The sequence below is a fragment of the Malaya genurostris genome, chromosome 2 (assembly GCF_030247185.1).
Source record: "Malaya genurostris strain Urasoe2022 chromosome 2, Malgen_1.1, whole genome shotgun sequence".
NCBI classification, from domain to species: Eukaryota; Metazoa; Arthropoda; class Insecta; order Diptera; family Culicidae; genus Malaya; species Malaya genurostris.
In genome coordinates this window covers 102,208,483-102,352,661 of record NC_080571.1, presented here as the reverse complement: position 1 = coordinate 102,352,661, position 144,179 = coordinate 102,208,483, and the positions used below count along the sequence as shown (strand labels likewise).

General features: G+C 36.7%; 3 protein-coding genes across 6 annotated transcripts in view; 1 reads left to right on the top strand and 2 right to left on the bottom strand.

Moving 5' to 3' along the window:
• The window catches only part of LOC131428123 (uncharacterized), a 49,068-nt gene extending 47,113 nt beyond the window's left edge, over positions 1 to 1,955 (bottom strand). Inside the window, exon 1 of the mRNA XM_058591800.1 lies at positions 275 to 1,955. Coding sequence (XP_058447783.1) covers positions 275 to 974 — 700 coding nt within the window. The 5' untranslated portion in view covers positions 975 to 1,955. The remainder of the gene's footprint in view (positions 1 to 274) is intronic.
• Positions 1,956 to 22,362: 20,407 nt separating this feature from the next.
• LOC131431730 (uncharacterized) lies at positions 22,363 to 23,981 on the top strand. The gene is made up of 3 exons (XM_058597592.1): positions 22,363 to 22,420; positions 22,487 to 23,581; positions 23,639 to 23,981. Exons 1-3 carry the CDS (start codon positions 22,376 to 22,378, stop codon positions 23,834 to 23,836), a joined length of 1,338 nt encoding a protein of 445 aa, XP_058453575.1. The 5' UTR covers positions 22,363 to 22,375; the 3' UTR covers positions 23,837 to 23,981.
• A 22,839-nt stretch (positions 23,982 to 46,820) lies between these two features.
• On the bottom strand, positions 46,821 to 142,167 carry LOC131429626 (cytochrome P450 4C1-like). Of its 4 annotated transcripts, none has more exons than XM_058593870.1 (6): positions 141,702 to 142,167; positions 48,256 to 48,511; positions 48,057 to 48,183; positions 47,738 to 47,995; positions 47,239 to 47,659; positions 46,821 to 47,170 (listed from the first exon to the last, which is right to left on the bottom strand). In XM_058593870.1, the coding sequence occupies exons 1-6, from the start codon at positions 142,042 to 142,044 to the stop codon at positions 47,001 to 47,003; spliced, it is 1,575 nt and encodes a 524-aa protein (XP_058449853.1). In that variant the 5' UTR covers positions 142,045 to 142,167; the 3' UTR covers positions 46,821 to 47,000. The 4 variants fall into 4 exon arrangements, with proteins under 4 accessions (XP_058449853.1, XP_058449851.1, XP_058449852.1 ...); XM_058593868.1 differs by lacking the exon at positions 141,702 to 142,167 and adding an exon at positions 113,583 to 114,005; XM_058593869.1 differs by lacking the exon at positions 141,702 to 142,167 and adding an exon at positions 97,595 to 97,955.
• Positions 142,168 to 144,179: the final 2,012 nt, after the last annotated feature.

The following is a 144,179-nucleotide window of genomic DNA, read 5'->3' as shown; positions in this document are numbered from 1 at the left end:
GGCAAAACAGTCGACGGACGACGTACAGTCGAAAGCAATCGTCACTGCATTAGTAAGGCCAAGTTCTACTTTCCTACTGGCCGTGGTTGCCGCTAATTTCAATTTCAACCGTTACGCCCTGGCGGGTGCAAATCGGCTCGACTTTCCTGATCACGATAGCAGAACCAATTGGACCCGAATTGTTTTCGAAAGCAACCCCACCCAATCCGCAACCGGGGTTCCACCGGTGCAAAACCGGCAAAGGCAGTCAAATTGCGTATTCAAAAATACTTACGATTTTTCACCGTGTACGCCTCGCCAACGCCGTTAATTGGCTGCCGACTGCTAACACCGACGCTGTTCAGCGTTGTGGTACTGCCGGCACGTGATCTCCAGCCGCCGTCTGCCGTTCCGTTGGATTTGCCACCGATCGTGCCGTAGACACTGTTCGAGCTTCCGCTGCCGGATCCTTCCAGCTGGCGTGCGTACGAATTGTCGGCATAGGCATGAAAGCAGCAACGCACTAACGCATTAGCGGCTGCTTCCCGTTTGCAGATGAACGTGTGACACTCGAGCACCTTGATTCCGGTGGTTCGTCGTAGAATTGCTGCGAAGATCGGTGGATGCTGAGCGCGAGGTGTCCGCGCAAAGGGTGAATCCAGCGGGAGAAATTTCGGTTCCGGATTGTTGTTTCCTCGTTCCGGGATCAGAACCTGTCGCACCGCAGCGCAGTAGTGCAGGGAGTCGATCGGGAAGAATCTGGTAACCTGTTTACGATTCTCATCCACGTTTTCCAGAAGGATTCCATTGGACCAGACGCTCAACCAAGAATCAATCCCCTTGGCACCGATTGCTCCCTCGGAAGGGTAAAGACTCCGTAGCGGTTCCTGGATGCCCTGTAAGCCATCCTTGCTCTGACGAGGCACGGCACTGCCAAGATAGAGTACACGACAGCGACAGATTGGCGTCGAGTCTCCCATATTTCGAACTTTCATATGAGCGGTCGAGGTTCTGCTTCAGAAGAACGCACTTCTTCTTAGCAACCAAAAGAATCCAAACTCGATATTCGTTTTCTTCGTTTCGTTCCAAGACAGAGTGCGTGTCTGTCCACAAACAGGTATCCAGCGGTGCGAAACCAATGGCCACTTAGCTAAGAACTCTCTGGAAGTGTCCGGGTGGACGAGAAGGAAGAAAACCACACCAGCACACTGCTATGACTCTTGCGCAGGGTTCGGGCCTCTCTTAATCCGGGCACTTGGGACACCAACACTGCCGAAAAATTACACCCGTAAATAAATACACTCACTGGATCGAAAGCCTCACAGGCACCACATTCCGATCACGTATATTGCGCGCTCTTTCTGACCACCATATTCACTGAGCGACCGGATCAAGGCGAGAAAAAGACAACGAGTGAATAGTTAAGCAAGCAACCTCAAATATGGCTGGATGATTTTCCCTCGAATCACGGAACCTTTTTCTCACACTTTTACGACTTTCATTTTAGGAACAGAATATCAAATCTGAATGCACACGCTTGAATAATTCACGATCACTGCGAACTTCCAGGCACAATCAGGACACCCTTTCGCCCTGCGCCACGGGTTACGTTTGAATGCCGTTCTCACTCCCCTTACTTCACCTTTTTTTTTTCGTCCAGTAACTTCCACGGAACGAATATTCCAGAGACGGACGTCACACGGTGACACACGCAAAACATGCAAGACACGTCGACAGTTTCCGTCCCGTGATCGATCAGCCACGGCACTTTCTTCCGGTTCTAATCTTGTCGTCGGTCACCACAGTTTTATCATTTGCATATTCCGCTGTCAAACTGCCACCGCACAACGCTTATTGTTATTTAGTTCCTCCTCTCTTTTCACTCCCACTTCTCAAAGGGGATAACCCGTAGACGGAGAATTCGCGAACAATCTACACTACACGAACGGGCGTCTGATCACGGCGCAAGCTGACTCTGGAATAGCTGCCGACGTGTATTTTTTCTTTTGCACACCGCGCACAACCGAATTGCCGTCTGCCTGGCAGCACACCTACACCAAGAAAATGCAGGTGAGAAACTCTCCAACCTCTCGTGATCGACGTCGTAAGTCGAACGTAAGAGAGAACGTGCAAAACCAAGACACCTGCGAGTGATCGCTGTTTGCCAGCAACAGTCCGGTATCCGATCAACTGTGGTCTTTCTTGGAATTCTTTTTGGTCTGCTACTCAGTCGCTCTCTCAAAAAATGATTCCACAGGTAAATCCACCGCTGTTGTGTGCATGATAGCGATGGTGAGGGTGTATGCATGCATGATCTCAGGCTCGACCGTCTTGACAGGTGAGTGTTTCGATTGAGAACAAAAACTAAGACAGGGAACCGAAAGATTTACTGGCGGTAAAGTGATGAACCTGGTGAGGTACGATGCAAGTTTAAGCTTTGCTGAGAATTGCTTAGCGTTTCAGGTTTGCGATTGGGTTTGTGTGTTTGCTTATTGGTAAGCTTTTTAGCTGTAAAGGTACCACGTAAAGCTATTTCTAAGAATGAAGCTGAGGGGCGATTTGCAATTTTAGCGTATATTAAAATGGAAATATCAGTTCATTTAGACTATTTTTTTTCTAAATAAAATGATATCTTAACTAAAATTAAATTCAAAAATGTCCAGGAATGTTTTATTAAAAATTATTTATAATTTATTATGAATTTTTACGCTAGAAATAATAATCTAATCAATTTTCAATAATCGCTATTGGATTACATATTATTTTTCAATTTTCCCAGCATACGAATCAAAATAATTCGAAATAATTCTATCTAGAACGCCACTGGAACAACATTTCCCAATGCTTTATTTTGTTTTAATAATCGAAGAAATGGCTCTGATTCTCTGCATATTTATACCGTGAGTTGAGATATTAGCACTGCTAAAAGTTAGTTACTAAGTAAAAATCGACCATTAGACGTTTTACACGGTTAAAATGCTTATTTAGTCTAAGAAAAAACCTTACATCGATAAGCTGCCTAAAGATATTTTCAGTTTTTTCTTTCATATTTTACAGTAAACGACAACTGCCAAAATTGCATAGCAGAAAGATCCTACGAAAAATAGAATGGAGGGAAGGGGGGGGGGGGTCCTTTTTGGCTAGTATCTCTTATTCTTACCTTCGTGTGAGCGCCGATTCCAAATTAAAGAGTGTTTTTAAGAGGTTTAGGATTTGATTTAAAAAAAAAAACACAAATAAATTGAAAAAAAAATGAAATCTTTATTGGAATCGATCGAACGATCAGTATAATTTAATGTTTGAAGATGATTTCATGCAAATGTAGACCGCGGCTCCGCTTTAGGTGGCAAATGCGCAGTGTCTAATTTTGGCACACTCTCTCCAACATATTAGACGGAATTTCATGAATAATGTTATCGGTCCTTAATCCCCACCAAACATCAACTTTTTTGGGATGCATTAGTAGTTCTTACGATGCTTCTGGATGATCTTCACTCCAGATGCGGAAATTTTGCTTGTTGACGTATCCATTCAACCAGGAATGAGCTTCGTAGCTTAACACAATTTTTCGAAAATAAAGGGGATCATTCCTCCAACTTTACCAGCGCCCATTCATGATTAAATTATAGACCAAACTGAACAAGCTGACAATAACACAAGACACGATTCACGCATGATCTGTTGAAAACAGTGTTGCCGAAATGTACCAGCAAAAAAATCACCCTTTGTATATAAATTAATAAAATTGCCAAACCATGGCAAGAAATTAGTAATTTAATTCGATTCGATTCGATTTTTACCCGTATAAATCATATACACCCAAACCTCCGTTTACACTTTTTATACGTTACCTCTTTTTACGTACCTCTTTTTACGAATCAAATCCCAAATAACGTAAACTTTTTTTACGAACCTACTTCGTAAAAAGAGGTTTTGTCATTCATCGAAAGCGATTTCCGACTCCATGGAAACTACTACAATATGGGTATTTTTGGAACGGGTTTAAATAGTAGATTCCGGAAGATGATGGTTGAGGTATTTGGGAAATCCAAGATGGCGACTTCCGGTTGATTGATATTCCTGAAAAACCCTTACAATATGGGTATTTTCGGAACGGGGTTATTGACTAGATGTCGGAAAACGATATTTGAGGTGGTTCTTAAATCCAAGATGGCGACTTCCGGTTGATTGATATTCCATGAAAACCCTTGCAAAATGGGTATGTTCGGAACGGAATTGATGATTAGATGTCGGAAAATGATGTTTGAAGTGGTTCTGAAATCCAAGATGGCGACTTCCGGTTTGTTGATTTTCTTTGAAAACCCATACAATATTGTAAGGGTTTTCGAGGAATATCAAGAAACCGGAAGTTGCCATCTTGGATCTAAGAACCACCCCAAACCTTGTTTTCTGACATCTACTCATCAATTCCGTTCCGAAAATATCCATATTGTAAGGGTTTTCAAGGAATATCAAGAAACCGGAAGTCACCATATTGGATGTCAGAACCACCTCAATCATCATTTTCTGATATCTACTTATCAATCCCGTTCCGAAAATATCCATATTTTAAGGGTTTTCGAGGAATATCAGCAAACCGGAAGTCGCCATCTTGAATTTCAAAACTACCTCAAACATCGTTTTCTGACATCTACTCATCAATTCCGTTCCGAAAATATCCATATTGTAAGGGTTTTCAAGGAATATCAAGAAACCGGAAGTCACCATATTGGATGTCAGAACCACCTCAAACATCGTTTTCTGATATCTACTCATCAATTCAGTTCCGAAAATATTCATATTGTAAGGGTTTTCAAGGAATATCAACAATCCGGAAGTAGCCATCTTGAATTTCAAAACTAACTCAAACATCGTTTTCTGACATCTACTCATCAATCCCGTTCCGAAAATACCTATATTGTAAGGGTTTTCAAGAAATATCAAGAAACCGGAAGTCGCCATCTTGGATTTCAGAACTACCTCAAACATCGTTTTCTGATATCTACTCATCAATCCCGTTTCGAAAATATTCATATTGTAAGGGCTTTCGAGGAATATCAGCAAACCGAAAGTCGCCATCTTGAATTTCAAAACTACCTCAAACATCGTTTCCTGACATCTACTCATCAATTCCGTTCCGAAAATATCCATATTGTAAGGGCTTTCAAGGAATATCAAGAAACCGGAAGTCACCATATTGGATGTCAGAACCACCTCAAACATCATTTTCTGTTATCTACTCATCAATCCCGTTCCGAAAATATTCATATTGTAAGGGTTTTCGAGGAATATCAGCAAACCGGAAGTCGCCATCTTGAATTTCAAAACTACCTCAAACATCGTTTTCTGACATCTACTCATCAATTCCGTTCCGAAAATATCCATATTGTAAGAGTTTTCAAGGAATATCAAGAAACCGGAAGTCGCCATCTTGGATTTCAGAACTACCTCAAACATCGTTTTCTGATATCTACTCATCAATCCCGTTCCGAAAAAAACTATATTGTAAGGGTTTTCAAGGAATATCAACAAACCGGAAGTAGCCATCTTGAATTTTGAATCGAGCCCAAACATCATTTTCTTGCGCTTACTCTTCACATCCGTTCCGAAAATAAACATATGATGCGTGGTTTCCACAATAATCACACAAAACTTTTTTTACGAAGTAAATTCCAAATAACGTAAACTTTTTTTACGAACTACTTCTTTTTACGAACCCCCGTTTAGTTCGTAAATGGAGGTTTCGGTGTAGTGACATAGACTGGTATTAAATTTTGTCAGGATTGGATTGACGGTTCCGGAATTACAAAGTGATGAGCGTGAAAACCTTTCATATGAAAAGTGACGATATAAAGAAGAGGGAAGTATTTTAAAACTATTCAGTAAACTCTTCTAGTTTGCTAAATTCGTTAGATATTTGTCGAACTAATCTACTTCGACTACACTCGACTATTTCCGGAATATCTGGAAAGAGCGATCATAAACCTCGAAATGGAACTCACACCGATTTCTCAGATTGCCATTGCAAACTTTTAATAGCCCATTACAAACCAGGGGCTCTCTAATTTGAACCAAATAAAATGTTGGGAGATGCCAAATTACTACTAGAAAACTTTTCCAAACGAAATCATCAATTATCTTATTTAGAGTTTTATCTCATTTGTAAGGACGTTACCTTAAAAACCTGTTTTAGCCATTAAAATCACTACGATTTTTTCATATTTCTGCTTAATTCGCCTTGCTCCACATTGGGAATTGATTCACATTCCTTGTATAGATTTTTGCGTTCTAATACTGATTTAAATCAAAGTACAGATTTTATTCAGATTTTCTAAATCTAATACAGATTTGTAAAGGTTCATAAAAAGTGAGAAGTAAAAAGTTAGACTTTTCTCTGTTTAAAAGTTTATTAATCAATGCACAAATCACATGTTAAAATATACATCTTTTGTGCAAATATTTTATGATGAACACTGATAAACATTTATATAACAATTTTAAACCAATTTGAACTGAATCATTTTATTAGTAAAAACAGATAGAGCAGATACATATTTTCTATGAAAATATCTGGCATCTCTGTGCACAGCCGATGAAGTACACACACTTGACAGCGTTTTGGTGACATATAGCGGAAAGAAACCAGCGCTACTAGGTCTGCCACAATAGCTATTTCTTTAGAAATTAACACGCTCTTTCTGGTAATATTCGAAGCCGAAACAGTTTTATTGAAATATAAATATCAATAATATAATTAAACTAATGTCACGGATACCAAAAAATACACACTTGTTGATGATAATTTGAAGAAGAAAAAAAAATATTTTTGTGACATTATGAGAAAACTTGGCAACTTTGCGAAACCAAATAAGATAAAAACAAAGCGCAATTAAGTAAACTAATTGAAAAACTTTCAACCTAAATTGAGAAGTGAGTTTGTTTTAAATAAGAAAAACGATCACCGAAGAATTTAAACCCATTTCTTCCAATGAGGAAGTATTGTCACACTTGAATAATCATTTTAAAACATTTCACAGTTTGGTTCAGGTACGTTGTAAGATATTATTCATGTTTAAAGTAATGGGATGAAGGGATGTGATGGAAATAGGAGCTCAGATGAAATAGGAAGCCCTTACTGTAGCTATAATTTTTATCAACCGCAGAACCGTCTTTTACCAATATTACACACTAGTAGCAGACATCCTTTACGGTTTCGATTTCTTCATAGCGTGTACGAATTAGGACAAAGCCCGCATCGTTTGTTTTGTGTTTTCTCCTTCTTTCGGTCTGGTACATATTGTCATTCTATATGGTGATATGTAAACTTTGACACTCATCGCCCTGTAACTGCGGAACCGGAAGTCGGATTCGGATAAAATTTCATAGCAGTTTTAAAGATAATATGAGCTTTAATTCAAATCAAGATATGTGAAAATCGGTTCAAGCATCGAAGAGAAATCGAAGCGAGTTCTACTTTTATATGTTTTTCTGCACCACTTTCGGTGCATTCAGAACAGGAAAAGGGGAGACCAGTAGTGTCGGATTAAGCTTTTATGCCCACAAACTAACAAGCTCTGCAAACTAGAAGAATTCATTAAACTTCACACTTCAGTTTCTAAAATTCTGATAAGTTGATATATTGTGTGAATTGTGCATGGTTTCATTTTTTTTACTTTTAGAATTGTTACGGTGCACCTATACTAAAGTATGACGAATTCACGATATTTCAACACACAAATTATTGAGACAGTACAAAAGAGAGTAAAACATTGTTCTTCTGCAAGCGAATTACAATAATTTCAATAGAAGAAAATATCAGTTAGTTCTTTAACTAATAATTTACTGATGTTAAAAGTCAACTACGCAGGCTAGACTGAATGAAATGTGGTATCGTTGGTAACGCGGAATGCAATGTCACTTTCTGCATTAACATGTCATTTTCTCTTTGATACTCGCTGATACCAAACATTTTAGGAAACTATAATTTTTTATAATTTTTTATTATTTCACACTTTTTAACTTACTTATTCCTTTAGCATGGAGAAAAAATTAAGTTGTTGGGCTGAGTACAACTAGAGATATTCACGGCTAAGTTCTACCCATTCTTGTACGGGGAAAATTTTGACAAGACGTCCAAAAGTAAAGTAAGTTGTATTCACGACAAAAATTGTATACAAGATACGACTGAACACAATGACATTTAAAATGAAACAATTTTTAGATTCATTTAATGAATATCAATTTGGGGTTATGGTGGATGCACTTAGCTAAAAACTTATTCTAGTTAAAGCGCATTTATTATTTGCGAATGAAAAATATTTTTGGTTGTAGTTTTGACCAAAGAAAGACTCCTAACGAGTAAAGTGCCGTTTGTTTAATGCAGATACGTTCAATAGTTTCGGAATACGAGTGACACCCATGTGACATGTTTTAATCTACATAGTGGTGTAATGATGCCTTTCTCATATGTCTCATATTCTCATAATTAAAAGTGTGGTATTCTTCAAAATAATATTCTTTGACTCTTGAAAAACAAAAAAGGGTTGTCCATAAACTTGTATAACCTACAGAGTGAAACAGTACTCAGGTCGGTTAGGCCATCTCTGAGGAAACCAAAAGAGTATCACTGTTGTGTTTGGAGTTACTTACGAAACCGGAATCTGGGAACCAGTATAATCGAAGTTAGTTCGAGATAAGTGACTGGGATCCATTTTTGAGTCTATGGCTACAATCTCCGGTCCTTCATCAAAAACCCAAGAACAAGGAAATCCAAATTAATGTTTGACCGTCTACTGATAATGACTATCGATTGGAATAGTTTTGAGGCAAGTTTAGAAATTATATTACGTTTCATTTCCGATGAATTCGGAATCAGAAACCAAGAACCAGCATAGCTAGAATCGGGTTGTTTGGTTGTCTATTGACGATGGCTACCGATTAGAATAGTTTCGAGGCAAGCTAAGATTTTTTTTATGTGTTTTGTTTCGCCACTTCAAGTGACGGTATCCAATTTTTCACACACTTCACCCTATAATTCCGGAACCGGAAGTCGGATCCGATTTGGAAGTTTTGTTTGGGACTATAAGACCTTTCATTTTGACCTAAGATTGAGCAAATTGGTTACGCCATCTCTGAATAAAGTGAGGAAGTAATTTGAAATAAGATCTTTTTCACAAATCACCTTGTAACTCCGGAACCGGAAGTCGGATCAAAATAAAATTCAGAAACTTTGTATTAGAATCGGTTCCACTGTCTCTGAAAACAGTAACTGCATCTATTTTAAAATTTTTTTGCACTTATCACCCTGTAATTCCGAAACCGGAAGTCAGATTCAAATAAAATTCAGGAACTTTGTGTGGGGTTATAAGACCTTTCATTTGAATTTAAGTTCATGAAAATCGGTTTGGCCGTCTCCGAGAAAAGTGAAAAAAACCTGTTTTATTCCACCTAGTGGTGTAATGATGCCTTTCTTATATCAATCATACTATCATATATAATACTGTGATATTCTTCAAAATAATTTTCTTCGATTATTAAAAGAATAACCGAAATCGGTTTGTTTGACCATATAAAAACTATCAATTGAAGAAGATTTGAGGTCGATTTAGAAAACTTTTTACGGTTTTTCGCCCTTTTCATTGATGGTATAAAATTTTTAACACACTTTACCCTTTATTCCCGGATCCGGAAGTCGGATCCGTATGAAATTCAGGAATTACGTATGGGACCACAGGACCTTTCATTTGAACCTAAGTTTGTGAAAATCGGTCGCGCCATCTATGAGAAAAGTTATAAAACATATTTTCTTTTTTTGCACATTTTACCTCATAACTCCCGAACCGGAAGTCGGATCCAAATAATATTCAGGAACTTTGTATGGGACCACAAGACCTTTCATTTGAATCTAAGTTTGAGAAAATCGGTTTAGCCATCTCCGAGAAAAGTTAGTGCAAAAAAACGTTACATACACACATACCCACATACACACACACACACACACACACACACGCGCGCGCACACACACATACACACACAGATATTTTGCGTACTCGACGAACTGAGTCGAATGGTATATGACACTCGGCCATCCGGGCCTCGGTTCAAAAGTCGGTTTTCACAGTGCATAACCTTTCTATATGAGAAAGGCAAAACGTTACATACATACATACACACAACACACACATACAGACAATTTGCGTACTCGACGAACTGAGTTGAATGGGGCCTTCCGGGGCTCGGTTAAAAAGTAGGTTTTCACAGTGATTGCGTATCCTTTCGATATGAGGAAGGCAAAAAAACATGGTTTCAAAAAAACCGATCGAAGGTTTTATTCGCGACTTATCGTGCCTAGACTGTCTTTCCTTTTTGTACTTCTAGATCGCGCGTACCTTCGGAACTAATTCTATATCATTTCCAAAACATTTTCCAGCAATTTACGAGAAAAAAATCTTTGGGTTATATAAAAATGGTTCGGGAAATCTGGCCTTAAATTTCTACTATATCTTGTAGGGTATAATTTTTCGGCTTAGCAGTCTGCTTTTTTAAATTAAAACAAAATATGTTCATCATCTATGCTCGACGGAAATCCCAAAAATATTTTCAAGTAAGTTCAGGCATATTGACTCTGAGAAAATGTTTTACACGGACGGATCGCGAATTGAAGAAGCGACAGGGTTTGGTATGTTCAACAATAATGTTTCGGCCTCATTTAGGCTTCAAGAACCTGCATCTGTTTATATAGCAGAGCTAGCAGCAGTTCATTATAGTTTGAGTGTAATCGTCACATTATCTCCAAACCATTATTTCCTCTTCACAGATAGTCTGAGTGCAATTGAAGCCATTCGCTCAAACATGACTGGCAAGACTGAACCGTTTTTCCTGGGCAAAATAAAACAGTGCCTGAACGACATATTGAACAATAATTATCTAATCACTATAGTCTGGGTCCCGGCTCATTGCTCCATTCCTGGCAATGAAAGAGCCGATATTTTAGCCAAACGTGGTGCTATTGAGGGTGAAATTTATGAGCGACCGATTGCTTTCAACGAATTCTATAGCTCGTCTCGCCAAAGAACACTTGCCAGCTGGCAAGCTTCTTGGGATAGTGATGATCTGGGTCGGTGGATGCACTCAATTATTCCGAAAATATCGACAAAGGCATGGTTCAGGGGACTGGATGTGAGTAGGGATTTCATTCGTGTGATGTCCAGACTCATGTCCAATCACTACACGTTAGATGCACATCTCCTTCGAATTGGGCTCTCCGAGACTAATCATTGTGCTTGCGGAGAAGGTTATCGGGATATTGATCATGTCGTTTGGACATGCGTGGAGTATCGTGATGTCAGATCTCAACTAATAAATTCTTTGCGTACCCAAGGTAGACTATCCAATATCCCAGTTCGAGACATTCTTGCTTGTCGTGACCTTTCATACATGAAACTTATTTATCATTTCATAAAGAAAATTGGAGTTTCAATTTAATAAAGGCCCCTTTTAAGACTTAGTCCTGATCCCAGCTGCGTCCATGAGTTCAACCAATAGCTAAATTAGAATAAAAATTATGTAATGATACAAACAAACTCGAAACAGTTTATGAAATTATCAACAAAATGTCTGAAAATAACAGCTTATTTTATAATTTATAGAAGTTAATCGTTTGGTTCAAATAATATTTCCGAGTAGATTTCATAATTAATGACGAGTTACCTAAGATGATATTTAAGCTATAAGAGAATATGTTTTAATTAATTCAAAAGGTTGTGACTATGTTAGAATTAAATTAGGATAATAATATTATGTAAAAGTGATGCTACGGCGAAGAAAAACTTATGTAAACTGCCTTAAGAAATAAACGTATTTATGAAAAAAAAAATATGTTCGATTACTCCGACGTTTCAATGCTGGGTTTGCATCATCTTCAGGGGATACTGTACATGCAAAAACATGAATTATTCACATATAAATCTGACATACATATTTGACAAACATATCTTGACTTACAATCTTTTTCGTTAAGTGGCTTTTCTAAGCTTGAAGTCGACAGAAAATATATTTGTTTTTGGTACATGGGCTGTAATAAATTATGGTGAATAAATTAATCAAAGTAGCAACAAGTTGAAACTAAATTTAGTGCTTACAGTACAATCATATTCATAACACATCTAATACAGTCAAAAGAAGAGTTGATCTTGACGGACTCAAGTCAGCATACGAATTTGTATTACACAGTATCAAACCACGCGACCAAAACAAACAGTGATTAGATAATATAACAATGTTAGTGAAAACATATTTTCAAACAATGTTAGTAGAACCATTTGCATACGCCACTAGTTGTCTAAAACGTCATCTTGAACCCATAGAGTAAGAGTTTCAGATTTATCCCATAAACAATCTCAGCAATCGTTAGTAAGTAACATAGTAAGACTACCACCGTTTGAATACTGCATGCAGTGTTGGTGATTGCCGAAAATTTGACAGAAGCTGCTATATTGCTATCTATATTGTATACAACATTTTCAATCCGGTAGAAGATGCTACAAGAACTCGAGTCTCTCAATGCATGAACCGCGAGAGAATTTTTCTACATTCCTTCGCTCCACTTCATACTCTGAGTATTTCTCGGCCCTTAAAAAAATTACAGTCTGATAATGATCGTTGCTGTGTGGAATTTCCCAAGAGAGAATCGCAAGTTGACAATTATCGCAGAAAATCGAGTCGATGATTCAACTTGATGATTCTCATACTAGGTTGCAATATTTCAAAACCCTTGTGTGTCATTGCCGTTTCAACCTTCCGAGTGAACGGACGTTCTTTGTGTTTACTGCGAAAGCGTTGAAAACCAGTGCCGTGTGTGATAAAGTGACCGGACGATCAAAACTAGATCGCTATTGTGTAATAGACAATAGTGCTTTTTCCTGTGAGAGGTTTTATGCACATTATATACTGAAGCAGTGTATTGTTGTGAGCGGACGATCGAAACAGTACCGTTAGCCGGTGATTGTTCGATCGATCAAAACAGGCCCAGCGGTGTACGTGATATCACTGTGCGGATTAAAAAAGAGTGTGCTTTTTCCTCTCAGAGGTTTTTTTGCACACCATCGCAGCGGCGATACGCCGATCGACGAGGGCTAGACCTTGGTGGCCCCCGTTGGATTTAAGTTAAGTATCATTATTTAGTTTTTTTTCCTTCCTGCATTCGACTGTTCTATTTCTCCCCGATTCACTTATTTCTGTGCGGAGGTAGCTCCGCAACATGTCTAGTCTAAATTCTGACCCCCCCGTTCCCGATGATCAAATGGAGACTTCCCTTGACTATAAAAAGTCTCGCATAAAGAGCTATCCGGATGGGCTCGCACTACCGGCCGGTCCTTATGCGGTCTATTTCCGGACCAAATCGAAAGAAAAAAAATTAAATATTTTAAAAATATCGCGGGACCTGTCCTCGCGATACAATACTATAAAAAGTTTTGATAAGATACGTCCAGACAAGCTCAGGGTCCTGTTTACCAGTTCAAAACAGGCTAATGAGCTCGTTCAAAATGATCCTTTTACGCGGGAGTACCGCGTCTACGTGCCAGCTCGCGAAGTAGAAATCGACGGTGTGGTCACCGATTCGAGTTTGACTCTCGAGGACGTTCTTAAGTACGGGGCGGGTTGTTTTAAAGACCCCTCACTTAAGAATGTCAAGATACTGGATTGCAAGCGATTGCATTCAGTATCGATCGCGGGGGATGGAACAAAGTCCTATCCCAATCAGACTCTTATCGTGTGACCTTCGCCGGTTCTGCTTTGCCCAACTACATCCTCTTGGACCGGGTTCGTTTGCCTGTTCGCCTATTCGTACCCCGAGTAATGAACTGTACTAATTGCAAACAACTGGGGCATACAGCTACCCATTGCAGCAATAAGCCACGTTGTGCTAACTGTGGGGAAGCTCATGCGGACGGCTCTTGCGGTAAGGATGCTGAAAAGTGTCTCTACTGTAAGGAGGGTCCGCATGACCTCTACGATTGTCCCGCTTACAAACTGCGAGGTGATCGAATGAAGCGTTCCCTAAAGGAGCACTCCAAGCGTTCTTTCGCAGAGATGCTTAAAAGTGCCACCCCTCCTAAACAGACAACGAACCCATATGCCTGCTTGTCAACTGACGAGAGCGATTCTGACGACCCTTTGGAAGGTCCATCTTCGGCGGTCCCTCATAGCTGTAGGAAAAGAATAAATAAATCCTCTCATAAGCTACCTAGTAAGGGTTCGAAGGTGTCTTCCGAAGGGCTTCGAAAAGTTACAGCTAACGGGAATCGGGACACAACACCGAAGCAAAAAGCTCCTGGTCTCGGAAAACTCAATTCCGAGATGGAATTCCCACGACTTCCCGGGACTACAAAATCCCCAACCGTCCCAGAAAATCTACCAGAGAACCAACTAGGTGCTGGACTTATCAAGTTCTCTGATGTTGTGGACTGGATTTTTACAACTTTCAATATTTCAGACCCTCTTAGAAGCATTTTAATTGCTTTCATGCCAACAGTAAAAACATATTTGAAGCAGTTGACTGCAAATTGGCCCCTTCTCTCAGCGATTGTATCCTTCGATGGCTAAATCATCCACCGAGGTCACGGATCTAATCACTGTTTTACAGTGGAATTGCAGAAGTATCAACCCAAAAATAGATTCTTTTAAATTTCTAGTAAATAATCTGAAATGTAACGCATTTGCATTGTGCGAAACTTGGCTAACTTCTGAAATATCCTTAAACTTCCACGATTTTAACATTATTCGCCTGGATCGAGATGATCCCTATGGAGGAGTACTTTTAGGGATCAAAAAGTGCTATTCTTTTTATCGAATTAACCTCCCCTCGATACCAGGTATTGAAGTTGTCGCATGTCATGTTACAATCAAAGGTAAGGACCTTTGTATTGCTTCCATCTACATTCCCCCTAGAGCCTCGGTTGGGCATCAGCGGCTCAGTGATATCATAGAACTCCTTCCCGCACCAACGTTGGTTTTAGGAGACTTTAACTCACACGGTACGGGATGGGGTTGTCTTCATGACGATAACAGATAAGCTATGATCCATGATATTTGTGACAACTTCAATATGACAATATTGAATACGGGAGAAATGACACGGATTCCTGCACCACCAGCAAGACCAAGTGCGCTGGATTTATCCCTTTGCTCGACATCGCTACGGTTGGATTGCACGTGGGAGGTAATTCCTGATCCCCACGGTAGTGATCATCTACCGATCGTAATATCAATCACCAGCGGCTTAAAACCATCGAAGACAATCAATGTTTCGTATGACCTCACACGAAATATTGATTGGAATAGCTATGCGACCTCGATATCTGAGAAACTTGAAAGAACTCAACAACTTCCTCCGGAGGAAGAGTACACGTTTTTGGCTGGCTTGATTCTCGATACTGCGATTCAAGCTCAGACGAAACGTGTACCCGGCGCAAAAACTAACATCCGTCCTCCCAACCCGTGGTGGGACAAAGAGTGCACAAATTTAAACGCGGAGAGAGCCTCCGCGTATAAAGTATTTAGAAAAAATGGAACACCTGATAATTACCGGAATTACGCGGCGTTAGACGTTAAAACTAAGAACTTGATTAGAGCCAAGAAACGCGGTTACTGGCGTCGGTTTATAGACGGCTTAACGAAAGAAACATCTATGAGCACTCTTTGGAACACAGCCCGACGAATGCGCAATCATAACACCACGAATGAAAGCGAGGAATACTTCAACCGCTGGATATTCGATTTCGCTAAAAAAGTATGCCCAGACTCTGTTCCGGAACAGAAGATCACCCGCGCCGCGACACCAAATTCAAACGAATCACCGTTTTCGATGGTAGAGCTTTCACTTGCACTTTTGTCGTGTAACAATAAAGCCCCGGGATTAGACAGAATAAAATTCAACTTGTTGAAAAATCTGCCTGACCCCGCCAAAAGGCGCTTGCTGAATTTATTCAACAAGTTCCTCACGGGTAATATTGTCCCACACGACTGGAGACAAGTCAGAGTTATCGCCATTCAAAAACCAGGGAAACCAGCCTCCGATCACAATTCGTATCGGCCGATTGCTATGCTTTCCTGTATCCGGAAATTGTTCGAAAAAATGATTCTGTTTCGTCTAGACAATTGGGTCGAAACTAATGGTTTACTTTCAGATACACAATTTGGTTTCCGCAGGGGCAAAGGAACGAACGATTGTCTTGCGTTGCTCTCAACAGAAATTCAAATGGCATTTGCTCGTAAAGAACAAATGGCGTCAGTTTTCCTAGACATTAAGGGGGCTTTTGACTCAGTTTCTATAAATATCCTATCTGAGAAGTTGCATCAGCATGGTCTTTCGCCAGTTTTGAACAACTTTTTACATAATCTATTGTCTGAGAAACACATGTACTTTGCGCATGGTGATTTGTCGACAATACGATTCAGCTACATGGGTCTTCCTCAGGGCTCATGCTTAAGCCCCCTTTTATACAATTTTTACGTAAGTAATATCGATGAATGTATCAACACATCTTGCACGCTAAGACAACTTGCCGACGACAGCGTTGTGTCTATTATAGGACCCAAAGCTGCCGATCTCCAAGGACCATTACAAGATACTCTCGACAACTTATCATCATGGGCTCTTCAAATGGGTATCGAGTTCTCTACGGAGAAAACTGAGCTGGTTGTATTTTCAAGGAAGCGAGAACCAGCACAATTACAGCTTCAACTAGGGGGTGAAACCATAGCTCAGGCCTTCACGTTTAAATATCTCGGGGTCTGGTTCGACTCCAAAGGCACCTGGGGATGTCACATTAGGTATCTGAAACAAAAATGCCAGCAGAGAATCAACTTTCTTCGTACAATAACCGGATCATGGTGGGGTGCCCACCCAGGAGACCTGATCAGGTTGTACCAAACAACGATATTGTCCGTTATGGAATATGGATGCTTCTGCTTCCGATCAGTGGCGAACACTCATTTCATCAAGCTGGAAAGAATTCAGTATCGTTGTTTGCGTATTGCCTTGGGTTGCATGCAATCGACTCATACGATGAGCCTCGAAGTGCTGGCGGGCGTTTTTCCACTGAAAAACCGGTTCTGGGATCTCTCATATCGTTTGCTCATTCGATGCGACATTTTGAATCCTCTGGTGATTGAAAACTTCGAAAGGTTAGTTGAGCTTAACTCTCAAACCCGTTTTATGTCCTTGTATTTTGATTACATGGCTCAGAATATTAATCCTTCTTCGTTTGTTTCCAACCGTGCTCATTTCTTGGATACTTCTGATTCTACTGTGTTTTTCGACACATCCATGAGAGAAGAAATTCGTGGAATTCCGGATCACGTGCGCCCTCAAGTGGCCCCAAATATTTTTTATAATAAATTTAGAACAGTCAACTGTGAAAAGGTGTTTTACACTGACGGATCAAACATCAACGAGTCCACAGGCTTCGGCATCTTCAATCAAAACATCACCGCTTCTTACAAACTCAGTGATCCGGCTTCAGTTTACGTCGCAGAATTAGCTGCTATTCAGTACACCCTCGAGATCATTGAAACCATGCCCAAAGACCATTACTTCATTGTCACGGATAGTCTAAGTTCAATAGAAGCTCTCCGGGCAATGAAGCCAGGAAAGTATCCCCCATATTTCCTGGGGAAAATACGGGAACATTTGAGAACTTTATCTGAACGGTCTTATTTAATATCGTTAGTCTGGGTCCCTTCGCATTGTTCCATTCCGGGCAATGAAAAGGCAGACTTATTGGCTAAAGTGGGCGCATTGGAAGGTGATATTTATGAAAGACCAATCTGCTTCAATGAATTTTTCAGTATTTCTCGTCAGAAAACTCTCGAAAGTTGGCAAACTTCATGGAGCAATGACGAACTGGGACGATGGCTACACTCCATTATCCCTAAGGTATCGACGAAACCTTGGTTCAAGGGGATGAACATGAGTCGTGATTTCATTCGCGTTATGTCACGGCTCATGTCAAATCACTATACATTCAACGCACATCTCCGGCGTATCGGGATCGTGGAGAACGGGCTCTGCACCTGTGGCGACGGTTATCAGGACATCGAGCATTTCGTGTGGTCGTGCGTAGAGTATCGTGACGCCAGGTCGAAGCTACTGGAATCCCTCAGGGCCCGAGGTAGACCGCCTGAGGTGCCGGTTCGGGATGTGTTGGCGAGTCGGGATAGTTCATATATGCTTCTCATATACCAGTACCTTAAACACATTGATATACAAGTGTAATGTGTTATTCCTCGCTCAGAAAATATAATCTCCACCTACAGGTTCGACACTAACATCCGCCCGATTCTCTCGATCCCCGTCCCTGTTCACCATCTTCATTGGAATTAACAAGATCTTTTTTTTTGTCACTAACTTTTTCGTTCCCCTTTCCCTGTTTTTTCACCATCTCGATGGCAACTAATTAGATCTCTGTCGTTTTCAAACATTTTGTTCCCACACCCCTTTTTTACCCCGTTTCCCACAATATTTACTTCTTTTTTTCATTCTCTTCCGTAACATCACCATCACCGGAAGACCGCTCCAGTCAATGACCAGCATGCGGGCCACCCGCCGGGCCTTCGTAGCCTGGGGGTGTTTCCCGCGGACCCTCACGGACCGAAGAATGCGGCCAACATAGAAAATTACCATCGCCATCTGGAATCATCTCATCCTAAATTCAATTCACCGGCCACTACCGATCGCCAGATACTATATTACATAATGATACTACTCTAGTTTTAAGTTAGACGATAATTAAGATTAGTAAATACCCTTGGCATCTTAGAGCTTAAGCAGTGTGCCTTAATATTATATTATATTATTGAATAAAAAAAAAAAACCCTTGTGTGAAGCATTCACATACATTTTCATAGACACAACGTATACAAAGATTATATGTACATAGTTAGAATAAGCGGCAATAGTAAAATGATTCTATCGCAATTATCAACTGCCTGTATAGAATCGGATCGCGAAACGAGAATAAGCGACCGTTTGTTTCTTCAGAGAAGATCCCCAAAGCGGCGTGCCAACCTTTGATTCTCAGAAATGTCATCGAGAGAAATTCGCTCTCGCACTGGTGTCGATTCTATGTTAAATGAGCCGTGCCGGGTTTTTGTTGTTGCGATGATTTCCAACTTTCTTTGATGGCACTGATTCAATCGTGGAAGAGTTGTCAGTGAACGTTCTTTGATACGATAAAAGCCATCCTTGACTGCATGGCATTTTATTTCGGTTTCAAAATAAATAAAACCAAAAAAAATCCTTTGCACATAATATTTAGTCATGTGTGATTGTATCCTGCGTCAAACTAAAACTAGCAATTTTCGCCGCACCCATTTTGAGATTTCGAAGTTAATGTACTCCGAGGCAGATATGACCTTCAAACCAAATTCGTTTTATACCTGAAGCTTCTGAAAATATGTTACATTCCGGGTTAAAATATATTTTCCGCACTATTTTCTGCGCTAGAGCAAAAGTAACCATTTGGCCCCGGTCTTCTTTTCACCATGCTTTTTTCATTATTAATTTTTGTTCAGAGCGCGTCCGAACAATTTTACTAAATTTTGTTGATTTAGATCAAAAGAAAATTGTCTCCTCCGAAAACAAAGAATACACTAAATCAAAATCATTGTCAAATGAAGCCGTTTCTTTAAAAAACTGTATTTTTGTGCAAAAAATGTTGATAAATTATTCGTGCATTTTTTTAGTTTATATTGAATTTGAAAATACCTTGAAAAAGGGAAAAAAAATGTTGAGATTATGAAAATAAATTATTATTTTTCGTTTTTTCAGCATTATTAGATGAAATGCGTACTGCAAAATATACTGTTTTTTCAAAACCGATGTACCTAATTTTTTTTATTTTACCGCAAAATGTACTCTTTTTCGTAAAAAAAAAATCTACGAGTTTTAGTTATGCCGAATAGACTTATGTAACCTTGTCGCTAAAAATTTAGATAAAAACTGACGTTTGTCAAATTTCAGATTGCCAATACTTTGCAATTTTATCTTTTTGCCAGGATAATTACCGAGTACTCAGCGGTCCAAATCACGGTAATTATTTTGCCGAGACTCAGCAAAAAAAGTGTCTAGATATAAATATTTTAGAAGACCGTAGAATGAATTCTACTTATAAAAGAAAACAAAAATAACATTTCAATGAACTTTTTGGCATCCCTTATGACATTTTGGATATCAGTCTTTTGCTGCGAGTTCATCGGTTATTCCCACAGTTTTTGTGTCTGAGGGAAGCGGGTCATTTCGCTGAACGCCATTTCGTCGAAAGTCATTTCACCGAATAGGTCATTTCGCCGAAAGGGTTATTTCGCCGAAAGAATGGTTTCGAATACATCATATTATTATTTTTGTCTTATTATAACTCCTGGATAATTGATATGGCTCAGCCACATAACCGAAGCAAAGACGGAAAGTTTAGTGGCCGCCGACCCGCCGTCGGAAGCGAAGACCTCTTGCATACAAACCTGTAACCGTCTCGTATGTCCGGTCTACCCAAGGCTAAGCTTCTTTGCTTTGGTTAGGTTCGAACGAGCGATGTGGCGAAGCCGCTTTAGATAGTTTTTCATCTATGCGAATGTTTAGATGTGAAGTAGCTAAAAAATTCAACAAATTATTTTGGGAACTCCGTTGTGAGATTTATGAATCAATCATTATTTAAGAGTACAAGAATCAATATTTATACAAGAAGTACAATTGTAGGTAAAAAAATGGTTGTTAACACTATCATCTTTGATTTGTCTTTATTTTAAATCAATTCCAATAACGATATTAATACAATTGCAGGATTCGGCGAAATGGCATTCGGCAAAGTGACCCATTCGGCGAAATGACCATTTTGAAGAAATGGCTTTCGGTGATACGACTTTTGGCGAAATGGCGGCGAAATAACCCTGATCCATACGTGAGTATGTGAGAGTGCTTGGGATTGAATAAAGCAAAGTACTGAATTCAATTAGTAAATGTGATATATTTGAATTGATATGTGAATAACTTAGGTTATTTGATAATTCTGCAGTCTGAATATCGTTTAAATTCGACACAGTTCATAATTGCAGGAAATAATTTGATCCACGTATGAATTTTGGGAGCGACGAAGCTCTCTGGGTCTGGTAGTTTTGGATACGAATAGTTTTTAGTTGGGTTACTAGATATTAAAGACAATGCAAATTTTTATACACAATAAATATATCATTTAAATAGTGAGAATAATCATTAAATTAAAATACCTCCGCTTTGTCCCCCCTTCCTCTATACTTGACAATGTAGTGGAGGCTCAAGAGCATACAATATTTATTTAAATACTTTTTTATTTCTTTAAGCGTCAAATTCGCTGAGGATTTCAGAAATTGCCATTCCATTTTCGACCGAAGTAATTTCTAGTGGATCAGGGTCATTTCGCCGAAAGCCATTTCGCCGAAAGCCGTTTCGCCGAAAGCCATTTCGCCGAAAGGGTTATTTCGCCGAATGACATTTCGCCAAATGGGTCACTTCGCCGAATGTCATTTTGCCGAATGCCATTTAGCCGAAAGCCATTTCGCCGAAAGGGTCATTTCGCCGAATCCTGAAAACGTCTTGAAATCGTAATTAGAATTGATTTAAATCAAAGACAAACGAAAGATGATAGCGTTAACGCACGTTTTGTTGACCTACCATTGTAGTTCCCAAGAAAACTTGCTGACTATTAGCTACTAAGCATCAAAGCAATTGCATAGGTGTATCTACCAGGCAAATGTAGGTGATATTTTCCGTTTGTTAAGTGAAAATGAAAAAAAATGACTCAGCTGGCGTCGGCTCAGCGGCTTTGTGCCGCCGAGCCATCTTGGCTTCGGTTATGTGGCTGCGCCACATCAGTTTTACAGAAGACATAACATGCATGAGATATGAACCTTTCGGCGAAATGACCTATTCGGCGAAACGACTTTCGGCGAAATGGTTTTCGGCGATATGACCCGCTCCCATTTCTAATATTCATTATTAAAATTTTAAGAGAAAACGAGTGCAATAATACGATCTTCACAAACTCTATCTTTTATGAACATAACTATGCATCACGTGTTCTTTTTCCACTAGCTCATAGCGTGACAGTGAAAAATTTATAGCAAAATCAATCAAACTCATTAGAATCCGTGTGCTGTGTTATTTCGTGCAGTGCGCCCACCTGAGTAAGCGATTTCCGTTTTGCTCTGTCGCATGAAGATCACTGTTATCATGCGGCACCTGATTAATGGGTTGCGATCGTGGGGGCGGGAAAATTTGATTTTGCTGATCCGACATAACTACATTTTCATTAGCGGATTCGAGTTTCCCGTTAGTTATAACAGATCCGTTAAACCGAAGAAGATGCTTTCGCGAGATATTATTCTAGGAATCACGCTACTGGCTTTGGTACAGTTTTCATCGGATTATTGAAGTTTTACTTTTATTTTGTAATACAAATTTGTTTAATTCCAGGTAGTCAAAGCTCAACTGCCTCCCAAAGTAATTGAAACAAAAGAATCACTACTGAACGAGTTGCACTCGTTGCAAGACGTTATTCCGCCCAACTACGCCATTCGATCAAACGAACATCAGAATGCACAGGAAATCAACAGAATATTTGAAGAGTTTCTGGTACAGAACCAGGAAAGCATTGATGCGGTACTGCGAGTGCTCAAACTTATCGATCACGAGTTGGAAAATGTAATTCAAGATTGCATCAAAATTTTCGATCTGGATTCGTTAGACAGCAGCAACGTGTTATTCGTTCAAGTTACGAAACCACTGCTCTACGAAGTCAAAGTCCTTTGTGAATTGATAACCGATAAACAGATAGACGAAGTGGAAGCGGCCCTGAGTCAGGTTGAACATCATGCAGTCGACTATCGGCAACGATTGGATCAGGTGATGAAAGATATGGCTTCCGTTTCCGGGCAGCTGGATGGAGATCATTTTAAGTCTCGAATCGAGCTCAAAACAATGCAAATCTCGACTCATTTGCAAGCGCTGAATCGTACATTTCTAACAGAAATCGATCAAAATTTTACCAAGTATATGGACAAATGGATGGAAAAATATAAAAAATTTGCGTCGATGGTACCGAATGGAGTTGAAGACGACGTGAACGATCGGGCGGAGATAGTGGCTCTCTTCGATTTCGTTGACTATTTAAACAACGAAACTAGCGTTTTGCAAGACGAGTTGGCAGAATTTCTCGATTATTGGGTGGAATTGGTGGACGAAACACTGGACTCAGTGACGAACGGGTCGCTAGAAATTGTTGATTTTCTTGAAAATCACCCTTTGGAAAATTTCATTACCGGTGACGCTAGTTTGAAATGCGTTTCTAGTTACTATCAAAATCTGGACGAAACTATTCTGCTTGTATTGGATGGTTTTTTTCGCTGTGTGGATTACGAGCAAGAAATGACAAAAGCATTTCAGCAAATTGACTCCGTTCTCGATTCCACGAACAAGGCGGTTAATTTCCTGTTGGATAGTTACATAACCTGTATCAAACTGGTCGGTCAATTCGGAGGAGATTTTGAGCTGAAAGAATGTTTGGCGGATGTAAGTTGTAAATCACCAACATAAACTTTCGCAGTTCTAATTTGTTTTCGTATTTAGCTGGAAGAGCTTCTGGACGGAACCAGTGAGTTTGTTGAGCATAAAAGTACCGAGATCTACTATCACACAGAGGATGCAATGGTTTTCACTGGTGTCATAATGGGAGCGTGTGTGCAACTGAAAGCTCGAGAAGCTGTTTCGCAACTTGGCGGAAAGATGATCGATTTTGACGCTTGCGGTGATAAAGAGATTAAATGAGAGCTCCGCCTTCACCCGAGGATCTGATAGTATAATTACATGGTAATGACAATACAACTTTATATGAAGATTCATTACATCTTTTATACTATCATTATTTATGTTATTACTCGATTTGTAATGACACTGCCAAACCTCGTGTAAGCCTCCCTAACGAGTAAAAATAGTTGAAATGAAAACGTTTCATTATTTGGAAGTGGATTCTGTAAACTACAGAAATAAAAAAATGCCGGGTTGTGTACGAGAAACGACCGATCACGATGACAATAAAAATTCAAAAGCATCCTTCTATACAGAATTATCGAACCACATCGTGTGCAAATCGGTTCGATATTGGTTCTTATAGGCAATCTAACGCAGAACTAATATTGCCATCCAAGTTTCACCTTTCGTTCGATTATCGGACCGATCGAGCACGATATGAACCTGATCGTAGCGCTACGATCGGGCCGTCATCGGACAATTTTGCACCATTTGCATCACCCGCTTGAATTTTCGAACAAGCGAAACAAGCATCGGCATATCGGACCAACGTGAGCCCGATATAGGGCTGTAGTGTCAGGCAAACGTCGTACCTCTTTATTTTGAATCTTAACTGAATAATTTTTCAAAGAGTAAACTTTTCAATAATTATTAACGACGCGAAGCCTCTTGTTTACAAATCCGGTCTCATTTGTCCGGTCTTTCCGAAGTTATGTGCTTTTATTTTAGTAAGGTATCCGAGTAAAGTCAATCATCAAACTGAGAACAAATCGAAATCTAATTACGATAGAAATATCAGATTGAAATCTTAATATTATATCAGCTCTTCAACTTTTCAACTGATATCATATTATATTATCATTTTGCTATTCGCTTTTGGAACAAAAAAACTTACGAGACGAAAGTTTTGTGAAATTCGAAAAATAATAATATTGAAAGCAACAACTTAATGAATGCATTAAAATAGGATTAATATCATAAGGCGATACAGAAATGCAATAACACATGGATCAATAAGTCCCGAGACTAAAGCAGAGATGGCGCTCGTAGTAAACCAGCAACCACGTCTTTCTAGAGTACTAACCTTTGCTTGAAACGGGTCAAAATTTTAAGTCGATCCGACCAGAAACAGCTGAGTTATCGAGGTTGGAGTAAAGTCGATTTGTAGTTTGTTCAAAAAATGTAAAAAACGAGTTTCGTGTTTTGATAAAACATTGTTTTTGAATGGGTAAAAACACCGTGCAAGCGAAACAATGGATTAAAAAATGTTATCCGGACTCTTGTCCATCAAAAGCAACGATTTGTCGGTAGTTCGCCGAGTTTAAACGTGGTCGTACCGACACAAATGACGCGGAACGCTCGGGTAGACCTGTGGAAGCCGTTACACCGGAGAATGTGAGTGAAGTGACAAAAATTATAATGAAAGATCGTAAAGTGAAGCACCGTGAGATTGCTGAGATGACACAGATATCATATGAAAGTGTATTTGCTATCCTTCATGAAAAAGGTTTTTTCCAAGTGGGTTCCGCGATTGCTTTCGATGGAACAAAATGCACCCTGCCACAAGTCGATGAAAACAATGGCGAAATTGAACAAATTGGGCTTTGATCTGCTTCCCCACACCCCATACTCGCCAGATTTAGCCCCCAGTGACTACTGGCTCTTTGCTGATATTAAAAAAATGCTCCAGGGAAAAAGATTTGGCTTAAATGAGGAGGTCATCGCTGAAACTGAAGCTTATTTTGAAGCGAAAGATAAATTTTTTTATAAACATGGTATTGAAAAATTGGAATAACGTTGGAACCATTGTATCACCCTAAAAGGTGATTATGTTGATGAATAAAAAAAATTTGCAAAAAAATGTTGTTTCCATTGTTAGTCTCGGGACATATTGATCCATGTGTTAGTAAATTTGAATGGAATAATGATTAATTCAATTATATGTCGCGTTTTACAAAAAAGCCTCGACATCCTGTGGCAGTTGGCCGGAACCATAGAAGTGATCGATTAGAACCTTTTGGTGATTTTTTTTTGCAGTTTTTACACCAATAATGATTCTTATTTTTGGTCACGAGATTATTGGTGTAGAGTCATACATCTCGAGAATATTGGATAGGTTGGCGATCTTCGGCATAATGAGCCATCACCAGATCTGGTCAAAAGGCTTCATACTCTTTTGAGGACGAATAGAGGCTTATGCTTTTCCTGGATTTTAGTATAAACTTATATTGCCCACAAGCAGTTAAAATGACTGAAAGAGGAAAAGTCAAATAAAATTTAATAACTAATATGTAAACAAATTTGTTTAAACAATATTTTGTAGAGCTTTGAATGTCTTATGCTCACTAGCGCTGCCTAAGTGATACTATGAGAAATAATTTATCAATCATCTAATAGGTCTAGGTAGCAATTCAATACACTTTTCCAAAGAAAGCTTTCTTTTTGCTTGATTTTGAGTCACCGGAATTTTGAATATTTGATTGCACTTTAGCACCACCAAATGAGAGGATTCTTTCTAACTCCAATTATTAGCGAGTTTTGAGCTTCCGAACATTCTTTCCAAAATCACCGTTGCTTTGAATCAGTTGTTCCTAAACTTTTCTGATCGAATGCCCATTTTGAATATATTATTCGTTCTACTGCCCACCAAGTAAAAAAAATTAATAAAATTCTCCGGCAATCGAATCATCATTTTAAATAAATATAGAAATAAATAAAGACAAACATCAAGTTTTGGGAATGAAGAAGTGAATAATTGTGTGTATTACTTTTGTTAGTGTTTTGCTCTACGACTGTTACGAAAACTCGCAAGTTCTTTCAGTCAACAATTAAGCGATATCTAGACTTGTATTCTGGTCCTGAACACTGGATTTGGTTATCGAACGTGGTTTCTGGATAAGAACTCGAAGCAGAATTCAGTACTTGGATTCGGAACATGGATCTGGATTCTAGACCTGGACCGAGATTGTGAAACTGAATTCCTGACAGAGACCTTAACCTAGATTCTAAACCTGAACCGGAATTCGAAACATGGGCTTGGACTTGGATCTTGGAACTTTTGACATTGTTTCTGAAACTAAACTTTGAACCTAGACTGTGGACGTGAGTTCTTTGCCTGGATTCTTGACCAGTATTTTGACCTTGAACGGTGAATTATACTAGATTCTAGCCCTGAGTTCCCTAGGATTCCTCAATTCTTAATTTGAACCTGACTTATTGACCGAGATTCTAAACATTGACAAGGATTCTGAAATAGTAATAGATAGTTAATAGTAGTTGAGCCTTTATTGATATTTTATGATTACTAAGAGTTTATAAACATCAGGTAGTTTGGAAAACAGCACTGAATCTTTTTGTTAGCTTTTATAGACAAACAACGACACTGGGTTTGCTCATTTCTTTTTGTTTTATTTGCAAATAATAAATAGGGTAATTATATCATAAGTCATTATCATCTCATAAGTCATCTCATTAGTTGAGCTACCATATCATTTCAAAGATCACTTGTAATAAATTGATATCGTAACAATGAATTGGAGTCAAAATTTTCGCTTCGTCCTAAACAAGTGGTTTTACTGCAAAATAAATAATTGAAAATGTATAGGAAAAACATCCGTTATAGCGACGTGGAAATTCGAAGCAAACTAACCAATTATCATTCTTTCTTTGAGTTTATGTGTTGAACAGGGACAGTGGATCTAATTCTAATTAATGTTCTCAATACATAAGATACATGGTTGAACTGATGGTAGAGTTGACGCTTATCCAAGGTTATCCATGAATCCAATCTTTACTATTGAAATTCAAAGACTGAGGGGTCAGTCAATATATATTTACGATCAGTCTCATGAACTGTGACTTATGAAGAATATAAATTATATTCGAAATCCGTATCTGTTTAACAACGTTTGATACACTTTTGTGAAAATAGTGACTTTGTGAGATCGTATTGACGTGACAGTAGAATTAACCGGTACAACAACAATACTATTAGGAACTGTCATAAGTTTCAATTTAAGTTCATCTTTGGCTGAAGTATCGGATGTTTAAACTCAGTAAAAAACTTTGATCGGTAATTAGCTTAGACTATGCAAATATGAACGGGAGGAAGAATTGAATTTAAATTTTGTCTCCCTCTCGTGGTAGCTGTGTACATAATCGAGTCCATGAGCATTGTTGATAAGCAAGTATAGTTCTCACTGCACCATGCTACTGACACCGGCATTATAAATTTAAATACTGTTCGCTACTACTAGAACCAATCACGTGATCAACATTTTTTTTCACTGCTGATATCACAACCGTATCGCACGCACAAAACACCAAGTTAGAAAGGCAAGCCGCTGACTTTTGTGTTTGAACTAATTATTAATTTTTTTTGCCGGCGTCCGTAGCATGGTGTATAGTGAGAACTGTAATTGTTTCTTGACCATGCTCATGGTCTTGGCTTTAACCTCGCCCACAAGTAGAAGGCAAAATAGATTTCAATTCTTCCTTCCGGTTATACCAATGACCCTGTATACAAGTACACCAAAGGAGCGTCACAATTAAGTTAAATTTTAAAGTTAATCTGGCAACACGTCTACTTAATAGTGCAGTGTTTTTACCGTTGTGAAAAAAATACGAATTTTCTTTTATTATTTTATATTGTATCATTATTGTTGGATATTAAGCTGAATCGCTACTTAGTGACCAGCATCTGGAGGACACCTCGATTTGAACGTATCAACTCACGGAAAGACCGAAATCAGTATTTTGGCGAAAAAATTAGTTGATTTTCTCATTTTATTTTTTGAGACAACTAAAAAGATCTTATGTTTGCTAATTTAGATTTTTTAATTCTCATTCCCTTGATAATAATAAAATATTTGTTGAAATGGCTACTTTTTTGTTGAATTCACAAATTAAACGTGCTGTCATTTCTTAGCTAAGGCACACTTCATTTCCATTCAATAATTTTTTAGTTGAATTAGAGAAATAAAACGTTGTTTTCAACCAACATAAATGGTTGAATTGGCTTCTGCCATTTGCAGCTATATAGCGCACTGTCACCGAAAAAAATTTCAGTCGCGGTTGTCTTTTCTATAGGTACCGTGCACGAGGGCGTGGTTTAGGAGGCCGGTGACGACAGCGCACGAGGCGGCGAGTGGAAAAAATAATCCCACCATAACAAAATTTATAATCTGAGTTTGAAAATACTTTCTAGCGTATTTTCCCTGCGTATATTTTTCCGGAGCCTATTCGCGTGCGGTGAGAACGATTGTTCAACATCGACTGGCTATTAAATTTGGAGTCGAATTTTTCGTTCGGTATCTAAATACGGCCATGTCGTTTTCTGTCATTGCAGTTGAATTTGTGTATAATAATAATCATATTCTCTCAATCACTTGAAAATCGACTAGTAAAAATTGGCCAAGTGTCATCGTCGAACTGAGCAATGTCTGTGTGAGTGTTTTTCGAAAATGACTTAATCGATGTTGACCAACTTAGATTCAAATGAAAGGTCTCCTCCTGAATTCCATCCGGATCCGACTTTCGATTTCGTAATGATAGGTTGAAGCGTGTGAAAAATTGTGTACCGTCACCTAAAGAGTCGAAACGAAAAAAGTAAAAAGTTTTCTAAATTGCTCTCGATAATAATACAATCGGTAGCCAGTTTCAGTAGGCAGCCAAACAAACCGATTCCGGATATCCTGGTTTCTGGTTTTCGAATAAAGACGGCAGGTTCAAATGAAAGATCTTTTGCTCCTACCGAAAATTAAGCATAAAGCTTACTTCATTTAGAATTGGAACAAACTTTTGCTCATATTGTTGCGCTCCTGGTGGACGGATTTGGAAGTTATTGGCGCCCACGTGTCGCGAATTTTGTCAGCTTCACGTATGATTTTTGACATTCCGCAAATCGACTGTACTTTGCAAACAATCAACATGAAGGCGGAAAGAAAAGAAAAAAATGTGCATAGTTATGTGAAAAATCCATTGTGGTATGCATCTAGGCTAGCTAAACAGATGAAATTGCCCAGCAATACCGTATGGCGCGTTATCAAACGGTATAAGGAAACATTGACGACGATTCGGAAGCCTCAAGCCAACCGTCAGAGTGGAACTGTCGATCGGAAACTGTGTGGTAAGATTTTGAAGACGATTAAGAGGAATTCTAATCTTTCGGCCCGTGATTTGGCCAGAAAATTCGGTGCTGCCCATAGTACCGTGTGGAGAACTCGACTCCGGGAAGGAATCAAGTCGTATCGAGCTAGCGAACAACCAAATTGGAACATAAAACAGAATAGTGTGGTCAAAATTCGTGCTCGGAAACTATATGACCAGGTGCTGGCCAAGTTCGACGGGTGTCTTCTAATGGACGATGAAACCTATGTCAAGCTGAATTCGGGCAAATCCCAGGTCAAAATTTTTACTTGTCAACGGCTCGGGGGGATGTTCCAGCCAAATTTAAATTTGTTTTTGCCGACAAATTTGCAAGAAAATTTATGATTTGGCAGAGCATTTACAGCTGTGCAAAAAAACGATAGTTTTCGTTACAAATAAGACGATTGGCTTGAGGCTTCAGAATCGTCGTCAATGTTTCCTTATACCGTTTGATAACGCGCCATACGGTATTTCTGGGCAATTTCATCTGTTTAGCTAGCCTAGATGCATACCACAATGGATTTTCCAAATAACTGTGCACAATTTTTTCCCTTCTTTCGGCTTCCATGTTGATTGTTTACAAAGTACAGTCGAGTTGCGGAATGTCAAAAATCATACGTGAAGCTGACAAAATTCGCGACACGTGGGCGCCAAGAACTTCCAAATCCGTCCGCCAGGAGCGCCATAATATGAGCAAAAGTTTGTTCCAATTCTAAATGAAGCAAGCTTTACAATTAGGGTGCAACATTCGAAAATCACTTAACTGTTCCGCGAAAAAACATTATTATGCACAATCTCTTCAAATGCGCACAAATTCTGAATAAATACACTTTCCACTAAGAGTTTACCGCTTTTTTACATATCGGTTTAGAAATTTATATATGGATATATCGTAACACATGCGAAAAACATCAAAACAATTTGCAAACAGTTTCAACAAAACTGTCCTTTTTAGCGTTTTAATGGATTGTTTTGCTCTGACACTTCTCATGAGTTTTACCTTTTTTTATAAATATAAAAAATTGGTATAGAATTCGTTCAAACTTTAGCAAAATTTTCCGAGGCCCAGAGGGCCGAGTGTCATATACCAATCGATTCAGCTCGACGAACTGAGCAAATGTCCGTGTGTGTTGTAAACAAAGAGGTCGAGATCTCAAAAATGACTGGACAGATTTTGATCAAACTAGTCGCAAATGAAAGGTCTCCCCGTCACCCAGAATTTGATTGGTTTGAGATTGGATGTTTACTTTTTGAGTTATACGAAGTTGTATGTCAAAAATTTTCAGTTTTTTTGACAGTATCTGTCACACTTGACCTTGAAAATAGAATATGCACCCTGACTTAGATTCCGCACGGTAATAGTTATCCAACAACCCATAGATTGTTCAAATCCGTCCATTTTCAACGGAGATATCGACATTTTTATGAAACCGACTATTCCCCCTATTCCAGCAGTAGGAGTTTTTAGCGCTGTATGATAAAGCGACACTTGTGAGCAGCGTGAAACACGATTTTTAATACTGTTACATACAATTGATTCCAGTACCAAAAAGACTATGTACAGCATCCTTTTTCATGACATTTTCGGATCGATTTTAGCACGGTTCGTTTTTGGCAATATAATCGTTCGAATATGACATATGTAATCCAAATGATGGCAGCATTTTCGAGTTGAAAGCAATTCCATAATTATATTGTTTTAAACTAATTACAGCAATAAATGCTGGAAGAACATAAAACCATATACCATTCGAATCAGTTCGTCGAGATCAGCAAATGCGTGTGTGACAAAGTGAAATTCTCAATTTTTTTTCGGAGATGACTCAACCGTTTTCTATAAATTCAGATTCATATGAAAAATCGTATGCTCCCAAACAAGGTTCCTGAATTATGTTCGGTTCCGACCTCTGGTTTCGGAACTACATGATGATATGTGAAACGAAATTGAAATTGTGTAACTCATTTTTCTCGTAGATGGCTGAACCGATCTAAGATTCAAATGAAAAGTTTTAAGATCCTATAAAACATCTTGCAAACTTCCGGTTTAGGAGATACAGGATGATTAGTATAAAAATGTCTATTTCACATAAATTAATCAGGTTATCGGGTTAGCAGATCTGGATAGTCGATAACCAAATAAACTTATTTTAGTTCTAGTGGTATTCAGTTTTCGATTCTGAAGGTACCCGAAAATTTAATTCGCACTACGATTTCTCAAAGATGTCTACACTGATTTTCAAACATTTTCAAGCAAATGTAAACTATACAGCTACTCAGGTGAATTTATCTGACTTCGGCTACACCGATTTTCGAATCCCGGTTCCAGTATCGAATCGTTTCTCAAGGCTTAATCGTTTTCCCAAAAAAAAAGGCAAATCGATTTTCAGAAACAAAAATTCAAATAAAACTAAACTTATAGTCTCATACAAAATTAATTAATTTTATCCAATTCTGACTTCCGATTCTGAATTCACAGGATGACGAATTTTTAAAATTCGAACCAATATAGAAGATGACAATCCCGTAAAGCTTTAAAGTTGGACTCAAAACTATTGCAATTTATTCGTCATGTGGCCATATGAATCGGTTTGAATTATGCGGGTTCCTGAATACCGGCTCTGCAAGTACTTTAAATTACCGTAAACTGTAAAGTGGAACATATCATGGAATGTTTAATCGATTGTGACACTTTTAGATTCGAATTTGATTCGACTTACAGTTTCGACATTACAGAGTAATGAGTGATTGAAATTTCAAATTGCCGCATAAAACGACGGTCATTAAAATATTGTTATGAAAACTGAAACACCGAAGAATATTCATGCAAAAAACACATGCGGATTGATAAAAAAAGGTATCACTGCTAGGTGGATTAAGCACATTTTTATATTAGAAAGGTAAGAAAAACTGAATTCTTGTTCAAAAACTAGAAAATTTACCGTAAAAACCTTTTTTAATCCACCTAGTGGTGTTATGATGCTTTTCACATATTACATATATTCTCAAAAAGATCACAAGAAGATTCCGTCAATTTTTTTTTCAAACTTGATTAAAATCAAAAACTTTGTGTTTTGTCAAGTTAATAAGAATTTTTCTTTATTTTGCATCGACGCAGTAATTAATTAAACACACTCTACCCTATAGATCTGGAATCGGAAGTCAGACTCGAATGAAATTCAACAGCAACCAATGAAACTATAGGAACTTTTATTTGAGCCTAAGTTTGTGGAAATCTATTAAAATCATCTCTGAGAAAATTAAGTGAGTCTCTTTTTAGAGCTTTTGATCACTATTTCCGGTACTTCTGGAACCGGGAACTTGGAACCAGTATAGCCGAAGTCGGTTCGTTTAGTAAGTAGTTAATATAGCCTACAAATTGAGTCAGTTTTGAGTTATCAGGATGGAACTAGAATTGGCGAGTCATCAGGAAAGATTTTTTTTAATTTTTGTATGAAATTAATATCACAAAAGCTAATGCTGGTTAAAGGGGTATTTTATAGATGTTCATTTCGATTTCAGCAAACGAAAAAAGAGCAAACACAAAAAGAAAACATCACGGCTAAACACAATTGTTTCTAGTGCTTCTCAACGCCTTTACCTTGTAAATAAGCGGATGTATATAAATTTTTGATTTCATTTATCTTTTCACCAAATATACAAACCTTTTTCCTTCATTGAATTTACATGTTTTCCAGTTTTACGAGCATGAGATGATAAGTGTCTCACCGAGTTTCAGTTAAAGGTTACTCACTGTTCGAAATCTCGGCAAACGGTTTTGCTGATCTCGGCATATTTGTTGTTGACTGACAAGTTCAGTATAATATTATACCAAATTTTGGCAAAAAAACGCGCTCTACCGAGATATCAGCATATTACTTCAACGATTTTCGGAAAAGAGCATGTGAATTACTGAAGGATCAGTAAAATGTTGTGTTGCCGATCTAATTCGGCATTTCATTTTGCCGAGCTCGAGAAACAGTTTTAAGTGTGCATATCTAGAAGAATTTTACCCTTTTTTTGCATCGTCGCTCTAAATGACGGTGTGCAATTTTAAACCCCCTTTTACCATACACGCTAAACGAAATTGAACAAACGAACGCTGCGAACGGATCAAAGCCGGTGGTGTTTTCTTTTTCCGTACCGCACGTTCGGTTTTGCATCGTCATTTTGAATGACGATTTGAATGATTTGACACTCATCGTCCTATAATTTCGGAACCGGAAGTCGGATCTGGATGAAAATAAGAGCAAGTATATTTTAAGACAATTATGATTTGTGAAAATCGGTTAAACCGTTTACTGAGAAATCGAAGTGAGCTGCGTTTTCGGAGCTTTTCTTCACAATTTTCTGTGGTTTCGGAAGCGGAAACTTGGTACTAAGAGTTCCAAAGTAGTGTCATATACTCTCCAACTAACAAGATTTGCCAACTAGATGAATTTAGTAGTAAGTTTTATAAAAATGTGCACCTCGTTTCGTCATCGCAATGGAAAAAAATACTCATGAAATTGAATATTTTCACGTATCGCACTGTAATACCAAAACCGGATGTCGGATCTGGATCAACTTTTAGGTATCTTTTAAAAGAATTTCAAGACCAGTTATTTGCTTCTTAGTTTGTGAAAATCGGTTAAGAAATTTCCGAAAAAAATGAATGCGCATTTTTTCATAAAGTTGCAAATATTTCCTTGTAATTCCGGAACCGGAAGTTTGGATCCCAATGAAATTCAGGCAAATTGTATGAGGCCATAAGACCTATTATTTGAATCTGAGTTTGTGAAAATCGGTTCAGCCATCTCTGAGAAAATCGAGTGACATTATTTGTCATATGCACACATACATACATTCACACACACATACAGACACAGACATTTTGTGATCTCGACGAACTAAGTCGAATGATATATGACACTCGACCTTCCGGGCCTCGGTCGTAAAGTCGGTTTTCACAGCGATTGCATTGCCTTCGAATATGAGAAAGGCAAAAAGAAATTTCAAGTGAAACGCTTCATAATGTTTATTAAATCGTTTTATTTTGCTATGGGCACTATGAATTTAGTAGTTATTTTCAACCTCTCAAATTACCTCACATTTGATGTTAAATTCTTTGGTGTGAATAGAACAGTGAAGAAACTACAGCTGAAATGAAATGTAAGCATTTTTCAAGCTTTTCAGTTCTTGTTGAAAACTGGCCAAAACGAAAATTTAATACATAAAAAACAAGAAATGTTATCATAACGACCTTCTTCTAACAGCTCTCGAGATATTTAGACATAAAATGCAAAGAACTTATATTTTTGATGATTCCTTCAATAAGTTTAAGTTCAAATTAAAATAAATCAAAGGCGAGAACATTAATTATTTCGGTTAATTTAGCAATTCATATGAATTGGCTAAAAATTATTTTTTTCAGAGTCTATTTTTTTAGAATGCCAAATCGATTTCCTGCAACTTTACAGTTTCCAAGACACAAGACTATGAAACGATGCATACAAAATATAATACGCCTGTTTAACAGCCAGTTTTGAGTCGGATTGGTCTTTCCATTTGTGAAAATAAATGGTTTGTTATATTAAAAATGTGGGCCAATTTACATTTAAATCTGAAAGTGGAGGAAGGAACTTCTTGTAACCTGGTACACGCTCCGAGAATTGTTCTAATGCTCCCCGAATTTTCCTACTGATAATGAGAAGGGAAACATGTTAATGTTCAGGAATCAGAACAAAATGGATCGGATGACACTACATTATGTTCAGGACACCGTGAATCAATTAATACTAATACTACTAAAATTGATACTCCAATTTATTTACCTTCGAACGTTTGTATTGTTAAAAAAACAACAACATATTGAATTTCCTAAACACTTTGGCATTGTCCAACATTTTCAATTTTACTTGGGATCCAAAAGTGACAAAATTACAGTAACAAAGTTGCATTGAGAAGCTCAAATCGAGCACATAGAACTCGATTTGATGCCCACAATCTTAGCTAGATGTACCCCCCCCCCCCCCCCCCCCACTCCTCGGTGTGGCTCGAACAGATCACATGACAACAAGAATAGTAGGGTTAGAATTATAAAACTTGTAGAACCAGAACTAGATAAACCAAGCTTAAACCTGATCGACAGCAGTATAAACGGTGGTTTTGTTGCCAACTTCGAGGGTTCGATTACCTTCACTTTATGCTCGGTGTTGCAATTACAAGTTTTTCAGTTTTTTACTGCTAAGGAGATATTCTAGTGAAACTGGAAAACTGGACGACCTCACTGAAACCCATTGGAGATTGATTCGATGGAGATCAATGGTATCGTATGTTGCCATTAAAGTGACGCGCGCCGTTCAAAGTTAAAGCATAACATCTAACGAGAATCTGTTCAGCATAGCGCAAACATCAAATGCCAAAGTAAGACACTAGAAGTTTCTCCCAGATCGCGATCTTTGCAAAGAAGGCATCTGGACAAGGTTCTTTTTTCAGAAAGAGGGGATTGAAAAATCGCGAACCATACCAAGTTGTTTCGCCACGCTCACTTAAGGACGGAATGCAACCTAAACACAGATTCTAAAGATAATTTAATCAACACATGTCCCATGGCGATTACATTGGCAAGCCTCTTAAATTGTGTAATTTTGTTCCGTTACCGTACCAAACATTTATTAGTAGATTTATACTTAAAGTAATGGTCTGCATCCATTAAGATTCGCTTGGAGCTGGAAGCAGATCAATAACCTCGATGAAGGTAAGTGTAGTAGATCTTGTTTTGTCCACCATGGTTTGCTTTGGGACAACTTAAGCAACTTTCAATTTAGATTGGTTCGAAGAACGAAATGGTCTTTCAAACATTTGTATCTAATAGATAAGTAAAATTACTTACAATATAACGATGTCAATCTGAAATAATGGCACCAAGTGATAAAATCGAACATTTTATATCGCACTTTGCTGGGATGGGATATTTGCTGTACATGTCTAATGAAACGTTCATTAGTCATGTTTCACAAAAGCCTGGGCTTGTACTCGTTGATCTGAGAATTTGATCCATTTTCATTTTCCAGTACGGTTTCCTCAACCTTCACTAATGCACGCATACTTTATTGGGTTAACCTAGTACGACTCACCACCACTGGATTGGTTTGAAATGATTCACTCCGACTTCCTCAAGTAGGTACTGGGAAAAACGAAGCATTGTAACAAGGATCTTTAAACCACCTTGAAGCCCTTGACCGTAACAATTTGAATGCTAAGGGTACAACAATTAATGAAGCGTATCATCTGTACCTTCGTCCGTGAGCCTTACCGATTTATCGTTGTTGTTTGAAAGCGTTGAGCAGACCACAGTTACAACGTAAGTACTATCGAAGTTTCTTTTTTGTCTGTTTCTAAACAACTAATTTAATTACTGGCTACGTCCTGACGCTGTTCGCGTGTTTTTCGCTGGATTTACTCACTATCTTTTTCAGTACATATATTTTCCTCAACTCGAAGCTTCTGGAAATATTCTCGGCGAACATTAATTTATTATAATTAATGTAATCGCTTCCGATTCATATTTCATTTTCACGCAATTCAATTTTTTTCTTGGGAGGAACAACTATGTATCTTAAATAAACTATTTATTTGAAACTCAATTCATTTGAATTTTGTAAATTGATGTCTAGACACCGAAACTTCCGTGATGCCGATTCCACAAAAAATGTCAGTTGTTGTCTCAAATTAGCTGATCGAATTTCTACACAACTAATTGATTTTTATTTCTCAACTCTATTTTTATTTTTGGGATGACAGATGACATACAAACAGAACCGGAAAATGACAAACGTGAAATTGTCACTGGAATTTCGGAAAGTGACGTTTTTTTGCATAAATACGTTTATTTCATAGGCAATATACATAAGTTTTTCTTTGCTGTGGCATCCACAATACATAGTACTTTAAACCTAATACATTTTGAATATCATATTAATATTTTGGTATTCATTAGTTAATCTAAACACTGACATTCAATAAAATACACATATATTGTACATGATCATATAACTATTTCAGGTTTGCTTGTAACAGTTCATTACGTTTATTCAATATAATATAGCTGGCTATTGGTTGAACTCATGGGAGAAAAAACAGTCTAACATAACATAAAATTTAAATCGGAACTCCAATGGACTTAACGAAATGATAAAGAAGTTTCATGTAAGAAGGAATGTCGCGAACTGGGACATTGGATAGTCTACCTTGCGTACGCAAGAAAATTATTAGTTGAGATCTGACATCACGATACTCCACGCATGTCCAAACGACATGATCAATATCGCGTTGACCTTCGCCACAAGCACAATGATCAGTCTCGGAAAGTCCAATTCGAAGGAGATGTGCATCTAACGTGTAGTGATTGGACATGAGTCTGGACATCACACGAATGAAGTCCCTACTCACATCCGGTCCTCTGAACTATGCCTTTGTCGATATTTTAGGAATAATTGAGTGCATCCACCGATCCAGATCATCTTTATCCCAAGAAGCTGGCAAGTGTTCTTTGGCGAGTCACGCTGTAGAATTCGTTGAAAGCAATCGGTCGCTCATAAATTTAACCCTCAATTGCACCACGTTTGGCTAAACTATCGGCTCTCTCATTGCCTGGAATGGAGCAATGAGCCAGGACCCAAACTATTGTAATTTGATATTTATTAGTCAATATGTCGTTCAGGTACTGTTTTATTTTACCCAAGAAAAACGGTTCATTTTTGCCAACAGCGTTTGAGCGAATGGCTTCAATTTCACTCAGACTATCTGTGCAGAGAAAATAATGGTTTGGAGATAATGTGACGATTACACTCAAACTATAATGAACTGCTGCTAACTCTATAACTCTATAAACAGATGCAATGCAGCCTAAATGAAGCCGAAACATTATTGTTGAATATACCAAACCCAGTAGCCTCTTCAATTCGTGATCCGTCTGTGTAAAGTATCTTCTCAGAGTAAATATGCCTGAACTTACTTGTAAATATTTTTGGGATTTCCAACGACCGTAGGTGTTCCGGGATTCCACGCACTTCGCGCTGCATGGATGTGCCGAAAAATAAATTTGAGTCAGGGACATTTAGGAGGCTGTCACGGATAGGAATATATCTTGAACAGTTGATTTCCTGTGACATATGGGTAAAATATACTGTCAATAATCATGTTTGAGATTGAAGCTCAACTAGCCTTCCGAAGTTATTTATAACCAGGGGATTCAGTACCTCACATCTTATTAGCAGTTGCGATGAAAGCTCCCAAAAACGATCTTTCAAAGGAAGAACTCTCGCCAGAACTTCAAGACTCATTGTATGTGTCGAATGCATGCAGCCTAAAGCAATTCGCAAACAACGATACTGAATTCGCTCCAGTATGATAATATGAGAGTTTGCAGCGGAACGAAAACAAACGCATCCATATTCCATCACTGAAAGTATCGTTGTCTGATACCGGATGAGCACCCCGCCAAGATCCTGTTATTGTTCGAAGAAAATTTACTCTTTGTTGGCATATTGTTATCAGATACCTAATGTGAAAAATACATGCATTTCTCTGACAAAAGGTTGTGCAAATAATTATTTATAATCGCTGGAAGTCCATAGTGATGGAGCTTGTCTGAAAGAACATCAATGGAAACTGAATCAAATGCTCCTTTAATATCTAAAAATACAGATGCCATTTGTTGATTTTGAGCGAAGGCAATTTGGATGTCAGGCGAAAGTAATGCAAGACAATCATTCGTCCCTTTATTTCTACGGAAGCCAAACTGAGTATCTGAAAACAACAACCGTTCGTCTCGACCCAAGTGTCGAGACGTCGTAGAGTAATTTTTTCGAACAATTTTCTGACGCAGGACAACATTGCAATGGGTCTATATGAGTAGTGATTGGAAGCTGGTTTCCCCGGCTTTTGAATGACAATAACTTTCACTTGCCTCCAGTCAGGTGGAACAATATTTTGCTCAAGAAACTTGTTGAACAATTCCAACAAACGTCTTCTTGCAAGGTCGGGCAGATTCTTCACCAAGTTGAATTTAATTCTGTCCAACCCAGGAGCGCTATTGTTACAAGCCACAAGTGCTATGGAAAATTCCATCATTGAAAAGGGGCTATCAATGGTCCATTGTTTGGAGAAGACTCCCTAATAATGCTATGCGTAGGAACAGAATCTGGACACACTTTCCTTGCAAAATCAAATATCCATCGATTCGAGTATTCCTCACTCTCATTGTTTACATTACGATTCCTCATTCGTCTGGCCGTATTCCAAAAAGTGCTCATTGAGGTTTCTCTTGACAAACCTTCGACGAAATGTCTCCAATAGCTACATTTCTTGTCCCGAAGTATGCTCTTGTACTTGGTCGAGAATTTTTCAAAATTCTGAGGAGTTCCTTCTCCTCGTTTTAAAAACGTCTTGAAAGCATTTTGTTTCGCGTGCTTAGCATCTGCGCACTCTTTGTCCCACCAAGGGTTTGGAGGCCTTCTGTTAGACGATGGACCAAGAATTCGTTTGGTTTGGGCTTGTTCTGCGGCCTCCAGAATCGTACAAACGAGGAAGTCATATTCTTCAAGTGAGGGGAGCTCTTCCATTGAGTTCAAGGTACTTGACATACTGCTTTAGTATTTAATCCAGTCAACATTTTTTGTCAAATCATATGGAATATTAACTGAATTAGCAATGCCTTTGTTACTGCTAATTGAGATGATGATTGGTAAATGATCGCTACCGTGTAAATCAGGAAATACTTTCCAGGTGCAATCTAGTCGAATTGAAGTCGAGCAAAGAGATAAATCTAATGCACTTGGACGTGCAGGAGGTCTTGGGATCCGTGTCATGCTACCCATATTTAATACCGTCATGCTAGAATTGTCGCAAATATTATATATTAAGGATGATCTGTTATCATTGTAAACGGAACCTCACATAATTCCGTGCGAATTGAAATCCCCCAGAATCAATCGTGGAGCAGGGATGGCTTCGACCATTTTATTAAGCTGTCGTTGTCCAACTTGAGCTTTTGGAGGAATATATACCGAAGCGATGCAAGTGTCTTTTCCTTTAATGTTTATTTGACAAGCAACAACTTCTATACTAGAAGTCGAAGGAATGTTTAATCTATTAAAGGAATAACATTAATGTTAAAGTCATTAAAATTTAAGGCTATGTTTGATGTAAGCCATGTTTCGCACAAAGCAAATACATCACATTTATGACTATGCAACAAAACTTTAAATGAATCAAGTTTTGGCATGATGCTTCGACAATTCCACTGCAGGACAGTGATTGAATCATTTGCGGCGGATGATCAATTATCCATCAAATGATACAAAACTTGAGAGAACTGGCCATTGAGCTGATAACTGTTTCAAAAAAGTTCTAGTTATTGGAAGGAATGCCGTTATGATGTTCTTTAGAGTTTCAGAAATATTGAATGCTGCGAAAATCCTTTCTACAATTTCCGAAAACTTCAGTAATCCTGAATTTGACAAACCAGGAGGCACTGTTTTTGGTTTTAAATTTGGCTTTTTAGCTTTAACACGGGGATCTTTTTTTGAAGGTGTAATTTTAGGTGTCTTTTTTGGTATTTTGTGGTTTGGTAATCTCCTCTTAACAGATCCTTGAGGAGTGCCAAACGAGGTATCTTCACTATTTCCGTCAGAGTCAGATTTCTCTGGCTCCGCAAGATTTGAAAAACCGGTTTCCAAAGGTGGGACATCAATGATCGTTTTAAGCATTTCTGCATGTGTGCGCTTAGACCGTGCTTTTAGAAATAGCTTCATTTTGTCTTTACGCAACTTAAATGCAGCGCATACTGAAAGATCATCATGAGGACTCTCCCCACAATAAACACATTTTTGAATACCTTTATCGCAAAGATTATCCTTATGAGGCCCTTAACATTTTATACATTTAGATTTATTACTACAATATGTCCGAATTTTTTACAGTTCGTGCAATTCATAACATGCGGTACGAAAAGTCGAACAGGAAGACGAATTTTAACGAACGTGAAGTTGTTACAAATTGAATAGTTTTTGATTTTCAATTATGCGTGATTTGAAGTTTTAAGTTAATTGGTTGATCGAACCAATTATTCAACAGATTAAACCGAAATGCCCGGTTCAATATCAAAAATTTCTAGTGTTATGCACAATGAAATAATCGTGACGGTGAATGTTATTTTCAATTTTGTTTTGCATTTGAAGTGCCTTTCAAAAATGAAGAAATTACAGCTACTACAATATTAAGATATTTGCAACACTTCAAGTTTTTGATAAAAACTAACCAATCAATACCACTAGAATATGATTTTACTGATTAAAATCAAGTGATTTACTCTCAGCAACCTTTCTTCTAGACGTTTTCTTGCTCGAGATATTCAAATATGAAATTTAATGACCTTGGGCTTGTTGAATTCGGCAGTTTTACCTTTTTTGTTGATATAAAAATAGGTATAGCATTCACTCGAATTTTGAAAAACTTTTCCGATGCCCGGAGGCCGGCTCTCATATAACAATCGATTCAGCTCGACGAACTGGGTAAATGGCTGTGTGTGCGAAATTAAAAGGCCGATTTTGACCAAACTGGTTGAAAATTGAAAGGTCTTCCTAGAAGTATTTACGCTATTGTTTTGGTTTTTAGATCTGGTGATTACTTTCCGAGTTGAGCAAACTTTCTCATATAGAAAGGTTATGTAATCACTGTGAAAACCTACTTTTTAACCAAGGCCCAGAGGGCCGAATGTTATATACAATTCGACTCAGCTCGACGAACTAGGCAAATGTCTGTCTGTGTGTGTGTGTGTCTGTGTGTGTGTGTGTGTGTGTGTGTGTGTGTGTGTGTGTGTGTGTGTGTGTGTGTGTGTGTGTGTGTGTGTGTGTGTGTGTGTGTGTGTGTGTAGGTAACAAAAATGTGCACTCGATTTTCTTGGAGATGCCTGGACCGATTTTCACAAACTTAGTCTCAAACCAAAGGTCTTTTGGTCCCATATAAATGTTAACCGGATCGAAGTTCCGGTTCGGGAGTAATGGGGTAAAATGTGCAAAAATATGAAGAAAACGTGCACTCAATTTCGGAGGCACTGGAAATAGTGGTTATATTTTCTCAAATGGATCTCATTCACTTTTCTCACTTTTCTTGTGATCCCCGAATTCCTGAATGTTATTTGGATCCGTAGTTGTCTGCGAGTCATTCTTTACTCTTTGATCGCATCCTGGGGCCTTATTAGTTGCTTTGCCGACTTCGAACGTTGTCGTAGAGGCACCGATGATGCAGAACGCAGTGGACGTCAAAATGAGGCGGTTAAAGGAGAAAACATGAAAACAATCCTCTATATCGCTTTGAATGATCGAAAAGTGAAGTTGCGTGAATTAGTTGACATCGCAATGATATCAAAAGAACGTATTGGCTTTATATTGCATGAGCATTTTACTGTGTTGACCAAACACGGGAACGTGTTGATGATTCTGAGTAGTGTTTGGCATGTTTAAACGTAACAAACCGGAATTTTTTGCGTCGATATGTGATAATGGATGAAACATCGATACATCACTTTACTTTGGAATCAAAACGATCGTCATCTGAGTGGATAGCAACTCGTGAACCTTGTCCAAAGTGCCCGAAAGCACAACAATCGGCTGGAAACGTTATGGCCTCGGAATATTGGGATGTGCGTGGTGTAATATTTATCGACTATCTTGAGAAAGGAAATATCATTTACAGTGAATATTATATAGCGTTATTGGAGCGTTTGAAGACTGAAATTGCAAAAAACCGACCACATATGGCAAAGAAAAAAATTTTGTTTCATAAAGACCGTGTTACAAGTCAATCAAAACAATGGCAAAACTACATGAATTGAACTTCGTGTTGCTCCCACATCCACCGTATTCGCCAGATTTGGCTCTCAACGACTACTGGCTGTTCGCAGACTTGAAAAAATGCTCGCCTGTACACGGAACCACCCGCGATCCCATTTCAACCAGAATATTAGTTGATTTTCTGAATTCGATTGGTTAAAATTTGGTACAACTAATCGATTGTTGTTTTAACTAAACTGTCATTTTTGTTTTTCGATTAGCAGAAACGATGGTTGAAACAACTAATTTAACTGTTTGAAAAAAAAAATGCTGTCAATTAGTGAGGACACATACCTTTCAATTTCAACAAATATTTTAGTTGAAATAACTGGTGTTGTTATTGAAACAAAACTCTGTTAGTTGAAAAATAAATCGGTTTTATTTGTTTGTTTGTTTTGAGATCAGTAAAGATTTAAATTCTAAAAAAAATACTTCTGATTCGATCGGAAATGATTGATGTAGAAAAACGTTTTTAATCAGCAAAAGTGCCCGGAGGGGCGAGTAAATTAGCGAAATTATTAAATTTACCTAAAATGATGCCTTCAAACGGTTGAACTAAAGTTATGCACTGATAATTTTAGTCAATTTATATGAGCTTGTGTGTATCAACCGCTGGGAATTGGAATTTTGCGACGGCAATTCAAACGCGCCATTCAATCGCAGCGCGTTCTGTGCGTTTGAAACCCTTCGCTCCTGTTACTTTTATAAATTAAATTCATGTCAAAAAGCGTTCTATTGCTAATGCATGAACATCATCATCGGTAACAAACAGCTGGAAGTAAAACAGTCTGCTGGAAGTAAATAATGATCGAATTTGAAGCATAAAATTTTTGCGCATACCTGAAAGATTACGAGATGATCATTCATTAACATTTTCTAATTTGTCACCAATTCTTTTTCATCTCAAACGAGGTTAACTTTATCACAACACCGCTGTTAGATAAACACTTGTTATCATAAAATTCTCAAATCGAATGAACACAATTTCACCAAACGCTTTAACCATCGATGTTGTTTTCATTGACATTTTGAAGCGACGCGAACAGATTTCAACTAAAAAAGTTGTTGATTTTGCATTGCAATTATTGTTTTGCTTTCAACTGTCTCCGGCATTAGACAGCATTCAAAACAACATATTTTTCAACTACTTGAATATATGCAAATCAAAAACCATTTTGGTTGAATCAAAAAGAGATTAGTTAAATCAACTATCGCAAAAATCAAAAACTGCTATATCGCAATTTTATGATCGAAGGGTTCTCCGTGTACTGAGGTTTATTTTGAGGCAAAAGATAAATCGTTCTTCAAAAGTGATATTGAAATGTTAGAGAGGCGCTGGCATGAATGCGTTACTCTTGATGGAGGTTACGTTGCTACATAAAGTTAATTTTGAACCAAAAGAAACGTGTTTTCGTTGTTAGGCCCGGGACGTTTCAGCCCATGTGTTATACTGATATAAGTAAAGTAACTAACAAAACAGAATTTTTTTCAATCCTCAAAGAGTAATGAAGGATCAAGCTCAAATGTATTATTGCTTAGACGTTTGGTTTCGAGAATGTGCCAAATTCCAAAAAGGAATGCAGCGGAAAGACTGTGATTTGCTCTGCTTTTGAATAAATTACAGTTTTTGAGACCCAATGAGACGAAGAAAAAACAGTTCATATAAAAAATCATTTGCCTTCTTTGAAAGTCAGTTCTGAGTCGGATTGCTTGTTGTGCGACGACGTATGCAAAGTTTCATTTTAATCAAGCTACGTTAAGTCTGATGAACTTCTATACATTTTCTGGTTTTTACTCAGGTGTAATTGGGCGAGATGTAAATGCTCAAAACCTGATCAATGTTTATATGGTTTTATTTTTGTAGCTATATATCTAAAATAATGACAAAGTCCGACGTCAAAACAGCACAATAAACGAACTCACAGCAGCAATTCTTAAGACGAAGAAACATGTGAGAATAGTAACCAGTGACATATTCACCCGCATAGGCTTGGCTGTCAGCGTGTAAATCCGGCTGCCTCAGCGCTGCCAAACATACACCTCTAATGAGACTACCGTATCCACCAGGATTTTTCCACATTGAAATCTTTGACATTTTCAACGAAGATGGAAAGATGAAAACACTCGGCTAGCTCAGATACAGGCGAATATGTTCTGCCAAATTGGATTTGACAGCCGTCACTGAAACAATTTTGATAGCCGTCTGGTGCCCATGACGCGGGCAACAGCGATTATCTTGACTGAAATTTTCACCCCAAGCAGGAAAATCTTCTAATGCACAGCTGAATTGTGTGCACAAAAGATCTCTTTTTTCACGTATATGCAAATGAAATGAATATCGATGGAGTAATTAGGCAAAGGCAACAAACCGTGTCAAATCTAAAAAGAAGTATACAAACATTGCATCTGATTGATCTGAAATGATAATTTTTTACCGGATGAAATAAAACTTTATCGCTAAAAACAAACTTCAGCCCTACCAGCACAACCGGTAACTGTAATGTCTTACGAAACCGCCAACGGAATGGATTTTTAACTAGAAATGGTTTCAACCTTCTCATAATATTCACCAATTCCAGTCATTCTACCTATCTAAGGCAAACGGTGCGTTCAAAGCTGACCAAGTGGCGCGCTCTGATTACCGGTATGTAGGTACTCTCATATTATACCAAACATGTTATGCTGCTGCTACTTCTACTGCTGCTGCTGTCACTTCCACCGCGCCGTTCCGAACCTAGCTACTTACCAGTGTGCTGAGTTGTTCGCAGTCTGATGCATTGAAGCACTGAGCAGCTGGGCATCGTGCTGTGCGTGCAGTATTTACCTACTTGCGATATGGATGTGTGATAATTCAACGATTCAACGCTCCGCCGCGCACCGACCGTTTGTCAGTGAACCAATGCAAAAAAAATCAGAAAAACAAAACCGATTGATTCCATCGCGGGTTGATTCAATGGATTTGCTAGTTAATTGATAGGCAATTGTAAATTAAAACCATTCCTTTGTGTGTTTTATTACCGTTTCGTTAATATCCATTACAAAATGATTACAAATAGTGTGGGTCCGATTTTCGGATGGTAACTGGTAACCTGGTAATTGGTAACTAACTGTTTGTTTGAGGTTCGTAAGCTTAGAGCATAAAAATATTTAATAAATAACGGTTAAGAGTACAGGTTTCGGGGCTCCAAGAAAATTCGGTGGTCCGAAGCCAAGTGCATTGAGACTTTGAACTTGAATTTCATGTCTTCGAACTTGATGTCAGTTGACAGCTTGAAGTTCCGTAACATTTCCGATATAATCGTTTTAAGACTCATCATGGCATAGCGATTTCCTGTGGGGACAATAGAAATTGACTTGAAGAACGTCTCCCAACTGAACCTTTACTACATAGTAACCTACCTATACAACTTCTGGCACCACCACTGAATGGAAGATAGGCGTACGGGTGTCGGTTCTTGGAGTTTTCCGGCAAAAACCGGTCGGGATCGAACTTATCGGCATCTTCACCCCAGAACTCTTTCCGTCGGTGCAGTGCGAAAACATTCAAGATGAAGATGTTTCCCTTTGGAATTACAAACTCGTCCAGCTGCAAATCGGCTAGGGTTCTTCGGCCAAACACCGCCGCCACCGGACAGAGACGCTGCGATTCCTTGATGATCCGCTCCATGTAGACCAACTGTTTCAGTACTTCGTGACTGTAGCATGTATCCGCTGTTGGCATGACCTCCTTCAGTTCTGCGACGGCCCTTTCCTGTACTTCGGGGTGCATGGCGATCAGCAGGGCAGTGTGAGCCGCTTGTGTTGCAGATGTTTCGTTACCCTATTACGAAAATCATTAACATTCAAAGAAAAAAAAAGCAAATCACTAGCACCGGCAACAACAAAAAAATATACTCACCGCCGCTATCATCGTGTAAATATGATCGGTGATTTCAGAATGGGAAAACGGCTTTCCATCGGGCAGCGGAATCGTCATCAGCTGATCTATGAAGATTTGCGGTTTCTTGTAGGACAGTTCATCATCCTCTTCAGGATTTTCGTTATTGTTATTGTTATTCATTTGATCTATTTGACCATTAGACAGTCCGTTCGAATTGTTGTTGGAGTCATTTTTCTGTTTCAGCTTATCGAATTCCGCTTGTTTTTCAATAATAATCTAGGCAAACGAAACACAATAACCATAAACTGTGTTGAACCCCCAATTTCGGTAAACTTACCTTATCAGTAAACGCGTAGCAAAACTTTCGAGCTTTCATTTCGTTGCGGTAGAAACGGGTGAACCGGTAGACAATTTCCGGATGCAAGTTGGCGTTGAACATCCGAAGACCCACATTGTGCAGGATGCTGTGAATATGATCGTATTCAATTGTTTTATTTGTTGTTTTTGCTGATGCCGAAGAGTAATTCTGTACTCACACTTCCAAGCCTTCAATGAACTCCTTTGTTCCTTCTCGTTCCAGCACTTTGCCACCGAGGGAAGTCCGGCATATCATACCTAGCGTGCAGGGGGAGGTGTACTCGAGAATGTTCACTGCTTTGGTCGGATCGTCGTGCTCGTACATCCGTTCGATCATCTTACCCACGCAGTCGGTGAAAATCGGGATGAAACTGTTCAGAATTCGAGTGTTGAAGGTCGGATTCAGTACCTTGCGGTGTACTTTCCAGATGTCGTCTGTCGAAGAGAGAAATGAGTGCAAAACCATCTTATTTAGAATCAAGCTAGAAAAGGGTCATTTCATTTTTTAACAATTAGACATAAATTACGGAAGAACAACACTATTCTGTATTCTGCTGGTGATCATTGCAAAAACGAAAATTAGGTGAATCGTAGAAGTAACAGTAATTTCCAAACCGAGTTACTCCAGTAGCTGTTCAGTTTTTAAATTTGAAGTAAAGTAAAATTCAATTTTTTAATTCGACCTAAATTTTGCATATTTATTTTTTACGCTCAAAGAAGACAATTTGTATCATAAGTTTATCATGTTTACTCTAGCCTTACTTTTGAGAAGCGACAAATTCGTCTAATTGCAATTTTATCTACAGAAACTGAAATGAAAGCAAAGTAAAGTCTTTGCACTACATTGCTTTTGTTGAATTGGGCCTTTCTGTCTCAACAGATTTTGCAACCGATTCTTAGCGTACAAAAATATTGCACGGCTAATAGGGGAGACCGGGGCTAGTTTACCGAACGGCCGATTCGTAGAGTAGCTTTTCTGATAAGACTGCTATGCGCAGTGGCGACATCTATAATGATTTTGGTGGAGCATTAGGTCACCCGCGTACCGACGTAATTTTAGGTGTTTCTGTGTTGTCGTTTGTACAGAAGTACGTGTTTTCTTTTGTTGCCACTTGTGAGTAAATTTCTGTTTTTGTAAAGTAATATGTGTAACGTAGATCAATTTATATTTGATTTTCAAACACGTAGTACCATTGTAGAGGGTATTCAAAACTTTACAAAATTGCATATCGGTTTTCAGTATGACTTCACTTTTATTTTTGGTAATCGTGATTGCCACTCCATACAAAAGTTGGCAAAAACCAAAAATACGTCGATAAACGTCAGCTGGATGATTTTTTATTAATAATTTGAGGTCTCCGAATATATTTCCATCTTGACAATGTATGAGAAAATATTCGATCCACCTAAAAGTGACGTGATGCATGGACCGGAAAATGATGACTTTTTTTTAATAAATTAACATGTGTATTTTTATTTATTTCGTGATTGATTAGGAGTATTCACCTATTCTTCAAATAATGATTAAACCTGTGTGGAAAATGTATACACTGAGAGAAAAAAATTTTCCTTATATCTTGAAAACATCAATTTTCTCCAGGAGGGCTTGTCTTAATATTTTTATTTTCTGATTTGTTGTAACATACAACTGATGTAGTTTATTGCACTATGAATAAAGTCGGGAGAGTAAAAATCAAAAAAGTGTTTTTTTTTCTGTTTTCAACAAAAATATTAAGTTTCGAAAAATGCTCTGCATTTTGCATTTTTTAAGTTTTTCGACTTTATGAAAAAACACAAACACAAGTACCAAATAAAATTTGGTTGAATATTACCGCTTTACTAATAATAGTGGATTTTTATTATGTTAAAGTATCTTATTAAACTATGTAAAATGAAAAATGACGATAACATGACGCTGAGCAAACATGCATAAAGTGGATTCCGTGGTTCAAATTTGGGAATTTTTATATGGACTACAAGAAAGTTCCGGACAACAGAAAAAGTGCATGTGGTGGGATCAACTGGGCGCTATTTATTATGAGCTACTCAAATTTGGTGACACCATCATTGGTTCCATATACATATTACACTTGCTGCGTTTGGACAAAGCATTGCATGAAAAACGGACTTAATATGAAGATCTTCATGGCATAATATTTTTGCTTCATCACAATGCAAGACTTCATGTTTCGAAAGTTGTAAAAGCTTTTATTTTGTAATCGCTGCAATGAAAAGTTCTGCCCCAGTCGCCATTTTTTATCAGACATAGCTCCATACGGTTGCCATTCGCTCCAATCCATGGCGCATAACTTGTCAGGTCAGTTTCAAAAACTACGACACCACCAAAAATTGGATCGATTCATTTGTCGAATCTGAGAAAAAGGAATGTTCCAAACGTGGTGTCCGAGTCCTACCAGAAAGATGACAGAAAGTGGCACATAACGATGGACTGTACTTTGAAAAACGGTACTGCAATGATACTCTAACTAAAAATCATGAAACTTAGCAGGAAAAACGCTACTAATCTATTCCAACGCTTGATATTATAAATAGATTTATTTAACGACATTACTATAGGTGTTTTATTTTATGTATGTTATAAATGTTCTGATTTTATTTATCATATAACAGTTTATTTAAATTTTACTCGCACCGACTTTTTTACAAAAGTATAGCCCTTGTGTTTGTGATTTTTATTGTCGACCCCGCCAAATCGAAAATAACCTTTAAAGTGCAGAGATGTGCAGGATCGCATAGTGGTTTTTGAAAAGTAGAGAAAAAATGCTATAAAATCAAATACTATTGACCAGTGGCAGCCCTTTCCTACCTATATAGGACTCTAATCGCAAAACATCATCATTGCGCCATATATTTTGTATGGAAGGTTGAAAAGAAAGTTTGTATTACCCTATCTTTGAGAGGATATGGAGAGATTATTTCTTATTCAAAAACTTTTATACTTTAAACTGTAATCCTTCGCTTATCTGAGAATTCAACAAAATTAATATAGTGCAGGAAAAAAAATTATTTTTTGGATTTCTGCCACCTTGGCATCACTGTGGGTTGGTTGGACGAGTTGTAATTTTAGCTTAGAGTAAAGTGCACTTGGATATTTGTGAAATGTTACCCTTTTTTGGACGAAATTGGATTGTATGTTTATATTGATGATTATAAGGAAAAATATACATGAGGAATAAGTAATGGAAATAAGTTAACATCATTGACAAATAGAAATAAGAGATTAGAATCGTTAACAGTTAGAAATTTTCGATAGAAAAGATGATTCCAATATTTTATGAATCAAATGCCATCAAAACTTATAGCATTTAGAATTCTTGACAGGATTTCTCGCAGATTGACCCAACCCCGAACAAAACTCGTCCATCAATATAGAATCTGCTGCCGATATAAGCCATCCTGAAAATAACAGACCTCTCCCCAAAGTAAGTATGCGAACTGGTGCGGAGGAGCGTCAAAATTGCGAATCGCGAATTGATCCAAAATTTTACCAATTCTCAAATAAAAGTAGCATTGGACGCTGGTAGAGAAAAAGGTAGAAGGGAAGCTGAAAAAGTTTACTAATGCTGCCGAAACTAATTCCAGAATAGTGAAAAAGACTCAAAAACCAGTTTTTTCACGTACTTACATAATAGAAATTATGCATACTAACTTTTTTAACTAATAAAAACGTTAATTGATACAATTGATGTTTTTCACATATTTTTTTAAACTCGGCCAACCTACCCCAGCTCTGGGGTTGCTGGTTGGCCGATTTTTTTCTCCGCATTTGATTGTTAATAACTATCTTTCTGATTTTTATTCAGGAATGAAAAAATCACACATTTGCTCGAAAGGTGTATCTTCATGACAGAGCAAAGCGTTTATCAAAAAGTCTAACCAGAAAGAGTACAGAAATACCGAAAGCGAAACTCGGCCAACTGGCCCCGGGCTCCCCTACTGCGTACAATTGACACTAGGAATCCTTTCAAGTCGGAACTGGTTTGTAAGAACTGGAATGAATGAATAGTATTTTTGTGTTCCTTGAATAGTAATTGCTTTTGAATATTGTATGTTGCGATGTTGCGTGATATTTACAGATTTCTATTGTACTAGCGTAGGAAAATAAAATTTTTTGTTAGTTGTTTCACTTTTGGGCCTAATCGAAATACTTGCTTGATCGAAAAGCTCCCGGAATTTATTCAGAAAATTGAAAACACAAGATTATTCATCAAAATCGATTTTGTCCCCTTCAAAGTACTCCCCATCGACTGCAACACACTTATGCCAGCGCTTGATCCAATCCTCGAAACATTTTTTGTATATTCAGTTTTCGGTATGGCCATCTGCGGTTTTTCCATAATCTCATCTCGGGTGTTGAAATGCGTACCACAGAGCGAAAAGCGGAAAAAGTCGCAGGGAGCCAAATCAGGTGAATTCGATGGTTTTTTTTATAATAAAATTTTTATTCTGGCCTTTTTGCGTAAAAGACGTGGCCGATTGGCTTAAATTTTTGTTACTCAAAATTTTTCGTTTGCTATTGGATCTCGTTGTCACCCTTTTTCTAGGGGAAGATGAGTTTCCATTTCCATCCAACGAGGATCGGGGGTCACTTCGTCCGCGGCATATCTCATCATCCATTGCTTCATCGTCGGTGTTGTGTGTGATTTCCGTTTCCTTTTCGTTTTCCTTGTTGATCGTAGTCTTGGGCTCGTTGAGAGTTGCTGTAGACGCGCCTTGTTGTACATTGGTTGCAGTTGCTGGTTGGTTTGGAAGGTAAGTTGTTAACTGCAGCTGGTGTACTTTGTTCTATAGGGAATACGTTGGATGGTTTCGTTGAAGGAGATGCTTCATTGTTGGTGGCTGTCACAGGTCTACTGGGGTTGTTTGGGGTTGGTGTGAAGGAAGCACCGTTGTCCTTTGGTGTGGTTATCTCCTTGTCCAGTTTATCACATGGCTTACCGTAGTGAACAGCTTTTTGGCAATATTGACAGGTGGCCATCTTGTTGTTATAGGTAACGAGTGATTTGCACGGAATTCTTGTATCTTGACCGGATATCACATAAGAAGGAATAGCCTTCTTCAAGTGTATGCGTAATAAACGTACGCCATCTAGAATACTGGGGAAAAAGTTCTTCCACTTTTCTTTTTCGATAGAGAGAATCTCTCCGTATTGGGACATAGTTTTGCGAATATAAGAATCGGTGACGCTTGAACGAAGATCATGCACACGCACTTCTATAGCACTATCTTCCATATATACTGGAATGTTGTACTTAATGTTCTCGTGCTCCACATAGTGCACATTATTATTGTCTTTTGCGAATTGAATTGCATCCAACTCTTTATAAAACTGGATGTAAACAACATTATTTGTCTTATTGCATTGAAGTAAATGCACACGTTTGATGTCAAGATGCATTTGCTCCTTAAGCATACCTTCAAGTTCTCGTATCGAAGGTCGAATTTTGCACTGCCTGAAGTCAACAACAATTGTATTCTTTCGTGTCGGAGGTAGCTTTTGTTCGTTTGGTTCACTCATTTCGAGGTCGTTCTATTGTTTACCACACAATACTGTACATGGTTTTTCTCATCCCGAACGTAAGCGTATAGATTGACTTGGATGAGATGTGAAAGCGAACTGAATTCGATGGTTGCTGAATGGCATTCATTTCGTTTTTTATCTTAATGTTCACGGATAACGATGGCGTTGTGTAGCGGTGCGTTATCGTGGTGCAAGATCCACAAGCTGTTTGCCCACAAATCTGGTCTTTTTCGGTGAAATGATTCACGCAAACGTCTCATAACGCCCAAATCATACTCCTTGTTGGCGGTCTGATCTTGTGGATTCAAATTTTTCGCGTAAAAAAGGTTTTTCAAATTACGTTTGAATGGAAATGCTTAAGTGATGTTCCAAGATCCAAGAACTACTTGGAGTACTGTCCTTAGGGACTATACTGTGTCACAGCAAGAACGACAACGGCCAATGCCTTTTTTGTTTGTGGTTTATACTTTTAGAGCTCCACATTGCTTACTTGTCTATTTATAGGTGTTCCACGTAGGTTCCCAGTCGTCCAAGAACTTCGGCGAAAACAGGTCTTAAGATCTGTTCGAGCATTCAGCAGTCTATGTATAGTTTTTCAATGCTGTGATAGTCGTAGAGCTACGTACTGCTTACTTGTGTGTTTTGATCTCTTTTCGGAACATTCCCAGTCGTCCAAGAACTTCAGTGAAAAAAGGTCTTAACACATCTATACAAGCATTCAGCAGACCGAGAGTGATAAGTTCGTTAATGCACTTTGTTACATTGGTAGATCTTATGGCCTGAGCTCCAGGTAGTTTTTGGATGGAGTATGTATATTTTCTCTAAATAGTACTACGAATACATACCGCACTCAATAGTTATATAAAAGCGATTATATACAATATTTGTTTTCTAGATAATTCTATGATGCCCATGCTCTTATATAGATTATTCGAAACTAAACAATTCATTAATGTATATTGCACAATGTTCAATTCCCTGAAGCATGTTAGATTGTTTTGTATATGTATATACATTGAAATTTCCATCATTATGCAAAAACCTTTTTTTTACGCGATCATCGCGTAATTTAAATTAAAAATTGCGTTACTTCAAATAAAAAAGTCGCATAAATTAAATTGGCGTAAATTAAGTTCGCGTAAATTGAGGTTTTAGTGTACACAACACCCTTGTAATCAATGAAAACTATGAGCATCGCTTTTTTTTTCAACTGAAACGACTGTTTTCTTCAAAGTATCGTTACCGAAGAACTCTTCTAACATTTTCAATGTCGTCGCACCGTTTTAACGCAAAATTTAATGCAAACTCGTTGTTGCAAATTCAATTCCATTTTGAAAACTGTACAAAATCTAGGACACGCACAACCCAGGTAACCACTAAGCACTAATAATGGCATTAAAATAGCCTTTCATGAGCACCAAAAATGCTTATAGCTCAATATCAGCAATCTGAAAGCTCATCTGTTGTAAATCAATCAGAATTCAACTTTCAGAATGCACACCAGCCATAAACAAGTATTATATATGAATAGCCGTATATTTTGCCAAAGTCGGCCTTAATTCAGTCTCAAGTGCGATTGAAATGCCAATAAGCGATTATTTGCTGTCATCATGCGGCATTAGTATGTGCTTATTGGTTACCGGGGAAATGCAGATATATTCAATACAGGGTAACTTTAACAAATTGGTAAATTTTATTCGATTCCAGCTTCCGATTCTGGAATTACAGGGTGATGAGTTTTTAAAATTTAAACCGATACAGAAGATGACAATACCAAAAAGCTTCAAAGTTGAATTCAAAGTTATTGCAATTTATTCGTCATATCAATTTATGGCCATACGAATCGTTTTCGGTTATGCTGGTTCCTGAATACCGGTTCTGGAAGTAAATAATAATGGCGAAAAACTCTAAAACACTTACTTCGACATATCATGGAATGTTCAATCGATTATTACTCGTTTAGATTCAAATTCAAATAATGTCATGAGAACTAAAACACCGAAAAATATTCATGCAAAAAACACATGCGGATTGATAAAAAAAAGGTATCATTTCTCTTCTAGGTGGATGAAGCTCGTTTTTATACAATATTTAAGTTCATGCAAACTGATATTTAATATTGATTTGTTTGGCAATTAGTGTCTAAACACCTCAATTTTGATTGGGATAATTTTGAATATAGATGAATACAATAAAAATTTTAGGTAAAACCAAACAATTTTGATCTTGAAACATTATGACTAAACGATTCGTTGTTTAAAACTAGACCCATTCCTCTCCATGAAACATCCTGTGCAGTAATATTTCATCGTTACTGGTAGAGAGAAGGTTGTAGTGATTTTTGAACACGTTAAACAAACGAACGAAGTTTTAAAAGAAATTTCTTTTGAGACAGGCTGTTTGTCCCTGTGGTTTGAAAGCCACGTTAACATTGTGGTCGAGAGCAATGACCAGAGAATTCATGTGTATAAGTGTCCGAAATAATATATGTAGCCTTTCCTCAAGTACCATAATTTTCCCACAATTTTGTTGGCCGGATTTTGTATCCTGCCAGCAACGTGCAGCTGTTGTTCAAGGACACGAACTCTTTCAGCACACTAGAACTACTACGATTAAAAGGAAAAAATATTGGTTCATCACCAAGCGAAACCACAAGAGGTTAAACTGTTTCGAAATCTGCGCTGCATTTGATATGTACTTATACACAATTACCAGTTCAAATGTGTACCCAATGATGTCCAGTTGATATTAAAATTTAGGTCCTGTTAGCAGTTGAATGTTGTATGAATAACTCATTAGCCATTGAAATATATGCTATGCTGTTTCGGAATTCCAAGGTACAGCTGCAGTACAATGCACGAATGAGCAGATCGTCTGATGCAACCACTATTCCTTGCCGAATGCAATAAATTTATAGGTTGTTTTAAAGCCATTCACGATTCTCCCATGAATATATGCTCAGTCACTAACGATCACCTAGCCATTTATGCTACTTCAACACATTAAAACTGCTAACCAGTGGATTAGCCGCTTTATAGATTCAAAAACATGCTTTCTGGTTTCAGCCCCAATCCCACATCAACAAACTCTCCGAGTAAAAACGAAAAACAAAAACCTGTTCTAACTCTTTCCGATAGTGACTAGCATGGTGACATAACTGACTTAACTCGATCCGTACCCTTTCAAGTGGCATGCAACAGTTATAGGTTTTCGACCGCCAGTGGCAAATCGATCGGTAGGAAACATACTTGCTGGATTTACTGAATGTAACATGCCCCGTCCCTCCCTCCCCAGCCTGCGGGTAAGGTGCTGATGGATACCTGTCATTAGATTTACGCTCCTAGTGTCTATGGAATCCTATCGAGCTAATTGGCACCGGTTCTGCACCAGTCGGGCTGTGTGATCTTCGGATTGCGCCGATTTGGAATTTGACGAGAATCGGAAGCCATATCTAAAGGGGCAAATGTATTGCTAAAGGGTTCGTGATACGCGATAATGTTCCCAAGATAGTGGCGAAGGTCGAACAACACTCTTGCTTTGGGGGGGCTATTATGATCCCAGCCGGTTGCCTCTGTGCTGTTCAGTTCTAACCGAAGCGGGAACATTTTAATATGCGCACGAGCATAATCTCAAACCACAAAATTTTTCTGCACAACAGTTGGTAAAGTTCCCAGTTGGTTATATTTAAATGAAGGTTGTTGATAGCAAAATAAAGTACTCACGGAGAATTTAAATAAATCATAGAAAATTAACGCCTATCACGCACTTGGTTTCGCAGAATTGCACCATGCTGTCATGTTACTAGAAGAAAAACACGTATTCTTGGGCCGCGTATAAAATCAGTACCTTTCCTGGCTTCCGCCTGACCAAGAACCAATGGTAAGCCCATTGCCATGGTTTAAGATAGCGAAGCGACCGCAGTGGAACAAGACAGCACTCGATCGGCACCGGACTAAGGTGCTCAGTGCGATGTTTTGTTGTGTGCCCACAGAAGTGGAACGAATTGGTAAGTATAGCGTATGAACGCGAGATGTGTGCGATACAACATCCTACAATTTACGTATAGACCGTGTAGTTATTATATGAATAGGCACCGAAGAAAAACTAGCAAAGTTAGTGGTCCATTAAATGAAAATGAATCGGTTTAAAGAAAGCACTTATTAAGGTTTAAGAATTACCAGTGTGAAGTTGTTGGAAACTGTCGCACGCTTTCAGAGGTGATAATTTAATTGTCGAACTGTTACCTTGTTTATAATTAGCATACAAACAATGAAAGCATTCGATATTTCTTTCAAAAGTTCGATTCAGCTGCTTCCGAAAAACCAACAACAATGCAGCCCACAAATCTTCTCCCGGTTTTATGCTACAGAGATTCATGAAACAAGAAGACAGGTATTTCCGTTTGAGGCTGACAGCATCAACTTGTTCAACTCGGGCTGCAACTGCAACAACGAGCACAGGCCAGTGTGCAACCTACCAACCAATCCAACGATTTGCCAACCTACCGATCTACACTAGCTCACAATTTACGGTCGGAGCTTGTCAAACATGATACCATTCCATTGTGGAAACCGAGGTCAGTCTAATTTATTGCGTGTGGCATCGCCTTACATGTAGCGACATCTGATCCGCATGCAGCCGAGGTGAAAATTGCATCCGACACCGAGCAACGAAGTTGTTCTGCAAATATTTCACAAAGCATTTCGGGTAGGGCTGCTGGTTTTGTTTTTGCTTTTTTTGTGGTGGGTAGGAATTGAATTGGCCTTGTCACTACATTAACATAGCTGACAAATTATCACTCGATCGCAGTTGACGAAAGTGCGAAAATCGGGTCGGGTTAAACAAAGAAAAAATGGGATTGAGCTAAAATGGAATTGAAACGGCGATTGTAATATATGAAATCGTAGCTTTTGTGCGAAAGCAAACATTAAGATGGTTGGTGAACCATCCGATGCATGTGTGATGTTCGATGGATTGAAGCAGGGCGATGCACTCTTCTGCAGTAATGCGACGATCCGGCGTGCGGAGAAACAGAAGCCTGTATTGATAGCTCGTTCCACAAGGCAAGAGATGGGGGTAAAGAATTGTTATAAATTCAGAATAGCAATTAAGCTTCTTCGACACTTCGACGACAGGTAAGAATATTACAAAAGTTTTATCAAAAATGATTTTTTCAGAACATCAAAAACAGAAATCTGTGAAAACTAGTTTGTAGGATATTTTTGTGGTAACTTACTAATAGAAAGTAGGAAAAGAGAATTTCTACCAGTTGTCGCCTTTTGAGGACTCAGTTCGCGACATTCTTGCTTGTTCTGGCCTTACATACATACAACTTCTTCATCATTTCATTAAATCCATTAGAGTTCCAATTTAAATTTTATTTTATGTTAGACTGTTTTCTCTTCCATGAGTTCAAACAATAGCCAACAATATGATATTGAATAAAAGTGATGAACTGATACAAACAAACCTGAAATAGTTATAAGATCATGTACAAAATAATGTATTTCATTTAATGTAATTTAAAATAGCAACTCGCTTGATAAAAACAGTGTTTAGATTAACTAATGAATACCACCTTAAAATTTATTTGAAATTGTTTGCGTGGTCATACATAAAAACCATTCAAATATGATCTAGAATTAAATATTGTAATCCCGTTAGTAGTTTTAATTATATTTAAATGCTTTTAACATAATATCTATAATTGAAGTAATTTTTACACTTTGATTCCGAAAAATATTTTAATATATATATATATATATATATATATATATATATATATATATATATATATATATATATATATATATATATATATATATATATATATATATATATATATATATATATATATATATATATATATATATATATATAAAAGGTGATTTTTTTGAGGTTAGGATTTTCATGCATTAGTATTTGCTCAGATTTTTTGAGGTTATGATTTTCATGCATTATTATTTGCTCAGTATGCTCTGACATTTCATCATGAATAGACTTACTAACGAGCAACGCTTGCAAATCAGTGAATGGGCCCTAGAAAAGTTGGCAGAAAATCCGCTTTTTTATCGACAAATTTTGTTCAGCGATGAGGCTCATTTCTGGTTGAATGGCTACGTAAATAAGCAAAATTGCCGCATTTGGAGTGAAGAGCAACCAGAAGCCGTTCAAGAACTGCCCATGCATCCCGAAAAATGCACTGTTTGGTGTGGTTTGTACGCTGGTGGAATCATTGGACCGTATTTTTTCAAAGATGCTGTTGGATGCAACGTTACAGTGAATGGCGATCGCTATCGTTCGATGCTAACAAACTTTTTGTTGCCAAAAATGGAAGAACTGAACTTGGTTGACATGTGGTTTCAACAAGATGGCGCTACATGCCACACAGCTCGCGATTCTATGGCCATTTTGAGGGAAAACTTCGGAGAACAATTCATCTCAAGAAATGGACCGGTTAGTTGGCCACCAAGATCATGCGATTTGACGCCTTTAGACTATTTTTTGTGGGGCTACGTCAAGTCTAAAGTCTACAGAAATAAGCCAGTAACTATTCCAGCTTTGGAAGACAACATTTCCGAAGAAATTCGGGCTATTCCGGCCGAAATGCTCGAAAAAGTTGCCCAAAATTGGACTTTCCGAATGGACCACCTAAGACGCAGCCGCGGTCAACATTTAAATGAAATTATCTTCAAAAAATAAATGTCATGTACCAATCTAACGTTTAAAATAAAGAACCGATGAGATTTTGCAAATTTTATGCGTTTTATTGTTTAAAAAAGTTCTCAAGCTCTTAAAAAATCACCCGTTATATATATATATATATATATATATATATATATATATATATATATATATATATATATATATATATATATATATATATATATATATATATATATATATATATATATATATATATATATATATATATATATATATATATATATATATATATATATAAACGAACTTAATTCGTCATAAATATACAGTTTTCCAAAATCTTTTAGATCTCAAAAAAGTTGTAGGTTAAATTGTGGGTGTCAAGCTCAAAAGACTTTGAATCTGTTAGATAAAATACATAATATTCAATATGTAGGATGAATCCCGCTGCCGTGTGAAACACGTATTAAGTTTCCATGCAAAAATCAACACATTTGCTCTGAAATTACCGGCTAAAATTTTATCCGGTTATCCTATTCCATGTTTTTTACCCGGTTTTTGCATTAAAAATGATTTTAAACGTTTTCTGCTCTGGAAAGTTCCAGTCCGGTTTAAATCGGTGCTCGTTTAAATCACGATGTAAAACTGTAAAATTAAATAAATCCAAAATGGAACTGGTATCGATAAATTTTCTCAAACTTACAACTTATTTACGGTTTAAAACGAAATTATTATGAATTGAATTTTATTTAGCTTTAACTTCCCATTCTGCAATTCCAGAATTAAGAGACTTTTAACCTTATGGTTATTTACCCTTCCGGATCAGAAAAACTCCACTAAATAAAAGTAGAACTGGCATATAAATGAACACAAAGAGGTTATAAATCTTCAAAACTGGTCTCACACATACATTTCAAATTACCTTTTATGTCATATATATAAACGGAATCACGAATATATTTAAAAAGATATGGCGAGTATAATCTTTCTGGTCATTTGACGGAACGTTTTGCTTAGAATCTACGAATAGTTTAGGCATCATTTTTTCAAATTTTTGCTCCTAATTAGAAAACAATACCCATATGTAAAAGATCCTGCCGTAGAATTCTTTAACTTTACAGGCAGTGAAACTGTTAACTTCGAAGATACTCTTGAATCGGGGCTAGAAAAATCAAGATCAACTAATCATCAAATCGTAATCACTAGCGAAGATGATCGCTTGTGAACTTTCCCAGTAAAGATCACTCCTGATCTATTTTTTTAAGAACAGGTAATTGGTAACCTTTGAATCACATCGATCAAAATCAATACTGATCTTCCGTCACACGAAATCGGTAGTGATTTGGGCTACTATTATCAGTGATTCCAGTAAGATCAAATCACTGGACGATTCAATCACCTTTGAGCATTGTAGAAGAAAATATGAGCAAGTTCAGAAATGAGTGCCGATTGATTTACGTTTAAAATGGTTGATCCCGGTGAGGGGTGTGAAAGTTAGTGACAATAGTCATCGTACAGGAATTTTTAACTAAGGATAATGCGTGTCAATGAGACTTTTGAAATCTTATAAAATTGCCAATTTTGTATCTGTGGGAAGCTTAGTGATGGGTGATAAGGAATATTTAAGGAGCAGGAGCAAACCGTGTTTAATTTCACAACCTGTTGTTTAATTCGCAATAAAATGAATACTAGTAGAAGGGAAATGAATGCTAGATGAAGGTTTTATGGAAATAATCAGTTTGGTTCGTAATCACATTGATAATGTCAATTTAGCAGTTTTCACTGCGCAATAACAATACGCAATGCAACATTAATAAAAAAATATACCACACCAAATAGTGATTATTGCGACAAAGGACTCTCTTTTATTTCCAGCTGGTTGATGCTGATGATGATGTTCATGCACTATTTAGATTAAATCCAATTAAACCTCATTTTTACATGAATTTGATTTATAGAAGTAACAGGAGCGCAGCATTTGAATGGTGCGTATCAATTGGCGTAGCAAAATGCTGCTTGCCTGTTTCTTCTGTGTATGATATTCAAGCTAAACAGGGTAATATTAATCAGCTGCATAGCACGCTTTGTGATTGAGAATGTTTTCTTATCGGAACCGTAAGTGACTGATGATACTGATAACGATGAAGACATTTTTAAATTCCAAGTAAAACCAAAATTTATCTTATCGAAAATCATTCATTTCAAAATTTATTATAATATCTACAATAAATATGTGATAATACTGACTATTTTTATTTACAGTGAATCAAAAATATTGCTTATTTTCACCCCTGATTCATGGTATAAGCATGCATAGAAGCCATTTCTTTGAAATACTATTTTTCCCAAAAGAGTCACTTTATGGACGATATGCTCCACCCTGAATTCAACAGTATGCTTCAATTTAAAATATAGTATACGGCTATTGGGACGTTAAGTCTAAGACAAGTGAAAAACAAAAACTGAGAATGTGTTCGTTTTGGAAAATGTATTTATATCAATCCATTTTTCCACCAGAATCATTGAAAATTATGTTCCTCAGCCGTATCACAAAGAAATACACACATTATCTAGGAAATTTTATTATTGGGGCATTCCACGCAAAATCAGTCACCCAAAAATTTTTTTTTCATCTAACATAATTTTTTGCGGCAAATAACTCGAAAATATTCGACACGTATTTTTTCATTTCAATATGGTACGTGAAATGTTCGAGGTAGGATTTTTTTAAATTTCGCGTTTAAAAAAAACCTTTTTCAACAGCATATACTATAAAATCTAATGAAGATACAAAAATTCGTCCAAGACATGAAATGTGCGACTTTTCCTTAGCTTCCAAATAAGCGATTCCATAAAACAACGTTTAAAGTTAATATTATGAAAAAAGTTAAAAATTAATAAACAAATAGAAAAATTTCAAACTTGGGCAAATTTTTTTTCTTTTTTTTGTTGAAAAAAGAAGCCTTAGGGGTTAAACTCAATCTTGGCAATGTTTCAGCGTGGAAAGATCAATACTTTCGGAGCAGTGAATTTTTCAATCACGACCCGCACGCACAGAGCGTACCGCAGCGCAATTAGCTCGAATACGGGCTTAAAAGGCTATCCGCATTATGCCGACCGATCCGAGCACATACCATAGCCAAAGCAGAGAAAAAGTCTACACCGGAGAGCTCGGATCGGTCGAATCGGCCTAATGCACCTTTAACTTGTCGACACATGTCGTACCACAGATCTAATCCTAACTTTATCGGTTTATTGTTAACAACGTTTCAGTTAAGATCGCGGTGTTCGAACCAATGGATATTTAATTCTGCGTGGAAAGTTTGTCCAGATTCTGTTCCTACGCATAGCATCATTAGGGAGTATTCTCCAAACAATGGTACCAATGATAGCCCATTTTCAATGATGGAATTTTCCATAGCACTCATGTCTTGTAACAATAACGCTCCTGGGTTGGACAGAATTAAATTCAAGTTAGTGAAGAATCTGCCCGACCTTTCAAAAAGACGTTTGCTAGAGTTGTTCAACAAGTTTCTTGAGCAAAATATTGTTCCATCTGACTGGAGACAAGTGAAAGTTATCGCCATTCAAAAGCCGGGGAAACCAGCTTCCACAACTTATATAGACCCATTGCAATTTTGTCCTGTATCAGAAAATTGTTCGAAAAAATTATTCTTCGACATTTCGACACTTGGGTCGAGACGAACGGTTTGTTGTCAAATACTCAGTTTGGCTTCCGTAGAAATAAAGGGACGAATGATTGCATTGCATTACTTTCGTCTGACATCCAAATTGCCTTCGCTCAAAAACAACAAATGGCATCTGTATTTTTAGACATTAAAGGAGCATTTGATTCAGTTTCCATTGATATTCTTTCAGACAAGCTCCATCAATATAGACTTCCTGCAATTATAAGTAATTATTTGCACAACCTTTTGTCAGAGAAATGCATGTATTTTTCACATGGTGATTTGGCAACATTCAGAATTAGCTACATGGGTCTACCGCAAGGCTCATGCCTCAGTCCGCTCCTCTATAATTTTTACGTGAATGACATTGACAGCTGTCTAGTAACCCCATGTACATTAAAATAATTGGCAGATGATGGCGTGGTTTCAGTTACTGGATCCAAAGCTATTGATCTGCAAAAACCATTGCAAGATACCTTAGATAACTTGTTCATTTGAGCTGTTAATCTGGGTATCGAATTCTCTGCGGAGAAAACAGAGCTAGTCGTCTTTTCAAGAAAGCATGATCCCGCGTAGCTTCAGCTTCATATGATGAGAAGAATGATCCAACAGGTTTTGATTTTTAAATACCTCGGGGTGTGGTTTGATTCCAAAAGCAACTGGGGAGACACATTAGGTATCTGATAACAAAGTGCCAACAAAGAGTAAATTTTCTTCGAACAATAACAGGATCTTGATGGGGTGCTCATCCGGAAGATCTAATAAAATTGTATCAGACAACGATACTTCAGTGATGGAATATGGATGCGTTTGCTTTCGTTCCGCTACAAACTCTCATATTATCAAACATTCGACATATACAATAAGTCTTGAAGTTCTGGCGGGAGTTCTTCCATTGAAAGATCGTTTTTGGGAGCTTTCATCGCGACTGCTAATAAGATGTGAGGTACTGAATCCCCTGGTTATTAAAAACTTCGAAAGGCTAGTTGAGCTTTAATCTCAAACAAGATTCATGACAGTATATTTTAACCATACGTCACAGGAAACCGACCCTTCAAGATATATTCCTATCCGTGACAGCCTCCTCAATGTCCCTGACTCAACTTTAATTTTCGAAACATCCATGTAGCGCGAAGTGCGTGGAATCCCGAAACACCTACGCTCGATGGAAATCCCAAAAATATTTACAAGTAAGTTCAGGGATATTGACTCTGAGAAAATATTTTACACGGACGGATCACGAATTGAAGAGGCTACTGGGTTTGGTATATTCAACAATAATGTTTCGGCTTCATTTAGGCTTCAAGAACCTGCATCTGTTTATATAGCAGAGTAAGCAGCAGTTCATTATAGTTTGAGTGTAATCGTCACATTATCTCCAAACCATTATTTTCTTTTCACAGATAGTCTGAGTGCAATTGAAGCGATTCGCTCAAACGCTGCTGGCAAAAATGAACCAATTTTCTTGGGCAAAATAAAACAATACCTGAACGACATATTGAATAATAATTATCAAATCACAATAGTTTGGGTCCCGGCTCATTGCGCCATTTCAGGCAATGAAAGAGCCGAAATTTTAGCCAAACGTGTTGCTATTGAGGGTGAAATTTATGAGAGACCGATTGCTTTCAACGAATTCTATAGCGCGTCTCGCCAAAGAACACTTGCCAGCTGGCAAGCTTCCTGGGATAAAGATGATCTTGGTCGGTGGATGTACTCAATTATTCTTAAAATATGGACAAATGGATGTGAGTAGGGATTTCATTCGTGTGATGTCCAGACTCATGTCCAATCACTACACGTTAGATGCACATCTCCTTCGAATTGGACTTTCCGAAACTAATCATTGTGCTTGCGGCGAAGGTTATCGCGATATTGATCATGTCGTTTGGACATGCGTGGAGTATCGTGATGTCAGATCTCAACTAATAAATTTTTTGCGTACTCAAGGTAGACTATCCAATGTCCCAGTTCGCGACATTCTTGCTTGTCATGACCTTTCATACATGAAACTTCTTTATCATTTCATTAAGTCCATTGGAATTCCAATTGAAATTTTATTTTATGTTAGACTGTTTTCTCTTCCATGAGTTCAACCAATAGCCAGGTATATTATATTGAATAAAAGTGATGAACTGTTATAAACAAACCTGAAATAGTTATAATTATTAATTATTTATGTACAATATAAATGTGTTTTATTTATTGTCAGTGTTTAGATTAACTAATGAATACCAAAATATTAATATGATATTCGAAATGTATTTGGTTTAAAGTACCGCACGGAGAACCCTTCGATCATAAAATTGCGATATCGCAGTTTTTGATTTTTGCGATAGTTGATTTAACTAATTTCTTTTTAATTCAACCAATATGGCTTTTTATTTGCATATATTCAAGTAGTTGAAAAATATGTTGTTTTGAATGCTGTCAAATGCCGGAGACAGTTGAAAGCAAAACAATAATCGCAATGCAAAATCAACAACTTTTTTAGTTGAAATCTGTTTGCGTCGCTTCAAAATGTCAATGAAAACAACATCGATGGTTAAAGCGTTTGGTGAAATCGTGTTCATTCAATTTGAGAAATTTATAATAACAAGTGTTTATCTAGCAGCGGTGTTGTGATAAAGTTCTTAAACCTTGTTTAAGATGAAAAAGATTTGGTGACAGATTAGAGAATGTTAATGAATGATCATCTCGTAATCTTTCAGGTATGCGCAAAAATTTTATGCTTCAAATTCGATCATTGATTTACTTCCAGTAGACTGTTTTACTTCCAGCTGTTTGATACCGATGATGATGTTCATGCATTAGCAATAAAACGCTTTTTGACATGAATTTAATTTATAAAAGTAACAGGAGCGAAGGGTTTCAAACACACAGAATGCGCTGCGATTGAATGGCGCGTTTGAATTGCCGTCGCAAAATTCCAATTCCCAGCGGTTTATGGACCCAAGCTCATATAAATTGACTAAAATTATCAGTGCATAACTTTAGTTTAACCGTTTGAAGGCATCATCTTTCAATACTCATTTTAGGTGAATTTAATAATTTCACTAATTTACTCGCCCCTCCGAGCACTTTTGCTGATTAAAAACGTTTTTCTACATCATTTTCGATCGAATCAGAAGTATTTTTTTTAGAATTTAGATCTTTACAGATCTCGACTTGACATGATCATAATCATGCAAAAATCAAAATCACTTAGAGATCAGATCAGTTCTGATTTCGTAATGATAATTTATTCCTTGGTTAAGATCACTTGAAATCAGCAGTGATCGGTGGTTTTCCCAGCCCTAATGATATCACATGTCAATATAAAATACTGTTCATATTTTAACAACGATATTTATTTCATGACGTGTATCAGTAAGTATATTTTGATTATTTTCGCAAATCAATAACATTGATCTATTTGCAATGTCTAAAACAAATAAAACCGATTTATTTTTCAACTAACAGAATTTTGTTTCAATAACAACACCAGTTATTCCAACTAAAATATTTGTTGAAATTGAAAGGTATGTGTCCTCACTAATTGACAGCATTTTTTTTTCAAACAGTTAAATTAGTTGTTTCAACCATCGTTTCTGCTAATCGAAAAACAAAAATGACAGTTAGTTAAAACAACAATCGATTAGTTGTACCAAATTTTAACAAATCGAATTCAGAAAATCAACTAATATTCTGGTTGAAATGGGATCACGGGTGGTTCCGTGCGTGTATTGTGGCTGCCACGGCAAAAAAAAACTTATGTATATTGCCAATGAAATAAACGTATTTATGAAAAAGAAAATACGAACAATTATCTGTATTCGGAAGTGTGGAAGAACCATATAAGTTATATTCATGTTCACATCTTCCAGTTATGTCTGTGGTATTACCTTCCCGTTTTATTTTTCGAGATGTTAGATTTAGCTAAAATTTTGCTTAGAGATTTTTTTGATATGCCTAATCATTTGAGCAATACCACTTTTACTTTACCTAATGCACAATACACACATATAATTTTTTCGAACTTATCGAGCTTAGTCGAATGGTATATAATACTAGGGGTCTCCGGGGATCCGATCAAAAGTCGGGCTTGCCAGCGATTTCATATCCTTTCTATAAATATTGGCAAATACTGCTTAGGAACAACACAATCTTTGACTGTACCGCTTTATCACAAAAACACAAATAAGTCGAACGAATTAACGAGTGAAATAATGAACGAATCACTATTTGAGAACAGGTTCAATTAACTGCTTCAGAGTTACCTGATTACCTGAACCTAGCGATTAAAACATAACTTCTGTAGTCATTATGTAATTAAGTATCATAGTCATTGCTCGAGAGGCGTTAAATCTACACCGAGAAATACTCTGCTCTAATATCACTTCTCCGAGCCCTGCTAGTCAGTTCAGTTCTTTTGATCATTGTGTAAATTAGATTGTGTGTAAAAAATGTGCATCGCAATTTTATTGCAAAGTATTATTTATGAGTACTAGAACGAACAGTTCCACAATTTGAAAGTAAAAAGTTTCACAAGTAGTTTGCTGCGCACATTTCATTCATATGTTTTTTTTTATACCGAGCAAGCTCTGCTGGGCTTTTGTGTGCTCCAGCAGAGCTTCAAGTTCAAATATTAGAACAGAAGCTGAATCTTGCAATGGCTTTTAACTCACAGCTGTACTGCATTCACACTTATTATTTTATCGTAATAAACATTCTTTCATATCTAAGAAGATCTTAATCAACTAGTCTGTCATAGTGAACAGCTGAAAATGTTTTTTGTTTTGAAACACCACGTTTTGTCCGACAAATATGAAAATAATATTATTTTGTAGATCGGTTATTTTCATCATAAATCTCAATTTCACAATGACCAGCAGAAAATTGAAATTAGTTAACTTCTGCACTCTAATCACTTAATCAGTGAAAACAATAAAAAAAAATCACCACCCACACTGTGCTGTCAGCAGACCCAGCCTCACTCGCATGAAATCGTACACGTGGGGCTTATCCATGCTAGCCGAATCGCAGAGCACCTTCTGGATCAGATCCGGATGCGTTGGACACACGACCGCGATCGGCCCGAAGCACAACTTGAAAATCCGTTTGTTCTCCCGGAACGCCTTGATGATGTTCAGAAAGATTTCGTAGGAATTCTTCCTCGCAAATTCCAGCCCATTTCCGAAGAACGGATAGAAAGGTTCCACGGCCGGCATTTTGTCAGCGAACTTGAACCTCATTCTGCAGTACGCGTAAATCGACAGCCAAATGGTGCCAAACAGGGCTAGCGTGATAAACATGACGATCGTCGACGGGCACGAGGATGTTTACGTTTGTTTCACCGTTTCTGAACCGTTTCTACCGCACCGAACACTCAAGGAAAACTAACTGAAGGATCAGTTGGCCATGCCTTGGAAAATCGGCCACTGTAACAGCAGCGCCGGGTTTATCGATCAAGGGAAGGGATGGTCAGAATTCGAATGCCTCGTCGAGGCTGGAAAAAGTGCGAGTACAATGTGGGTGAGACTGCCACTAGGATCGCGACTTCGCACAGTTGGCAGAGGCGAAATCGTGGAAAATCGAGTTTGGCTGCAATTCAAACCCCACCAGCGATCGCCGCATCGAGTCGGATATCTTGTGAAAGTACCGCTAGTAGCTACGACTAGCTTCACTAGATTAGCAGTGCTAGCAAACCGTTTTGGATTCATAATAAACACCGTTGAATTAATAGTTTGCCGCTAGGAGCGTGCGTGTGAAATGCGAGACATGTTCGCTTGCTTATTTTTGCATCAAGCAAGCGATACTAATTGACAGCAGACTGATCGCTGCAGCGAACTTTCAGTGAGCTAATTGCGTAATGTTATAACAGGAAAATTAAGCGCTGTTAGTGAACTGCTGAAAAAACCGTGTTCAACCATCCAACTGCTAATGCCAAGGACGTATGGAAAAAGTTCTCGCGGGCATTAGAACTAATTCAATTGTGATAACTAGACAAACAATCATGATAATGTTCATTTAAGATATGACCGATAGTACAGGTAAGTATAGTGATAAAACCGGCGACTATTGATAAAACTATTTGGTGTGGATAGCAGTAGGGTGAAGTGACGACTATAAGGAAATTTTGTTTACATTTTTGCACTGGCTGTTGAATAAGGTTTATTCCAGAGGTGGAAATAAGCCCATTTTGGGCATGAAAATGTGAATCAAGATTTCCGACTGTGAATCAAAAAACCGAACGCCGTGAATTAAAAAAAATAGGTAACAAAACTAAAATCGCGATATTTTTTTAAAATTTTTGGGGACTGTGTATTACACAGAATAGCAGCAGATCTTATGCATACGCGCTCTTTTTTATTGTGCTAAGACAAATTTGTTCTCATTCTCAGAAGACAACCATACGGAGACTCGTTCGCACATTTATGTACCGCGGCAGAAATGAATGTACAATGCTTCGTACGTACGAGGTATGTAGGGCCCTTTTTATGAGTCCCCGATCACAGTATAACATTTATACAATTTTGTAAGAAATCTCAAACCCTACATTTCTTGGCAGTTGGGTTTTCTGAGATTTAATTACTTTCCTTGAGGTACGGCACAACTGTTAATAATTAGGTTTTCAAAAGCGGGAAATAGTATCTGTAAATATTCAATCATTCATTTCATTCAAGCTTTTCTATCTACTTCTTGAAAATCCTGGTGCGATCTTGCTCAACACCGCCTTAAAATTTATTCAAAATTGTTTACGTGGTCATACATACAAATCATTCAAAAGTGATCTAGAATTGAATATAGTAATCACGTTAGTAATTTTAATTATATTGGATTACTTTTCTAATCTGATAATATCGATAATTGGAGTGACTTTTTACACTCTTCGCAAAAATATTTTATTAGACATTTATTTATTTATTTATTTATTTATTTATTTATTTGGGAGCAGGGAAGAGCCATCTGGAGATGAAATTTATAATCGCTTTCTCCAAAAGGTATAAAACCTCCTCGTCTTTTCTACCAACAGATTATAATAATAAAATGGTACAATATAAGACTTCAATCAAACTAAATTACATTACAAATAGTTGTATAGTATTTGCTTGCAGCATTGCCCTAGCCTTATATGAAAACGACCTTGTGAACATTCCTTCGACCAGACAGCAGATCCAAGTCGATAAGTCGCGAACGATCCACGAAGCTTAAAAGGTTGAATGGATCACTCCATGGTATATTATCAAACTTAGTTCGTCATGATAAAATTATCTGATTTCTATACAATCATATTAAAATGAAGGGGTCGTCATCCATATTCAGTATTCATAAATCTTTTAGATCTTAAAAAAGGTTAAATAGTGAGTTACAAACGCATGCGTTTATTTAATACAGCAAATGACTATGAATGTATTAGAAAAAATGCATTACATTCAATATGTGGAATGAATCCCGCAGCCTAGGGAAAGTCGTAGGAAGTTCCCATGCAAAATTCTACTATAACGCTCAATCATTTTTGTGAAATCTGCTATGTTTCAAACAGTATTACACACAGAGATTGTTCGATAAAAAGCTTTGGAAATTAATGTTTCATTAATGTCTTTTCATGTTAACTTGAATATATGTATTAGGCCACAGAAAACTTTTTTGCTGTTGTCGCTCATTTGAATCACGATGTAAAAATCTAAAATTATAGTGATCTTTAACTCCAAAATGGTAGTGGTATCGATCGATTTTCACGAACTTAGATTTAAAACAAAATTATTATCAATTGAATTCTATTCAGATCCAACTTCCGATTCTGTAATTCCAGAATTATGAGGATTTTAACATTATGGTTATTAACCTCTCTGGATCAGAAAAATTCCACCAAAAAAATTAAAACCGGCTTACAAATGAACACAAAATGGTTAAAAATCTGATCTGATCTCACACATACATTTCAACTTACCTTCTATGGCGGATTCAGGAATACATTCAAAAAACGAGTTCGATTTTTATGCTCATTTGATAGAATATTTTGCTGAGAATCTACGAATAGTTTAGACATGATTTATTAAAATTTTTGCATCTAATTTGAAACCGATACTTATACGTAAAAGATCCTGCAGTTGAATTCTTGAATTTTACAGGTAGTAAAACTGTTAACTTCGAAGGTACTCTTGAATTCAGGGCTGGAAAAATCAAGATTAAAAAATCATCAGGCCATAATCACTAGTGAAGATGGTCGCTTGAGTAGGAGCGCTAAATTTGGCGCAGCATTTGAATGGTGCGTTTGAATTGGCGTAGCAAAAACCTGCACTCCTGTTACTTCTGTGTATGATATTCAAGCTAAATAAGGTAATATTAATCAGCTGCGTAGCACGCTTTGTTTTTATTATCATTATAATTATTATCCATCACAGCATGTGTGTTAAAATTATTAGCTGTTTTAATTGATGATATTACTCCACCACGACGGTATTACTGTATAAATTTTAAATACATAACGAAGCATGAAATTTCGATGCCACCGACGAAATAAACTCACCTAAAGAGCTTAAAATTATTAATATCGAATAATCCATATCCGAGAAAATTGAGTGATAATCAGTTTTGACGTTTACGTCACTTATATCATTATATCATCGAAACCGTAAGTGAAAGCCATTTGAAGTTCAAACCAGTTGCATAAATACAGAGTAGCATTAAAACGAGGCTAACTTAGTTCAAACGTTGATGCAGAATCAGACAGTGATACTGATAACGGAAAAAACAGTTTTAAATTCTAAATAAAGCCAAAATACTGATAACGGAAAAAACAGTTTTAAATTCTAAATAAAGCCAAAATTAATCTTATCAAAAATCATTCGATTTAAAGTTCATTATAATTTATACAATATATATGTTATATGAAAAAAAATACTGACTATTTTTATTTGCTGTGAATCAATAAATGTGCTTATTTCACTCCCCTGGTTTATTCTTTGGTTCACAAATTATAAATACGGTGAAACCAATCGGAATGTGCGCGTTGCGTTTTTGATCAATTTTTGAAAAAACTTGATCGATTTTTGAAAAAAACAAAAACCGTTTTCGCAATTAAATTGATCACAACTAAGTATTTTTAGAATTTTGAAATTTTGCTTTGTCGAGCCGTAATTGGTTTTAGAAATGAATAAAACGTTACTGATTTTAGAACAGAAAAATATTATTATATTTACGTTTCGTCTTTGATAAAATAGTTTATGTGCCCTAGCACAAAATTTGGCTAACACCTAAATTTCAGATAAAGATTGTTTATTGTAAAATTTCACTAAAACCCTGAAATAAAATTTTCTTGGAATGACGCTTCCAACGCGGTATGTTTCATGTCGATCTGACAATTCTGTCAAAGTTTTTGGGGTGCCCGATGCTTCCCCTTTTAATAGGCCTATCCTGTATTGAATTCGCAAATAGACATTTTTGCACTCATCACCCTAATTAATCATAACCATTCATAAACCATGCTGACCAGTGATTACCAAACTGGTCCCTACAGCCCACTAGTGGGCATTAGCTCATTTTCAGTGGGTAGTAAACTCAAAATTGTTAACAGGTGGGTTATGAGTCGCAAATAGTGGGCTTCGATACTTGAAAAATCTTTCTGAGAAAGGCCCTGAGTAAAGTGTCTTCATGACAAATTTATAAAGACATGTGGGTAATATATTATTGGGGAAAAAATTCCATTCCAAGCAATCTGTTGCAAAAATGATGTGATTAGTGTATCATTCAATTGTTGTGTGATTTGTGAGAAAAAAACCTAAAGTAAGAAGATGTAAATTTAAGTGTTTATACGACCAAGAATTGGTCAAATAAGAATGAGTGTAAATAGTTTCAATGTTTGATTAGAAATTCATATCATTTCTATATTCCAAATTCAATTCACACAAAATATAGAAAAAAAATCAGATCCACGTTCAGAATCCAAATGGTTAGAATGATTTTCAGAGTCCAAGATCTTGTTCAGAATCCTGAGGTCAGATGCAGAATTCAGATTCACGTTCGGAATTCAGATCCAGAATCCAGCTTTTCGCTTCAGAATTTAGGTTCAGATCTAAAATTTCTGTGAGAAATTCAGACCCAGAATCTAGACCTGGAATCAAAACACACGAAAACCTATGCATTCCTGTCACAAGTTCAGGTCTATAACCCAGATCCAAAACGCCGGCCTAAAATTCGGATCCCAAAATTTTGCTCAGGGAGCCAAGTCCATGTTGTGAAACTAGGTCCAGAATTCGAGTCCAAAATTCAGGTGAAGAGTCAAGGTTCAGGATCTAGTTTCAAGGTCAAATACTGGAAATTAAATTCCAAAATCCAGATGTGGAATTCTGGTTCAGGTAAAAAATCGCTGTCAATAATTTTGGTCCATAATTTGAGTCCAATTTCGAAATTCAGATCTAGACTTTGAATTCCGGTCCAGAATCGAAATCCCAATTTTAGGTTCAGAATTTAGATTCTGCACACAAATCACAAATTAATGTTCAGCGGTTAGGTCAAGTTACTCACTTCAGATCCAGATCTTGGCTTAGAATCCATGTACAGAATCCAGGCCCAGGTTCAGAATCCAAATAATGAATTCTGTATTAGTTTCAGAATACAGAATCAGGAACCAAGGTAAGAATGCCGGTCCAGATACAGAAACCATGCTTCAAATCCTAAATCATGCTTCAAAATTGTGGCCCAGAATCCATGTCCTGAGTTATGTTTCTGAATCCAAGTTCAATAATCCAAAATCAGGATCAAGTTACAGGTTCACGATTCTGATACATTCCCGATATGTCTGTCAAGTTTTTTTTATTAAATATCTTATTTGGAATCCTGAATCCAGCTCCAGAACATTGCTCCAGATTTAGACTCGAAACCTTCATCGTGAGTTCAAGCCAAGAAATCAGGTTCGGGTCTAAAATCCAAATCCATAAAGACTGTCCCAGAAAGTATGGACGCAACCAAAAACCGCTGCCATTTAGCAATGGTTCAGAATCTGTCAATTTTTATGGCTGCGCCCTGTTGTTTACACTCTTCTCTAACCACTTGTGCAGTTGTTTATTCGTTTTCATTAGTTTGTTTCGAAATGCGTGGACTTTCAGCAGAACAACGTCGAAAAACTGTGTACAAATGGTGCACAGAACGCGGGCTGTCACTGAGAAAGATAGCAAAAATGAAAGGAGTAAGTGAAACAGCCGTGCGGAATGCAATCAGGAAGTTCGGTGAGGAAGATAAACCGAAAACGGGTCGAAAAAAAGGTCCTGCTAACCCTCAGTTGGATAAACGTATACTGAAGGCGTTCGAGCAAAAGAAGGAGGTTTCAGTTCGGGATGTGGTCAAAAAAGTGGGCACTTCGAAGTCAAATGTTCTTCGTGCTAAAGAACGAACTGCATAATCATGGACGACGAAACCTACGTGAAACTCGATTACAAATCCTTGCCGGGACCACAATATTATACGGTTCGAGAAGGGTAAATGTTAAACCAGACCGAGACATCGATTGAAGTCGAAAACTTTGGTAAGAAAGCTATGGTCTGGCAAGCAATTTGTAGCTGCGGTAAGATTTCGAAACCCTTCATCACCACTGCTTCAATGAACAGCGAAATATACATCAAGAAATGTTTACAAAAACGACTTTTACCCATGATTCGATGTTACAAGGATTCTGTTGTCTTCTGGCTAGATCTTGCTTCTTGCCACTACTCGAAAGCAACGGTATAATAGTATACTACCAAAAACGTCACTTTCGTCCCAAAAGACATGAATCCACTAAATTGCCCACAACTTCGACCAATTGAGGAATTTTGGGGATTAACGAAGGCACATCTTAGGAAACATGTCTCGGCAGCCGAAAACATTCAACAGTTCGAAAAAGATTGGAAAAAGTGTCAAAACTTGTCGCCAAGAAGTCTGTACGGAATTTAATGAGGAACGTTCACAAGAAGGTGCGCCAGCTAGTCTACAATGGCTAAGTAGCAAATGTTGAGAATAATATTCTGTTGTTGTAGTCAAATATTACCAGTATATCCAATAAAATATGAATGTCTAACACTTGTGAATTTTTTACAGCGAAATCAAAGTGCGTCCATACTTTCTGGGATAGTTTTTACTCAGTATCCAAGTGTAGATTTCTGCCTCAGGTTCAGAAACTCTGTCAGAATTCTGGTTTAAAGATCATGTCCAGATTCAGTATTCAGATGCAGAAACCTGGTCGGATATCCAACTCCTGGGTCCTGGTTCAAACTCCTGGTCTAGGCTTAGAATCTCTGTCAATAATTTAAATTCAAGTTTAGAATTAATAATTATGTTAGAAGTTCAGAAAACATAATTCTGGCGCAGAATTTTTCTCCATTACCCAACGAAAAGACGGTCTGGAATTATAACTTATTAAATTGAAAATAATGAAATCTAAAAACTGGCATCATTAGCTTTCAGAGACAGTTCCAAATCCGTCCGCAGCATTTGCCAATCCGGGGAAATCGCTCTGCAAACTGAACTGCTGTGGATGTTATGATACACAACGCAGAAAACTTCCGGCTAGAAAAGAATTTGGTATTTTATCTGACTGTTCACGGTCGGTCGGAAGTTTCTAAATGAAAAAAAAATTTCATTTTTTGAGATTTTAACGATAAAATAGCATCATTCGAACAACATTTTGTGATTTTTTCGTGGAAAAATATTGAGAAATAAGTCGGTGAAGAGGTATTTTTGAGAACGCTTCCTAAAAATCAAGATTTGCGGTGTCCACTGTATCTCATCGCAGACTAATCAGAAGTGAACAAATCAAAGCAGTATACATAGAGTAGAAATTTTTCTAGGCCCCAACATTTCAGTTTGTTTTTTTTTATTTTTGTGAATTTTTGGTGGTTGTTCAAAATGAAAACTAAAATTTTCCACTAAAAAAATCCGCCATTTTTTAGCTGTAAAACCTCCCCAAAGTAACAAACAACAAAAAGGAAAATGTTGGGTTCTGGTTTTTTATATGTAGAAAGTGTGTGTGAAATTTGAAAAATAAATTGGTTCAGTAGTTTTTGAATGACGATGGACAAGGACTTTCAAAACCTGCTTTCGATAAAAACGCGTTGAAAGTTTTTTGTCTATAAAATCAATGGAAACAATTCATTAGGGTACAATATTTTCAAAAAATCATATTTTTTCTTTTATAAATTGTTATAATGAAACATTTCAAGAATGAATGTGGGCCTGTGCACCGAGCTCTTACTTCTTCGCAGTATGAGAAAAACAAAGATATTCTTCTCCCTTTCGATTATCTCTTTAGCGATATTTCTGTGACTGAACATTCGCCATCAAGTTTCGCTGCCACAAAAAAAATCATTTGTGAACTTCGAGGTTCAGAGTTTTGTAGATGCTTGTTTCATGAATGAAAATATCGGAAGGGGAAATCCGGAAATACAGTGTGAGAATTCCAATTTTAAATTACTTCCTCACTTTCCTCAGAGATGGTGTGACCGATTGGTTCTATTCAAAACTTCAGAATTTCATCTGGATCCTACCTCCGGCTCCGGAATTATAGGGTAAAACGTGTTTAAAATTTTATACCATCAATTAAAAGAGGCGAAACAAAAATCGTAATTTTTTTTCTAAATCGGCCTCAAAACTACTAGAGTAACGACTCTCTATTTCATCTGAGCTTCCATTTCCATCTTATCCCTTCATCTCATAACTTTGAACATGAATCATATCTTTTAACGTACCTAAACCACAGACTAACAGACATGACAGTATGAGTAAATTCTTATAAAAATTATTTTTCGTGATGCACTAGTTCCACCTATATTGTACTGCGCGAACTATTTACTATCTGTACACCCCTTGTGTTATGTAAAACTTTTTTTTACTAGTTGGTTTCTCCTCGTTTGTCAACACCGATCAGCTGCTCGTAGGGATGCCTGATTTTATCAAAATATTTGAAAATGAATCGTCACAATAAATTATTGGATTACATTGATAATATATTTAACTTTTTCGTTGGGGGACGGGTATAGCGTGATGGGATAGTCGATGCCTTTCACGCAGCCCGCCTGGGTTCGATTCCCAACCCCTCACATAGGGTCAGAAAGATTTTCTGGTCCGAAGAGGCGAATGACCTAAGATGTTAAAGCCTCTATAATTGAAACAAAAAAAAAAAAAACTTTTTCGCGATGTTGGAAGGTAACCATTTATTCGACTCAAAGTTGTTCATCTAGACTATTTTTTATTGTGTTGGTAGTTTTCACCCGAAATTAAGTGGCGGCAGACCAGAAGCAAGTAAATATTGTAACAAAAAGGGTTCGTTTTTGTATTGCGTTGGAGGAAGAGAAGTAGGCACAATTATGTATATAGTTTAGGCAATATGTATTAAATCTGTATCCTGCATGAAATTCGCATGGACGTATACAAATCAATACATTACAGGTAATTCTGTATGAATGGCAACTCTGTTGGAAAATGAAATAAACACAGTCTAGATGACAGACAGGATGTTTTTGATAGGGTAACGTGGCGCCATCATGACACATGTGAGTACTGTCCCAAATAAAGGAATATTCGAAATGACCGTTAAAATGATTGAAGAATCTAATTTGAGTGTCCTGTCTGTTAGTCTGTGCCTAAACTAAACTGTGAAATGTTTAAAAATGTTTATTTAAGCTATTGTCACACTTTCCCATTGAAGAAAAAGGTTTGAAATCTTTCAGCGATCGTTTTTTTTTCATTTAAAATACACTCACTTTTCAATTTAGGAAACAAGTTTTACAGTTCGTCACGTTTCTGAACATTTACTAATCGATTCGTCTCAAAACATAATTACACCACTATTGAATGTTGGATGACTTCGTAAATAGTAATGTTCAATTGCCACTTGTTAAATTAGCCGACATGCAATAATAGTCTTCAAAAACATGAGATAAAATTTTTTCACTTAATTCACCTGATTGTGATTTGTTTTCAACTCATTTAGTTTCGCAAGGTTGCCAAGATTTCTTCTAATGTTATGAAACAAAAATGTCATCAACAAGTATATTTTTTCTGGTAACCATGACATCAGTTTAATTATATTATTGATATTTATATATCAATAAAACTTCGCTTCGAATATTACCAGAAAGAGCGTGTTAAATACTAATCAAATAACCAGTGTGGCAAATCTAGTAGCACTGGTTTCATTCCGATATATGTCAGCAAAACGCTATTAAGTGTGTGTTTCATCTGCTATCAATCTGATATTTTTAAAAGGGCCAGATTAACCTTAGAGGAAAATTTTAAACTTAAAACGAAAGGAAACGGAAACGATCCAAAAAAAAGTCGAAATGATTCCAAACTGGCTTTAAAAATACTGTGTGCTGTCTCACAGTTGGCATTTGGCCCTTTTAAGAAGAATATTGACATTTTGAACCTGAGAGTGTAATAGCGCAATATTTTACTTTGATTGCTATCGCCATTGCTTACTAATAGGACGAATATCATACCAACGGTAAGATGCATAGAAATCCATTGAGATGAAAGTAGGAGCAGAGTAGTGAACAAATCATAAGTGTTTCATGAATATTAGTTCAATTTTCAAGAAATGTGAACCAATTCTCAATGTGTAGCAAGCAAATGAAGCAGAAATATGAAATAGTTATAGTGATTTTAGCGGATAAATCGGGTGTTTGAGGCACCGTCCTTACAAATGAGATGAAATAGGGAGCCGTTGCATTATAATCGGTAGTCATTGATTTGAGAATACTACTGTATTATATATGCTAGTATGATTGATATGGAAAAAGCATCATTAAACCACTATGTGGATTTGAACAGGTTTTTACAATAATGTTCGATCGGTAGTCGATTCGGCATAAGACAAGATTAGAGAAAGCGAAGAAATGTAATGATTCAACGATGAAAAAACATATGAATGGATTACAACCTGATATCCGCTCAAAGGGTGTAGCCGGGTTTGCACCCCCCAACAAAAAATTATATACGCTGTTTGAAATGGTTTATAATGGAGATTATTTTCCCAAGATTTTTACCCTTTAACTGCCACATTGGTGGACTTAAAAAATGTGAACGGATATAATATCAGACTTGAAAAAAATCATTCGGAAAACCATGCGTCTCCATCAAATTGTCATCATCCGATGGAGACGCATGGTATTTAGTTCTACAATCATATATCGACCTTATATTGACCTTAGAAATAAATACCATGCGTTTCCATCCACAATTTGAGTAGATGGAAACGCATGGTTTTTAGTTCCAATGGCATGTGGTATATGATTTTAGAATTAAATACCATACGTCTCCATCGGATGATGACAATTTGATGGGGACGCATGGATTTCCGAAAGATTTATATTTTTAATGTCGGATATTATAAACGTCCACATTTTTTAAAAATCTGAAAAAATTACATTTTTGCTGTAAAATCTAGGGTGGTACAAAAATTGTAAGTGCGATTAAAAAAAATCGAAAATTTTGAACTTTTTTTTTCACATGAAATACATTTTGAAAAATTTTGAAAAAAATCAGAAAGGTTTCCCATAATTTCTAAAATATTCCTGATTTTTTTTCAATGTTTTTGCTAAAGAGGTTTTTGAAAAATTTAAATAAAATAAAAATCAGAGGAACAACCCTAACTCCAAGAATATGGCAGTTAAAGAGTTAAAATTTTGGGAAACTTATCTCCAATATAAACCCTTTCAAATAGCGTATATCAATTTTCTTCTGTTTGGGTGCAGTTTTGCCATTCTCATATAGAAAGGTTATGCAATCACTGTGAAAACCGATTTTTGAACCGAGGCCCGGAGGACCGAGTGTCATATACCATTCGACTCAGTTCGTCGAGTACGCAAAATGTCTGTGTGTGTATGTGTGTGTATGTGCGTATGTGTGTATGTAACGTTTTTTTGCTCTAACTTTTCTCTGAGATGGCTGAACCGATTTTCACAAACTTAGATTCAAATGAAAGGTCTTGTGGTCCCGTACAAAATTCCTGAATATTATTTGGATCCGACTTCCGGTTCGGGAGTTATGGGGTAAAATGTGCAACAAAAAGAAAATATGTGTTCTAACTTTTCTCATAGATGGAGCTACCGGTTTCCACAAACTTAGGTTTAAATGAAAGGTCCTGTGGTCCCATGCGTAATTCCTGAATTTCATGCGGATTCCACTTCTGGATCCGGAAATATAGGGTAAAGTGGGCAAAACATTGTATACCATCACTGAAAATAGGGAAAAACCTTAAAAAAGTCTAAATCGACCTCAAATCTTTTCCAATTGATAGTTTTTATCAGTAGACGGTCAAACAAACCGATTTCGGTTATTTTGTTAAGAATCGAAGAATTTTTTTTGAAGAATACCACAGTATTATATATAATAGTATGTTTGATATGAGAAAGGCATCATTACACCACTAGGTGGATTAAAACACCCGACTACACCCATTTTAGTTTCGATGTACGCAAACGAAGATACATCTATTGAATTCTAGTTGATTCTGGCCGATAAACGATAATGATTTGGTTAGGTATATGCAGTATATGTTATAATTGCTGGTGGAACAATGAATAACACACAAACAAAAACATGCTAAAGCAAAACAATGTCGGAAGAACCATTTTCTTGCGTCTAAACTGATTAGTGATTTTTTTTTCGCATTTATTTAGAAGACTTCAAAATAGCATGTTATTCTCTAAAAGAAACGAATGAAGTGCACTTCAGTCCATGTAGCGAAACAAGCAAAAATTATCAATGAAGTACGGGCCTAGAACTATTGGTGCACCTATAACACTTCATCACTGAATCGATAACAAACATACCGATTCTTGCATGAGTGGCTCAGTCCTTCAACTTGCGAGACTAACACTTTGGCTCATGTGCGATTTTCGTTTTTCCGTTAATTTGTGTTTTGCGTGATTCTCGACCTGAAATCACATCAATTTATTTTCCATTCCTTTCGGCGGCCTACATCAATGCCAGCGTTTAAAGAAAATGGTTTCTTCAACTTCAACCATTGTGTGTTGTTACTAGCAATTGTACGGTGGAATTGGTCAGTTGGGACCGGTGTTTATCTTTGTGGGTGGCAAGGTGGTATCAGCTAGCCCGGTGGTAAGGATATAATACAAGAACTTGCGAACAATCGTAAAATAAGAGCAGATCATGGATCTGTATGCTACCGTACAGTAACTCTAGAAGATAACTAAAAATTGTACGTTATTTTATGTCCGAGAGCCGACTGGACTGAAATTTGTCTATGAGGATCAAATTGACTCGATCGGCCTCGTTCGAGGCTCAACAAGTTTTTGCATATTCTATTTGTACAACCGCGAGCTGTTGTTTGTTGACTAATCTAATTTTAGTAAAATCGAACAATTGAAGCATATTGGAACTATGCTAGTTGAAGATAGCGTCTCCGAACTTCCAAAGATTTTTTTTTTAATTTTTAAGTGTTGAAGTAAATGTAGGTATAATTCATATTTTATGATAGGTTTTCGAACACTTTAAAATCCTTCAGAGGATCAGAGTTCCAGTGACATCAATAAACCTTTTAATTTATTGAAATATTTCGATAGCTTTTGAAGAATTCCTAAGACAATATATTTTTATAGACTGCGCTGAATATAAGGAAGTGCGGGAGCATCTTCGAAATACTCAACAACTAATATTAGATTTTATTTTGTTCGAAAGGTGACGTTTATGCGGAGGTTGTAGGCTGTATTAAGGAAAATCCATCGGGAATGTAGAGAAAGTCTAGAAAATCGTGTTGTTTGAAATTAGAAATTTTCTACTCAATCCATGCTAGATCTTCGATGATTGTTTGGCGCGTATCAAGTTGTGCAATGCTTGCCCGCTGGAGAGTAAAATATGAATACTGGATTAATAATAAAATCCATTGGCACCAAACGAGCTGATTCGTATTTAAATTTTACTGAGCCAACTTGATTCACGTGTTTATTTATTTCGAGCCACATGTTCAATTAAGTATGGGCGCCAAATGAACAGCATACAGGTTTCCATTCTTCGATATATAAATGGTGTTCAATGCCGTCAATTTAAATTAAAGAACAAAATAAGAAAAGAAAGTGTTTAACGAAAGCACGTTACTTTATGATTCGTTGTTTTCTTAAAATTTCAGAAATGTGAATCTCTATCTTCACGATGGATGTAATTAGAGCTGTCACAATGCGCTGAACTTGCATCCAGAGACAACAGTATTGTACTGTGGCAAAGTCAAATTATTACCGTTAACTCGAAAACTAAAACTATTCATCTCTCAACCGTATGAAGCAATTTCATTGGAATTCGAATGATGCTTTTCGTTTTTTTCCGGTTTATTATTTCACATAAGCATTACCAATGCCCGGAAAGCAAAATTTGCATCACCAGTTGTAGTTATAACTCTTGAATATCATTAGATTAATCTAAACACAACTATGTTACAAAAGTACATTCAATTAATAAATGAAATGAATTTGGAGTGAAATGCGAATATAATTTCGTGGGGCGACGGCACCCGTTCATCTCAACTCCAGTAGTTATCTCATATACGAAAACTTATTTTCAGAGTGAAATCTGCTGTCTCTGTTCGATAGATTAAATTATGGGGACTCAAACCCAGATACATTCATTGGATCTATACAACTATCGTTAGACCAATTTTATCATATGGATGTCTTGTATGGTGGCAGAAAGGAGAAGTTGCGACAGTTCAGTCAAAGCTAAGTCATCTCCAAAGGATGGTCCTAGTGGTGATGACACGAACACTCCTACTGCTGCTGCTCAAGAGGCGCTACTGTGCATTACCTCACAACATGTGTTCCTAAAACAATTATGCATTATCTTGTGCATACCGTCTTAAGGTTACAGGGCTTTGGAACAGTAACTCTTTAGACTATGCTACTAGCTACACTCGCTTGTGGTCTCAAATGGTTACCTGGGATGAGTATTTACTCGCTTCTAGTGACCTAACTCTCACATACAGTTTTCATTTCGAGACATTCATTGTGAGCTCCTCTTCGTGAGGCATGATTTGTCTGGTTATTTGGAACAACAACTTGATGAACACATAGTTTGTTATTTTTGTTCCGACAGTCGGACAGCCCTAAAAGCACTCAGTTCGAATGATTCACGGTCGAATCTAGTGATCGAATGTCGAACTCATGTTGAAGACCTCAGCATTTCGAATGATGCTTACTTCTTATGGGTACCCGACCATTCTGGTATTACTGGAAATGAATGGGCTGATGAGTTGGCTAGAGCTGGTGCCACGAATGATTTCGTTGGTCCTGAACCAGCTTTACCACTTTCAACTAGTTGGATAAAGCCAGACCCTGTCAGCTTGAAGCGAAATCAATCTTCAGTTCAACAACGCCATCGCACGGCAACACAAACAACATATCATGTCATTTGTATGGGTGCGCAGCCCTGCTATTTTGGCGCGCACGAATTTGACATTTCTCTCCCCTACTTCTATGTATGAGATTCGATGCGGACTCACCTGAGGGCGACATGCTCGCGAAAAAGGATGTTGCCAATGATTTGTTCGGGAAATGTGAGAGCTTGTTAATATGATGTCTTTGATAAAGCACAAGATTCGTTCTTGGGTTGCATCCGAACATGCCAGCTACTGGCACAGCTTGCAAACTTGCGCTCAGACAAATACATTTTTACCAGATTTGAATCTGAAAATGTCACAGTGTCTACTGCATTTTTCCAAGCATCATTGCAGTATTCTGGTCAGAGCTCTGACTGGACATTGCAAACTCAATTATCACATGAATACTATTCAACGTGCTGAGTATTATTCGTGTGATATGTGTGAATGCGAATACGGTACTTCATATCATCTGGTATTTAACTGTCCCGCATTGACGCAAATACGTATCCGGGTTTTTGGTTCTCCATACATGGTTGAGTCTGTGTATGCGAAGCTAAAGTTAAAGGGTAATCTACCGTTTCTCACCCATTGTGGTAAGGAGCTATAGTAAGAAGGGTTCATAGTTCTCTCTGGAGTGAATGAATCCTTTCAGTATTGACCTAAAAAAGGTTTTAGCAGATTGTTTAGCATCCTTTATGGGGTGCCGAATTTACTTCTGCTCGTACATACTGCGAATCGTTCTGCATTCTTCCGGGAATGCAGAGTGGTGTCGCTTTTGTAAAATCTCTAAATCCTCTCTAAGGGATTGGAGGTTTTATTAACTGTGCATTTTCTCACCTGCAGATAGTTTAGCATCCTTTCGGGGATGAAGAGCGATTTGTTTCTTTATGTTTTGTGCTGTTTTCCCACCTCACTCACTTCACAATTCCCTTCCATGTCCCTTTTATCCTTTTCTTCCCATTAGGAAATTGATGAGAAGATACGACAAGGCACAAATCTCCAAATAACTAGGCGAACGTGCCACTTGAGCCAATTAGTTCTGAATCCTGATTCGGGCTATAAGAGTAGTATTGAACTATTTTTTAACTATTTCTGTCTGTGGTATTGTTTCTTTGAGTCGAAAGAAAGGTATTGTATCCGATTATATCGCAATTCGTTGATTCTTCTTTCAAATATTGCTGCTTTCAGGAAAAAAAACATAAATAGCAAAATGACCTAAAAATTATGTGAAATGTTTCGCTCTAATGAAACAAACTCCTACATAGGTCGTTTGATTATTCTGATTTTGTGAGTACTCGAGATAATTTCCATCCAAACATAATTTTTGAGCGGTACGAAGTTCAACCGGACAGCTGCAGGTACAGAAAAAAAAGGAACAAGAGAAGAAAGTAGAGCAATAAGTACAGAAAGTACAAAAGTTCAAAGTTAAAAGATTATTAACAAATGTTATTGAGAGAACAACTTCGACTGCCTAATTCTAACGTGAAAAGCTTTTATTCCACACATTGCAATGATACTGTCATTTAAATTTAAACGGATGACTGTCATTTAAAATTAAACGTCTATTTTCCATCCGTTTAGCTATTCTTCTACCGTCAATAAATCTCAGGGAAAATCGTTGGGAGTATATGTCGAGAATGGGAGCGGGTCATTTCACAGAAAGCCATTTCACCGAAAGCCATTTCGCAGAAAGCCGCCGACCCGCCGTCGGAAGCTTCCTGCATACAAACCTGTAACCCCATCGTTTGTCCGGTCTACTCAAAGCTAGGTCTCCTTGCTTTAGTTAGGAACATTAGGAGAACACGAATCAAATCGATGTGGTGAAGCCGCATTAGATATATTTTCACTTAGTAAACGGAAAATACCACATACTTTTGTTTGGTAGATACACCTATTCAATTGCTTTGATGCTTAGTGGCTAACAGTCAACAAGTTTCCTTGGGAACTCCGTTCTGAGGTTCATGAATCAATCTTTATTCCAGAGTACAAAAATCAATATTTATTCAAGAAGTAAAATTGTGGCCCTTTCGGCGAAATGTCATTCGATGAAATGACCCTTTCGGCGAAATGACTTTCGGAGAAACGGCTTTCGGCGAAATTATCCGGATCCGTCGAGAATTGTGAGTTTTTTTTTAAAGGATAATTGTATGTTGCCTGTACGCGTGTCGGTAAACCATCGATAATATATAGTTTTACCGGAAATGGGGAAACTAAAAAATGTTCATTATTACAGAGCATCTTTTCCCAACCTGTGGTCCGCGATATTAAAAGGTTGGGAACCACTGTATTTTTTTAATAAGGAATAAAATTCACTGAAAGTAGTTTTCATTCATTTACATTTGATCTAATATTATTCAGATGACTATTGGTACAACAGCCCTACATAAGATCATAATCGCTGTTACGATCATCGATGATCACTCTTCTGAAACCGACTTCCACATAGGTCGTTTGATTATTCTGATTTTGTGAGTGCTCAAAATAATGTCTACTCAAAAATCTTGGGGTACGAAGTTCTCCTGGACAGTTGTAGCTACAGAAATAAGAGGACAAATGCAGAACGCACAGGAACAAGTGTGAAAGGTACAGGAACCGGTACAGAAAGTGCAAAAAATAAAAAAAAAGTACAGGAACAAGTACAGACATGAGAGAAACAAATACTGAAAATACTGAAACAAGTGCAGAAAAGAGAGGAACATGTAGAGAAAGCACAGGAACTAATATGGAGTACAGAAACAGGTACAGAAAGTACAGAAACAGCATATAAAATTCAGAAACAAGAGCAGAAAGTACAAGAACCGGTTAAGAAAGTACAGCTATAAGTACTGAGCAAGTCCAGAAAAAAAGTTCAAAGTTAAAAAAGGTTAATGGCAAATGTTATCGAAGAAACAATTCCAATGTCTTTTCGACAATAACCAATAGAATTGATTGAGAATAGTTTTGATTTATTTACATCTAATATTACTGCGCTACGAAGTGTGCAGGGGTCCGCTAGCTTTCGCATATATAAATGTGTGGATTTTCGCAAAATAATTTTATTTGATTTTTGAAAAACAAAAAGATTTGTCCATCAACTAGTACAACCTGCAGAGTAAAACAGTTCTCAGATCAAAAATTTGACGAAATCGTAATGGACCTTGAAAAATTTAAAACTTCTATAGATATCGTAGTAATCAGAGAAACCTGCCTGAAGAATGAAAATTGTTCTCTCTACGAAATACCGCATTAAGTATAAATCATTATTTTTCTGTAGACAACATTCCAGTGGAGGTTTAGCAACATATGTCAAACAAAATATCAAGCATAGACTAATAAAAAACTATACATTCGATGGATTTCATCATCTAGAACATAATAATGGATTTCATCATCTAGAACATAATAATGACATTTATGGTGTGTATCGTCCCCCTAGTTTTGACTTCAATGAATATTCCATCTATTTAGAAAGCTTGATGTGTTCTGTTCAACCGAAGCATACGTCTTTTATTGTAGGTGATATAAATATCAGAATGAATCTCATCAATAACAACATTGTGACGAGATACATGACTTTGCTAGAATCCTGTTTTACAATCAGACCAATTAGCGACAACATACTTGATCATATTCTATGCAAACTTGATGACACTAACCGGATTCGTTACGACACAATATATAATGAGTTAAGTGACCACTCTCAAATCTTAACGACCTTCAAATTATTTGTTGAGAGGGAACCAATGATCCTAACGAAAAAAATTGATGACGTTGAAACTGTTCTACAATCTACAGTGGATTTATACATATAACTTCCTACTCGAAAAACATACGAGAATAATTACAAAAACAGTTTAAGTGAAAGGCTTTCATCGTTCATAGAAGAATTTGGATTTGTGGAGTCTTGTAAAAATAAATGTAATTATCTCCAGCGTGTTAAAGCGAACCCACAGGACCAACACCTTAAACAAATTATTATTACATATATCTAAAAAAAGTCGATATCATGAGAAGAAATAGTAAGAAAGCATATTATGAAAACCTTCTTACAAACAGACCTCATTCAAAATTTTGAAGTAATCTATAAAATACATTCGGAATAAAAAACAATGGCGAGATAAATTTGATTTGATTCACAATGTTAACCAAATTAATGTGAGATATTCAACAAATATCCAAATATTTGTATAAACCCAACTGTTTGTTCCACTGATAATGTTCGTCGTTTTAGTGATTCTATATTCTTACACCTGTCATCTTCTAGCGAAGTCATACTACTGATACAAATTTGGACAATAGTAAAAGCAGTGGCCCCGACAACATCTCTGCAAGTGTGCTAAAAAGTAACTCTGTTATATTCGCTAGGATTCTCTCTCAATGTTTCAGGGTAATTACACTGGCTATCTCCCTGACTGCCTCAAAGTGGCTAAAATTATTCCTGTTTGCAAGTCTGGTGATCGTTGTCATTGTAATAATAATCGTCCTATATCGGCTCTGTTCGTCTTTAACAAAATCTTTGAAAAACTCTTGGTTAAATGACCTCTCGAATTTTTAAACAAACATAGTATCCTTTATAAATTTTAATATGGCTTTAGACAAGGTTCTAGCACACATACCGTTATCATAGAATAAGTAGACAATATAATAAGCGAGATTGACCAAAAAAACATGATTAGTGCCTTACATGATTGATCTCAAAATATCCTTTGACACTTAGGATTACAGTATCCTCTTGGACAAACTTCAGTGCTACGGCATCAAGGGCATGACTAACTCTATTATCAGTAGCTACTTGACAAACAGAAAACAATTCGTGTCCATTGAGAGCGACTGTAGCAATCTTGCTGCCATAAACACTGGAGTGCCACAGGGTAGCAATATAGGACCACTATTATTTCTTTTGTATATTAAAGTTATAGGTAACCTGCAACTCACAGAAACTCCGCGGTTATTTGCCGACGACACAGTTCGATTTTATCCTAACAATGGAGAGAGATTTAAGTGTTTTAGATCAATATTTTAGTGTAAATTTATTGTCCCTCAATCTCATAAAAACTAAATATATGATTTTCCGGTCTATAAGAAGAATAATACGTCATCCTAAATTGGGACATTCTGTTATTGAAAAAGTGGACTATTTCAAATATTCGGGCACCTTATTACATCTATTGGAAAGCGTGTGGCATCCTACTGCGATATATTGTGGAGGGTCAAGTCATATGTTCCTAACCGTGCACTTCTAAACTCTCATCTAAAAAAAAATCAAACTCTACAAAACAGGTGTCTCAAAATCATCTTCAATAAACCTCAACAGTTTTCAAGCTTATTGTTGTTGTCCGATAAAACCCATAACATCTTACCTCTAGCATACTTATGTGATGTTCATTTCATTTCGACTTGCATGTTAATAGTGGTTAGGATTTGAGAACGGTCGCTTTGCTCATTAAAATTCGATTAACATGGTCAGGTTTACAGGGAATATGATCAAAGATTGAAGCTAATTGGTCGGACAGTAAGGCGATTTGAACACGCGAAGCCATACGCCTTACATTTTGTCACAACACTGTTATTAACGTGAGTAATTGAGACATTAATGTCACCCGTTATAATGTTTACAAATATGTATATTTCGATTGGCCTGAACACATCAAGCATTTTGAATCGTTGGATTGTTACTGGAAATCAAAGCTAGAATGTCGAATCACATATTGTCTTCCCAGATTTCCTTTTGAGAAACGAACAATTTCGAATAATCCTTCAAAGGTCTCTTGAAAAAGATTGACTAGATTAAAAAATATAAATGTGCTTAATTAAGTCTTGTTAGCACGTATTTTTTGCGTAACCATTTGACGATCATTAATGAGACACGGTTTTCATCTGCATAGGATTCAAATTTAACGCACCAAGCAGTGTAAATCATATTTTCCAATTTACCCGCATGAAGTAGTTGGTAAAAAAACGAAAAACTCGAGGTAACATAGTATAATTGAATTTACCTGCCGATGTTAGGGTAAAGTGTTATAATATGTCCCCCTTAAGAAAACATTGAGATATTTCCAAGTGTATTGATATATTTTCCTCGAGAATGTAAGTATTTCATTGCAATACGGATGAGGAACATAATTTTCAATGACTCCAATAGAAAAGATGAGAATTGATTGATATAAACACATTTTCCAAAGCGGCCTTTTTTTTTTGCTCGCCTCAGACATAATGCCCCAGCAGCCGTAAAATATGTCTAACAATAAATCAGTGGCATGACACACAACAAAAGACATTTTATCCCACAACAATTATGCATTATGCTTCTTGAAATGTCCATAAAGTTACTGTTTTGAGATAATCAGTATGTCAAAGAAATGGCGGATAAAACATCTATTTAGTCGAAGCAAAACCTTACATCGAAAAGCTGCCAAATGAAAATTTTAGCTGCCAAATGAAAATTTTAGTTTTTCATACTTTCCTGCAAACGACAACCACCAAACTTGCATAGCAGAAAGATCCTACGAAAAGATAGTGTTAGTGATAAAACTTTGGTTCAGAAAAGTCTCCAATGCTTAAGAAAGGAAAGGGGACATTTTGGCTAGCAGAGGCGCTTTATAAGACTTTCCCCTATACCTTAAACGATCGTATCCTCAAAGCAATCAGTCATGTCACGGTAGAAGGTTTGCTGGTAGGAAAACGGTGTAAGAACATGAAAGATGATAGATTGGTGCGAAAGGAGCGACCAAGCATGGCAAAAAATTGCCAATTAGTTTGTAATTATAGCAATTTGTGTAGAACATCCCATGATATGGTTTTTAGAAGGGTACTCGGAAACTTGTGAATGAAGCCCAGAAGAGAAATTGAAATCTATCAATATTTGTTTCTTGATTTAATTTTATCACGTTAGTTGACAGTTATATCGGCTGGCAAACGACTTACAAGTTACATTTAGAGCAGGTCGTGCCTGTTGTCTTCGCAGTCATTCTCCTTATTGTGTCTGCAGTTTTATCTGCCTTCCGTTACGAGTTCCGCTTGATGACTAGTGTAAAAATTTAATAATTAATAGCAAAACTGGTAGTAAATTTACAATCGACTTGCTTCGATTTGGATGAAAATTTGCACTTATCTCGAAATTGGCAAACAATTTATTTTGCACGAATTGAGGGAACAATTCGGCGTCGGACTAATGTTTTAAAAGGGCGAATGTTTTTCTTGTATGTACTTTCTTCAAATCCTTATAACACGGAAATTGTTAATTAAACAAAAATGGTTGAAATTGGAAAAATATTTGGAAAAAATACACTCTACTAAAACAGTAAAACACTTTTCAAATAAATAAAAATTTACAAAGAACGTCTCCGTTGTACTATTCACAATATGTTTAGTTTAAACTGGTTAATAGAACCATGATTATTGTTTTTTTCTAAAAATACAGCTAAACAACTTACACGCATTTGAGAAAATAGTCTTTTATGAAAACTTTTCGTTTGTACTAGTTATCGGGTCATTTAGAAACGATATTCAAGAACTTAGCCTTTAATTGTGTAGCATCGCTTTTTTTAATCGTTGGTACAAAAATACCGCTGATTGTACGAAAATTGCATTATAGAAATCATATACTTAGATGTTTTAATAGTTTTTCATTGAATAACCGACAAAATTAAATTTAAAGAAAAAACCTGTGATGATCTCGCCACTTAATTTCAGCCTTTTAAACAGTCTAGTTAAAATTTATTTCATGTTTGATATTCATTCAGATGGACACTGGTATTTAAAAATATATTCGTTCACTCGACAACATTTCCTACGCCAAATTTGAAATTGATCATCATTCGGCAAATCGGACAAAAAACGCTATTTGTCGGTAACGTCACCAAAACGATAATATCTCCAGAGCCGGAAGTGACAGCCATATCATCTTTAAACTTGATCAAAAATCTAAAAGAAGCTTTCGGTTTTAATTTTTTTTTTTGTTTTTCCAAAAGAAGCTTTCAAATGAGCCCAATGCGTTCTTGTCTTTCTTGTATAGAAAGGCCATACAATCATTGCAAAAACCGACTTTACAACCAAGGCCCGAAGGTTCGAGTGTCATATACCATTCGACGCAATTCGTCGAGATCACAAAATATCTGTGTGTATGTATGTCTATGTGTATGTGACAAACAATGTCACTCAAATTGTTCAGAAATGGCTGAACTGATTTTTACAAACTCAGATTCAAATAAAAGAGGCTGCTATTAAATCATATCCACTGATTTACTAAAAGAACATTGTACACGGAAAGAAATCCGTTACTGCTGTTATGATTAAAAAATCATGAAACCAATCATTTTAACTTATCATGAAATCATGAGCAATAACTCTTCTCCCATCAAAATTAATCTTGGTTCGAAAATGCGTTACTTGAAGAATGCATTTCTTTCAAAGCTCGTAACTCTAATTTTCTACCGGGATATCACTTTGAACCCTCTGCCTCAAGTGATGTGATAGATTAATAGAATAATGGTAAAGCAAAACGCAGACATTGAAAAGCAAGACCTACTGAAAATGTTTACTTGATCCTGAAGCATGTTATTTAATAATCGTGCTGTTTTACCAACATAACATAAAAATAAAGATAATGAACCGAAAATTGACATCATAGGAGACTAAGCACGGCTACGCTTTTCATTTGACAGACATCAATGTTACATTTTGTTTGAATGTATTCTTACACATTTGATGTGACCGTTGTTGCTAGAATAATATTCCGAGAGCTAGCGTTTAATTCGATTGTGAATTTGAAACACCATCTAACGAAAATCAGAAAAATATTTTGTTCAACCACTTCGATTAATTTGTTTTATAGATATAACAACACAAGCTGTATTGATGCACCTAAATATTATGAATAAGACGATTTTTTGCAAGAATTCGACATAGAGTTTCTTTTGAAGAGGTTTGATTCACTCGTGTTTTTCATGCAGTTCGTTTAAGTGTTTAAATTCTGAAACACAAAATCAAAACTGAAGTAATGAACAAAGGTAAACACGTTATCTCGCTCTAAACTATCGACGGTGCACAGGAACGCCGGGACTCAACGTAGCGTTCGTACTGCAGAGGAATACGCGCAACAACTTTAGCTAGTGCTACCAACGGAAGAGCAGCTTGGCGCGGCGACTCTTGAAGACGGCTGGAGGAACATAAGGTTCGCCGTGAGTAGCAATGCCTCAACCGTAGAATGCAGCAAGAGCGAGGATGCTGCAACAACGCACGAGAGCGAACGAGTAACGATATAGACAGGCACGGAACAGACAGAACACGGTTTTCCGGAAGAAAAAGCGCCATCAGGAAGACCAAGATCGCGAAGCGATGGAACAGTTGTACCGCGCAAATGACACACGGAAGTTCTATGAAAAGGTGAACCGCTCACGTATAGGCTACACGCCACAGGCCGAAAGTGGTAACCTTCTCATGGACGAACGTGAGGTGATCGACAGGTGGAAGCAGTATTATGACGAGCATCTGAATGGCAAAGCACAAGATACAGAAAACGACACAGGAATCAAACTGGGTGCACGCTCAGCCGACGACAGATTCCCAGCACATGATCTGTCGGAGATAAGTGAGGAGATCGGCAACTGAGGAACAACAAAGTCGCGGGCAATGTCCAGGCGAGCTGTTCAAACATGGACGAGAGGCACTGGCTAGAGCGCTGCACTGGATGATTTCTAAGATTTGGGAGGAGGAGATTCTACCGCAAGAATGGATGAAGGTACTCTCTCAAATCCTTTGCCGTCGTCTATCACCAATAGCTAAGGAATTCGAAGCGGGATTTACTGGAGTCCGCGTCACTACGGATCACATATTCGCGATAAGACTATTCATTGACTTCAAAGCGGCATACGACATAATCGATCGAGAACAGCTATGGCAGATAATAGACGAATACGGTTTCCCGGACAAACTGACGAGATTGGTCAAAGCAATGATGGATAGAGTGATGTGCTACGTCCTAGTATCCGGGACGCTCTCGCCCCTTCGAATCTCGGAGAGGGCCACGCAAGGAGATGGACTCTCTTGTATCTTGTTCAATATTGCCTTGGAAGGTGTGATTCCAAGAGCGAGGATCGACACGAGTGGCACGATCTTCCGAAAGTCCGTACAACTTGTTGGATTCGCTGACGATATTGATATTGTGACAAGTTACCTTGAAAAGATGAAGGAAACCTACAGTGGACTGAAGGCTGAAGCTAGGCGTATCAGACTGACCATAAATGCGTCAAAAATAAAATACATGAGAGGAAGAGGCTCTAGAGATGAAACACTACGCCTCCCACCACGAATACTGATAGACGGTGACGATATCGAGGTGGTTGACGAGTTCGTGTATTTGGGCTCACTGGTGACCGCCGATAATGACATCAGCAGAGAAATTCAGAGACGTATTTTGGCAGGGAATCGTGCGTACTTTTGACTCAGAAAAACCCTTCGATCGAGAAAAGTACGTCACCGCACGAAATTGACGATCTACAAAACGCTCATTAGACCGGTTGTTCTCTATGGCCACGAGACCTAGACTATTTTGGAAGAGGACCAACGTGTCTTCAGTGTTTTCGAAAGAAAAGAGTGAAGATGGAAGACGAAGCGTGGAGACGGCGTATGAATCACGAATTGCAACAGCTGCTAGGAGAACCACCCATCGTACGGACAGCTAAAATCGGTCGTTTACGATGGGCTGGGTAAGTCATAAGGATGTCGGACGACAGCCCAGTGAAAATGGTTCTTGAATCCAATCCGACTGGTACAAGAAGAAGAGGAGCGCAACGAGCAAGCATTCGTGCCTTGAGTGACTGGCGACGAGCAGCCATGGGCCGAGTTATGTGGAGACGTATTCTTGATACAGCAAAGGACATCCCAAGACTATAGCTGTTAGGTATGGTAAGTTCATAAATTGCTTGTGGCATCACGAGTATGGGCCGAACACAAAAGTTCATTGACGCAGTTCTTTGTGCTCGTTGATTTTAAGGTCTGAGCTGCAGGTAATTTTTGGGTGACCCAGAGCATCTACAACAAACCTCTTCATTGTAAGTGTAATCACGAATATATACCGGGATCAATAAGTTCGTTATTGCAGTTTGTTATGATGGATCTTAAGGCCTAAACTCCAGGTAGATTTTGTATGACCTAGAATATTCACAATAAGCAAATGATTTGCATGTGGTATCACGAACATGAACCGTGTATAAGGATGGTGATAGTTCTCTTGGTTACGCTGGTAGATCTTAAGGCCTCTACTCCAAGTAGTTTTTTGATGAACAAGCACTACCTCATAACTCATCGCAATGATTTTATTAATTGATTGTGATAAATAAAATTAACTTACGTCATCGGTTACGTTGGTAGAACTTAAGACCTATATTCCAAGGAGGTTTTGGATAGACAAGAACTTCCACAGACGTTACCACAGTATGACAATTTGCTGAATGTAGTACTACGAGAACATACCACACTTAAAAGTGCAAATCAGTGACGAGATCATATACTGATTCCTTTTTTTCAGAGAATTCTTGGATGCCTTCGATCTTAGCTAGATTCTATAAAACCAAAAATTTCCGTAATGTACATTTCATAAAATTCAATTCACTGAAACGTGTTGGATTGTTTTGTTAACGTATAAATAAAAATTTCCTTCTTCGTGCAACAACATTTATTACGCGAATATCGCGTAAATTAAAACGTAAAAAACGCGTAGATTGAGTTTTTCATGTATCTCAAGAACAACTCAACTGGTTTTCAAGAACTTTTTTCATAAATTGAGCCAGACGCGTATACATGGGGCGGGTTTAAAGATTCAAACTCTCCCCCCGATACTCAAGAAATTGTTAGGGGAGGCAGGGGCTAGACGGGACTCGTAATTAAACCGGACAGCTGAAATATCTTATAAACCTGCTATTATTTCGATTCATAGATTGACTTTGTAAACGCGCTTGGAGATGACGCGGTTGAGATGGTTTGGGTAAAAACCTACACTCTTAGAAAAAATGAAATTTACGCTTGACGTAAATTCAAACATGCCATAATTTCTTCGGTGATGACACAATATTACATCTACTAACATGTAAAAATAAACTTCGCGTCTATATCGATGTAAGCTTAAGCTACATTAACTGTGAAGTTACTGATATGACTTATCTTTACATGTTTTGAATCGTGAATGTAAGTGAATCTCGACGCTCCATTTATGTGCATCTATAAAGATGTAAACTTTTCTTAGTGTGTAGTTTAATTGATGTTTTTTTTTCAATTTCTTAGAAGTTTCCGATTTAGTGCCGGCCTCTCCTATATTATGAAAACATTCCCCGAATATTAAGAATAAGAATAAGAATTTTAGATTGTAGCAAATGTATTTTTTTAATTATGAACACCTCTGAAATCGATTTTGTTACATGGCGTTATTTTTGAAAAAAGATTATTTTTGTATACTGAACTGTTAAAATACACCACTATCCATTTTTCCTCAGTAATATCGCACTTTTTTGTTTCAGTTAGAATGTTCAGCCTCTGCAACAAAAACAGACTTCGTGGTAGAGGCCTCCGACCTCTAAAAGTACTACTTAAAATATATCTTTAGTTAGCTTAAATAAAATGTGCATAAAAGCATTGAAAATCATTAAGTCTGCTCACTTTTTACCCTCGACTTTGCATATAATCATTTAAACAACACAGATGTCAATTCTTTTACCACCAAACCCTTGACAACGTCGACATTGAGTTAGGTTGTATGAATTATTAGATTTTTGAATTTGTACAATTTGTTTAGTTCAATGCTAAACACTTAAATCAGTATTGAAAAACCTTAGTCATATTGTACTTGTAAACTCAATTTCTTTGATTTGTTACCTATTTTCTCTGGGAATGTTAATTGGACTTGATACCATTGGAGCTTTCAAAAAGATATCCGAACATTTCTATTTGTTATTCACTTCCCATGTTTCACTATTTACTATACTTCCTATTTACACTTTGGAATGACAATGTATACAGTCCCAGGTTCAATCAGAAAAAATGAACGATCTATCATTGGATTATTGTTAAAGTTATAGTTGTGTTTCCGTGGAATCTTTTTTGAACAATTTAAGGGATCAATTTCAAATGTTACTTCCATTATTCTAGAAACTGATGCTAAACGCTAACGGCTAAATGGCACTACTGAACCAGGAAAACACAACATCAGCTTACAAATCATAACAATAATCTTTTATCCGCTACCAGAAAAAAACGGCTAATTACACCACCAACACACACAGCCGCACTATCAACTAAATACATACACGGTTGAGCGGACAGTCCCTCGTCCACACGGAAGAACTGGTACGTGTAGGGTTTGCCCATGCCAGCAGTTTCGGTGATCACTTTGTACATCAAATCGGCGTGGATGGGACAGATCACCGGAAACGGTCCGAAGCAGATCTTCACTATCCGCTCGTTGGCGCTGAAGATCCGGGTCAGGTTTTGAAATGTCTGGAAGGTGTTCTTCTGCGAAAATTCCAATCCATTGCCAAAGATTGGATGCAGTGGACCGACAGTCGGTATATTGTCAGCGAACCGGAACCGACTTCGCCAGTAAAGAACGGCCACGGCGATAATCCCGACGAATAAAGCGACTGTTTCCAACATTCCGACTGTGTTGAATGAATGGTTTGTGAGGATTTTGCCTATAAAATCGTACAAACGCACTGACCATCGGATCAAAACTGAACGTTGGAGTGCCCCTGCCTGGTTGGAAAAGTTAATTTCATTTACAACCGTCCGTGCGGGCAAGTGTTGCGCAAAAGTTTCTTCGTCGAGTTCCTCAGTGTTATGGTCGGCTGCACGAACCGCTAGTTCAAGCCGGGCGGTAGATACCCGCAAGCGGTGGTGGCCCCTAAAAGGATTCTGAAGTGCAACGATGGGATGGACAGCGGTACCGACATTCAACTTGTTTCCATCGTTTGTGAAAGGAACGTTGGTTTTAGACCCAGAAATTCGCAGCTCAAGTTTCCACAAACACTCCGGTTCTTGCGATTACCGTCTGCGGTCGGGTATTGGGTCGATGGATGGTGGGAGGTAGCACAGGTTTGATGCTAGTTTCGACATTGCTCTCATAGGGAAAAAGTGGCAATCGATTCAGATCTAAAAAAAACATGTTCTGATTTATGTGTTCTTGAAGACAAGTTTTTTTTCTGAAGGCATTTACAATTTCACAATCATCTCTAAAGGGAGGGGAAATTCGATTTCACCTAGAAATACTCAATCAAATGCGTGCAACGGGGTTTCGATTTTCAACTTTGCGTTTGTGTTAATTACACAAATGAAATCGAAGGAAATCAAATGATTTTTCTTATATGATAAAACGAAGGTTACACACGGTTTTCCCGTTGCAAACTACTATACTGTTTCTACATACGAAGAGTTTCTTCAAAACTCGATAATCCTTCGACATAAATGCAAAGCCAAAAAGGCTACTGTTCTATAGTTACAACGCCGACAGCTTTAAGCAACGATCCTACTGTCTCGTTTTCAGCAGCCGGTAGTTTTCACAACAAAGTTTCCTTATGATTTCGTGATATTTTGGCCAAGTACCAAGTACAAGGCTTTACTAAACAAAGCCGTCACGAAATTGTTTGATCGGAAACAGCAGAATGTTGCATTCACTTGCATAGATGCACTGAAAAAAAAAAATACCGGTGTACGAAGGCGTGTGAAAACAGTCTGAGAATTTCAAACGCTTCTAGTGCTTTCACCATTCGGCGGTGGCCTCAGCCAAATTACAGTATTCATGGGGCAGAACACTTTTGTTTGCTCAAAACTGGAGATAAACGATTTCGAAGTAGCTATCGACAATAGACGTATGTCGATAAGACCAAGGGGGCAATAGCAGTCGCTAACACATGGAAATATTGTTGTAATCAAAAACCACAACGAAATATGCTGTTCAAAATTATGTTTTGCTTCAATGACTGAATCATGATGGACAGGGCTAGAGATGCAACGATGTAAAATTACAATAATCAACACTCAGAAGCATGATATTACAATCTAAAACTTCAGTCATTTTTTACGCTCATGAACTAATTATACTCTTATTGCTTATTACTGTTACATTGACGAGTTTATTCAGTAGCAAGTGAAAAATAAAACTCTCATCTGATTCGAGTGAAAAGTACTCGGATATCAGCCTCATATATTGCGAATTACATTGGGGCAACATTGACATATTCGTGATGCATTACAAATAAGTCGTTTAAGAGTACCACGAGTAGCGCTTTATAGCGTACAAAATTCCAAATTGCCGAAATTTATTGTGAGGAGACAATCTAACAGATCGGCTGAAAAGTTCGTATCGATACCATTCTCAGTTCGTATCGTATCAGTTCGTATCCATACCATTTTCAGTTAGTACCAATCTTCAAAAGATACGTGTATAAATTTGACAGCTGTCTGATTATTAGTTTGTGAGATATTGCATTTTGAGTGAAGCTACTTTTGTTATTGTGAAAAATATGGAAAAAAAGGAAATTTCGTGTGTTGATGAAACACTACTTTTTGATGAAAAAAAGTGCCGCCGATACCAAAAAATGGCTTGATGAGTGTTATCCAGACTCTGCACCGGGCGAAGCAACAATTCGTAAGTGGTTTGGTAAATTTCGTACTGGTCATATGAGCACCGAAGACGATGAACGCAGTGGACGTCCAAAAGAGGCTGTTACCGATGAAAACGTGAAAAAATCCACAAAATGATTTTCAATGACCGTAAAGTGAAGTTGATCGAGATAGCTGACACCCTAAAGATATCTAAGGAACGTGTTGGACATATTATTCACGAATATTTGGATATGAGAAAGCTTTGTGCAAAATGGGTGCCGCGTGAGTTCACAATCGATCAAAAACAACAACGAATTGATGATTCTGAGCAGTGTTTGGAGCTGTTATATCGAAATAAAACCGATTTTTTTCGTCGATATATAACAATGGACGAAACATGGCTTCATCACTTCACTCCGGAGTCCAATCGACAGTCAGCTGAGTGGACTGCACGCGATGAACCGAACCCAAAGCGTGGAAAGACTCAACAATCGGCCGTTGAGGTTATGACGTCTGTATTTTGGGATTCGCATGGTATAATTTTCATCGACTACCTTGAAAAGGGAAAAACCATCAACAGTGACTATTATATAGCGTTATTAGAGCGTTTGAAGGACGAAATTTCAAAAAAACGGCCTCATTTGAAGAAGAAAAATGTTTTGTTTCATCAAGACAATGCACCGTGTCACAAGTCGATGAAAACCATGCTGAAATTGAACGAATTGGGCTTCGAATTGACTTTTTCCTGTTCTCAGACCTCAAGAGAATGCTCGCTGGTGAAAAAAATTAGAAGCAATGAAGAGGTAATCGCTGAAACTGAGGCCTATTTTGAGGCAAAGGACAAATCGTACTACAAAAATGGTATCGAAAAGTTGGAAGATCGCTATAATCGCTGTATCGCCTCTGATGGCAATTATGTTGAATAATAAAAACGAATTTTGGCAAAAAAATGTGTGTTTCTATTAAACGATACGAACTTTTCAGCCGAACTGTTAAGTTTATAAGCAATCGATCACAAATTTATGAACACAAGACGCTGAGCAGAACTGAAAATTAACACTAGCATAGGATAAAGTACTGGTGAAGTTAAAAATGAACTGAAAAAATCATTGGGAACATTATAAACGGCATAATCGTATTGCAAACTTAACGCAATGTCGTCGTTGCCAAGGCTTCGGCCATGTAACCAAAAATTGTCATATGGATATACGGTGTTTGAATTGTGGTAAATCACATTCGAAAGACGTTTGTCCAATGAATGAAACCACTGGTAAATTTTCATGTTCAAATTGCGATGGAAATCGTAAATCCAATAATTTGAAATGCTCTTTCAGAGAAAAAAAAATTAAACGCTCGTTCGCTTAGACAACAAGTCAAATCAACGAAAATCAATTACAGAACATACCTGAAAATCAAAAAACCGTTACAAATGCCAGGCCTAATTCTTCTAAGGCACTTATTTCTTCGAATTTAAAACAAAAAACAGGTATGCCTTCCAATTCGTCTTCTAACGAAAACAATTTATTGACAGGTAGATCGACCTCATCACCTTCTTCTTCTAATGTCAGTTACGCTAGTATAACAGGTAGAAATCTATCACTTAATTCTTCTAATTTAAATAATCAAAACGCAGGAACGCCTTGCAGTTCATCTTCTAACGAATACAATTTATTAATAGGTAGATCGGGCATATCATCTTCTTCTAATGGCAGTCTACCTACAAATATTCCTTCAATGCCATTCGCTTCTTTAAATGAAGTTGATTTAGGCGATATAACTGAAAAAAAAATGATCTACCTACAAGATTAACTTTTTCAAATGAACATCCGAATGCATTCGACTTCATCACTTTTTGAAGCATTTCAAATCGGATGGCAATTTGCAAATAATATTATAATGAATTGTAAATTTAACAGTGATGCTAAATAATTATTTGAATATTTTAAATTGGAATGCTCGATCTTTAAAATCGAGCGAAGATGAATTTTATAATTTTCTCAGAGTTAAAAAAATTCATATTGCCATTGTGACAGAAACTTTTCTTAAACCAAATGTCGAATTAAAAAGTAATCCACATTATGTGTTTCATCGACTTGACAGGTTTACTGGAATGGGTGGTCGAGTTACCATTTTTGTCCAACGGCAAATTAAACATCGAATTTTACCTTCTTTCAATACTAAAGTTATTGAAAGCTTAGGAATCGAAGTTGAAACCATTCATGGAATTTATTTCATCGCTGGAGCATATTTGCCATTCCAATGAACCGACGAACAATCAAATTTCTTTAAAGGCGATTTGCAAAAACTCACAAGATATCGACCGAAATTTTTCGTAATAGGGGACTTAAATGCTAAGCATGTTCAATGCAATTGTAGGCAAAATAACAGTTATGGTAAAATACTTCACAGTCAACTCTCAGCTGGTTACTTAACAGTTCTTCATCCCAGTAATCCGACTTGTTTCTCTTCCGTGAAAAACCCGTCTACAATTGATCTGGTTCTAACAGATCAAAGTCACATTTGAAGTGAACCGATTACACATGCTGACTTTGACTCAGATCATCTTCCTGTAACATTCAGACTTTCCAGCGAAGCTTGAACTAATCCAATTAGTTCTATATTCAACTATCATAGAGCTAATTGGTTGAATTACAGATCTCACATTGAAAATCATGTGGATCATGAAACTATTTTAGAATTATATTATCGAAGCTAGAAATCTTTCATTTCCCAAAGCTCGAACTAAATTAAATTTTCCTATTATCGATGACAATCTTCAACTGCTCATTCGGTTGAAGAATGTTCGTCGACGACAATATCAACGTTCTCGTGATCCTGCTATGAAAAACATAGTTAAGGATTTATAAAAAGAAATTAAACTCTTTTGCGAAATGAAATTTCGCTAAAGAAGTTGAACAAATTAAACCATATTCTAAACCTTTCTGGAAACTTTCTAAGGTTCTTAAGAAACCTCAGAAACCAATTCCTGCTCTCAAGGAAGGAAATCAAATACTTCTTACAAATGGTGAAAAAGCTCAAAAACTTGCTCAGCAGTTCGAGAGTGTACACAATTTTAATTTGAACGTTGTGAGTCCTATTGAAAATGAAGTCTCACTGAAATATGATCATATTTCAAGTGTTATTACAAGATGACATTATTGAGACGAATTTTGAAGAAATTAAATCAATTATTAGGAAACTTAAAAACATGAAGGCTCCTGGTAATGATGGAATTTTTAATATTCTTATTAAAAATCTTCCCGATGTTGCCTTGAGACTCCTGGTTAAAATTTTCAACAAGTGTTTTTCATTAGCTTACTTCCAAAAAAGATGGAAAACCGCTAAAGTAATTCTTATCCTCAAACCTGATAAAAACCCAGCAGAAACATCAAGTTAGCTTACTTTCTTCTATCAGTAAACTTTCTGAAATAATTATCTTGTTGAGAATGATGTCTCATATAAATGACAATTCAATTTTTTTACCAGAGCAGTTTGGATTTCGTCATGAACATTCAACTACTCATCAACTTGTCAGAGTAACGAACATGATAAAAGCAAATAAATCTTCTGGGTTATCCACTGGAGTTGCTCTTCTAGACATAGAAAAAGCATTCGACAGTGTTTTGCACAAAGGTTTAATAGCAAAAATGTCTGATATCCAGTTTCCTACTTATTTGATCAAAATGATTCAAAATTATTTACCTGATCGTACTCTTCAGGTTAGCTATCAGAATTGTAAATCTGAATTGCTACCCGTACGATCCGGTGTTCCGCAGGGTTCGAGCGTAGCTCCAATGGTGTATAATATTTTCACTTCTGATCTTCCAAATCTACCCGTTGGTTGTCAGAAATCGCTATTTTGGAACGACACAAGTCTGTTAGCCACAGGTAGAAATCTAAGAGTGATCTGCAGTCGCCTACAAAGAAGCTTAAATATTTTCAGTGAATATCTGTCAAAATGGAAAATGAAACCAAATGCAGCAAAAACGCAATTAATCATGTTTCCTCATAAGCCAAGAGCTTTTTTTCTTAAACCAAACAATAATCACATTCTCAAATTGAATGGCTTGGAATTGACATGGTCTGATAAAGCCAAATACTTAGGTTTAACGTATGACTTTCAACTTTCAAGGATCACATTGAAGAAATCCAGGCAAAGTGTAATAATTATATCAAATGCTTATATCCTCTTATAAACAGAAATTCTAAGCTCTGTCTAAAAAACAAATTGTTAATTTATAAACAAATTTTCAGACCAGCCATGCTTTATGCAGTACCAATTTGGTCAAGTTGTTGTTCCACCAGGAAGAAAACGCTTCAAAGGATTCAGAATAAAATTCTGAAAATGATTTTGAAGCGTCCTCCCTGGTGTAGTACAAATGAGTTACACGGACGGTTCATTGTAAAATAACAATTGAAATTAATATTAATAAAATAAACAATACATGTCACGATTTATGTACTTAGCATTATGTTTCCTATGTCAAAACTTTAATATGAAGTACAAGTTTCACTCTATCATGTTCCTCAGATTTCAGATGTCGATATTCATCCTAATACTCCAGTAGGTTACTAGCGCCAGTTTTCAATTTGTGTATCCTTCACTAACTTATTGAAAAACTGATTGATAACATCACTCTCGTAAACAATTCTGATTAGTTAGTTACCTTGTAGATATAATAAAAATTTATTCATTTTATGATTATCGAAACCCTAAAACACCCTCTCGAAGAAACCATTTTAATAAGTCAACATGATCGTGAGCTGTAGAAATTTCCAACCCTGAATTGCACACTAGGGTTACTAATGAGATAGATTTTAATTACTGTTTACACTATTCGATCTGTTTTTAACTCCAACGCCCACTAGCTATATAATTTCATCTCGATCCGACTTCCGGTTTCGGAGATGTAGTACGATATGCATATAAAATTGAGAAAATATGCACTCACTTTTCTCGGAGATGGCTGAACCGATTTTCACAAACTAAGATGCAAATAAAAGGTCTAATGGTGCCATAGCCTGCTATTGAATTTCATCTGGATCCGACTTCTGGTATCAGAGTAACATGGAAACATGAAAAATTTATATAAAAGGTTTTCAATTTTCTATGAAACTGATCATTATTCGGATCCGACTCCCGGTTCCGGAACTAAATCGTAATAAGTGGATAAATAACCAATTTCATTAGTATTTTTTCACGAATGATGGCGAAAAACAGGTACAAATCCCATTAAACTGTCTGATAAATTCTTCTAGTTTGCAGAGATTGTTAGTTTGTTCGCACAACAACTTAATTCGGCACTACTGGTCCCCTCTTTTCCTGATCCGGAAGCACCGGATTTCTCTGCGATTCTTGAACCGATTTTCACAAATCTTGATTTGTTTTAAAGCTCATATTATATTTAAAGCTACTGTGAAATTTCATGATGAGTGTCAAAGTTTTCAAATCGCCACATAGAATGACAATATGTACAACACCGATACGTGGTGGTACGGCGGAAGAAGAAAACAGAAAACGAACGATGCGTACTTTGTTCTATTACGCTATAAAGAAAACGAAATGGTTACGGATGTTTGCTACTACTGTATGATTTTGGTCAAAGATGGTGCTTCGGTTGATAAAAACAAGTGTTCTGTAACATTTTAACAGAATTTGCTGAAATTCAGTAGTTCATTGACAGATGACTGTAAAGTGGAGTATATTTTACAGATCGTTCAGAGAAAATAATATTTTACATACTGTAACCGTAAACATTTTTATTGAACACCAAAAAAGGGATTTGGCGTGTATATTGGAGCCATGCCGAATATATTTATGAGTGTAGTGAAATGTGTTCAGTTTAAATCTGTTTTGCTGTTGCTGTTTTTAAATTAAAATTGAAGGCCTCGTAGTCTCATAGGTTGCTATTGAATTTCATCTGGATCCGACTTCCGATTCAGGAGTTATGGGGTGAAATGGTCTTACAAACCAGTTGTCGTATGTTCGAGCCCCGACCTGGAAGGATTCGTAATGTCAGTAGAATCGTAGCAGGTAGGTTCTGTGTAGGAAGTACACTGAGGTCTCTTTTGTCGTGAATACGACTTACTTTACCCATGCACTGGTTCTGTATACTCTGAATCGGCTGCGAAGTATGTTGAAACAGAAGGTCAAATCCACTACATGAATGTAACACCAAGGCTTTTTTTGCACAATTCATACAATCATTCTACTAACTGATATTCGGAAAAGTGATGGGAGTGTGCCAGTTTTTTCGTATTTACGACATTGGGTTATGTCTCTGACATTACCCACCCGCCTATTTACGCGGGGGATACGGACCGCGTAAAAAACGCGTAACTTTTAAATTAGCGTAACATAAAACCGCGTAACTTCCGTACGAGTGATAAGTTTTTAATCGTGAACATCTCCTGTTGTATCTAATAAATCAACATAATTCTTGCCACATGCCATCGGAAATATGATCACAATTTTATAATAAAATTTTCAGTTGTGTGACACAATCTCAAAGAGTTCAAAATTAAACTTTTCTGAAATGTTTGGTATAAACGAGTATCAAAGAGGATAATTCATAAGGCGCGTTTGCCTTTCTCGTATTTTGAAAGCTCATAGCTCAGTGATCTGTGGAAGGATTTGTATAATCTGACTACCAATAGAATCTAAAATTTTCAACTTGAACGTGTATTGCAACAACATTGAAGTTTTTCAATAGTACACTATTGAAAAACCTGTTTGGTTTAACCCATGACAGCACCAGCCAATCAGAACGCGAGATGTCTGCATCTATACAAGAGCATCCATATAAAAGTTGAGTGGTTCATTTTTCCTACCATTTGCTGAGCAACTGTTCCCGAAACAAGACACACGAGAGCGACATCGAGGACCTGTCGTCTCACTGTTTCCCGTTCTGCGAACAAGAAAAGGAATTTTGTCAAAGGGGCTGTCCGTACACCGCTGCCAGTAGCAGGTATAAAATGTAATGTGATGTAAGAAATAGCGTCATTTAAGTTAAAGCAGCTACTCTGAACGCACGAGACACCGTCAGCACGATGACATCGAAAACCAGTAGAAAGGCAGCCAAAAAGTCCAGCAAGGCCCATTTAAAGCACTTTCTAGTGCTAAAGATCATCCTAAAGAACTAGTTGAATTTTGTCGCTTTCCTACCATTTTCTGAGCAACTGTTGCCGAAACAAGACACACATGAGAACCATCTCAGATCTCAATATTTCCTACCAAAAGATTTATCAAGATGGAACTTAAAATAATTCGCACCGTCACTAACACATTCAATTACGAACGGCAATACGAAAGTGGAAGTGATGATGTTGAATACATCTTTATACTAGTATGGGGTCGTGTGAAAATATGCCATGCGAAACAGGGTTGCCATACATACTAATTCTTTTTTTTAATGTAATAATAATAATAATAATAATAATAATAATAATTATTATTATTATTATTATTATTATTATTATTATTATTATTATTATTATTATTATTATTATTATTATTATTATTATTATTATTATTATTATTATTATCATTATTATTATTAAAATTACTCTTGCATACCGAAGAACGTCGATACATTTCAGACCAGACCATTGCAATTGTCTCGTACTGAAATTTCGAGAAGAATCAGATATCTTCGAACTTCATTCAATAAAAATAAACTACAAATTTGTCGTACCTAACCTCCTATATTAGCAAATTAAAAAGGAATTGTTTCAAGTTTGGAATATATAGTTGTAGAATAGTAGCTGTTTAATGTTACTAATCTGTACTTTAATGTAGGTGCATCTCTTCAAACTCTATTAGTGAAAAAGGGGAAAGCTTGCACAATTGTCCCGTATTGGCGGTTCAATGCATAGGGCATCGGTCTTACAAACCAGTTGTCGTATGTTCGAGCCCCGACCTGGAAGAATTCCTAGTGTCAGTAGAATCGTAGCACCAGCCATGTACTGGTTCTGTACACTCTGAATCGGCTGCGAAGTCTGTTGAAACAGAAGGTCAAATTCCACTACATGAATGTAACACCAAGGCTTTTTTTGCACAATTCATAAAATCATTCAACTAACTGATATTCGGAAAAGTGATGGTAGTGCGCCAGTTTTTTCGTATTTACGACATTGGGTTATGTCTCTGACATTACCCACCCGCCTTTTTACGCGGGGGATACGGACCGCGTAAAAAACGCGTAACTTTTAAACTAGCGTAAAATAAAACCACGTAACTTCGGAAATCCGCGTAAAAAAACCTCAAAACTGAAGAAAAAAATTTTTTGATGCCAAATATCTTACAAAAATAAAACCGCGTATCTTCGGAAATCCGCGTAAAAAAAACTCAAAACTAAAAACTTCCAGATTTGGTGTAAGCTAAATAACATTTTTTGTTAGTGAAAATCGACTTTGGGACATAGACAAATTTTGAGACTTCCAAAATCGAAAATAAATTTTTGACGCCGAAAAAAAACCGTATAACTTCGGAAATCCGCTTAAAAAACCGCGTAACTTCGGTAATCCGCGTAAAAAAGTTGCGTAAGTTCGGAAATCCGCGTAAAAAAACCTCAAAACTGAAGAAAGATAATTTTTTGATGCCAAATATCTTAGAAATGCATGAAACGTCCAGATCTGGTGTAATCTCAAAACAATTTTTTTGTGAAAATCGACTTTGGGACATGGACAAATTTTGAGACTTCCAAAATCAAAATTTTTTTTTTGATGCCGAAAAAACAACCGCGTAACTTTGGGAATCCGCTTAAAAAAAACGCGTAACTCGGGAAATCCGTGTAAAACAAAAACCGCGTAACTTCGGGAATCCGCATAACTTGGGAAATCCGTGTAAAAAACGTGATTAATCCACCTAGCAGTGAGATGATACCTTTTTTTATCAATACGCATGTGTTTTTGCATGGATATTCTTAGGTGTTTTAGTTCTCATGACATTATTTTAATTATCGTCGTTTTAAACGGCAAATTGAGATTTTAATCACTCATTACCCTGTAATGCCGAAACTGCAAAACATATCGAATTTCAATCTTACCGTGTGACAATCGATTGAACATTCCATGAGATGTCGAAGTAAGTTCCACTTTAGAGTTTTTCGTCATTATTTATGGTACTTCCAGAGCCGGTATTCAGGAATTAGCATAGCCCAAAATGATTCGAATGGCCATAAATTATTACGCCAAACAATTTACATGAAATTTATAAACTCATCATCTGTAATTCCAGAATCGGATAGAATTCACCAATTTTGTGTGGGACCTTAAGTCCTGTAATATTTGTTTTTGAAGTTCGATTTGGTCTTTTTTGAGAAAATGATTGAGCTTTGAGAATCAATTCGATACTGGAACCGGAATTCTAAAATCGGTGTAGCCGAAATCAGTTAAATTCACCTGAGCAGTGTGTAGACATCTTTGAGAAATTGTAGTGCGAATTCAAATTTGGGGGTACATTCCGAATCCAAAAACGAATACCGCTCAAACTGAAATAAATTTATTTGGTAATCGACTATCCAAATCTGCAAACCCGATAAACCTGATTAATTTATGTGAAATGGACATTTTTATACTAATCACCCTGCATTTTCTAAACCAGAAGTCGGATCTGACTAAAAAGTAAGAGGTTTTATAGGATTTTAAGACCTCTCATTTGAATCATAGATGATTCTTAGATTTCATTTGAATCTTAGATCGGTTCAGCCATCTACGAGAAAAATTAATTGCATTATTTTAATTTCGTTTCACATATCATCCTGTGGTTCCGCAATCAGAAGTCGGATCCAAACGTAATTCAGGAACCTTGTTTGGGAGTATACGACTTTTCATATGAATCTGAGTTTGTAGAAAACGATCTCGACGAACTGAGTCGTATGGTATATGGAAGTCATGTTCTTCCAGCATTTATTGCTGTAAATAGTTTAAATCAATATAATTATGGAATTACTTCCAACTCGATAATGCTGGTATCATCTGGTTTACATATGCCATATTCGAAAGATTATGTTGCCAAAAATGAACCGTGCTAAAATTGGTCCGAGGCAAATTGTCATAAAAAAGGATGCTGTACACAGTCTTTTTGGTACTTAGAAACAATTATATGTAACAGTATAAAAAATCGTGTTTCATGTTGCTCCCAAGCATTGCTTTTTCATACAGCGCTCAAAATTCCTTCTACTGGAATAAGGCTTACACAAAAATATCGATATCTCCGTTAAAAATGGACGGATTTTAACAATCTATGGCTTGTTGGATAGGTATTACCGAGCGAAATCTAAGTCTGGAAACATATTTTGTTTTCAAGGTCAAATGTGACAAATACTGTCAAAAAACTGAAAATTTTGACATAAAACTTCGTATAACTCAAAAAGTAAACATCCGATCTCAAAACCAATCAATAGCGTTCTGGGTGACGGGGAGACCTTTCATTTGCGACTAGTTTGATCAAAATCGGTCCAGCCATCTCTGAGATCTCGACCTCTTAGTTGACAACACACATACAGACACACACACATACACACACACACACACACACACACACACAGACATTTGCTCAGTTCGTCGAGCTGAATCGATTGGTATATGATATTCGGCCCTCCGGGCCTCGGAAAATTTTTCGAAAGTTTGAGCGAATTCTATACCTATTTTTTATATATATAAAAAAAGGTAAAAAGCCGACTTTTTCTGAAATACCTAAGCTGATTTTCATAAACTTAGATTCAAATGAAAGATACTTTGGTCCCATATAAACGTCTTAAATTTTATCCTGATACGATTTCCTGATCCGAAACAACAAGACGACAAGAAGTTTTGAGCCGTTGTCCGGAGCGACGATATTCAAGCCCAACATAGAAGATTATTTACATTTGCTGCATCGTCGCTCCGGACAACGGCTCAAAACTTCTTGTCGTCTTGTTGTTTCGGATCAGGAAATCGTATCAGGATAAAATTTAGGACGTTTATATGGGACCAAAGTATCTTTCATTTGATTAACCTGCTTCAAAAAGGAACTCAAAAAATTATACAAAGTGCTGGAATTCATCCGCGTTCGACTTCTGGTTTTGGAACTACAGGTTAATGAGTGATTAAAATTTTATACCGGTGCACAGTGGTCCAAAACTGCAATTTCATGCCTTAAATTATCTGGCGGTCTCATCGTAAACTTTTCCTTGTTGGTGTCTTCTGCAAAGTTGTAGCGAGTATTGATGTGGTTTGATTAAAATGAACGACCGTGTTCCAGTACGGGTGTAAAGACAGATAAAAAAATTAACTTTTCACTGGAGGCAGATAGAGAGTTTTCGTCTTCGACAATATTGTAGCCATTGCAATTTCTGATAACTTTTCTGGAAAAAAAACAATTTCGCTAATTGTAATCGTTAACTCATTATTCGGTAGTGTTACTAACAGGTTTCAAAATATCAGTTTTTTCATTCTAACTTTTTTCACATTTATCATAAAGAAATCGTCTGTTCAACAAAATGTTAGATTTTGTAAAAATACATAGAATTGTACAGAATTTCAAAGCACTATGACTAGCTTTGAAACAGTTATGGATAGTTTTATATAAAAAATTGACATATTTCGAACTTAATTATTTCAGAAGTTTGCTAAAAGATGCAGATCAAACCACTCTAATTCAAAAGTACCTACTTTTAATTTACATCAAATCCTGGAAGAAATAGTTGGTATCCGATAGTATCCTAGGATTTTATGAGCGAATGTATAACTGATGTATGTGAGATTTATAAATAAAACGAACGTAATATAAGATTTCTAAATTCAACAAACTGTATTTCATCTTTCGAAAAACAATTTTCTAGCATCCGATGAAACGAACTCCATGGCGGTTTTTGATAGTTTTCGCCAGTTTGTTATTATGGAATCAGAAGACAATAGAAGTGACATGAATTCAAGAGTTCCTCCTAAGAGGTTTGTTGTGTATCGACGTACTCTAAAGTTACGGAAGTATTACTCAAGACATTACATCTGAACAATAAATAAACTGACAGAAATTCAATAGCTACTTTTTGAAACTCGCAATAATTTTGCAGTTTTACATGTTGATTATTGTCTATAAAATATAGTTTCATGTGTCGCAAATTTCATTTCTGATCTCACATTTCTCGAAAAAACAAGAGTCTTTGAACAGACACTTAGAATTTTTTTATCATGCAAAAAAATCGTAGAAAGTTTTAACAAACAAAGATGCATTCATGTGACGTCTTTTGTCTTCTGATTCCATGATAACAAACTGGCGAAAACTATCAAAAAACGCCATGGAGTTCGTTTCACCGGATGCGAGAAAGTTTTCGAGTTACAATGGCAAGTATAAGCGTTAATCGTATACTTGTAGTTTGAACGATTCGGAAGATGAAATACAGTTTGTTGAATTTAGAAATCTTATATTACATCTCATCTCATATACATCAGTTATACATTTGCTAATAAAATCCTAGGATACTATCGGATACCAACTATTTCTTCGAGGATTTGATGTGAATTAAAAGTACTTTTGAGTGGTTTGATCTACATCCTTTTGCAAACTTCTGAAATAATTAAGTACGAAATATGACATTTTTTATATAAAACTATCCATAACTTTTTCAAAGCTATTCATAGAGCTTCGAAGTTCTGTACATTTTAAAGTATTTTTACAAAATCCAACACTTGGTTGAACAAATGATTTCTCTATGATTAATGTGAAAATAGTTAGAATGAAAAAACTGATATTTTGAAAGCTTTTAGTAACACTACCGAATAATGAGTTAACGATTACAATTAGCGAAATTGTTTTTTTTTTCAGAAAAGTTATCAGAAATTGCAATGGCAACAATATTGTCGAAGACGAAAACTCACTATCTGCCCCCAGTAAGAAGTTTTTTTTATCTGTCTTTACAACCGTGCTGGAACATGGTTGTTTATTTTCATAAAACCGCATCAATACCCGCTAGTACTTTGCAGAAGACACCAACAAGTAAAAGTTTACGATGAAGCCGCCAGATAATTAGAGGCATGAAATTGAAGTTTTGAACCACTGCGCGTTGTTTAGAACAGCTATTCATAAAATTCAAAATCTTCTGAGTTAGACTCAAAACTGAATTTAAAGTTCAAAAGTACTCAAATCATTTCTTGCATTTTTCTTGGAAAGGATTTAAGAGGGAATGCTTGTAAACATAAAATATAAAAAAACATTCCACACAAATTAAATGGTTTGCCAGATGTATGCAAATATTCTTTAAAATCACTATTAATAGCAAGAATTGTATATGACTGCTATACCACTTATTGATGAACAAACAAAACTTAAGCAATAAATTTTACACTGAAAATGTTAAGGTTTTGTTCTCGAAAAAAAAAGTTTGAACCCTATAAGTAAATACTGCGTCAAAAAAGCCCTTAGAATGTTTTAGAGATGAGACTGTGATTGAAAATTGACTGGTTCATTAAGAATTTAAAACAACACAAAATCAACGAAATATGCTAAAGCTTTTCATAAGTAGACAATCATACAAACTGATGCCAACGCATTCCCAAATATGGAAATTATTTCGGATTCTGTTCGTAGCTGTAACCACTTTCGTTCCTGGCCCAGTGTCTCAACTTGGTGTTGAGATCGTCATTAGCTTTCAGGTACATAATTAAACAAACAAAAAATATCACCAACACATACATCACTAACTAGATACGTACACCGTAGCGCGGTCAATCCCCCATCCAGACGAATGAATCTGTACGGGTACGGTTTTTCCATGCTGGTCGATTCTGTGAGCACCTTGGCTATCAGATCGGCATGAAGGACACAGATCACTGGGTACGGTCCGAAAAGTACCTTCACTAGCCGCTCGTCGGTCATGAAGATTCGGTTCAGGTTCTGGAAAGTCTGAAACGTATTCTTCTGGGCAAATTCCGGATAATTGCCCAGGACGGGATGCAGCGGACCGACGCTCGGTATTTTGTCGGCATAGCGGAACCGGACACGGCAGTACAGCGCCACAGTGGCGATAATCCCGACGAACAACGCGACCGTCTCCAACATTCCGATTGGATGAATGGTTTGGGGGGATTTTGCTTATAAAATCGTATAAACGCACTGACCATCTGATAGTGACTAAACGGTGGAGTGCACCAGCCGGGTTTGAAAAGCAAATTTTGTTCTCTGCCGTCCGTACGGGCACGTGTTGCGCAGAAGTTTCTTCGTCGAGTTCCTCAGTGTCACGGTCCGCTGCACCAGCTGCTGGGCCCAGTACCGGCAGGATACCCGCCAGTCGCGGCCCCCCTGAAAACATTCTGGTGTGCGGCGGCGATAGGATGGACAACGGTGCCGACATTCAACTTGTTTTCATCGGTTGTGAAAGGACGTTGCTTTCAGACCCAGAAATATTCAGCTCAAGTTTCCATAAACACTCCAGTTCTTGCGATTGCCGGTTGCGATCGGACGGACAGGTTTGTTATTCGTTTTGTTTCGACATTGATCGAACTGGAAAGGTACAACCGATTAGTGTGCACAACTTATGCTGCCGGTATTGCTTTCACATCGACAAGATTCTATTTCTGAAAGCTTGTTATTGGCATTTTGAGAATCGTCTACTTCTGATAGGGGGAAATCCGATTCGACCTAGAATAGAGACACCATTAAACGCGTATAAAGTGGTTTCTACTTTCAATTTTATTTGTATAATTGGATGAAATCGAGCAAAACGGGTGATTTCCGTGGAAACATGTTTTCTTCGATATCATAAGCTCTAGACATACCCTTCCTTGGTGGTCGAAACAAGTAAGTTGTGCGTAGGTTTCTAGAATATAATGTTTTCTTATCGTCACTACTGACCTGATTTTTTTTTGACAAGTCACTAGTACTGCTTTCATGCTTGTAAAATAACTTGATTCAACATAAGACAAACAAAAAGAAAATCGACATTATCGTATAGTCAAGGATGAAACTGAGGCTCGTCACGACGGAAAAAAACCTTGGGTAATAAAAACATTTTTCATATTACTGGTATTCACTTTTCCTTGAAACTTTTTACATTTGTTATGTTCTTCACATCAACAAAACCTTTTGAAATCAAGAATCGGAGCCGTATAGAATGTATAAGACCTTTCATTTGAATCTAAGAAATAGGTTCAGCCATTTTGGAGAAAATTAAACAAGTTTAACCCTTATGCACTCGAATGGGTACCCGGGTACCTTTTCGAATTTCAAAATAAGAAATTTCTGAGTTAGGTTTAAACTAAGATTCTGCAATTCGGTCAATTCCAAGAACTAGTTGGACCATAACTTCTCATGCTTTGACTTTTCATTTTACAGTAAGGGGGGTCGAATGGGGGGGCTCAAATTTTTTTTATTACGTAAACACCCGAATGGGTACCCGGGTACCCACAAATAAAAATGCTTGTAACTAAGGCAAATTCCATCCGATTTGAATTTTTTCAGTACGGGTAAATTCAGAAATTTATCCACTTTTCGATGGCCGTGTATATTGCTGTAGTAGGTTCTTCTGGTTCCCGTTAATCCGGATTTCCGTAGAATGTTCCGACACTTGTGTTTTCCACCATAAATGTCATTTACTAATTTGAAACTTTTCCAAACCAGCTATTTGAGAAAGGCCGTACCAAAATGAACCTTTTGTAGAAAAATGACGTCATCTAAAGGGTAGTTGGCCTATTCTGGACTTACTCTCATAGAACGAAAAAAAGGAAATATAAATGAGAACGAAACTGTTTGGGAAGTAACTTCGTGATGTTTCGAAATGTTTGTTGCCAGAATTAAAAATTGTATTGCGTGCTCCTCGCAATAGGCCTGAAGTACATAATAATTTTCAAACTGAAGATAAGAAAGTGAAGTATATAAGGGAACATACATAAAGTACGTCACGCGTTTAGGGGGGAGAGGTTTCAAAAATACGTGACAATACATGGTGAAAAGATTGAGAAATGCTCGACAAAGGGGGAAAGGAGTGGTAGAAAAATTCAAAATTTTATGTTACGTACATAACGGATGCCCCCTGAAATATATAAACATAACAACTCAGCATAGCACTTGATTTCATATAGCAATTCTTAGATAAGATTACAAAAATACGTGAAATCCGTGTATAAATGCCTCGATGTCGGAACTCATTTAGGATATCCGGGTTCCTGGGAACCAGGAGCACCATGTCCATCTTTATGGGTACCAATCCCAAAGAGCTTAAGTTCCTGAATCCAACAGTGCTAAAATTACTTCAATCGGTTGAAAAATGCTCAACTTACAGCGATTTAAAAAAATGGGTACCCGGGTACCCATTCGGGTGGTTAAAGGTGTTTTTTTTTTCGAGTGCACAACGGTTAATTTCAATGTTTCTGAGCAACCGTTTTTGCAACCCGGATTCGCCGTTCAATGCATTAGACCCTCGTCCTTACATGTCAATTGTCATATATTCGAGCACCGACCTGGAAGTATTGTTAGTATCAGTAAGACCGTAGCTTCGGCTGCGAAGTCTGTTGAAACCAACTTTCAAATTTCACGAAATTAATGTAATGCCAAGACTTTGCTTTCAGGAACCGGAAACAAGAGTATTCTACGTTAAAAATGTTGGACTCGAAACAAGCTCCGAAAAGTAGAAATATTGTTATTTTGACTACCAAAGTTTGTGTTTCTGTTTCCAATTTCTGGCTTTTAAACATGTCACATAGTCTTTGGAAATGATGCTTACTTGTGAAAACAGATTTTAGAAAAAAAAAACGTTAAGTTACGGGACTGCTTACTACAATAATTCAATCAAAATGTGTCTATTTTGGTCATAGTGAAAATAATCGAGAACTTTGAATTTTAATCGTATCGTTCTGTTCGATGAGTTGAATGCGTTTTCAAACACAATAGATTGGATCAAATCCAGTTACAACTTTGAGAAGAAAATCATTTTGTATTAATTAAATCATTTTTGATAATTCGATAATGTCACCGTGTTACCATTCGCCGATTGAAAGTCACATTGATATCTCTGAGATAACCGGACCGACTTTAAAAAAGATTCAAATGAAAGGTAGTATAATTACTGCTATTGTATTTTATTAATAACCGATTGAGGATTCCCAATACCAATTTGATACTTGACACAAAAAAGAGAGAAACTTAAAAAAACTATGCATAGAATTGCTTCTATTTAAGTCGTAGGTCTTGTCGATAGGTGATTGACTGAAGCTCTGTTGACCCCATTGTTTTCCAATTACCGCTTCCAGAAGTTCCGGAAGTAGCAGCCCAAAAAGTTAGAAGTGAAATCATTCGATATCTGAAAGATATTTTATGAACTGCTAAAGAATCGATCTTTGCGATCTGCAGCATTGTCACATTTGTGAGCAATTGCATGCGGAATCGGCTGACTGTTGGCACGGCCCCCTTCGATTTGCATGAAACGTTGCATGTTTGTTCGTTATAGCAAATGAAACATTTTTTACTGGTCCCCGATCAACAGAGCATAACAGGATTCTATCAAAATTATATATGATCTTAATATTTATATCTCATCTATATATATAAAAATGCAGAGATCATTCTTTGTAATCGCATCAAGTAAGAACGGATGGACGGATTGAGATGCTTTTTTTTTTTCGTTTGATCAGTTTTTACCCCCACCGGGTTCGTACATCAAAAAAATTAGGAAAACTCACCGGAAAAGTGGGAAAAACCAATAAAGTTATTTTGTATCGACAATGGAATTTTCCACTGAAAATGTCGCCAATGATTGCTAGATTTACGATTGATGTTTGGCGCGCAATAAGATGCTCTGTATTCCGCCGTTGAAGAAAGGAATACTAGATCGTTGGAAAATTATTTGGCGCGCCACGAGTAGTTTTGGGTGGAGATTTTACATGCATGATTGATTCGTCATTTGGAAACACGTGCTTAATAGGGTATCAAAATCATTACTTGCCAAATGACTGTTTTAGCTATACCGTAAACAGAAGCACAAGTTCTAATGTCATTTACCAGTAGATGTAGTTAGATGAATTATGTTGGCCATCGTGGCCGTGAGTTGAACAAATCAAATTATGTAACGATTTTTTTACGTATCAATGATAGATTCTGCTGTTGAAATAATGAGTTCAGATGAAAATATTTATGGTATTCATGACATTTGTAAGCTGCTTAAGCCAAATCATTTCATTTTCTGAACTTTGGATTACTTGACGAATTACCATATGCGAATCGTGAATATCATATCTGAAGGAGAAATCGTGGCATGTAAGAACCATTAGTTGTGAGATCTGCTGTTTTATACATTGGCTTTAACGATAAGAATAATCACTCCTCATGTTCACTCCGCTAGAACAGAATATTGATTCTCAGGACTGAATACTAAGCAAAACGATGTGGTGGCTCGACGAATGAGAAGCGTTTTGATACAATTCTTGAACGAATATAGCGTTCATGTCAGAGTTAATGGACACAATATTTTTAAAAGGGTAATTTGAACTTTCGAATGTCCAAGTATTTTTCATTTTATCGCTAATTCGTTAATCGAAAATTGATCCTGTCATTATCCTGCTACGAACATTCATCAAACACGACTAAGTAATATCAGTAGCGGTGAAGTAGGTTATGGACAACCGTTCAAAATTAGTTTATTACTTTCGATAATCCCTAAGGATTTGCTATTAAATTTTAAATGTCTTCAGTACAAATAAGTCTTAATATTCAATGATAAACAACAATCCCCGAGGGCTGCTTTTGGAAATTTGTGGGGTCAATTTAAAGTATTTATCTTGGTCATCTTTTTTTCATCCATCTGTTAATTTATTCATTTGTTTATTTAGGAGCAAGGGAAAAGCCTGCTGGAGCTGAGATTTTGGTTCTTCTTCTCCAGCAGGCATAAAACATTCTCATCTTTTGTATCAACAAATAACATTTGACCAAATGATACTTAACGAAATCTTTAATTACCCTTATTTAAATTACAAAGCTAACTAACAACTATTCATATTGACTAATTATCCTAATAAAACTAGCGGGAAAAGATTTGGAGAAAACGGGTTTTAATGGCGTTACGAGATAAATCGAAATTAAATCCATCAGAGCAAGTATTGAATACGCGACATATACTCGAAAACGGTTCAATGAACCCTTAGTTAGTTCTAGCACGAGGAATTCTGAGAAAGGGATTAAACCGCAAATTACGCCGAAGAATGTCAAAACTTAGCTGTTGTAGGAGATCTGCACTATCAATTCGAGATTGGATGAGGTCCGCGACGAAAACAGCTTTTTGTGTATCACGGCGGACAGACAGCAAATCGAAGTGTATGTCTACAACGATTTTCGTAGCTTGGAAGATTAAATGGATCTCTCCAGGCGACGCAAAGCAAAACGAATGAACTTGCACTGAACAGTCTCAATGCGTAGCTTATCTGTTTGATAATATGGTGCCCAAACAACAACAGCATACTCGCGAACTAGAGCGCATTATAACGATTTCAGGCAGTATATGTTATTGAAATTTTTTGAGATGCGAAAGATGAATCCTAGCATCTTTAATGCTTTAGAGAGGGTATATTCTATGTGATCTATGAAACTAAGTTTTGAATCCAATAACACTCCTAGATCATTAGTTGATGTCTCCCGTTTTAGTACAGCTTGCGAAATAGTGTAATCATACATGATCGTGGTTCGTTTACGAGAGAAGGAGATAACGAAGCATTTGAAGGCGTTAATAACCATTCTGTTGACGTTGCTCCAGTTAGAAAATACATCCAACTGTGACTGCAAGAAGTTTGAGTCTTTCAGATATTTGATGAGATGAAACAGTTTGAAATCGTCGGTGAATGATAGCTTCATGCATTGCAATGCGAAATTCAGATCATTTAGATATAGCAGAAATATGAATGGTTCTAGATGGCTTCCCTGAGGAACGCCAGAGCTCACGATGAATGATGGAGTAACGCAGTCGCCAATTCTCACGGTCATACTACGACCAGTCAGATATGATTCAATCCAATCCATCATCCCACATGTCAAATCTTTAGTTTGAGAGAGATCTACAATCTCTGTCCAATACACTGACTCGAAGGATGAGATGGCAAACGGTGCATTTGTTTAGTTTTTGCGTAACAAAAGCATTGAACATATCCACAATAATTCTTGATGATATTTCTTCTTCGAGACGAAGTTATTGTGTTGGATATGAATTTGTCGTAATTCGTTTATTGTAAGCCAAGTAATCAGTAAAATAATGGGAAGAAACATTAACGTTTCGCAACTCTGCTGTTCGAAAACACAAATTTAAAAAATAAATTCAGGCGAGACGAAGTTCGACGGGTCAGCTAGTTATGTTATAAATATGATTCCAAATCAGAAGCAAACATTCTGATTTTATTTAGATTCTAACAAGTCCAGATATTATATTAAGGGCCGTTATATTTCAGATAAAACTATACTAGAGAATTGAGAAAAAGGAGCTCAAATATATTTGTCGATCATGTTTTTCACTTTCAACCCGAAAAATGCTATACTTCAATGAAGGGCAGTAGCAAATATATTTTCCAATTTCACATTCCTGAAGATCCAATAATTTGATATTTGATTTCGAAATGACGGCCTAAATTTTAAATTTGAGAACGTTCCTAAGTAATTCCTACTGAAATTGTGTAAAGTTTTTATTCAAATATTAATTTTAAATTGAAAATAAATATTCTTCAAGATTTTTTTCCGCTTTTTCTCTTACGTACAAAGAAAGGTAAGGCAAAAGCTTTAAAACTCGGATAATAAAAATTGGAAAAAAGTGAATTATTGGGGACAGATTTTTGTTTCCGAAATCACAGAGTGATAAGTGTCAAAAATTTCAAAACGTCTTCAAAAGTGACGCTGAAATAAACGAAAAACAAATTCTAAACTGGACTCAAAATCAAAATCTAAACTCAGTTCCTGGTCCCTCCCTAAATCAAAAACAGATATATAATTATTTAGAAGGTCTCAGACATGTGTTACACAAATTACAAGACAGTAAACGTAATGAAATGTAATGCAATATCAGTTCCAATGGAAAAGTTCAAAGTTTAACACCCGTAACAGGCACAACGAGAATTAGGTACATGAGCAATCTCCAGTAAAATTGTTTTTAATCTTTGGGCCCCTCCCGAAAAGAAATCCTGGGTACGGGCCTTAATCATGAATCAGACAAAAACGATTTATCGCACCATAATACTTTCGATTTGAAAAGTTCAATCTATCCATATCTGATAAATTTATGACAGCCTCATTTCGTAGAACTTTGATTACTTCCAATTTGAAACCATGAGCTGGGATTCGAAATTTGCAATGTAAAGTTTAAAGCAACCGACCCACATTATGAGATTTTTCATTTGAATCATTTTTCTGTGAGTCAATCTAGGTAGATATCTGACAATCAAACGCGAACTAATGTGACTAATAGGCAATTGGTTGATCATCAATCATAAAAACTTGCTATTCGAATCAATGTTATATATATATTTATTTTAATTTTTATTCTAATATAAATTTACGAAAATCCATTCAGCCATCTCCGAGAAAATGAAGATCACATTTTAATCAAATATGCCCAATACACATACACATACGACACACACACCGACAGAAAATTCACTACTTCAAGTGAACGAACGAACTGATTCGAATGTTATTGGAAAGTCGGCCTTCTTGGTACAAAGAAGAAAAAACTGAAACTATCATTCATTAGTTAATTTCCTCAGATTCTATAAGGTAGTTTTGTTTCACTGAATTTAGTCATTTCCGTTCATTTACAACTTTTCTTCAGTACCAAAAGAAAGCTTGCTCATAGTTCTAAAATAGCCCCTTTGTCATTCCTATGCCGGTTGGAAGGAAACGACGAAAGAGGGAGCGAGAAAAGCGATTGATTATTTTTGTAGTAATATGGACTTACACTAGTTATTATATGATGCCAACATATCCTTCCAACCTCAGTTGATTCTCATGCCCCGATGCAATCGTAGCGTATGTTGGCAACTTAAAACTTCCCGGTTCGGAACCAGTCGCTTAACTGTGCATGACTTTTTTATGGCAAATCAAATCGCCTCAAGGTATGCAATTTCATCTCACTTCGCGAAATCTATTTTTAGAATTTCACGGTAAAGCCTTTCCCCCCAGAAAATGGGTAATAACAGCTGATAATTCGTACTAAATTTGTAACAAATTTAGATATAATATTGATATTTACATATCAATTTTGTTCTCCTTGTTGATCGGGTCTAGAGATTTTTTTTCACTCAACATTAATTTATGAAAAGGTATGTGTTTTAAGCCACATTATTTTCAAACAATTATAACTAGAAATCTATAGCTTCTACGAAATATATGTCTAAGAAAAAGTTTTAGGAAATTAATTGAACTTTCCAAAAAAAAAAACAATAAAAAAATCGAGTTTTTCTAATTTTTCAGTTACGATTACGATCACGATTTTTTTAAATTTTATATCACGAAAAACGTCAAGTTAAAAGGAATCTAATGGATGTGATGGTAAATAAAAAAGTTAGATGCATCGATAAGAATAAACGTATCTGAGCAATGAGATATTATTCTCAACGATACTTTGAATGAAAAAGGTCATGGGAAGCTACTTCCCGAATGCAGTCATTTTCGAGATATATGAGGAACTAAATCGAGAAAATGGGTATTTGATGAGAATACTCCTCATGAAATTTTAATGAATTATTCTTTGATATCAAGCTACTGATTTCGAGATATTTTGAAAACAAAATCGAAGAAAAATTGCTGGTTTATAAAAATCAAAGGGGAATAACCACCATATCGAAAAATATACCTACTTTTATGTATTGAAGTCTTTCTATGATATACAAGGTTACCTACACCCAACTATAAAAGCACATTTTTGAAATACAAAACATCAGTGTGAAAACTAGCATCAATAAACTATGGTATTCAGTGGATGTGATGTAATTATGGGAAAATATAATTGTCGTAGGCCTTTCCGTGATAATGGGAAACCTTGTTCGTCTAAGCATCGTAAAGTGACAGATGGTATGATTGTACACTTTGCTTTCAAGCAGTGCGCAATCAATGTGAATACTACAATGCAAATTTGCGACTCATGTCGATTATTTTCATTATTCATTATATTCGATTGCTGTGTCTAACTTCCAGCGACAACGAGATGCCAGATTATACGACAGCTTCGCCAGCAACATCGGAAATAATTTAGAAGGAATACCGCGGGATATGATTTAGAAGAAATACCATCAGCGGCTTCACTCGTCTCAGCATCCTTTCAACACAGTGATCTAGTGGATGATTTGAGGAATCAAAATGTTGAAGGTATTTAATAAAGGTATTTCTGGAATTAATGTATCTCCTATAGCAGTTGTAACCTCAGATCTGAAAACTATCGTCAAGAAAAGTATCCCAAAATCGTTGAAGGCATCAGGCAACAACTATACGACCATCCACGACAAAATGAATCTGACGAATTTCAGACAGTGAAAATTAAGGCTGTAGCATTCGACGAAATCATTGATAAATTTACCGAACTATATTGCTCAACAGAAGATAAAATACGGATATTCTCAATTTTTTTTCCAACTCGTGGTCTGTTCCAATGACGGTGAAAACATTTAATATGAATAAATACCCGGTCTCACTGGTTAAAAAGCAAGGAGTATTGGCTGTTCCTAACAAAAAATGTGACCGTCCATTGGATCGCGATTGTATAACGTAAAGTACTGCAGTTTTTCAACGACGATGATATAAGTAGGACTATGACAGGACAACGAGATTACGTTTCTAGCAGAGAAACTTTTCAACGATTCGAAGAAGTCAGTAAACAGCAAATTTCAATAAGTACATTTGCGGCGTTGAAACCAAACCATTGTAAACTTTTCAATATTTCAGGTTGTCATAATGTATGTGTTTGTACAATTCATGAAAATGTTTACTTAATGCTTCGCAGCCTAAAAAAATATTTCTTTCAAATTGATTGTAAAGCGCTTTTGTAAAAATTACTGTTTAACACACCGGTAAGAACAAAATATTGTTATCTCCGCGAATGCAAGAAATACCACACCTCCAGTGGCGAAGCGAGGAAATTTGTCGTTCGGGGCAAAATAAGAGATTTGCCGCTTCCACCGTTGATTTATTGAGCAAAAAAAAAACATAACTGCATTTCCGTAAAAATAACTTGGGCGAGCAAAAAAAAGGTCCCCCAAGGATTGGTTTGCCGCCCCCTTCAAAACGATGTTCCCCGGGCGAGTGCCTCTATTGCCCAGAAATAAAGATAATTTTACAGCAATCTCGTTTTTTTATATGTCAGAAGAGGAATATGACGATGGCACTGTAGAATGTCAACATGCACAAAAATATCACTGCTTCATTCCAGTAACTGAAAATAAGATTGCTGCGAAATTATTTTCAACAGACACAGAAATGAGCTTTGATATTACATATAAATCTGCAAAAAATAAAGCTTAATGGTTAGTTAAAATTAAAGTCAATTATTATTATTAAGATATTTAAAAGTGTACATCAAGTTGCAAAGTACAATATTGAAGATATAAAAAGCAAAAAAAAAGATAATTGTCTATTTGCAAACCAACTTTTTGATTTCTCATCGGCACCAATACTCATTACAGTTTTCATGTAAACCGTAATTATCTTTTTTTTGATTTTTATATCTTCAATATTGTACTTTGCAACTTGATGTACACTTTTTAAAACCGGCGATTTTTTTCGATATTGTTTTCAAAATATCTCAAATTCAGCAACTCGTATCGTCTTGATGTCAAAAAATAATTCATAGACATTTTTATGAGGATTACAAAAATAATAAATTTGGCGATGGAGAACCCAGACTAATTTTAAAAGGGCGTATTCTCATGAAATATCCATTTTCTAGATTTAGTTTCTCATATATCTAGAAAAGAGAATCTAGAGCTTTTTCAATGAACGTAGCTTGGAGAACAATATTTCATTGCTTAGATAAATTTATTCTAATAAAAACATCGTTTTTCGAAAATTGTTAAGAAGTTATTCTTAGGGAAACTTTTTATATATCATCTCTCCAACTGTTTAAAACAATCAATAGTTTGCTTGTAACTTGACGTTTTTTGTGACAAAAAATTAAAAAAAAATAGTACGGTAAGAAACTGAGAATTTGGAAAAACAAATTTTCTATTCGATTTCACGAAAAATCGGAAGATTTTGTTTTTTCTGTGTATATCTCTAGACCAATGAAAAATGTTTCATTTCCTATAACGAAAACACATGCAAAGTTCCATGCAAATCGAAGAGGGGTCGTGCCAACAGTCACACAGAAAGAAAAGATGAAACTTACACGATATGTAAACCGATAGTACTATGAAATAGACAACAATTGAAACGAAAATCTGATTTAAAACCATGATTGATGTAAATTTACATTAAAATTCATTTAGTTTTTCATTGAACAAGACTGTATATTTACAAACCGCTTCGTTTTGTAATGTAAATTTCCATTCAATTACCTGCTCCAAATATGTGCATGAAAATAAATGTAAAATCACAAAATATTTTTATCTGTGCAGCTGCTGCTCATTAGTGTTATTATTATTCGCTCCGTGTGCACTTCTCCGGGCGGACATGATTCCAGTAAGTTACGATTGAAAGTTTTACTCTGAGCGCTATTTGAACCAATTCAGCGGTAAATATTGACTAACAGAAGTTTTAAATTCTAGATTGCACTAGTTAATTTTGAAAAAAGATCATCAATGCAGTACCCAAAACCCAAAATCGATCCCAAAGATCGATCTGATACTCTAGTCCTTCGAAATGGGAGTGGAGAATGTCGTCCAAAGCCATTTTCAAAAAAAAGCAATGCTTCTCGCAAATATTTTCTTATTTAAAATATCATACAGAAATGTACTCCCGGAAGTGGCGGTCTCTTGCACATAAACTTGTGAAGGCTTCGTTTGCCCGGTCTAACGGTGGTTTTAACTTTGAGGGGGTTGGGAATCGAACCCAGGTGGGCTGTGTGACAGCATCACGCTATACCGGTCCCTGTATTATTCCAGCATTGAAACTCACTGTAAAGTTTACTTAAGGGTCTAACACTTTTTAAAAATCAGTCACCATTTTCTTTATATTTTCTTATAGTAAAACATTTGAAGAATATTCTGTGAAATTTTCAAGCCTATTGGAACGAGACTCTGAAAGTTATGGACCTTTATCTATGGCTATCTGATTCTGCGAAGAAGCAAGAGCTCGGCGCACAGATTTCTACTTCGACTGACTTCAAAACTTGACAAAACATTCTTCAAATGTTTCATTATAATAAATTATAAAAGAAAAAATATGATTTTTTGAAAATGTGTTAGGTCCTACGGGCTCCCTGGAGCAATAAATTGTTTCCATTGATTTCATAGACGAACAACTTTAAAGCGATTTTCTCGAAAGCAGGTTTTGAAAGTCCGTGTCCATCGTCATTCAAAAATTTCTGCACCAATTTTTTTTCAAATTTTGCACACACTTTTTACATATGAAAAACCAGACCCCAACGTTTTCCTTTTCGTTGTTTGTTACTTTGGGGAGGTTTTACAGCTACAAAATGGCGGATTTTTCCGTGGAAATTGGTAGTTTTCATTTTGAACAACCACCAAAAATTAAAAAAAATTAAAAAAAATTAAACAGAAACGTTGGGGTCTAGAAACACTTCTACTCTAACTATGCTGCGTTCATTTGTTCACTTCTGATTAGTCTGCGCTGAGATACTCACCGACTTATTTCTCAATATTTTTCAACGAAAAAATTACAAAATGTTGTTTGAATGATTCTTTTTATCATGCAAAACATTTTAATTTATTTTGTTAAACGAGAATACTGAAAAAATTCACAAAAATGATGATTTTTTGCAGTTTGAGTTTTTAGCTTAATATATTTCCAGTTCAAAAAATTTCGTTCGTGTTAGGACATGATTGCGTCTTACTTTAGTATGAGGCCCCTAATGAAAATTCCCTATGCTGAAGAATGATAAGTTTGTAATCGGGAATATCTCATTGACGAAATTCGATGATCAATGAAAAAAAAACATTATACTTTCTCCATCGCATCGAAAATATGAGCAGCAGTTTATGATTTAATTTTCAGTAGTATGGGATGAATGACTGAAAAATCTGGCTTTTCTCGCACTCAGACGATAGTTTGATTAAGACAGTATCATATAGATCCGTCTGCTCAACTGGACGAGTAAAAATAAAAACTCATGGTCGAAATTCGATAATTTCGTCTAGTACTTGAGACGGAAAAGAACTAGGTTCGTGTCCTGCCTCTGAGCGTATCTTTTTCCAATAAATCATCTTTTCTGTTAGTTTTTCATTCATTTGGCTTCTTCAATATATGTTTCCGTCCAGTCATCGCAAAAACTGAACTTAGTTATGGCTGCTTTACGTGAAACCAAAAAAAAATAAATAAATCGGTACTTTAAACAATTAGTAAGGATGTTTTACATAATTAGTTGCTAGCAGGAATAACAGCATTTTTATCCACAAGTGGCAATATTCAGCGGTTTATAATCATCGAATCCGTGTCAATAGTCTGCAGCTGCAGCTTTGTATTCACGGGAAATGCACTTGAATTTGTTTATCATCGAAAAAGTTAACAATTTGGTTAGCCCTAGAACCCTAAATCGGTTCCAAGAAGTATTTGATCATTACTTTCATTGGAATGATAGTATAAGTGTTAATGTAATTCACTTCGATGGTTTCGCCATCCGTAAACTTGTGATGAAGCAGAATTTTTTTCATTATTGACCTTTTAACTTTAGTCATTCGGGTTCTTCGCAGAATTTAAAAAATCCTTTTTTCCGCGTGGGAAAGATTCCAGTGAGTGAAGCGAATGAAAAGATTTACTCTGAGTGCTATTCGAACCAATTCAACGCCAATTACTTGTAATAATATTGACTAATAGAACTTAATTTTAAGTTTCGTCTTTGACTCATCAGTGCGTAGCAGCTTATGCTGAACTACTAGCGCGACCTGACGGCTCAACATAAAAAAAATTAAATTGAACCTAGCAAAAATTTGGGAAAAAAAATATATTTTTCCTCTTCAAAGTTACCGACTAGCAGAAGTTTCAAATTCAAGATTGCACTAGCTAACCAAGAAAAAAGATCATTAATGCATTATTTTTAAGAACCTAAAATCGATTCCAAAGATCAATTTGATATTGATAGCTTCGATTGCACTCAGACTATCTGTGAAGAGAAAAAAATTTTTTGGAGATAATGTGACGATTACACTCAAACTATAATGAACTGCTGCTAACTCTGCTATATAAACAGATGTAGGTTCTTGAAGCCTAAATGAGACCGAAACATTATTGTTGAATATACCAAACCCGGTAGCCTCTTCAATTCGTGATCCGTCCGTATAAAACATTTTCTCAGAGTCAATATGCCTGAACTTATTTAAAAATATTTGTAAAATTTCCAACGAGCGTAGCCCAAGTAACATTTTTAATTTTAATAAATACTTGTAACTGTCTTCAATGCTACATAATAAATCTTGCAATAAAACTTTAAACTCCACGAAAGCCTACTGAAAACCTCTATAAGAACATTTTTCTGCCAAGTGGACCATTTTTCATAAGGTTTATAAAGCAAAGTGAAGAATCAGCATAAACCTGCGTTAAAACTCCAATTTCAAGAAAATTTTGAAACCAGCTTTACGATCAACATTTAATTTATTCGGATGGAATGAATTCCGCTATGAATAAACTTTTGTTTTGATCATATTTTTCTTGGCTATGTGTTTGTCATGTCTGCTTTGAATGCAATCAGTAAGAATTTATTAGATTTTATTTACGAGCTTGAGGCTTTTTCCGAAAGTAGAAATTTCATGCGCTTTTATTTTTATCGTGAATGTATGAATAAAAATATGAATTATAACTAATCGCCTTGAAATAATTATGGTTTTTGCGAAAGTCTCCATAATTTATGAACATTATTTTCTGTGATTCATCGTCATTTTAGTATAAAACTATTTCGTGGCGTTAAAACTTGTGCATACGTCCTGAAAATGAATCATGAAAGTCCATCATATTTCCTTTTTTTTGCATTTCGAAGTTTATTTGATGTCAATAAAAGCTACGGCAAAAAAACATCATAATGGCGGCCATGGAATTTCCTTTAATGCTAATTACACTTAACGTAAGATGCAATAAATCAAATAGGCCACAACAAATATGTCATAAATGTACTTTAGAACCCTCAAAATTGCTCTGAGTGAAACTGTCATCCAATGAACACGCACACACAAGACTAGATTTATGAAAGAATTTAACTGACAATAATGTTTTGAAGAAAATGTTTGAAAGCAATATTAAGAGGATTTGCATGGTTTTATTCTAGTGCAAATTGTTTTATTTTCAGCCAAGTTTTCAGTCTAGGTAAAGGGTTTTAAAGAAGCTTTAAAAACTATGATATTACTTCTCAAAAGAGACACTTATTATAGTTGTCATAAAACAGGTAGTGATTGAAAAAGCAATTACAAAACTCCTATAAATTATAATCAAAACCATAAGGCATTCGAATTGTTACTTGGGAGGTGCTCCGGGATTCCACGCACTTCGCGCTGCATGGATGTGTCAAAAAATGAAGTTGAGTCAGGGACATTTAGGAGGCTGTCACGGATAGGAATATATCTTGAAGGGTTGATTTCCTGTGACATATGGTTAAAATATACTGTCATAAATCTTGTTTGAAATTGAAGCTCGACTAATTTTTCGAAGTTACTAATAAGTAGGGTATTCAGTACCTCACATCTTATTAGCAGTCGCGATGAAAGCTCCCAAAAACGATCTTTCAATGGAAGAACTCCCGCCAGTAATTCAAGACTCATTGTATGTGTCGAATGCATGCAGCTAACGCAATTCGCAAACAACGATACTGAATTCGCTCAAGTTTGATAATATGAGAGTTTGCAGCGGAACGAAAACAAACGCATCCATATTCCATCACTGAAAGCATCGTTGTCTGATACAATTTTATTGGATCTTCCGGATGAGCACCCCACCAAGATCCGGTTATTGTTCGAAGAAAATTTACTCTTTGTTTTCATTTTGTTATCAGATACCTAATGACAGCTGTCAATGTCGTTTACATAGAAATTATACAGGAGCGGACTGAGGCATGAGCCTTGCGGGAGCCCCTTGTAGCTAATTCTGAATGTTGCCAAATCGGCATGTGAAAAATGCATGCGTTTCTCTGACAAAAGGTTGTGCAAATAATTATTTATAACCGCTGGGAGTCCATGTTGGTGGAGCTTGTCTGAAAGAACATCAATGGAAACTGAATCAAATGCTCCTTTAATGTCTCAAAATACAGATGCCATTTGTTGTTTTTGAGCGAAGGCGATTTGGATGTCAGACGAAAGCAATGCAAGGCAATAATTCGTCCCTTTATTTCTACGGAAGCCAAACTGAGTATCTGACAACAAACCGTTCGTCTCGACCCTAGTGTCGAGACGTCGAAGAATAATTTTTTCGAACAATTTTCTGATGCATGACAACATTGCAATGGATCTATATGAGTTGTGATTGGAAGTTGGTTTCCCCGGCTTTTGAATGGCGACAACTTTCACTTGCCTTCAGTCAGGTGGAACAATATTTTGCTCAAGAAACTTGTTGAACAATTCCAAGAAATGTCTTTTTGCGAGGTCGGGCAGATTCTTCACCAAGTTGAATTTAATTCTGTCCAACCCAGGAGCGTTATTGTTACAAGACATGAGTGCTATGGAAAATTCCATCATTGAAAAGGGGCTTTCAATGGTACCATGGACTCTCTAATAATGCTATGCGTAGGAACAGAATCTGGACAAACTTTCCTCGCAAAATCAAATATCCATCGGTTCGAGTATTCCTCACTCTCATTTCCTACGTTACGATTCCTCATTCGTCTGGCCGTATTCCAAAGAGTGCTCATTGAGGTTTCTCTTGACAAACCTTCCACAAAATGTCTCCAATAGCTGCATTTCTTGACCCGAAGTATGTTCTTGTGCTTGGTTTTTAAAACCAAGAATTTTTTAAAATTCTGAGGAGTTCCTCCTCCTCGTTTTAAAAACGCCTTGAAAGCATTTTGTTTCGCGTGCTTAGCATCTGAGCACTCTTGGTCCCACCAAGGGTTTGGAGATCTTCTGTTAGACGATGGACCAAGAAATCGTTTGGTTTGTGCTTGTGCAGCGGCATCCAGAATCGAACAAACGAGGAAGTCATATTCATCAAGTGGGGGGAGCTCTTCCATTGAGTTCGAGGTACTTTAGATACTACTTTGGTATTTCATCCAGTCAACATTTGTTGTCAAATCATATGGAATACTAACTGAATAAGCAATACCTTTGTTACTGCAAATTGAGATGATGATTGGTAAATGATCGCTACCGTGTAAATCAGGCAATCTAATCTAATGCACTTGGACGTGCAGGAGGTCTTGGAATCCGTGTCATGCTACTCATATTCAATACTGTCATGTTGAAATTGTCGCAAATATTATATAATAAAGATTATCTGTTATCATTGTAAACGGAACCCCACATTATTCCTTGCTAATTGAAATCTCCTGAAATCAAACGTGGAGCAGGAAATGATTCACGATTGAATGTCGGCAAATATATTATATATCAGTATGGATCACTCTTGCGATTCACGAGGGACATCACAGTAAAGTTCGGTGGCAAAAAAGGTTACTAATACACTACATATTTTTTAATGCACATATGACAGTTCTCCCAATCAGTACACTGAACCAAAAAACTCCGAATATATGAACTATTTCTCGATATACACTGCACGAAAAAATAAGCTGTAAATCCGGTTTAGAATCGCCATCTGATACCCTTTTTTTACGCGATCATCGCGTAAATTAAATAAAAAATCACGTTATTTCTAATAAAATGCGTAAAAAAGGTCGCGTAAATTAAATTCGCGTAAATTGAGGTTTTAGAGTACCATGTAAAATTACTATATTACAGAATCACTGCAAGCATAGAAGTAAAAATTATTTTCTCTTCCAGAAAAATTACGGGGACGGGTATAGCGTGATGGGATAGTCGATGCCTTTCACGCAGCCCGCCTGGGTTCGATTCCCAACCCCGCACATAGGGTCAGAAAGATTTTCTGGTCCGAAGAGGCGAATGACCTAAGATGTTAAAGCCTCTATAATTAAAACAAAAAAAAAAAAAAAGAAAAAATACGATTGAAAATTGTGCGTAGCAAAGTACACTGAAGTCTTTTTTATGCGAGTTTACGTACCGCATAACTCTGAAAATTCTCATAAAAAAAACCGCATAACTCTTAAACTTCGCATAAAAAAAGGCGCATGAAAAACCGAATAAAAAAAGACCGCTTAAAAAGGACCTTAGTGTATTTGTAAAAAAATAATAACTATTTTCAAAAATTTTGTCATATTTAATGGACTATAACTTTTTGGTCCATTATTCCTCCATCTTGACAACAAAGTGTTTATGTGATAAATATTTTGGAAACTTTTCCCAATTTATACGCTCTCCGATTCTTTAAAAAAAAGTGTTTGTGAACATAGAAATATGCAACCTTCGATAAAAATACTGATAGTGGGTAGTTTGCCCCCTTAAAAAGTGTGGTCAACTGCGTCACTATTATTCATGAATGGAAAGGAAAATATAAGTAGTTTTGTGATTGATTTCGAAGAAGATCAGAATATAGACAAAAATCATTTGCGTTATGCTAACACAGAGATGAGCTTTGCATTTCACAAAATAAAGTCGTCTAACAATTTTTCTAAATCGAGTTTGTCGGTTATGTCGCGATAGATGTGTAAAATAGCAACATTATTGAATCGATCTTGCAACATTGTTGTTCTTAAGGAGAAATGTAGTCTCAAAAAAAGGCGCGCAAAATTTTAGCCACTTGAGTTGACCGAATTTTCGCACAAAGCATAACAAGAAAAACCGACACATAGAAACCAGGAATATTTTTAGTGATTGAGCGCAGTGGGCTTACCACTCGTTTTGTTGGTTTATAAAAAATACTCATTAATTCGTAATGGCTTTTTGAATCCTTCACACTTTGAATATATCCTAATTCAATCGTTATTATTAGTGATTACTATCACACTAGAACTATGAATCATGAGTAATTATGATTGACTAACATGAGGTTATATGTACATGCATTGACTAACTTGCTTTTCATGTATATGCCTGAGTTTAGTAGCCTGCATGGATTCTTCTTCAAAATAATGATGGAAGGCAAGAAAACATTCAAGTATTTTCGGTATCTTTGACAGAAGTTCGCCAGACTCTCCACGCCGATGAGATTAAATTTATGTAAAAATATTTACTTCACACGCATGATAGAGCACGGTCGAATTTCGCTAACGAATAAAACACTGTTTAAATAAATTATTGGACTGAAATTACTGCCAATATATTCCATTCTAATTCACTTTCATTGTCATTTTCGAATAAGTAGAAAGTGGTTATATTATTTTTCTTTGAGTCAATAGAATCTAGCTATGCTAATCTAGCTATGTAATAGAAGCTATGCTATGAATCGGCTGCGAAGTCTTAAAACAAAAAGGGCAAACTCCAAAATTAATGCATTGAACTCAACAGACTTGGACATCACTAGCATTATAAACGACAGTTACTTAGAAAATGAACGATTTCTTACAATACCCGTTTTATTGTATTCAACTCGTTTTTATTACAATACAAACTCAATGCTGCATAAATTCGTGTCATTATTTGATATTTATTTTTTGCGCACGATAAAATGCCACCGACAGTTGGTCGTCAAATGGTGAGATAACTAAGTCCTCACAAGTCCCTATCTCATGCCTCCCCGAGCGTCTATGATGACATTTGGTCAATAGAACGGCGTCGACTGGGTGCTATCGCCTTCAGCGTTAGTAGCAGAATGAGAGGGTGCGAAACGGCTTGTAGGTAGAAGCCCATCCTAAAGTGCAATGTTTATCATAGTATATTACAACATATAATTCTGTTGTTTATTACATCATGTATTATTATTATTTTTTTACTTTTTTTTATATATATAAAAAATAGGTATAGAATTCGCTCAAACTTTCGAAAAATTTTCCGAGGCCCGGAGGGCCGAATATCATATACCAATCGATTCAGCTCGACGAACTGAGCAAATGTCTGTGTGTGTGTGTGTGTGTATGTGTGTGTGTCTGTATGTGTGTTGTCAACTAAGAGGTCGAGATCTCAGAGATGGCTGGACCGATTTTGATCAAACTAGTCGCAAATGAAAGGTCTCCCCGTCACCCAGAACACTATTGAATGGTTTTGAGATCCGATGTTTACTTTTTGAGTTATACGAAGTTTTATGTCAAAATTTTCAGTTTTTCGACAGTATCTGTCACATTTGACCTTGAAAACAGAATATGTTTCCAGACTTAGATTTCGCTCGGTAATACCTATCCAACAAGCCATAGATTGTTAAAATCCGTCCATTTTTAACGGAGATATCGATATTTTTGTGTAAGCCTTATTCCAGTAGAAGGAATTTTGAGCGCTGTATGAAAAAGCAATGCTTGGGAGCAACATGAAACACGATTTTTTATACTGTTACATATAATTGTTTCTAAGTACCAAAAAGACTGTGTACAGCATCCTTTTTTATGACAATTTGCCTCGGACCAATTTTAGCACGGTTCATTTTTGGCAACATAATCTTTCGAATATGGCATATGTAAACCAGATGATACCAGCATTATCGAGTTGGAAGTAATTCCATAATTATATTGATTTAAACTATTTACAGCAATAAATGCTGGAAGAACATGACTTCCATATACCATACGACTCAGTTCGTCGAGATCAGCAAATGCGTGTGTGACAAATAATTTCACTCAATTTTCTCGGAGATGGTTAAACCGTTTTCTACAAACTCAGATTCATATGAAAAGTCGTATACTCCCAAACAAGGTTCCTGAATTACGTTTGGATCCGAATTCTGATTGCGGAACCACAGGATGATATGTGAAACGAAATTAAAATAATGCAATTAATTTTTCTCGTAGATGGCTGAACCGATCTAAGATTCAAATGAAATCTAAGAATCATGTATGATTCAAATGAGAGGTCTTAAAATCCTATAAAACATCTTACTTTTTTAGTCAGAACCGACTTCTGGTTTAGAAAATGCAGGGTGATTAGTATAAAAATGTCCATTTCACATAAATTAATCAGGTTTATCGGGTTTGCAGATTTGGATAGTCGATTACCAAATAAATTTATTTCAGTTTAAGCGGTATTCGTTTTTGGATTCGAAATGTACCCCCAAATTTTAATTCGCACTACAATTTCTCAAAGATGTCTACACACTGCTCAGGTGAATTTAACTGATTTCGGATACACCGATTTTAGAATTCCGGTTCCAGTATCGAATCGATTCTCAAAGCTCAATCATTTTCTCAAAAAAGACCAAATCGAACTTCAAAAACAAATATTACAGGACTTAAGGTCCCACACAAAATTGGTGAATTTTATCCGATTCTGGAATTACAGATGATGAGTTTATAAATTTCATGTAAATTGTTTGGCGTAATAATTTATGGCCATTCGAATCATTTTGGGCTATGCTAATTCCTGAATACCGGCTCTGGAAGTACCATAAATAATGACGAAAAACTCTAAAGTGGAACTTACTTCGACATCTCATGGAATGTTCAATCGATTGTCACACGTTAAGATTGAAATTCGATATGTTTTGCAGTTTCGGCATTACAGGGTAATGAGTGATTAAAATCTCAATTTGCCGTTTAAAACGACGATAATTAAAATAATGTCATGAGAACTAAAACACCTAAGAATATCCATGCAAAAACACATGCGTATTGATAAAAAAAGGTATCATCTCACTGCTAGGTGGATTAATAACGTTTTTATTATTATTATTAGAAGAGCGTAACTTACACTGCGACAATAACTGTTATATTGTATAATAGCATATTGTTTCATATATTATCGTCTTACACTATTTTATGTTGTTATATACTATGTTGTATGGTATTATACTGCATTGAATTATATCATATTATATTGTATTATATTATATTACATTTTATTATATTATATTATATTATATTGTATTCTATCATATTATGTAATATTGTATTGAATTATGTTGTATTATATTATATTATAGGGTTTATTATGAGTAGTACTACGTACCTCTACCAAAATATAAATTTGTTTTCCTTATAAATTATCATTTTTAAAATAATCTTTAAACAAACTATCAAGGTCGTCACAAGGTGAGCTTGGTCCTCACTGGTTCCTGTTTCATGCCTACACGTGTGTCTGTGGTGTCAATTGGTCGAGAAATGCGTTGATGGCAGAATGAGAGGATGAGAAATGACATATAAATTCAAGTAATATAATATCATAGCATATCGCAACATATCATTTTATTCATTCTATTATTTATTATATATTTCATTGCACTATATTATATTGTTTTTCATTATTATATTTATTGTTATTATAAATTCGTCATTAATAATAAAAACATATGTTATTTTTATAGATGAGGATATTATTATTGTTATTAGAAGAGAAATATTCTACTTCCTGCAGTATTGCGAAGATAGAAGAGCATAACTGACACTCTACATTAACTGTTATTTTATATATTGTTTTATAATATATTATATTGTATGACATTGTGTTATATTATATTAAATTAAATTAAATTAAATTATATTATATTATATTATGTTATATTATATTATTTTGTAATCTATCATCTATCATTTTATGTTATATTAATTTCATTACACTATGTTTCATTGTATTTATCAATATAAAACATTTATCACGGGGGTGTAAAGAGGAGGGAGCATCAGGGCATCGGACGAATTGATGATGGACGAGGGATTGTGGATAACCAGCCCAAGTCACTTGAAGGAAACTTGTTTCGTTCTGATGGTTTGAAATGAGTCTGACGCGTCCTTCTCAAACAAACCATCAGGCGGGTTCAAGCATGTATAGCGATATGCTTCATCCATGCACTGGATATTATGGTTGGAAGAGCATCTTTTATTCCCGCGGAATACGAGTAAGTGACTCTACTTACATATCCGCCCTACCCTTTTTGTTCGCTTTTCGGTAACAGCTATAGTAAGAAGGTGAATGGATGAGTCATATCGGGGCTACTGTAAGTCTACCCGCATCCACTGGCAAGTCCTTGAACTGATGGTGGCTTCCCTTCACATCACATCACACACATCACGATAAAATGCCACCGTCAGTTCGCTTTCACATCACATCCAAGTGAGTCGATAAAATGAAACCGCTTACGTTCGGGACAGGAGAAGCCAAGTACAGTATTGTGTAGTGAACAATAGAACGACCTTGAAATGAGTGAACCAAACGAACAAAAGCTACCGCCGACACGAAAGAATACAATTGTTGTTGACTTCAGGCAGTGCGAAATTCGACCTTGGATACGAGATCTTGAAGGTTTGCTTAAGGAGCAAATGCATCTTGACATTAAACGTGTGCATTGACTTCAATGCAATAAGACAAATGATATTGTTTACATCCAGCTGTATAAAGAGTTGGATGCAATTCAATTCGCAAAACTATGTGCATTGACTTCAATGCAATAAGACAAATGATATTGTTTACATCCAGCTGTATAAAGAGTTGGATGCAATTTAATTCGCAAAACTATGTCCCAATACGGAGAAATTCTCTCTATGGAAAAAGAAAAGTGAAAGAATTTTTTCCCCGGTATTCTAAATGGCGTACGTTTGTCACGCATGTGCTTGAAGAGGTCTATACCTTCTTATGTGATTTTCGGTCAAGATACAAGAATTCCGTGCAAATCACTTGTTACCTATGACAATCAGATGGCCACATGTCAACATTGCCAGAAAGCTACTACTACGGTAAGCTATGTGATAAACCGGACAAGGAGACAACTACACCAAAGTACAACGGTGCTTCCTTCACGCCAACCCCAAGCAACCCCAGTACACCTGTGACAGCCACCAACAACAATGAAGCATCCCCTTCAACGAAACCATCAGTATCCCCTATAGAACAAAGTACACCAGCTACAGTTAACAACTTACCCTCCAACCAACCAGTAATTGCAACCAACGTACAACAAGGTGCATCTACAGACACTAGCAACGAAAAGAAGACGGAAATCGACAACAATACCATCGATGCGGCAATGGATGACGAGACGAACCACGAACGAATTGCCCCTCAATCCTCGCAGGAGGGAAATGGAAGCTCCTTTTCCCCTAGAAAAAGGGTGACCACGAGATCCAACTCAAAAATAAAATTTATTTAAAAAATTGGCTCAATCGGCCACGTAAAGCTTGTACGCAAATAGGCCTGAATAAAAATATCTTTAAAAAAAAGGTTAAAAATGCCACCGTGCATTTCTCACACCATCTCAATACGAAATAGCAGCGCGCAAGCAATATAAAAAATGCGGGAAAGTTTATGTAAACTTTTTAAAATTACGATTGTTTTGGCTAAAGTTTTGAGTTGCATTTTCAGATTTTTTGTGAAATTCTGCTACAAACACTACTTTTCATTTCTAACCCATCCCCATGGAACGGAACAGTAACCGTTTGTACACTTCAAAAACCAATTACGGCTCAGCAAAGCAAAATTTCAAAATTCTAAGAATACTTAGTTGTGATATATTTAATTGCTAAAACTTAAGTGTTTTTAGTTTTTCGAAAATCGGTCTAGTTTTTGAATAATTGATCAAAAACGCGACGCGCGCATTCCACTACATTTCAGCTTAAATACGTTTTTAACCTGCGAAGAATATAAAAACTTCGTTCATTTGAACACGATGAGCCTGGTACTGTAACAATTAGACGAACGAAACGCACCAACTCTGGAACAAGACCTCTTATCCATTTATATTTTTATAAGATATCTACAACTTCCCTCAGACTAGTTGCCTGTTCATTGGGCCTTTTCAGTAGTTCAGTTGTCAAAAGCGTTCTCATAATTTTTCCCAGTTTCATCGATATCTGCTGGCTGACCAACTGCAAATCTTTCCATAATTTGAAAAATCATTAAGGAGATCGAAAAATATTCGCTGTTTTTATATTTCGTTCATGATTTCTGATAATACTAAGGTTGCCAATAGCTTGAGAATTTCATTTTGACTTCCAGAATGAAGCCATTTATGACCATCTCTTTTTCTGTCAAGATTTTAGTTCGACAACAGGCGAGCTATTGAAAATGTCATGAAATTGAAGTTTTCGTCATTCTTGTCTTCTCTTATGAGTAGGCCTTGTCTTGTAAAAGTTCTCGAGGAGCTGAATATTTTCAAAAGTGCCGTTCGATTATCCATCATTTGTTTCTTATAGGCTCTTGATATTTCTTGCACCACGCTATTTTTTTCAACGTTGTCCAGTGCTTCAGCGCAATAAGAATGTAATTTGCTCATCAAATGGGTTTTTGTTCGCTGTGTTCCATGTTTACAGGTAATAATCCCTCGTCAACCCAAGCTTGCCTTTAAAATTTCATAAGTTTTAAACTTCAGTTCCATTAAGTTTATGAGATTTTTGAAAACAGTTTTATAATTTTCTTAGTTGTTCTCTAGACACTGTATGGGTTTTTGCTTAATATATGTCAATTTGACCGTACGCATTTCAAAATTGTGTGTAACAAAAACGTCAAATTGCTCAATTCGACCATCCCACGACAAAAGGGCCTAACTGCAAATGACACTTTCTCTTTGTTTACTTTTTCTTTCACGATTTACCGAAATGATTTTATATTTGACGCTTTACTCTTCGCAAAACTTTCAAGGTAAAACTACAAGCTTTCGATTTATGTTGGAAACTTTAGAGAATTTTCCATAATGGCTCCATAATAATCAAAATAGAAAGTAAACAAAGAGAGGCTCTCATTTGCGGTTATGCCCTTTTGTCGTGGGACTATCGAATTGAGCAATTTGACGTTCCTGTTACGCACACCGATGCAGTGTATACGGATATTGCGGTGTTCAATCTTACACTGATGAAAAAACATTAATGAATTTCATAATTATATTCTGCGGAAAAAGTACAACTGACACGATGCGACTTGACAGTATACACAACGCGCTCACATTGGAAAATTGGTAAATTGGAAAACTTCTTTAGTGGCGTTTTTCATTGAAAAACACTGGTGGCGTGGATTGCTCTGGTTTTGCACTTTCGAGCAGAAATGGCAATGAAACACCGTCAAAATATGGCATTTCTGCTCGAAAGTGCAAAACCAGAGCAATCCACGCCACCAGTGTCATAGGATTCCGCTACCCAGCAACTCACACTATCTGCCGGGCCTGCTGATATCGAAAATGAAAATATATTTGAAGAACATTTAAAAAATCCTAAAATATGAATGAAAACCAACGGTAAATAAACAATATTTATTATGTCGACATCAATGCATTTCAAAAAGATCATGTCTTTGGCATATTTTCTTGTTTCAACTTGGTCTATAAATTTGTGATGAGGATTCTCTATCTCATATTGTTTGCAAAATAATTTATTATAACTCACATCTAGGTAGATTGATGCCAACTTTGATTATATCAAAAGAAATGGAATTTTTCCAAGAGAAATTCTCCTGAAGACATTTCGGAAAAGAGATCCCTAGCATAAAATAATTCAAGAATCGCTGATCCGTACAATATGTGTATGCAATTGTGTATCATTTAATGAATCGATAAGTGATTTGTACTAAGTTTGTGATTGTATGTTGCATGGGAACGATATTCTATGAAATATTCTGCTCGATTTTAGAAGAAAAACTTTTCCTATTGAAATCTCAAATTACCGTTCATATATCAATCTCCATGACCATATAACTACAAAGCAAATAAACCATTAGAGCCGAGTTTGATACTAGTGTAATAGAGCTATCTGTGACATCAGAAGCGCTGTCATCAGAGATGGCAGGTAAAAATTTCAAATATCTTCAGACAGGGTTGCAAAGGTCTGTATATCCGAAAAAAAATCTGCAGTTAGAAAGTATGTCTTTACTTCTGTATAAAGTATCAGGCAATTTCAAAAGTCGATAAATTTTGACGAAAGTTTGCGAAAAACTAGATTTTCGAAAGTCTGCACAACAAAAAATGTCCGCAGCACTGTGTACGAAATCTGCAGATTTACAGACAAATCTGCAGATCTGGTATCTCTGGCTTTCACAGTGAGACATCTAGGTTTATTTGATTGGTGATTTAACTTAAATTCTGTCTAATTTCAGTAGTTAAATGCAAAAAATATACCATAGTCTCATTCAGTGTTTCGCAAATCTTTTGCGAATCTACTCTAGATTGAGATATTTCGATTTAGGCTTAGGTAAAATTCAATCGTTTCAACACTAACATAAATTCTTTTTTGTAAATCATAGTCTAAGTGTTTTGGAAATAATAGTTTTGAACGAATTAGTTTGTCTGTATACTATTTAAGTCCATTCGTCAAAGGCAAAACAAATAATTAGGGAAAGTTAAGTCCACATATGCATTGCAAAATATGGGTTCTGAACTTGAGCTGTCATTCATTAGATTTAATTTTTAGTGTAATCTACAACTGAACAATGGTTCTTATGAATCGCTTTATTATACCGCTTTCAGTCCATGCTGCTAGTGCTGCTTGAATTATTTATATGTTTTTATGAGCCGATACAAATAACCAGCTGAGTTCAAAACCTTGAAAAAATCAAGACCACCTGTTTCGTGTTCTGTAAAATGGTACCAGCAAAATTTCTCTAGATTTTCACTCAAAAAAAAAAGAAACTAATCGCACTAGAAATAAATTGACCTACATTCTGCTGTCAGCAATCCTCGCATCACCCGCAAAAAGTAGTACACGTACGGTTTCTCCATGCTGGCCGAACTCGTCAGCACCTTCCCGATCAGATCTGGATCGGTCGGACAGACAACGGCGATGGGTCCGAAGCACAGTTTGAAAACACGCTTGTTATCCTTAAAGGCCCGCGTCAAACTAGCGAATATTTCGAACGAATTCTTTTGCGCAAACTCGAGTCCGTTGCCGAAAAATGGTCGGAACGGTTCCACCGTAGGAATCTTTTCGGCGAACTTGAACCGTATCTTGCAGTACATGTAAACTGCTAGCGAAACTATGCCGATTAGTGCGATCGTAAACATGGTTGTGTTGACAGGTTATTTCGTTACCCTACGCGCGATCGATTTCCAACAAACTTCCTAATCCTGAACGATAAAAACCGTTAATACCGAAGCGTTCGAAGTTCGCACCAGAACTGATCGCTGGTGCGCTTGTTTAGTTGATTCCTGACCAGCTGTGGAAATTGTTAGGTTGCCAGAAAAAGAAAACAAACAGAATAAAGTGATACTCTCATGGATTATGCTACCCCACCGGCTACTCTGAGAGTGGCACGAGTGCTCCACTGAGTGTGTGATTGAAAACAGCCGGAAAAAATAAACGTTTTCCACAGGCGCAACGCAGTTAGCAGTGGATCTATCTTTTATGGAAACAGGTATTGCCTATTTGAAGGCGCATTGCTTAGTTTTATGCATGACAACTAAGCTAGATTTAGTTTGACGCTATTTACATTTTCCTGCTTCATGTACAGTGGGGTCTCGTACAAAGCGGATTTGTTTTTGTCGGCATTCGCTGTTGCCGGGTTCCTTATTGCCGGAAAACCGCAATATAGGAAACCCAGAGCATATGGGATTTCGACTGATTGGGGTTGTGAACAGTTATCTCGCTTCGGTCGACAGATAGAGCTATACAATCTTCGGTAAATTTGTTGTAGATACTTAGATCAACAAATTTGTGTGTGTGTGTGTGTGTGTGTGTGTGTGTGTGTGTGTGTGAAAAATGCACTAAATAAATCATTCGCTCACAATAAACAACACGACTTGAGCTTCAAGTATCCCGCAAATTATAACATTTTGAAGAATGCGGTTATTAAAAGTTTGGTAAACGGCAAAAGTTTTAACTCGGAAGCACTCCATCAGATGTAGTTAGTGTGCTCGAATACATATTTCAATTAGGAAAATTGTGCCTTCATCCAAAAAACAAAAAGATAAAGAGCGATTTTGCATGTTGGAATGTTGTTACGAATGTTATAATAACCATATCAGTTGAGAAGTTTCCCCTTCGAATGGCGCTGGTGGACTCACAATTTTACGATAGAAAATTTATTATGTGATACCTCTAGAACATGATGATATAGAATGTCGGTCGGAAAGAATGTTGGGAAGATCAAAACAGATTAAATTATGTAATCAGCAATGCCGCTTTTACGTATTAATGGACTCGGGGTAAGACTTATTTGTGTTCCCCTAACTAACTGAATGACCTTTTTTTATCTGTGGGTCCCGTGAGGGACCCCCAGAAACCGCGGGTCCGATGGCACGTGTCCCCACTACCCCTATGTAAAAGCGGCCCTGGTCTTCTGTCTTGTCTGTGTTCCGTTACGAGCTCCGCTTGATAATTGGTGTAAAAATTTAATAATTCATTGCCAAAGAGGTCATTCAGTAAAAATCGTTCAAGCGAAGAGATTGTGTTTCGATTATACTGCTCGTGAGTTAACGGCTGCAGGTAATTAAAATTGCTGGTGAATAGCCAAGGCAATATTCGGGGAGTTTCCCGATTGAAAAGCCAGCAACGAAGGCCATCCCGTTCATAGGCACAGAGGTGCCATCGCATAAAGGTGCGAAAACGAAGGGGTGCAAAGGCACAGAGGTGCTAAAGCAACCCAATACTGATCTACCAGGTACCAGAATTTGTACGCTGCGTAGGATCGAAAGAGACGACATATATCGTGAGGTGCTACACTGGAAGGATCACATTTGATCGCCACCAACAGCAACAGCACTGAACCTGGAGCCAGGAACAGGCAGTGGTGACCACAACGACGGCAGAGCAATTGAGATAGCAGAAAACGACAGAAGACTGCCAATTGGAAATCGTTCACGCAGAGAAAAATATTGTAAAAGTAACTAAATTTTGGTTTCTCGCAACGATTTATTTTATTGAAATAGTAACAAAAGAAAATTTGGTTTAATATATCAAAAATTGTTGCTTGAAACTACAAAACTAGATGTTTGATTTGTCTCATTGAATTAGTTTATTTCAATAAATATTTGGTTAAAAACAACAAATATTTGACTTGTGCATTCCTGTCAGTTTCTTAACAAACAATGTCATAGTAAATTTAACTTGCAAAATCAGTTTACAATGAACTAACTTTATATGAAAGTAATCTTTATAGGGCTTTGAATTTATAAACTTGGCAGTTGAAATAACTGATAAG

Excerpts from the sequence above, each read along its gene's own strand:
- LOC131431730 (XM_058597592.1), top strand. The coding sequence starts at position 22,376 with ATGCTTTCGCGAGATATTATTCTAGGAATCACGCTACTGGCTTTG. Across the intron at positions 22,421-22,486 it reads GAATCACGCTACTGGCTTTG|GTAGTCAAAGCTCAACTGCC; the intron begins GTACAGTTTTCA and ends GTTTAATTCCAG. Across the intron at positions 23,582-23,638 it reads TGAAAGAATGTTTGGCGGAT|CTGGAAGAGCTTCTGGACGG; the intron begins GTAAGTTGTAAA and ends TTTCGTATTTAG.
- LOC131429626 (XM_058593868.1), bottom strand. The coding sequence starts at position 113,928 with ATGTTGGAGACGGTCGCGTTGTTCGTCGGGATTATCGCCACTGTGGCG. Across the intron at positions 47,996-48,056 it reads GCTACGCGTTTACTGATAAG|ATTATTATTGAAAAACAAGC; the intron begins GTAAGTTTACCG and ends TCGTTTGCCTAG. Across the intron at positions 47,660-47,737 it reads TTTACACGATGATAGCGGCG|GGTAACGAAACATCTGCAAC; the intron begins GTGAGTATATTT and ends TTTTCGTAATAG.